The sequence below is a fragment of the Centropristis striata genome, chromosome 24 (genome assembly GCF_030273125.1).
Source record: "Centropristis striata isolate RG_2023a ecotype Rhode Island chromosome 24, C.striata_1.0, whole genome shotgun sequence".
NCBI classification, from domain to species: Eukaryota; Metazoa; Chordata; class Actinopteri; order Perciformes; family Serranidae; genus Centropristis; species Centropristis striata.
In genome coordinates this window covers 15,951,450-16,054,795 of record NC_081540.1, presented here as the reverse complement: position 1 = coordinate 16,054,795, position 103,346 = coordinate 15,951,450, and the positions used below count along the sequence as shown (strand labels likewise).

The following is a 103,346-nucleotide window of genomic DNA, read 5'->3' as shown; positions in this document are numbered from 1 at the left end:
AAATGTTCAGCTTTCACTGTGGTGAAGCAGTGCAGTGAACACCACAGAAAAAAACATAACAAGACACCAGCTCAAGTCATGGCTGATATGGCTACTTTTTTTTTAATGGCTCTTTTTGAACCGGGGTTTGCTGGCTAATTCAAGACAGAAGCAGAAGCTTAAAATCGACACCAAAACTCACTTCACAAACGTCTGAAGTTTAAAGATTCCTTCCTTATATATAAATATAGATATGTTATTTCTTTTTATATATATACGGACTGCATTTTAGGATGTATTCTTCAATTCGGCGATCATCTTGCTATCACAATACTCGAAATTATTCCATTTATTCATACTTTCTGTTCGAGAGTCAGTTCAAGGAAACATAGCTGACATGGTAAATTAGCTAATTTGCTAATAGTTTGTTTTTCAGTCATTTGTGGAATATTACTGAATGTAGCTTACTCGTTGTTCTACAACAATAGCTTTTAACATGAATATAACCTCCTTTAACGTGTATACAATGTTAAAATAAGAGAATTAATACTTAAAACTACAGACCTTAGCCGCTCCTTCCGCCGCTTCCTGTTGACAGTGCGCGATTTTACCACCGACGGCAAACAAGGACATTCAAAGGTTCCGCTTAGTATTAAGGCTATTTATTTTCTTATAGCCTACACTTTACTAATACTTAATGGTTATGATTATGATTATGGTTATGATTATTATTATTATTATTATTATTAATATTAGAAAACAATATTTAAATTGTGACCCTAAAAATCTCTCAAATTTACCCTTTAAGAAGAAACAAGATATTGTAATGGGCCTTTATGGGTAAAAACTTGATAAAGTACCATCTAGGACAGCAGTTCCCAAACTTTTTAAGCTCTGCACCCCCTTCTATGTCCAAACCGTGTTGACTCACCCCCAATCCCCCATACCTTCAAAAAAAAACAAAATGCAATAAGCTTTTTTATAGCCATATTAAAGGCATGTTTAATCATGCTCAAATGACCAGAAGACACATATAATTAAATAATCACCATCACAACAATGCGGTCTCGCATTTGAATTAATCTGAAACACAGTTTCAATATAATGCAACAAAGTTATGCGCAAGCTTCCACTTTTAAGAGCAAAGAGGATGATGACAGGCTCAGGATCAGAGGCAGAAAGCACATAAGTTGGGGAAAATGGTATAATATTTTGAGCCACGTTGAACAAAAATTGCAGTAAGTTCAAATGACCGTTGAGCTAAACCACCCCGTCATCATAACACAGGTTGGAAAAATGGAAGAAGATAACTTCTTCTACGCTTTATTTTAAGATGAAGTGCATTTTGAATAGCCTGCATTTATTTATTAATCAATATTACAGTTTTGGATTTTACATTTTACAAAGGAAATGTTTATTTACACTTCTTTATTGTGTGGGGGAAAAAATGTGCCATTACATTTTTCATCTCGCGCACCACCTAGCGGCAGCTCGTGCACCCCCAGGGGTGCATGCACCACACTTTGGGAACCCCTGTATTACATGATAGGGAAGTTCAAACATTTTATGAATAAAATGTAACGGGAGTAAATAGATATTGACATTTGAAATTCATGCTTTTTATTCCAATTGTTTCATCTGGAATTGGAGTTGGCAACAAGATCTCCAACCTAAATGACAGAATATGTTGTGTGTCAGTACCACACATTACAACACGTATGTAGGTATCGCGGCTCACTTTCACAGTACAGCGGCGCACTCTTAAAGTACCACACACTTACGGTCTGTGGTTGTAAAAAAAAGCTGCAGTTTCTGTGGATTTATGTTGTAAAATCATGAAAGTCTGCCATTTGTTTGACCTTTCCTCCAACTGCCTTTTTAAATCTGGTTCGATGTCAATCACTACTACATCAGCGAGATGGCCTCAGGTGCATTGAAGTGGTCAGTGAAATACGTCAATATAGCTCGTTTTTCGCTGCTTGTGCACACAACCCATACGTTTTTGAGGAGAGAACAGGCTGGAGTTGGACATCTTAATGAAAATGGTGCATTTTGTATTTCTTAACCCATTAAAAACAATGTCCCTACTTTGTCTAGATCAGGGATGGGCAACTTAAATGCTGGAGGGGGCCACAATTTTTCATGGACACTACCACAGGGCCACATATAGGACCGTGCACTTAACCAGATATGATGAAACTGCAATTTTAAATATGTTTACAGTGCAGTAACTTAACATATTTCATGCTCAAACACATGTACAACAGTATAAATAGGAATACAAAAAGTTTAAAGCAAATCAAAAATAACCACTGACTGTGATTTCTTTTTTTTTTCAGTGCAAGAACAGCAGACCAACATTAATTGCAAGAAGTCATTTTGTGCATTTTTACACTGCATTTAAGATTTCATGCTCAAATGCATGTAGTTGTACTGAGGGCCACTTCAAGTGAGGGTGCGGGCCGTATGTGGCCCCCGGGCCTCCAGTTGCCCATCCCTGGTCTAGATTATAGTTCTATGTTACACCTATTAATCATCATATTCATAACGGGGCAGTGCTTGTGTTTACATTTGAAAATATACGTATGAAGCAAGAGCTTGCTCGTCAGAAAACCCTGAAAGAAATGTTCATCAACAGGGGGAAAGAGTTCAAGAAAGACCTGGAAAGACTCGAGAAATACGTTGATCCAGCAACTCTGAGCACTGCAAGGATTGCCACACAGGTGAGGGAGACCTTCAGAGAGAAGGCCAAAGAGTCACACCAAGAGCTCAGTCTGAAGTACGAAGCTGATGTGGTCGCTGTCAAACAGCAGGCGACCTTCCTTCAGCATGAGCTAGATCATCAAATCCAGGTCAACTCAGAGAGGGCGTCAGCCGACCAGACTCTGATCCAGAACCTGAAGGCAGAGCAGGACAAGGTACAAGAAAAGATGCAGGAGGACTTCAGGACTCTTCAAGAAAACACAATGAAAGATCAGAGCCTTTTCCAGAAGGAGGTGGACAAGCTGGCAAATCAGCTCAGTATTCAGTTGGCGCTCAACTTTGAGCTCTCCACCGAGCTCAAAGCTGAAAGAGCTGAAAGAGCTGAAGAAGTTGTCGACACTCCTCTCCTGAGAAAAAGACCCAGGACTGAAGGTCCACCTGAGGACAAGCAGGACGAGGAGCCGTGCCAGCAGGAGGCGTCCCTCCCCAGTCCACCTGTCCTGAAAAGAGCCTGCCGTCTTGGGCTGAGGAGACAAGACAAGTGGAGGAGGAACAAGAACCTGAAGGACCTGGACCTGGACTAACTTACCTTTCCCTCCCACCACCCAAGTCACAAAGTCATCTGTGAAAAATGCTGAACAACATCAACAACAACATCTACAACAACATCATCACAACATCAACAACGACATCATCACAACATCAATAACAACAGATCATCATAACTTTTTGGGTTTTCTCTGGGGTGCTCCGGTTTCTCCAACACATTAACACATTAAAAAAACACCAACAACAACAATAACAACACAACATCAATAATAATCAATTAACATCACTTTGTGGGTTTCCTCCGGGATGCCCTGCTTTCTCCCACAAGTCTTAACACATGCAGATTAAGACAATTAAAATAAAATAAAAAATAAAACTCAAAAAGCCCGGATTAAGGAGGAGGGTTGGAATTATGATGTTTGAAAAACAAGAATCAACAGAAGAAAGTTAATTTGAAGTTCTAAACATTTTTTAGTTTTTTTTTACTCACTTTTTGTCTCTCCCACAACATGATTCCTCTCTCCTGAAATAGTGGCCATCTTGGAAAAAATGGCAGACATGTTTGCTGAGACAGACAATAAAAATAAGAAAATAATCGTATTATCAAGAAACCACACAGGCGAAATTACCTAATTCTGAGTAAGTATTGTGTTTATTTTTAAGTATTTCTGACTTTTAGAGTCGTTTAGTTTGGAGTATACTGTTATGAAATGGCTTATTTCCTCATTCTTAATTTCTAGAGAAATTCAACCACTTCTGCACAGAAAAATGAAAAAGCCAATAATGGAATAGCAGATTTTGCTGATGTTTTATGGACAAGTTCATCCAAGGTAAGGTGAATGAAATGACTGTGTGTGTGTGTGTGTGTGTGTGTGTGTGTGTGTGTGTGTGTGTGTGTGTGTGTGTCTGTGCTTTTCTGTGAACATACACACACAAAAACACACATTTCAGGTTTGGTCCCACAGCACAGATTAAACAATTTACTAACTGGGTTTCTCACAATACCTAGAATAAATCCTAAATCAGGTTATGGTGCCTCTAGTGAACTACAGTCTGGTACAATGTTTTCTTTTTAAAGCAGACTAAAAACATATCTTTTTTAACTTGGATTTAAAGTGTAGTTTAATGGGTAAAACTTACAATCTTAAAAACTGGCATTGTTAATGTCACTTTTATTCAATTACTCCTATTTTTAGAATATATGTCATTAATTTACATAATGAGCATTTGACAGAAATAGCGGCCATCTTGAAAAATGGCCGCCATGTTGAATTTTTGGATGGCCAATGCCTTTTTCCCAAAAAGTGACCTTAGAGACCTTAGAGCAGGTGTCGGCAACCTGTACTAACAAAAGAGCCATTGTCAGCCAAAATAAGAGAAAAAAGTCTGAATGGAGCCGCAAACCTAATTTTGAGCTTTAGAATGAAGATAAAACAGCCTACTCAGTCTAAATTAGCCTACCAACATTATTAATAGGTCCTTGTGAGCATTTATTAATATGATTTTTGTCAGAATGTAGCAAGGACCCAAGTGCAAATCTGGCTGGAGGCTGGAAACAGAAGAAGAAATATCTTGGGAGATTTGGAATTGAAAGCTAGCCTAGCGAAGGGAAATCTAAAACTAGACTTGAAATTGTAAAAAATGTAGAGGTTACGGTGCCGGCCTGTAGACTTTTATAAGCTATGAGACACATTTTAGTTGACTAAAAGGTTTTTAAAATATGTTTCACTGCCATATAGCTACACAATTTTACAAGTGAAGAATACAAATGGCTTTGAGCCTGCATCAATGATAAATTACATGTAAAATGTAAAGAAGTAAACTTTGCATTTTGTATATTTTTTTGGTCACAGCCACAGGGAGCCTCTGCAGACAGCCTGATTAGCCTCATGTGGCTCTGGAGCCTCAGGTTGCCGACCCCTGCCTTAGAGAGTATCTGTGCCAAATTTCATTCCTGTATACCAATTTGAACGATTCTCTTGAAATATGCCATTAATCTGCTGCACTATTGTGATAAACCAGAAACAAAAGGATGATTTCCGCCCCAGTGCTCATGATTCTCCGACAGAATCAAGGTGTTCTGTGATTGTGCGCCACCTGTTGAGCCTTTTGGTAGTGCAGGCCAGATTTTGCTTCGTATGTGTAGCACCCCAAGAATATGAGCCCCTGGGCACTCACCAGCAGTGGTGGAAAAAAGTATTCTGATCCTTTACTTAGGCATAAGTACTAACACCACACTGTGAAATCCCTCCACTACAAGTAAAAGTCCTGCATTCAAAACTGACTTAAGTAAAAGTACAAAATTATCATTGTCAAAATTCACTTAACTCTATAGAGTCTTGGACTATTTTGTTCATTTAACCCTTTTCATGTCTTTTTGTGTCTTTTTTTGTGGGGGGTTTTTGTATTTTTTTTAGTCATTTAGTGTCTATTGTTGTGTCTTTTTTTAGTTATTTTGTCTTTTTTGTCATTTTGTGTCGTTTTTGTTCATTTTGTGTCTGTTGTTATGCCTTTTTTTGGTCATTTTATGTCTTTTTTGTCATTTTGTGTCTTCTGTGTCTTTTATGGTGATTTTGTGTCTATTTTTCTAGTCATTTTGTGTCTTTTTTGGTCATTTTTGTGTCTTTTTTTGACGTCATGAAGAAGTCGTGGTCCGGAGCTTTTATATATATATATATATATATATATATACACACACACACACACACACACACAAAATATATTATTCGATTATTTGTATTTGAATTTATGTAAGCAGTGTTTTAATGTTGTAAAGATAGAGTTACATTTTTATGTTAAATCTCCACCTGAAAGGTAACTAAAGCTGGCAGATAAATGTAGTGGAGTAGAAGTATAAAGTTACATTAAATGGAAATGCTCAAGTAAAGTACCTCAAAATTGTACTTATGTACAGAACTTGAGTACATGTACTTAGTTATATTCCACCACTGCATATGACTAAGTTTACAACATAGAAAATCCTCTATATTATTTAACTGTTATTGTCACAAATCAGGAAGACCCAAACGCAGTACAGTCCTACTGTGATTTTTATGTTCTTTATTTTACTGCAACAGTGAACAACAGATGACTGCACTAGGCAGCAGGCAGGAACACAGTATTTCTTGACAAGTCTATAGACAGAGCTGCAGTCCAGAAGTCCAAAGCAAAAGCTGGCCGAAGAGTAATCCTCCACGGAGAAGCCGGAGTGGCAACAGAAGCAGACAAAATAACACCAGGAACTCACAGGCAGGGTTCGGAGTCGGGGACGGAAGGCAGTTAGATATCCAGGGCAGAGACGAAGATTCTGGGTCAGGAACAAGCAGGGTCGGAACCGGGAAATCAAGCCGAGGAAAAGCGCTGGAAAGTTCTGCATACTACAAAGACAATCTGGCGCTGTAGTGCTGGGCTGGTGTAGCTTAAATAGTGGCTGGATGCTGATGAGGAGCACCTGAGTGCACAGGTGAACAGAGTTGGCTGATGAGAAGGGCGTGGCCAGCAGGGAGAGTGAGCAGAGGGGAGGAGAGTGGAAAATTACTGGCAGAGCAGCAGAGGAATGGATGGTGACAGTTATATGTCTCTAAGAATGACAAAGGAAATATTAATATATATAATAGTCATATTGATACAGCACAGACCTTCAAGTCAGAGGAATCTTTAGGAAACAAGGTGTTGCCCGCCTTTAAATGGATAAACCATAATGTAGTGGCCTGTAGGGTGGCATTTCAATTAAGAAGATGCATTGTAATGTTATAAGTTGATTTTTCAAACCAGCCTGAGTCCACCACTTCATCTTGGTTTTCAAAATTAAAGTTTATATTATTCGTTCAGCCACTGTTTTCAGTTTCCCTTTTCAAAACTTTATTGAGAAGTCACAACATTCATCTTGGGTAGAACAAAAGAAAGTGTGTCATCACATATTGAGAAAATAAATAAATATGAGACAAAGTGAATGAAGTGCATAAGTCAGTACAGGTGTGAATTAAACAGAATAATAAAATAATTAAAAAGGAAGGAGGAAAAAAAGAAAAAGGCATGACATTACATTTCTCCAAATATTTCTTGAATTAGTAACAGTATGTATACATTTGTTATTATCAATTATTTTGATACATTCAAGGTAGTCATTGAATTCAATTTCAAAAACAGGAAAGAAAGGTTGACCTTTGGAAAATTTGGCTTTATAGCGTCAGGTGTGAGTTCCGGTGACGCATTTGAGGGTGTTGTTAAAATAATTTGATTATTCTGTTTCTTTTTATCTCTCCCTTTCTGTCTCTGTTGTCTGTCTCTGTGTGGTGAAGGTCACTATGCATGCGTAATCCACTAACCTTGGTTGTACTATCTCTCTCTATGCATTTATATATTAATCGTACAATATGATTTTGATACAATGATTATATTTGTGTGTTAATATTGGTTTAGAAACTGTGATTACTTTAAAATACATATATTCAATTTGCTTAAACTTAGTAAGATTCTATAATCACAAAGAATATATATTTTATATTTGTCTCCAAATTATATCTCTGTAAGACAACAAGGCTGAAGGTTTTGTTGAATGTTTTGGAGAAGAGGCCAGGTCAGGACACAGTGTGCCGGGCAGAGAAGATTGCTGCCCGGTGACATGACGTGTCCCTGTATTGATTAAAACTGACGAATCGGCGGATCAAGGAGGCGGCATTTCCTGGAAGGAATCTTCCTTCATGTCTAAGTAAACAATTGTTAGATAAAAAGGGGTTCGAGGGAAAGGAGAGAAGTTCAGACTTCATGACCTGAAACCTGTCTGTGTGTATCAGGGACATGTAGAGTGAACCCAGAGATCTCTGCACATTTCTTGACGTATTGTAATAGAATTATGTTAAACTGAGAACTTGGACGTCTCCTGCTCATCATTCCCCATCAAATGATCTGCACAGAGAAATAGGTGAGGATTTTCGGTAGGTGTCAGATAATTCAATTTTAAAAGTTTCCTCAAACAATTTTTCAAACAGCGTGACGCTGATGTTTCTGAAAAATCGAAACTTTAATAAAAATAAAAAGTAAAGTAACTCCGTATGGAGAATGTCAGAGAGTCACCAGAAATGAAGACCACAAGCACCACAACCCAGGTAGAGCTGGGTGAGGAAAAACCCACTCCAGAAGGCAGGTAACTCCACTCTCTGAACCATTTCTCGTATTTGTTTTTGTTTTTGACTTTAAACAAAAAAAAAAAAAAATGCAATTAATGCATTAGCAATATTAGATTAAATTCTGTGTTAAATACTGTGAAAATACAACAGTTGTCTGAGGCTGGGAACAATCCAGACGGCAACCTCCGGGTCCGAGCAAGGAGGCCAACCAGGAAGTGCCTTAAGCTGCATTCTACCAAAAATTCCAGCAGGGGGTGAAAAACATCTGCAACAACATGCAAAAACATCTATGTCCATTCATTTCAATGCAAAATGAGAGAACTTCTCACTTGATTTATTACCTCAGAAAATTTTTCAAGGACTACATTACAAATACAGTGAAAGTGAAAGTGAAAGTTTGAAACAGCCACACGTCCTTTTTTATATCTAACATTACGTAACGTTGACCTGTCAATCAAAGGTAGCCACACCCCAAATCATATGATTCTTTATCTTCTATTTTCTTTTAAATGGGTCCATTATTTGAACTATTAACATCAAATTGTCTTGAAGAAGATTTTTTACTAGTGATTGAGACCATAGTGTTGTCCTAAAAAACATTTCTGAGGTAATAAATCAAGTGAGAAGTTTTCTCATTTTGCACTGAAATGAATAGACAGATTTTTTTTGCAGCCAAACTTAGCGCCCCCTGCTGGAATTTTCGTTAGAATGCAGCTTAAAGCACTTCCTGCCTCCTTGCTCAGACCCGGAGGTTGCTGCCTGGTTCCTCTACATGAAGGTCAAATGTCATAACTTTTATTACAAAAATTAACCATAAAACGAATATTGAAATCTGTAAATTAATATTTATATTATCATTCAATTGCATAATGATCTTAAATGTTAAATTATAATGAATTCTATGTAAAATACAAAAAAATAGAGATCATATTTCTGAGTGTAAAATGAAGGTAGCTTTCTGATTTCCTACAGTAAATCTTTCAATTTAATGTAAAAAGTAAATCTTCAAAGAAATCTTTTAAAAAAAACTGTAAAAAGTTAACTAGTGTCAAAAAACAATAAACAGCCGTAAGTTATTTTACAGATAATTTATTTTAAATACAGATAATTGCAGCAAAAGTTGTCACTTTTCATCATATTTGTCAAGTAAAAACATTTTTTTTTACAAATATATATTATTTAAGTACAGATATTCACTGTCTATTATCTATATATTTTTAAAATAAATTAAATGCAAATTAGCTTATGATTGTTTACTGTTATTTGTTGGTTAGTGTGCCAGACTTTTCACCATATTTTTATGTTTTTAGTGTGGTATTGACTTTTACTGTTTACTTGTAACTAGGATTGGGTAATATATTGATATATATATATTATATATTTCTAAATGTGAAATGGAATTAGACCATATTACATATATCTATATAGTTCAATTTTTCTTTCTATATATAAAAATGCTGCCATTACTAGGGTTTGTCATATTTAGTTCTTTTGTAATGTTCATTTTTTTTTCTCATATAAATATATTTATTTCTGAAAAAGAATGGCCTATTTTATTTCATGGGCTATTTTTAAGATATTTCTTAATTTAAAGGTGTGCTTTATGGAGTTTTGATTTAAAAAAAGGTACTCCTGATGTTATACAGTATTTATGTTCACTTAAATAAACGGTTTCAATAAAATTACTTGTGACATGTCATATTTGACTTTGACTGAACATTTGCTCTCACTTTGTGATAAAAATATCAGGATGTATATCATATATTGATATTCAGCCTAAATATATCGGGATATGACTTTTGGTCCATATCGGCCAGCCCTACTTGTAACTAATGGAATATTTTAACAGTTTAATGGAGTATGTTTACAATGTGGTATTGAAGACGTGATTAACTCTTTGGAGTTTTGGGCTATCTTGTCCATTTTTGAATCCTTTTAATCCTGCCTGTATACACCACTTAAAAATGTTTAAATACCATGTTGATATATTTTTTTCAGCACAACCTCACCTCTATGACCTGATAATAATTTATTTTTTATTCTGACTTACTGGATCAACATTTTGAACTAAAAAGAACCAAAGAAAAACCAACAAAAATGTGATCTTGTGATTGTGTGTGATCCTGTCATCAACTCTGTTTTTTATTCTAGTGGGACTCTATTTTATTTGTGTCTTGTGTGTTTAGCGTAATAATTTTAGTCATTTTGTGTATTTTTTTAGTCATTCTGTGTCTTTTTTAGTCCTTTAGTCCAACATAAAATGTGATTTTGAATCTTTTTTTACTTTCAAAACACTATCATGCTCAATAAAGAATTTTAATTGTTGCAAATGTGAACAAAGGTGTCAAATCTAACATATAAGAGGCTTCCAGTTCTATCATTTTATACAAAATATATTTGAGCTTGTCTCCAGTTTTACTTGGTATATCATCATCAAACTGAAACTGGCCTCATGGAGTTTACAGCCAGAACTTTAGAGGTAAATTTACAGTAGGGCTCCACGCTGCTTTGTTTTCTAGTCTGGATGTCATGAAGAAGTCATGCTTTGGTGCTTTTGGAGACTCCAGAGGGTTAAAGCTGTCTGTCACTTGCTGACCTGCTGACACGTGAACGCACCTTTACTGACATCTACCGGTTTGTAATCAAAAAGTGTGTGTGTGTGTGTGTGTGTGTGTGTGTGTGTGTGTGTGTGCAAGCGTGCGTGCGTATGAGCGTGTGTGCCTGCGTGCGTGCGTATGAGCGTGCGTGCGTGCGTGCGTGTGTGTGTGTGTGAATAAATAAGGACACACACCAGCTGCATGTGTGCAACAGATGTCGGCTAATAATAACGGCGTGCTGCGCCTTTAAGAGTCTGACTGAGGAGGAAACTTAATATCTGTCTGCATCAATTAACAGAGAGAGAGAGAACCGGACCTGGACCTGTCCCTCTGTCCTCTGTCCCGCCGTCCACATTCTACCTGCTTTTTTTTATTTTATTTTTTTTCTTGTTTTGTTATACAAACCGGATTAAATTACGCATTGCACCTTTAAGAAGCTGTCAACGGGATTAGAGTTACGCGCAGTGAGCCAAAGGGGGTTTTACGCACAGGCGCGTCTCCTCCAGCGACACTTGTCCCTCTGTCCCTCCGTCTATTTCCCTCTGTCTCTGTCTCTGTCTCTGTCCCTCTGCTCCTCCGGACACCGCCGGGCGACATGGCCGAGATCGGGAAAGGGGTCACCGCCGGGAAACTGGCCATCAACGTGCAGAAGCGGCTGACCAGAGCGCAGGAGAAGGTAACACCCGGCCGGGACACCTAATCCTCCCCTCTGTGTGACGCCATGAGGGCTTCTTTCACATGTTATACACGTTAAATTAACCTTTACCTGGGCTCAACCCTGTGATATTCATCAACCACTTCTGACTCTGCACCATGTGACAATATTCTAATGCATTTAAGGTGTTTTTACGGAGTTCTCTGCAGGGTTTAAGGAATTTTAAGAGTTATTTTTGTAATTAACCTTCACCTGGACTCCAAATGTGGGGAAAAAAAAAACTTTAAAAGGACACAAAACAATATACAAGTAAAACCCTTTTTAGTTCAGTTTACCCTGTAACAATATTCTTATATATTTAAGGTGTTTTTACTGAGTTCTCTGCAGGGTTTAAGGGATTTTAAGAATTATTTTTGTAATTAACCTTTACCCAGACTCCAAAAATGGGGACAAAAAACTTTAAAAGGACACAAAACAATATACAAGTAAAACCTTTTTAGTTCAGTTCACCCTGTAACAATAGTCTTATATATTTAAGGCGTTTTTAATGAGTTCTCTGCAGGGTTTAAGGGATTTAAAGAGTTATTTTTGTAATTAACCTTCACCTGGACTCCAAATGTGGGGAAAGAAAACTTTTAAAGGACACAAAACAATATACAGTTAAAAGCCTTTTTAGTTCAGTTCACCCTGTAACAATATTCTTAGATATTTGAGGTGTTTTTGCTGCAGGATTTAAGGGGTTTAAAGAGGCATGATCAATTTAAAATATTAAAACAGTCATAGTTTCTCATGGATAAGAATATATTTAAAGAGTGTTTTATCCTTCCAATAGTGACATATGAGGGCAGATTTCATGTGTAACTTAATGGATTTTTTTGAAGATTTTTTTAATTAAGGGAAAGGTCATGAACCCCTAAAGGGTCCATTGTCACTATAAAACTCTTAAATATAACCTCAAACCCCCTTAAATTAACTTGGTCGTAAAGGTTAAAGTATTCTAATGCTATAATTAACACATTGTAATATACTGAGGTCATTTCAGTCAGTTTATGCACAGTTCAGTGTCTTTTTAAAGCCAAAAACTGATTAAAAACAAAAATATTTATTAATGGATTTGCGAAATATTTAAAATAAATTTGTAAATAAGGGAAAAAATCTATTCCTTTCTCAGGGTTAAACCAAACCCCTTAAGTTTTGACCCTAAAACCCCTTAAATGTACTTCTTTTAGGTACTTTTAATGGGCATTTTGAATGTTAAAGGTAAAAAAGAAATGTAAAATCTACCAAATAACATGAAAGCCATCCAATCACTAAGCCCGTTACCCTAAAGGGACTTTTTTTTCAGTCAAAGTGAAAACCAGGAATGGCTTTAACACTATTTGATGAATTTTAAGGGGCTTAAACCCCCCTAACCCACCTTTAATCCACACAAACCCCATTTAATCCCCTTGATATAGTGCAATCTGTACATTTCAATCAGTTAAACCCAAACCTGGTGTCAGCCGCTCTGAGTTTGCACCTTAATTGAAACATTTAAAGCAAAAAAACAATGCTTTTCATTCAGTTTTTTATTTATTTATTTATTTTTAAGAAAACATACTTCATGTTTGTATGGTGGTGTTTAGAGGGTTAAAGTTCCCATTAGAGTTATTTTCTTTTATTATCCGAAACACTAAAAAACATCCCGGTGAGGTTTGGTTGAAAGAATTAGTCAGCAGTGATGTGAAATATGACTTTATAAATTAAATTTACAGAAAAATAAACATCGTCATACATTAAATTTACTAAATAATAAATGTCTTTATACTTACATTTTTTAAATGTAAAATAAATGTCTTGACACTTTAAATTGAGGGAAAAATAAATGTCTTTGTACATTAAATTTACTGTAAAATAAACAACTTTATATATTTAATTTACTGAAAAATAAACGTCTTTATAGTTAATTTTTTTACTGTAAAATAAACATCTTGATACTTTAAATTGACGGAAGAATAAATGTTTTTATACATTCCATTTACTATAAAATAAACTACTTTATACATTTAATTTACTGAAAAAATAAACAATTTTATACATTAAATTTATTTTAAAAATATATGTATTTATACTTACATTTTTATGTAAAATAAACGTCTTGATACTTTAAATTGGCAGAAAAATAAACGCCTTTATACATTAAATTTACTGTAAAATAAAAAACTTTATACATTAAATTTAAATGTCTTTACACTTGCATTTTTTTACTTAAAATAAACGTCTTGATACTTTAAATTGATGGAAAAATAAATGTCTTTGTACTTTAAATTTAAAGTAAAATAAATGTCTTCATACGTGAAATATTTGTTTTCTTTACAGAAGTTAAAATTGGAATTAGTTTAGCTTAGCATAAAGACTGGAAGCAGGGGGAAACTGCTAGCCTACTAACTGAAGGCACAGAATTCATTACGCTGAAAGTAAGGTCCTAATTGGTATTAAATGAATGCTCAGACTTGAGAAGTAGGATTTTATGACTTTTTATAAACATTTTTAATGGTGCATTGTAATCATTGAAAACATATATGTTTTTTTAATTAACATTCTTTACATTAACGTCATGCAGAGCAGGATAGTGGAACCAACAAAACTCAAAAATCATTATCATGGTTATTTTGGTCAGTATTAAGATTATTTAACACAATTAATCATTGACTTAAATATAATTTACCTAAAATAAAACAAAATGCAATGTAAAAAGGGGGGGGGGGGGGGGGGGGGGGGGTAATATATTATACATACATATCATATATATGTATGTTATTAAAATAATAATACTTGCACAACCTATTTAAAACTGATAAACATTATAACATTCTACTGCATTACATTACTTTAAGGATGTTTATTTTAAAATTAAAAGACATTTAAAATTTAAATTTAAAGAAATGTACCTTTAATTTATCGTAAATCATTTTAACAAACAAAGACATTTTACATAAAAAAATTTAAGTATAAAGACGTTTATTTTACATTAAATTTAATGTATAAAGACATTTATTTTACATAAAAATGTAAGTGTAAAGACATTTATTTTACACATACAAAGTACAACAAAGTTTATTTTTCAGTAAATTTAATGTATGAAGTCGTTTATTTTTTCCTCAATTTAAAGTATCAAGACATTTATTTTACATAAAAAATTTGAGTATTAAGACATTTATTTTTTAGTAAATTGATTTTTATTTTTCAGTAAATTTGATGTATAAAGATGTTTATTTTTCAGTAAATTTAATGTATAAAGTTGTTTATTTTTCAGTAAATTTAAAGTATAAAGTCATTTATTTTTCAGTAAAATTAAAGGATAAAGACGTTTATTTTACATAAAATAAATTAAGTATAAACACATTTATTTTTCAGTAAATTTAAAGTATAAAGTTTATTTTTCAGTAAATTTAAAGTATAAAGTAATTTATTTTTTAGTGAATTTAATATATAGAGTCGTTTAATTTACAGTAAATTTAAAGCATAAAGAAGTTTATTTTTCAGTAAATTTAAAATATATAGATGTTTATTTTTTTAGTAAATTTAATGTATGAAGAGGTTTATTTTTCAGTAAATTTAAAGTATGAAGTAATTTATTTTACAGTAAATTTAAAGTATAAAGACGTTTATTTTTAGTAGATTTAATGTATAAAGTCGTTTATTTTACAGTAAATTTAAAGTATCAAGACGTTTTTTTTCCATTAGATAAGTAAAGTATGAAGCTTCTCTTGTTGAATGAACTTTGAAGAGCAGCAGCTGTTGCAGCTGAATGAAATAACATCCGAGTCCAGCGTTCCTTGTCACTTCACCCTCTTAGCTCGTCTCACACACACTTCTTTATTTTTTAACATGAATTCACTTATTTCTAACACTTTGTCATGAACTGCTACCTGATACAAACCTGATATAAAGCTTTTCTGATTCATCTAACTGATTCATATCTACAGCCCATTCACTTCTTGTGTTTCATCTTTATCTCTTTTTATGTCACTAAACAAAACAGTTTCTGGTTTCAACAGGAAGTATAAAAATACCAGATCACACACAAACACTTTCACTTCCTCCTCTTCTTGTGAGATTGTTATTATTCTGACAGTTTGGCTTCATCCAGGTGACACTTTTCTTTATGAAAAATATTTCTCATCCATCTCATGATGAAAATAATACATACCGGTAATAAAAATGGTTGCCAAAATAGATAACTTTTAATAGTATTAATTCTACTGCATAACATTACTTTAAAGATGTTTATTTTAATGTCAAATTAAAATATAAAGAGATTTATTTTACGGTAGAGAAGAAAAGTATATTTAATTTATCGTAAATCTAAAGTTTAATGATGTTTATTATACAGTCATTTTAAGAAACAAAGATATTTTACATAAAAAATGTAAGTATAAAGACATTTATTTACCATGAAGTTTAATATAAAACGACATTTATTTTACATTAAATTTAAAGAACAAAGACGTTTATTTTTCCGTCAATATAATGTATAAAGTTGTTTATTTTACACTAAATGTAATGTATGCAGACGTTTATTTTTCTGTCAATTTAAAGGATCAAGATGTATATTTTACATTAAAAAAATTGAAGTATAAAGACATTTATTTTTTAGTAAATTTAATGTATAAAGACGTTTATTTTTTTTTGTAAATTTAATGTATAAAGTCGTTTATTTTACACTAAATTTAATGTATAAAGATGTTTTTGACAGTTTGGCTTCATTCAGATGACACTTTTCTTCATGAAAAATGTTTCTCATCCATCTCATGATGAAAACAATACATAATAAAAGGGTTGCCAAAATAGATACAGTTTAATAATATTCATTTAAAAAAAATCCATAATAATAATAAATAATTAATTAATAGAATTGTGCTCTAAATATCTCAGACTTTTCATGTGTTTTTGCGTGTTTTTAACTTTAAAAAAATATTTATATATAAGCAGCATTAGAACAGAATAATGTCTGTTTTATACATTAATTTAAAAAGTAAGTAAGTTCTGCTTCGAGAGGTCAAAGGTCATGAAAATTCAACATAACCTTTTTAGGCAAAAAATATTGATTAAATATATTTAATTACAAGTTGAGTATTTTTAAGATATGCTGAATTATGGAGAATTGAAAACTTTTATTCAATTTATACTTTTATTACAAATAAACACATTTGAGAAGTTTAGTTGGTCAAATGCTCCAGTTTTGAATTGACTACGGAAAATAAATAGATAAAATAAGTTCAGTTGAGCTACTCTTTACATTATTGATTTAAGTCGAGAATAGAGTTTGGTTGTTGGAAAAAAAAAACTATTTTAAAGGAAATAAAAGTTTAAAGTTTAGTTCATTGATAGCAAAACATATTTATAATGTATTTAAAATATATAATATATATGATTTTATTAATGAATATATTTTAAGAGTTTCTGCTTTAAATTTATGACATATATATATATATATATATATATACTCTTTCTATTTATTAATATTAAATATATATATAATATATTATATTTACATAACCTATTTAAAGCTGATAAACATTATAACATTGCATTACTTTAAAGATGTTATTTTTTATGTACAATTCAAATATAAAGACATTTAAAGAAAATTTAAAAGAAAAGTACATTTCATTTATCGTAAATCTAAAGTATCATGACATTTATTATACAGTCACAAAACAAATACATTTTACATAAAAAATGTAAGTATAAAGCAATTATTTTACATTAAATTTAATGTCTAAAGATGTTTGTTTTACATAAATAAATGTAAGTATAAAGACATTTATTTTACATTAAATTTAAAGTTAAATTTAAAATATCAGTAAATTCAATAAGTTTGGCTGAGATATTGCTTGTCCTGTAATAATTTAAAAATAATTACATTTATTGAGTTTGGTTGCTGGAATAAAACAAAATAAAAATGTAAAGTTTAGTTGATTGAAGTTCTTTTTATAAATAGATAAACTTAGAGAGAGAGTTTGGCTGATGGAATAGAAGATAAGATGGATGGTTGATGGCTGGTGTGGAGGGTAAATTTGGACTCCTGAAGGTATTTTAATGTGATGATTAATGAATCAAAATTGATCTCTAAGATCTCGGCTCCGGTTCACATTAAATCTAGGAATGGTGAGCAGAGAATTTTAGGCTTCTTCTCTTTCGTGGATATTTCTTTTGAGGAAATGAACCTGCAGAATGTATAAAAGTACAAAGTGAAGTGTTGAGACTGACATGTGGAGCTGCTGAGAGTAAAGAGGAAGGTCAGAGTATCATCTTCCCTCTCCAGGGTGGAGGAGGGGAGCGCCGGCTTCAGCTGTCTGTCTGCTGGCACGCCGCCTTCCACCTCCAGTACACACTTACTGCTAAATGTTACACTGTTACACAAAGAAACAGTAAAAACTCTGCCAGCAAAAGTTTCCAAACACGTACCTTCATTTTACATTCAACTTCTATTTAATGATAAATATTTTTACTAAAAGTAATTTATCTGTACTAAATGTAGAAAAAAACAATAAAAAACCCTGTACATAATAAATTAAATATCTTTATCTAAAAATATATATATCTGTAGAATAACTAACTTTTTGCTCCGTCAAATTACTTACAATATCTTAAAAAATACACATAATTTACATGAAATGTCTGTCTTTAAAAATATATATTTCTGTAGAATAACTAAAGTTTTTTTATTAATTCATTTATTCATTTTACTGTACTTTTAGTTTATCTGTACTAAATGTAGAAAAAAAACTATAAAAACCCTGTACATAATAAATTAAATATCTTTATCTAAATATATATATATCTGTAGAATAACTAACTTTTTGCTCCGTCAAATTACTTACAATATCTTGAAAAATACACATAATTTACATGAAATGTCTGTCTTTAAAAATATATATTTCTGTAGAATAACTAAAGTTTTTTTATTAATTCATTTATTTATTTTACTGTACTTTTAGTTTATCTGTACTAAATGTAGAAAAAACAATAAAAACCCTGTACATAATAAATTAAATATCTTTATCTAAAAATATATATATCTGTAGAATAACTAACTTTTTGCTCTGTCAAATTACTTACAATATCTTAAAAAATACACATAATTTACATGAAATGTCTGTCTTTAAAAATATATATTTCTGTAAAATAACTAAAGTTTTTTTTATTAATTCATTTATTTATTTTACTGTACTTTTAGTTTATCTGTACTAAATGTAGAAAAAAACAATAAAAACCCTGTACATAATAAATTAAATATCTTTATCTAAAAATATATATATATGTAGAATAACTTTTTGCTCTGTCAAATTACTTACAATATCTTAAAAAATACACATAATTTACATGAAATGTCTGTCTTTAAAAATATATATTTCTGTAGAATAACTAAAGTTTTTTTATTAATTCATTTATTTATTTTACTGTACTTTTAATTTATCTGTACTAAATGTAGAAAAAAACAATAAAAACCCTGTACATAATCAATTAAATATCTTTATCTAAAAATATATATATCTGTAGAATAACTAACTTTTTGCACCGTCAAATTACTTACAATATCTTAAAAAATACACATAATTTACATGAAATGTCTGTCTTTAAAAATATATATTTCTGTAGAATAACTAAAGTTTTTTTATCAATTAATTTATTTATTTTACTGTACTTTTAGTTTATCTGTACTAAATGTAGAAAAAAACTATAAAAACCCTGTACATAATAAATTAAATATCTTTATCTAAATATATATATATCTGTAGAATAACTAACTTTTTGCACCGTCAAATTACTTACAATATCTTAAAAAATACACATAATTTACATGAAATGTCTGTCTTTAAAAATATATATTTCTATTTTTTATAAGTTTTTTTATTAATTCATTTATTTATTTTACTTTAAAATGATAAAATAATTTAAAATATGCCATCTTTTGCGACTTTTTTACTTCAATTTGACAGTAAATGTTTCGCAACTATTGCTGCCAGACTTTTTACCATTTTCTTACATTGTATTTTTAACATTAAATTTAAAGTTTTACTGTAAGAAAACAGAAAGTTGCCTTAATTTTACATTCAACTTCCATTTTATGATTTATATTTTTAATAAAAGTAATTTATTTGTACTAAATGTAGAAAAAAAAAACAAGAAAAACCCTGTACATAATACATTAAATATCTGTATTTAAATATATATATCTGTAGAATAACTAACGCTTTTTTTTACTTTAATTTGACAGTAAATGTTTAGCAACTTCTGTTGCCAGACTTTTTACCGTTTTCTAGCAATGTATTTTTTACAGTAAATTTAAAGTTTTACGATAAGAAAACAGAAAGTTGCCTTCATTTTACATTCAACTTCCATTTTGTGATTAATATTTTTACTAAAAGTTATTTATTTGTGCTAAATGTAGAAAAAAACTAGAAAAACTCTGTACATAATGCATTAAATATCTGTATTTAAATATATATATATCTGTAGAATAACTAATGTTTTTTTTTTACTTTAATTTGACAGTAAATGTTTCGCAACTATTGCTGCCAGACTTTTTATCGTTTTCTCACAATGTATTTTTAATAATAAATTATAAGTAAGTTCAACAGAAAGTTGCCTTAATTTCACATTCAACTTCTATTTAATGATAAATATTTTTACTAAAAGTTATTTATCCGTACTAAATGTAGAAAAAAACAATAAAACCCTGTACATAATAAATTAAATATCTTTATCTAAAAATATATATATCTGTAGAATAACTAACTTTTTGCTGCCAGACTTTTTACCGTTTTCTCACAATGTATTTTTAACATTAAATTTAAAGTTTTACTTTAAGATAACAGAAAGTTGCCTTAATTTTACATTCAACTTCCATTTTATGATTAATATTTTTACTAAAAGTAATTAATTTGTGGTAAATGTAGAAAAAAAAACAAGAAAAACCTGTTGAATAACTGAAGTTTAATTATTTATTTATTTTTCACTTTTAAATGACATATGCCAGCTTTTTCTTTTTTTCTCCTCGAGTGTTGTATTTTTTAGGAATTCTGATGAATTGTACTGCAAAAGATTTTGTGAGAATAAAAGCTCATATGAGAATATGTGACGTGAGAAGGAGATTTAAGTAACACATATTAAATATTTCATATTATTAACCTGAATCTATAAATAAATTAGTTGTGAAATAACGAGACCAGAGATAATACAGTAACTTAGGTTCATGGTGTTTTTTATCAATAAATACACAAAAAAAATCCTTCTGAGTACAGTAGAAGCCTAAAGATTTGAATATGAATTCTCGCTCTCCTCCAACTTTTATTTCAGTCATATCTGACTTCAGACCAGCTGCTGGTCATAGTGATGTAATGTCACCCGCTAACAAATTACTCAGCTGTGTCGCAGAGCATGCTGGGAAAATGCAAGGAATCTGGATGAGTGTGATGACGGAGAAGGGAGGGAGGAGGTTGAGGAGGAGGTGCCCTTTAGAGAGCAGCCCAAGACCCCGAGTTGAGCTAGGAGACACTTTTAAAACCAACCAGAACTCAAAGTCTACAACTGGAACAGAAAAAGTCCCAGTTAACTTACTGTCAAATAACAGTAAACAGCCATTTGTTGTTTTACAGACATTTTCTTTTAAAATACAAATAATATACAGTAAATATCTGTATTTAAAATTCTGCAGAATAACTTAAGTTTTTTCCCGCTATAATATGATGTTGTCTGGCAACTTTTGCTGCCAGACTTTTTACCTAGCCCTAACCCTTTTTACCTAGCCCTAACCCTTTTTACCTAGCCCTAACCCTTTTTACCTAGCCATGAACCTTTTCACCTAGCCATATCCCTTTTTATCTTGCCCTAACCCCTTTTTACCTAGCCCTAACCCCTTTTTACCTAGCCCTAACCCCTTTTAACCTAGCCCTAACCCTTTTTACCTAGCCATGAACCTTTTCACCTAGCCATATCCCTTTTTACCTAGCCCTAACCCTTTTTACCTAGCCCTAACCCCTTTTACCTAGCCCTAACCCCTTTTAACCTAGCCCTAACCCTTTTTACCTAGCCATGAACCTTTTCACCTAGCCATATCCCTTTTTACCTAGCCCTAACCTTTTTTACCTAGCCCTGACCCTTTTTACCTAGCCCTAACCCTTTTAACCTAGCCCTAACCCTTTTTTACCTAGCCATGACCCTTTTTACCAAGCCATGACCCCCTTTACCTAGCCCTAACCCTTTTTACCTAGCCCTAACCCTTTTTACCTAGCCCTAATCCTTTTTACATTAAATGTAAAGTTTTACTATAAGAAAACAGAGTTGCCTTTTTTCACATTAAGCAGTGTATATATATATATATATATATATATATATATTGTATTTTTAAATAGCGTTCACTGTACCAAATTATTCACTAAATTATTTATGTATTTATTAATTGCTTATATATTACTTATTATTCACTTTCAATTAGATCATTTTTTGCACTTAATGTAGAAAAAACCTTTAAAATGATACAGTACATTTCTGGAAATTCAGTTGTTGATTTTTGAACAGTGCATTCAACATACAGAATTTAAATACATATATTTACTGTATATTATTCATATTTTTTAATTAAATTATCTGTATAATAACTTCTGGCCATAGGTGAGTTTTTACTGTTTTTTATCAAAGAAGTTTTACAGTGTGAAGACAAACAAAAGATACGTTAATGCCGCACTTTGTGGCTGAAAAATAACAAATAATATAGACAGAATTAAATGAGTTAAATAAAACATAAATGTATATATAATTTTAAAAAATATATAAAAAAATATATAAAATGTAAGCCATTGCTTTTTGAATCGATACCGAAAAATCTGATGTTTCTGACTTCCTGTGATCAGTAATTTGAATCAGAACTCTTTGTGGTCCTGCTCGGCCTGAACACCTGTCCCCCCTCGTCCCCCCCAGGACTCCCAGCATGCCTCACGGCTGTGTGTGTGTGTGTGTGTGTGTGTGTGTGTGTCTATCTATAGCCTTTCTGTGCCTCCTACTCATCTCTCTTAATACCCCACAAACTGCCTCTGTGTGTGTGTGGGTGTATTTTTGGGCTGTTGAAATTGAACACCAATTGACGGCAGTGAACACACACACACACACACACACACACACACACACACACACACATACTTACAATAGCAAACTACAGTATGTCCCGTTACACCTTACAGTTATTATTATCATTATCATTCTTGTTCTTGTTCTTGTTCTTCTTCTTGTTCTTCTTCTTGTTCTTCTTCTTCTTCTTCTTCTTCTTCTTCTTCTTCTTATTATTATTATTATTATTATTAATGCAGTAGTATAGTTTACATTTACATTAAGGTGACACATGAACACACTTTATGGTCCCCTTATATATCCAGACTGACCTGAATGCACCACGAGGCACTTGTGGACATTGATGGCCTAGAAGGACACAAATATAGATCTACTGATTATAGAATATAAACTGCAGCAAATGCTTCAAATGTTCTACCTGAACCCAAGAAGCAATAGAAAATAATAGAAAATTCCCACAGAACTACTTTAAAAAAACAGCCTTGTTCTGGTTTTCCTGTAAAGCCATAGTGACTTATCAGGCTTTTTATTCTAATAAACTACAAAGCTATATTTACTTTGTAGGGCATTTACTTTGAAAAGCAGCCCTGTCATGTTTTTCTGATAAGACACAAGAAACTACTAAACTGATTGTGCCATAAAGTGTTTGTTTCTAAAAAACTCGGTCCATCCCAACACGTATGATCTGCAGCAGTGTGAAAGCGTAAAATAATTTTTTATACATTTCCGTGCACCAAGGTTATTATAGTTAACGGAAACTAACGAAATAACGGAAACTAGAATTGAAAAAACATTTTTGTTAACTGAAATGTCGTTCGTTTTCGTCTTTGTCAACTTTTTTCATATGTAAATCTTTTTGGTTGATATGAAATCTATTTAATCTATTTGGTTTTATGACTTAATAAACGTATTTAGGCTGAGATGGATCAGACAAAGGAAATAAAGGAATAAAAGAAACATTTATTGTGATTTTTTTAATCTGGCACCCAACAAATACCCCATTACAACAAAACGAAAACTAAATCTAAGCATTTTCCCAAAAAATAAAAACTACTTAAAACTAACAAACTCACTCTAAAAACAAATTAAAACGAACTGAATTTGAAAACAAAAATCACAATGAAAGAAAAACTAAAACTAATGAAAAATCCAAAACTATTATAACCTTGCCGTGCACATATATCGGGCCAAAATCCATATATTAATAATCAAGGAATCAGTCACATGAGACATTTTACTGCAGGACGAGAACTTTAACTTGTAGTACTGAGTACATTGAAACGATGATACTTTGGACTGATTTAAAGTGTTTGTATGTGAGTGTGTGTGTGTGTGTGTGTGTGTGTTCTTGTATGTCCTACATAGTGAGGACCAGAACACGTTTTTAACCGACAGAGTGAGGACATTTTTGCAAAGTGGGGACATTTTGGCCGGTCCTCACTTCTTTTAAGGCTTTTTTGAGATTTCAGATTGTTTTAAAGGTAAAGGTTACTATTAGGTTTATGTTAGGGTTAGGCATTTAGTTGTGATGGTGAAGGGTTAGGGTAAGGGCTAGGGAACAAGGTTATTATAGTTAACGAAAACGAAACGAATTGAAAAAACATTTTCGTTAAAAAAAAGATAATTAACTGAAACTTAATTGTGTGGTTACAAAACGAACTAAAACTAACTCAAATTATGATTTGTGAAAATGTCCTTCGTTTTCGTCTTTGTCAACTTTTTCATACATAATGAAGATGGATAAGACAAAGGAAATAAAGGCAAAATTTACTGACCTTTTTTAATCTCCCACCCAACAAATACTCCATTACAAAAAAACTAAAACTAATAAAAATTAACCAAAACTAGCAAACTCACTCTAAAAATGAACTAAAACTAACTGAATTTGAAAACAAAAATTCACAATGAAATAAAAACTAAAACTAATGAAAAATTCAAAACTATTATAACCTTGCAAGGGAATTCAGTATTCCAATGAGGGTCCTCACAAAGATAGAAGTACAAGAATGTGTGTGTGTGTGTGTGTGTGTGTGTTGCTGCTGTGGGGAAGTCCCCTCGGCCGTGTTGATGGTGGTGTGTGTATCCGACAGGATTAGGGCGGCAGGTGGTGCTGATGGAGGCTCAGATTAGCTGCTGACCTTGGTCCTACTGACAACAACAAAACAAACCTGTTGATTTCTTCTCTTTCGCTAATCCCTCCTTCTCCGAAACAACCCTTTTATTATATATTGTAATATATATTCCACCTCCAACACACCAATCTAACTACATCCCTTTTGATTATATACTATAATATTATTTTAGAATTTAATATGTAACGGTGAGTGCAGCAAGCTGTTCGGAACTTTACTTTTTCTCAGAAAAATTCAAATAGAATGAAAAATTTGAAAAAATGTGGTTAATATATATTTTTAAAATAAAATTGAAATAAAAAATAAATATATTAAATTGAAAAGAATAAATATAAAAAAATGCTCAAAAAAGAAAACACCTCTAAACAGAAATTAAATTAAAATAAATATATACACAATAAAAAAATAAAATTGAAAAAAATATATAGAATGTAAATTAGAAAAGAAACAAAAATAATGACTTTCTTAAAAACATTTTAATAAAAAATAAATATATTAAATTGAAAAGAATAAATAAATAAAAAAATACTCAAAAAAGACAAAAATCTGGAACATTTTAAACAAAAATAAAATAAAAAAGAAATATATACACAATTAAAAAAAGAAAAAATGTATAGAATGTAAGTTAGAAAAGAAATGATAATAATTACTTAAAATCATGTTTTTTTGGTCTACATATTACTTTACTTGTTATAAGGTGAGAAATAGTTTTCATAACAAAATTTTTATAGAAAATAAATACATTACATTGAAAAGAATAAATTAAAAAATATATTTTAAAAAGACAAAAAAATCTGGAACATTTTAAACAGAAATAAAATAAAAAGAAATATATACACAATAAAAAAAAATTAAAATAATGTTTTTTCTGTCTTCATATTACTTTACTTGTTATAAAATAAGAAATAGTTTTGTTTACCTGAACGGTAAAACAGTTTAGGTGACAGGATCTACATGCTGCTGATATTTATTTTTTCACTTCGTTTGTGTCGTCATGTCACTGAAGTCACTTTGACCTTTGACCTCTACGTCCTGACACATGCACACACACACACACACACACACACACACACAGCTGTAGACGCGGAGGAGACACATGGCTCTGACAGGCAGACTGAAAATAACCGGATACATTCCTCCAGTTATAGATCTGAATAAAGCCCCATGAATGAACTGAGACATGCACGCATGTACTAATTATTAATAAACTGACAGATTAATATACTGATTGTGTGTCGTCTCTCCTGCAGGTCCTGCAGAAGCTCGGTAAAGCAGATGAGACCCGAGATGTTGCCTTCGAAGAGATGGTTGCCAACTTCAACAAGCAGATGGTCAGGAGACATTTCTTCCTTATGTATATATATATATATATATGTGTGTGTGTGTGTGTGTGTGTGTGTGTGTGTGTGTGTGTGTATAATATATCTGCCCTACAAAGTCTAACTGATTACATTTTTTGGTCAAAATTGAGTTATAACTAAAAATGAACTCCTTGATGTCTGTTTTATCTTTTGACAAAGTTTTACATTTCAATTTTGCTTAATTTCAAATAATGACACAAAAATTGCAGTAACTACAAAATCCAACTCAAAACCAAAGCAGAAAGCATTAATTGCACTTACCACGGTCTGCCTTCACTGTGATACAGTGAAGTCTTGTATTTCTTCATTTTGTTGAATAGTGAAGACAAAAATAGTAGAAATGAAAAGTTTATTTGTATCGGGAAATTATTGTCTAGATCGTGATTAAGTAAAAAAAAAAAAAAAAGAGTGAGATAAGAGACTAAAATATAACATTACTTGACAACATGGGTCTCAAACTCGCGGCCTGCGGACCAATTGTGGCCCTTGTGATGATATTTTGTGGCCCCCACCTTGATATGAAAGTTAAATTTGAGTTTTATATGAATGGCACTTTAAGGTGTTGTGTGTGGAAGGTCCCTTTATTATTTTTATTTTTTCAATAATTGTGTGTCTTTTTTAAATAATTTTGTGTCTTTTTTGGTCATTTTGTTTCTTTTTTAAGCAATTTCGTTTTTTTTCCTGTCATTTTGTGTCTTTTTTGTGTTTTTTTGGGTAATTTTGTGTCTTTTCAAAAAAAAAATAGTGTCTTTTCAAAAAAAAAAGTGTGTCTTTTTTGGTAATTCTGTGTATTTATTGGCCATTTTGTTTATTTTTGGGTCATTTTGTGTATTTTTTCGTCATTTCGTGTCTTTTAAAAGTAATTTAGTGTTTTTTCAGTCATTTTATGTATTTTTTTGTAATTTTCTGTCTTTTTTTGGTCATTTTGATAATTTGAGATTGAGACCCCTGCTTTATAATATTAGGTCTAAAATACACAAATCTTTGAATAGAGTTGTTAAACACTTATAAATAAATACACTCACTACAAATCAATTTGAAAATGTTTATTCACTGAAAACAAGATATAAAAGCTGAAAGAAGACGACAACATTGTAGTTACTGCACTCTGTTTATCATTACTATTAGAACCTTTTACAGCAAAACCAGAGTGCAGGAACTACATTTTTGGGGTCAAAGGTCAAATAAATTGTCAAGATTCTTTAGCACAAAAATGACATCATCAATACATGTAGAAATAAGTGTATACTACTTATAACACATTTGGCTGGCCAGGTTAAAAATGTTGAAAAACTTTAAAGCAGTTTTTCTCAGATTTACCTTTTGTGTAGTTACTGCAGTTAGACTTTGTAGGGCAGTATAGAAATATATATATATATATATATATATATATATATATATATATATATATATATATATAAAATCTATAAGTCCTACCTCGGTGAGGAATCAGCACAGTCATGGTTAGAAGTGTGAACAACTCAAACATGTCTTTGTGCAGAATAACGTTTTCTCTGATATTTTTTTTTGTGAATAGAATGGAATCAATATATTAATCAATTTTCCAATTGCCCACAAGTGTCACAGATGTTGGGGAAAAATGTTGGATGTATTTTATTTTAACAGAAATTTCACAATTTTAAAACTTAATTTTGGTCACTTTTTCTAACAGAAACCTTTGTAACCGATGATCCGTTCAAGGACCATTGGAAAGTTGAAACTCTCTCACTAGATTTATTTAACTTCATTAGAAAGCAGAGAGCTGAGAGGAAAAGATTATTTCTGAATGGAAATTATAATTTTCAAACTTTTTGGAGAACTTATCGATGAGTTGATGCCAAAGCAGCACTTCAAATCTTGTGTTTCAGTCCTTCAGCATGAAGAAAGCATAAATAAAGACTTTTGTTGTGTTTTCTGTTTCTCCTTCAGACAGAAGGAACCAAACTGCAGAAAGATCTGAAAGCCTACCTGACAGCAGTGAAAAGTGAGTGTATTTAATTTAATGCCATTATATTCATAGATAATAACAACACTTACTGTTATACTGTCCCGACTTCTATAACTTTTATTAATGCAGCAAGATGTCAAAATTAACATTAAAGCTGGCTCCATTTTTTATTGACTGTGTGACAATGTGTTGTATTTATTTTCTCATTGTAAGACAAGCAAAAACCTCAAAATCTGCAAATGTATCGAATGCCATTCATATATGAGTCAATAAATAAATATAGCATCCTGAAATAAATAAATGAAGCCATTTCAGAGGACTTATCTTTCATATGTTATAAAAAGTATTTTGAAAAATGATTAAAATATTTATATTATAGCCTCATTTTTTCAGTATTTATTTCATACTCATATATTTATTAATTATACATATATGAATTCTTTTTTTTATATATATTAACTTAGATGGTGTTCCATACAGAGGTGTATGTGTATCTTGTTGATCCTGGTTTGTGTTTCAGCAATGCACGACGCGTCCCGGCGGCTTCAGGACTGTCTGGCTGAGATGTACGAGCCCGAGTGGTTCGGCAAAGAGGAGATGGACGCGCTGACGGAAGTGAGTCTGCAAATTGCTAACAGGCGAACAGTTAGCTCTGTAGCAGTACAGTGTGTATGTGCTGCTGCTGCAGGAGGTGTTCACTTAGTGATCTCTGTTTGTTTACAACAAGCACCGGACACTCTGTGCACAGTTAGCGATGCCGGTTAATTCACAATCACTATGTTTATGATCAGCGGAGACTCTGTGCATAATTAGCCATGCTGCTTTGTTTATGATCAGCTGCTGACATTGTGCACAGTTAGCGACGGCGGCCACAGTTGCGTCTCCCGTGTTTAATTCGTCGCGTATGTGATCAAGGTCAAAACTGTCACTAAGCAACGATGGAAAACCATACGTCACCTCCAGAGTCTCTAAATCCCTCTGGGGGCCTTTTTGTAATGGAGACACGCAGAGTGAGCGGACATTTGAGGGGGCGTGGCCTGAGACTTTCCCGGTGGCCACTCTTCCCCCTAAAGGAAACACGGCTAGCATCATCAACTCTTCTGTGATTATTACACATGAGAAAAAAAAATGTCCGTATTATTTTACAGAGGGGTTTTCTACATTAAGTGTGAAAGCCATAAAAAAGTAAATTACTTTTATTACAAATTGTAAAAATATTACGTACGTATTATATTATATTACGTTCAATTGCTATATGGTCTTGAATGTTAAGTTACAGTGAATTTGTTTTGTAAATTTAAGGCAACTTTCTGTTTTTTCACCTTAAAAACTTGAAAAGTAAAACTTTTTTTTAAAAAGTCTGGCTTATTGTCATATTAAAGTAAAAAAATATATTTTGGTTATCTTTAAGTTATTCTATAGATATATATTTTTTGTACTTTGATATGACAGTAAGCCAGACTCCTAAAAAAAAGTTTTACTGTAAGAAAACAGAAAGTTGCCTCATTTTTACAATTTAATTTTTTCTGTATTTTTAAAGAAATTATCTTTAAAATAAGTTCCGGTTGTTTTAAACAATAGTCAAACATTTATTCTGGAAGACATTTATATTCTTGTGATAGTCGCTTTCTTTCTTGAAAAAGTGAAGATATATAAAACAGTTTCTTTCACACACTGTAAAAGAAAAATTGAGAAACAAAAAGAAAAAAGAAACAAAAAACAATTGAATTACAATTTTTCTGAAAAAATGTTGCATGTTGCAATGTGCATAAAATTTTAAGTTTTACAGTAAAATGTTCTTTACACACGATGTAAAGAATGTTTCTTTTTACTTTTTTTTTTTTACATTAAATTTAAAGCTTTTCTGTAAAAAAACAGAAAGTTGCCTTAATTTTACAGACAGCAATATGATGTATATTTTTTGTAATTTTACATGGAATTCACCCTGATTTAACATTTAAGACCATTAAGCAATTGAATAATATTGTAAAAAAAAAAATCTATAATGTCACATTATATTAGTTTACAGATTTCAACATTTATTTTATGATTAATACATGTAATAAAAGTAATTTACCTTTTTTGGTATTCATAGAAAAAAACCAAACATAAACAGTACATTTCCGGGAAAAAAAATGTTTTTAACGGTGATAAAACCTTGTTTCTTTGACAGATGTAATTAATGTTTTAGAAGCTTGAGGGAGGCTGAGTGGTTCTAACACACTGTGTTTTCTCTGACTGCATGTCTGAAGGAGATGATAGAGAAGGAGATGGACAATAACCTGGAGGTAAAACGCGTCCAGTGTCCCCACAGCGAGCCATGCTGGTGCACTCTGGCTCCATGTGGGGACACTGGTCCAGCAGTAGAGGACTTAGAGGCTGGTGTTAGACCACATAGAGAAACTTCTAGAAACATTCAATCATTTTCACACTGAACATTAATCACTGGAATGTGATGTATCATTTAAATACATCACTTAGAAAAGAGAAAATCAGTCAAATAATTAATAGTGGGGCAGTATAGCTCAATATATCATAACAATAGTTCATTTTTTGATAAAAGCACCAAATTTGGCAGATGTGTTGAAAAATATATTGGGAACAAAACTGGATATGGGGCCATCACAAATTCAGACCCTGGTTGCCGTGGTAGCAGTTGGTTAAATATTCCTTTCCCATTGGACCCAGGTTAAAAAATGGACATAATCTAGATCCTATAACCCTGAGAACTAAATAAAATAAATACTCACTCATACTTTTACAGAGTAATTGGTCATCTCATTGTATTATAATGTTATTATATATTGCCATGAATCAGTAAAATCTGTTGATGAGCCCAATGTACCACGGGCGGAATATTAGAACACCAAGGAATTCATTTATTACTGTAACATTCAGAGGCAATCTCAACATTTAGTTGCATTTTCTTTAATTTGTTATTGTTTTACATTGTCATAAAATATATTTTCACTTGAAATTTTGTGAAATTTATATTTGTGGTGTTGTAAACATGTTAACAGCAGCTAGGAGGCCCAGGTTCTATCTACTTTAACAACTTTTTCCAAAATGGCCGCCATGGTCATCAGATTGCGAATATGCGATGGCCCAATATCCAGTCTTTCACTAAATATATTAAGCCTATATATGTCCCAAATTTTTTGCTTTTATCACAAAATGAACAATAGTTTAGCTATGCTGCCCCACTATAAGGTAAAGTCTTAAAATAAACAGTGTGAAAAGAGATTGTTGAGTTTAGTTATTAAAATTATATTTTTTATTAATATCTTTATGATGTAAATGTATTTGTGTGTTTCAGGACACAGACACTTTGTGGTTAGATTTTCACCAGAACATCACCGACAAGTCCGTCAGCTCCCTGGACTCATACCTGGCTCAGTTCCCTGACATTAAGGTTTGTTTGTTTGTTTTTTGTTTGTTTGTTTGTTTTGTTTGTTTGTTTGTTTGTTTGTTTGTTTGTTTGTTGTTGTTGTTCTGACGTGAGCTCTGATTGCAGGCTCGTATAGCTAAACGTGACAGAAAGATGGTGGACTTCGACAGCGCCCGGCATCATTTCAGCTCCTTACAGAAAGGGAAGAAGAAGGACGAGGCCAAGATCGCCAAGGTAACCACCACAGGGTGTCTGTGTGTGTGTGTGTGTGTGTGTGTGTGTGCGTGCGTGTGTGTGTGTGCGTGTGCGTGTGTGTACTTGTATTCCAATCATAGTGAGGACCAGAATTAGTTCTTAACTAACTGAGTGAGGACATTTTTGTGAAGTGAGGACATTTCAGGCGGACCTCACTTCTTCAAAGGCCCTAAAAATGTTTGAGAGTTTGGACTTGGTTTCAGTTTCAGGTTTAGGTTAGGGTCAGGGGCTACGAATTCATTACGTTTATGACGTGTCCCCAAAAAGATAAAAGTACAAGGATGCGTGTTTGCGTGTTCTCGTACTTCCTACATAGTGGGGACCATGGCTTTAACTAGCAAACTGAGGACATTTTTTTAAAGGCCTGTTTGAGGGTTAAGACTTGATTTTAAGGTTCAGGTTATAATTAGGTTTAGGCTAGGTCAGGGGTAGTCAACCTCAGGCTACGGAGCCAAATGTGGCTCTTCAGGCTGTCTGGCTCCCTGTGGCTGTGACAAAATAATTATACAAAATGAATAACTGTTTCCTTTACATTTTTATTTGTATTCGTCATTGGCGTCAGCCTATTAGAGTTTGTATTCAAATTTCATCAAAAAGTCAACAAAATGTGCATTAGAGCTTTCAAAACTCACAAAAGTCTACGGCCCGGCGCCTTAACCTCCAAATTTTGTCAACTTCAAGTCTAGTTTTGAGTTTTTCTAGCTAGGCGAGCTAATAATTCCAAATCTCCTGAGATATTCTTACAAATTCATATTCATAAATGCTTATTATGGCCCATTAGTAATGTTGATAGGCAAATTTAGACTGATTAGACTGTTTAATCTTTATTGTAAGGCTCAATAAAAGGTTTGCGGCTCCTTTCCGACATTTGTTCTCTTTTTTGGCCCAAAATTGTGTAAAGGTTGCAGACCCCTGGGTTAGGTGGTTAGGGTTGGGGTTAGACCTTCAGTTGTGATGGCTAAGGTTAGGGGTCTAGGGAATGCATTTGATGAATACAGAGTCCTCACAAAGATAGAAGGACAAGAGTATGTGTGTGTGTGTGTGTGTGTGTGTGTGTGTGTTCTGCTGCTCACATTTTTTTTACTGTTTTTTATTTAAGGTGGTATGAGTCACTCATTGCACGGACAATTCATACCACCTTAAATCAGTTACTCAATTACATCAATTAACCTGTTAACTTACTCCTATTCATTCAAACTGATTACTAATTAGATTAAATTAATTAACCCATTAACCCATCAACTCATGTTCATTGGACCTGACTCTTAATTATTAAATGCTTATTAACATGTTTGCGTTTGTCCTGGATTGTTTGCTTTTCTTCTTTTCCTCTCTTCCTCCCTCTCCTCCTGCACGGTGTGTGTGTGTGTGTGTGTGTGTGTGTGCGTGCGTGTGTGTGTCAGCCAGCGGCCCTGTTGGAGATGGCGGCTCCGAGCTGGGCTCAGGGTTTGATATCAGCCCACCAGGTGGCTCAGACTAACCTCTCCTTCAACCAGGTGACCCTCTGGTTCATCACTAACTCCCCCTCCTCCCCCTCAGCCCCCCCGGCTCTCTGCACATCCTCATTACAATCTGACAGCAAAAGTTTACAAAAACTTACCATCAAATAACAGTAAACAACCAAAAGTTATTTTACAGATAATTCCTTTAAAAATACAGATAACAGTTTTTATATATATATTTGAAAAATGGATATTTGTAGATAACACAAAACCAGTAAGGGTTCTGTAACTTCTGCTGCCAGAATGTATTTATTTATTTTTAATACGGATAATATACGATAAATATCTGTATTATATATATATATATATATATATATATATATATATATGTATATATATATATATATATATATATAGTACATATACATACAGTACATGCCAAAAGTTTGGACACACCCATCTCATTCAATGCGTTTTTCTTTATTTTCATGACTATTTACATTGTAGATTCTCACTGAAGGCATCAAAACTATGAATGAACACATATGGAATTATGTACTTAACAAAAAAAGTGTGAAATAACTGAAAACATGTCTTTTATTTTAGATTCCTCAAAGCAGCCACGCTTTGCTTACTAGAATATAAGACATGTTTTCAGTTATTTCACACTTTTTTGTTAAGTACATAATTCCACATGTGTTCATTAATAGTTTTGATGAATTTACAATGTCATAGTCATGAAAATAAAGGAAACGCATTGAATGAGAAGGTGTGTCCAAACTTTTGGCCTCTACTGTATATATATATATATATATATATATATATATATATATATATATGTCCCATTACTGATTATTAGTAATTTATAGAAAACATATTTGTAATTTCATCCAGGCTTTTATGAATGGAGAATACTTTGATCATGTGTAAATAGCCTTATTATATATATATTTGTAGATAACACAAAACTAGTAAGGCTTTTGCAACTTCTGCTGCCAGAATTTATGTATTTATTAATTTTTAATACAGATAATATACATATACACACACATATAAGATACATACATATAGTAATTAATAGAAAACATATTTATAATTTCATCCAGGCTTTTATGAATGGAGAATACACTGTAAAAAATGTCTGTAGATTTTACAGTGAAAAAATTCTGCTACACCATGACAGTAGAAGACGTAAAATGATAAATGAGTTAATTCAGTTTCAATAACAATGAAACACCGTAAATTTATATATCAGCCAAATCAGTATTTTTACATTTTTAATTAATTATTTTTTTAAATACATACAATACAACAAAAATATACTGTAATTATATACAAGCCATCATTTTTGCATTTATTTTTTGTAAAAATATTATTTATCACTGTTAAATGTACTAAACACCATATCTCTAACAGAAATATACTGTAATATTTAATGGTAAAATCTTTAATTCATGCAGCATTTATAGTAGAGTATTTTCTTGTCAATTATATGGCAGAACAGCATTTCTTTTGATGGAAAAACGGTTTATTATCTTTAATGGGAAATCAACAGTTCTAATATAATTTTACCGTAATATTAGAAAAAGTTGCACCCTATTTATTACAGTAAAGTTCTGGCAACCACAGCTGCTGTTTTTTTTACACCGTAAAAACAACTTTGATCATGTGCAAAGAGCCTTATTTTAATTTGATCCCCAATCCAAACTATTGTTTACATTGTTTTTGTGTCCTAGAAATTATTATTTATTATATTTTCATTAACCAAACTGTCATCTGACTGTGTAGTTATGAAACCCTGTGTGACTGTCTGCATGTCTGTGTTGGTGTGCTTATGGAAAACTACCTGTACCTGTAAACTATCTGTACAACACACATACTGAGCTCAGATATATTTTTATTATTCTGTGTGTGTGTGTGTGTGTGTGTGTGTGTGTGTGTGCAGGCGGAGGAGGAGCTTGGTCGAGCTCAGAAGATTTTCGAGGAGCTGAATGTGGAGTTACAAGATGAGCTTCCATCACTGTGGGACAAGTGAGTTTTTAACCCTCTGAACCCAACCAAAAGAAACCTGCAAAAACCTGAAAAAATTGCCAAATTTTTTTTTTATCCTACAACTTTCAATGTCATACTGCAACCTTATTGAATCTTAATTCCATAACATGTTGGAGACAACGAACATTTTCACAATAACTAAACCTCAAATGTATGTTTTAAGTAATCACCAAAAAATACATTGTTTATCGTAGAAAGAAAATGTAAAATCATCAAAATTTGCTTTTTAACAGCCTTTGAACAGATTATGGTTACAAATGTTTCGGTTAGAAAAAAGTAACCAAAATTGACAAAACCACTTTATTCTGCAAAAAAATGTGTCCAAAAATAAAGTGAATGAACCAGATCCTGTTAAAAAAGTAAATTCTGCTCCTCAGCGACACTGTGAATACACTCTTAATATCTGTTTACACAGAGCTGAGGGGAGAGGACAGGAGAGGACAGGAGAGGCTGGAAACGTGGAAATACTTTAATATGTAGCAATATGTAACTCTTTTTTCAACATTTTTGACATTTGTGAGCACTTGGAAAAGTGTGTGTTTTGTATAAATTCCATTTTATTCCATTTTCCAAAAAAAAAGAGATTAATTATTTATAACCTATATATTTATTGTTTTTATTTAAAAATGCCCTGAAGCTGGTTGTCAGGGTTCAGAAGGTTAATGACAATTTGGTCCAAATGTTTAATTACGTGTGTGTGTGTGTGTGTGTGTGTGTGTGTGTGTGTGTGTTTGCAGTCGTGTTGGCGTCTATGTTAACACATTCCAGAGCCTGGCGAATCATCAGGACAAGTTCCACGGAGAAATGAGCAAGGTAAGTAAAACCGTCCATGTGTGATTAGTGTTGTTGTGATCAGTGTGCGTATTGGTCAGTGTGTGTATTGGTTAGTGTGTGTATTGATCTTTGGTTCTCCGTGTCTCCTCAGCTCAGCCAAAACCTGAACGACATCATGACCAAACTGGAGGAGCAGCGGGAGCTGAAGTAAGTGAACCTTTCAGTGCAATTCTTAAAGATTTACCCACATGTTAAGGAAATGAGAATAATGTCCCTCACATCGCCCCCTACTGCAGAAAAGGTGGTACTGCAGCAGCAGAGACAGGAGACTGTGGCAAGAGGTGAAAAAAACAACCAACCTGCTGCACGTCGGCTGAGCATGCATCTGCATTTTTATTTCCACAATTAACTCAGTGTTTGTTTTTGGCAACAAAGGAAAATAACTATTAACCCTTTAATCTACACATCTAACCCTCTGAACTAGAGGTCGACTGATTTCTCGGCCGGGCGATATATCGGGCCGATATTTGCGGGGGTTTTTGCGTTTTTTACTTGCATCGGCCGATACGTGCGTGTGTTCGCTGATCAGTTAGCCCATTTCACTGAGCCAACAGCAGGCAAGGCTCGGTGCAACATCTGCCATTCTCTGGTGAGCTGCTGCTGATACCGGAAAAAAGAAAAACACATGAAATATGTGGATCATCTGAGGCGCCACCACCTCCAGGCCTAGAACAACATACACATTGTTTGCTATCCAACTGTTAATATGTTCTGTTTGTTTTGTTAATAAATGTTTATTTTTTTCAATTTTGTTCAAATTGAATTTGTTAGCATTGTGTCATTTTTATCATGTAAATGGAGGGAGAAAACGCAATATCGGCTTCAAGCACATATCGGGGATCAGTTAAGACTGATTTCAAAATAATCGGTATCGGCATCGGCCTTAAAAAACCTGTATTGGTCAACCACTACTGCAAGAACAGGAAATTCTAAATTAAAAAGACAGTTTGCAGAATCAAACCATTAAATTATAGCAATTTGGATTAACCATTTCAGGGCCTCTTTTGCTCTTTTTGCATTTAACCCATTGTGGCCCTTTTATTTTATTGTAATACATTAAATATTGTCCTGTAGTTCTATGGAATCAGCACAATCATGACTAGAAGTGGGAAAAACTTATTTTGTGCAGAATAACACAGTTATGCAAAAATGATTCTATGACTACTCGTTACAGCAGCTTTTGATAATGTTTCTGCCCCTCCATAAGTCCTGGATTTAAACCTGTAACTCTTGGGCTTTGTCATCACATTGACATGATGCTTGTTTGCAGCATGTTGTCGCCCTCATGTGGGCGGAGCTGAGAACTGCATGTGTCATGAGTTTTGGCTCCTACATGACATTTCATTTTTCTCGATGTCTCCTTTTTCACACTCCTGTCTCCTGTGTCTTGTCTTTATCTCTCAGTGAGGAAACCAACCACAGCGACTCAGCTTGCTCAGCACCAAAGGTAAAACCAACCACAGAAAACACACATGCTCCCAGCTTCATTGCACAAAGGATCCAATTACAGATTGCAGAAGAAGAATCTGCATAAAATCAGAAAAGGCTTCAGTGTTTGATTGTCCGTCAGTGCTAAACTCAGCCATGCATCACTTTGTGTGTACTAACATGTCTTTGCATGTGTGCACGTGTGTGTTGTGTGGTTTTGATTGAAACCTCCTGGTGGTGCAGAGGCCCGGGCCTCCGCCCAGCAGGCCTCCGCCCCGACTGACGCCGTCTCCGGACCCCAGACAGCAGCCCGATGAGGCCTCAGCACCCGACGAAGACACAGAGTCAGACATCGTGCCGACAACAACGCAGCAGGTCAGAGTGATTGCTCTACCTCTACGTCCTGGAATTAGAGGACTCATTAATAAAATAAAAAAAACAATTCTCTGTTGGTTCAAACAGAAGTAGCAGTCAGTCTTTTCTAAATTTTGCCTCTCTGTGACTGCAGCAGTGAGTTATTCACAAAAGTTACCAAAATAGATCAAACAGTATAAAAAAAAATATAGAACTGTAAGTGAAGATTTTAACATCCAATCATTGCTTTATTCAACAAACATGTAATTATGGTCAGATATTTTTGTTTTTCAATCTGAGCGTGTGGGAGCATATAAATCTAAAACAAAAGAGGCCCAAACACGCATCCCTGAGGAACTCCACTTGTCATTTTTGTTATTCCCCAACCCTGTCCACAATCACTTTTGTTTTAAATTTCTGTCATCTGTGATGAGACAGATTTCCTTTCAGACAGTTTTTTTTCTTTTATCACAACTCGAGGGAGTATTGCCAAATATGTTTGTTTGTGTTACAATGAATCAAACAGCATCAGCTGATATTTTTTATTTGATTTTAACTCTCCTCAGATCTCAAGTAAAAATTACAGTAAATAATATTGTAAAAAACCACACAGAGCTGTAAACATATGTTTGCATGCACCTACAATGTAAAAAAAAATAGCAGGAAATAACTGTAAGGTTTGGGTTTTGTTTTGTTTTTTACAGATAATTTCTTTAAAAATACTATAATATACAGTAGATATCTGTATTTAAAATAACTAAAGTTTTTTTTTTTACTTTAATATGACCATAAGTGTTTTTTGACTTTGTACCGTTTTTTTGCAATTTTTGTTTTCATTATATATAAGGTTTTACTGTAAAAATACACAAGATTCACTGTAATTTAACATTCCAGAACAAAGGATACTCAGAACGATGATCTATATTTAATTAAAATAAATGTGTGCGTGTGTGTGTGGAGTAGTGTGAGCCCTGGTCAGGGGTGAACCTGCTGGACTGGGATGTGGAGGTTTTACAGCCCGTCACTTTTCCAGCTCCCCAGGTGGGTGCAGCGCTTCGTAAAGGTCAAAGGTCGGAGCTGAACGGCTGAACACTGTGTTTACATGCAGCTTTAAAAACCTGTAAAACACAAACACATCTGAGAGGGTCGAGAACATATTTAAAACTCCTGCTATCACAGAAGATACTATTACATTTTAGGGTAAAAATTTTAGGCTTTAAGTCCACAAAAGTGCTATTTTTGTTCCAAAATTAGCAGCTGCAACTTTAAAGGTTTGTCGGCCTCTGGATTCCACAAAAGCAGCGGGGTGATGAGATCACATGACTTCTTGATGACATCACACCGTAACAACTAAGCAGCATGGTGCCCTGCCATCAGCTTCCCTCTAAAGCACTGGTTTGAAACTCCATGCAAGTTTTTGTTTGATGATGATGATGATGATGATGATGACCGAAAAAAAACGGAGATACACTGTAAAAAATGTCTGTAGATTTTACGGTGAAAAATTGCTAAACCATGACAGTAAAACACCGTAATATGATAAATGGTTTAATTCAGTTTCAGTACCAATGAAACCAAAACTGAAAAAATGTATATATCAGCCAAAACAGTATTTTTAACATTTTTTTTTCATTTTAAATACATAACTCCACTGTAAAATGCACTAGCAAAAAATATACTGTAATATATACACAAGCCATCATTTTTGTATTTATTTTTTGAAAAAAATACTTTTTCTCACTGTTAATTGTACTAAACACCATATCTCTAACAAAAATATACTGAATATTTAATGGTGAAATCTTTAATTTATTCAGCATTTATAAAGTATTTTCTTGTCAATTATATGGCAGAACAGCATTTCTTTTGATGGAAAAAATCTTAAACGTGAAATCAACAGTGCTAATATCATTTTACCATAATATTAGGAAAAGTTGCACTGTATTTATTACGGTAAAATTCTGGCAACCACAGCTGCCGTTTTTTTTACCGTAAAAATAACAAGTTTTTGTTTTTTTACAGTGTAAGGTCAAATATCATTAGTATAAAAATATTTATTCAAAAATCTTCAACGAGCATGATTGTTATCTAAAAGTGCAAAAATCATCATGCCAAAATCAGATTTTAAGGTATTTTTTGTGTTTTCCGCAATAAAAACCATAGAAAGAACAAAAGAGAAAAAAAAGGGGAAAAAACAAGAACAAAACCTTTAACAAGGGGGGAAAAAGCAAACAAAACAACAAAAGTAAACCCGGAGATAAGATCAAATACATATATCTAGTATAAAAATATAGAATTAGATGTTCTCCTCATTTTACCTCTTATGTCATATTTCTTACCAACAACTAAAATTCTTAATTGAGCATGACTGTGTTCTGAAATTAAGTAAACATTATGTTATTGATCAAGATGTTGATCTAGTAAGTCAAAGTGAAAAAATAAGTATTAGGTCATATAGGTGATGTTGTAAAAATGAAACCAACATGGCATGGTAAACATTTTTTTGCGACAATGTTGGCAAGGGTTGGCAATATTTCAAAAGAATGATAAATATGAAATACTTTTTCCACCTACAGTGTATTTAATTGGACTTACATATAATTACTTCATTTAAAAAAACAAAACATATTTCTGAGTATTTCTACATTTACACATTTTGTCAATATTGAGCAGAACATATTCTAAAAACAACCAATTTTTTCTAAAGTTTTGACAAATTATTTAAAATTTGTTATGTACCATAATGTTGCAATTTAAACATGGATTGTATTTTTTTTCTCATTTTAGTTCACTTTTATTTTCCTGTATATAGACATAGATATCAGATTTTTATGAAAAAAAAATTACTGGTTACACCAACTGACAATGGGTTAGATCACGTCATTGACCCATATCTATAACAGGTAGAATGAAAAAAGAGTCAAAAATATACTAAATAGACCAAAACACTGAAGGGATACATTCAGATTTGGACTCTCACAGCTCAGATGTTTAGCCCCAGAGATCAAACTTTAGACTGCATGTAAACACAGTTTCTGAAGAATTACTTTTCTGTGTGTTTGCGTGTGTGTGTGTTTCAGTGTATTTCAGTGTGGTTCATTTGTATCCACTGCATGACTTTGCATGTTTGTTCTGCGTGGCACTCTGCTGATCAGATTGATTGATTGATGATGGAGGAACAACCAGGCACTTAGGCTTTAAAGCTTTTCATTTCACATATAAAAAGAAATAAAGGATAAGTACTTTTTTTTTTAAATGTGGAAATATAAAAGAAATTAAAGAATAAATGTGGAAAATTAAGAGCAACAAAATATAAAATAGTAATTTATATATATATATATATATATTTAGTTATTTCTCTTTATAAATGATCAACGATCATAAAAGAATAACAAAGATCATCGTAAAAGAATAACAAAGTAAATGTGTTTCAAATATTATAAATGTCACATTTTTGCCCTCATATACATATCCTTCACATTGATTTCATGCTTCTGTGTGAGTAAAGACTTTATCTTTTTCTGCTGCATGGAAGGAGCCGTCCTGGGACTCATGGGTAAGCAGGGACATTCTTTTTTATAGGGACGTCCCGGTTTTTCCGGGGACTTTTTTAACTGATCAATATGGATCCGATCCTTTGTTTCACTGTTCTAAATCATGAAGCTTTTATGTTACGAAACAACAACATACAGATTACAGAGGGCTTCCTGTTTGTTTGTTTTAAGAATTATTATTATAAATGGAAAACATTAAAGAACAGCATGAATGAAGCAAATAAATGTGGAAAAATAAAGAGGAATAAATCAAATAATAAAAAATGGAAATATAAAAGGAAATCAATAAGTACATTTTAAAAAATAGATCTAGAAATAAAAAATATATAGATCTGTAGATATCTGTAGATTTTTTTACTTTAATATGTGTTTTTACAGGGTTGTTGTATGGTATTTTACTGTATTGTTATTTTAAATATATATATATATATACATATATATATATATGTGTGTATTGACATTATTGAAGAATAAATATGTAAAAGAATAGGAAACTAAATATAAAGAAGAATAAATAAAATAAAATCATGGAAATATAAAAAGATATCATCATAAGTCATATCATATCATAAGTCAATAAAAAAATGGACACATAAAAATAAATAAGACAAGCTTGACTTCAATAACTGATACAAATGAAGCTGGAATTAACAAAAAACATTTTTAATGACCTCCAACTACGTTTTTTTTGCGTCCAAACCTCCTTCCTGTCCTTTATGACACCCTGCTCCACCCCGGGGTCGTGATCTTTATTATTCACCTCCCTCCAACCACCTGCCCTCCTCCCGTCCTTCCCCCAAACCCGCCACAATGCTCCGACACCTCTTGTAGCGAGAACAGGGCAGTGCAGAGCCTCAGCCTGATGGTGAGGACCCGTACCTGGAGGAGGCCCCAGGGGGCTGGGACACGCAGCCCAGCTGGGACGATGCAGAACCAGCTCCGGGTCAGGAGAGCTGGAGCGCCACTCAGACGTACACCGAGCCCAACTGGGACGACGATGGTGCTCAAACCGGACATGGGGGCTGGGGTGATGATGGAGAGGCCCAGGTAGGGTTTATAGAAACAGTCAGGGGGACAGGTGCAAGCTTAAAGGCTGTCTCCACTACCGCCCAATACCTGGAATGAGGCGGGTCTCACTCACCGAAACGCCCCTAATTTGAATATGAGCCGTCCTGAACGGTCTTTTGACGGGACTTTTTTTGTCCCTGTAGAAGAGCAGGGCCGTTTTTCTCCCCTGAAAAAAGCCTGGGTGCCGATTGGATAGATCACTAAAAAGGATGTGACGTAGTACTTGACGCCACAACAACACGCGCCATTTGTACAAGCCGGCGAAGCAGTGTTACCAACTTAGCTACTTTGTTGCTATATTTAGAAACTTTTCAGACCCCCTTAGCGACTATTTTTCAAGAAAGCGACTGGAGACAAATCCAGCGACTTTTTCTGGTGTTATTGGAGACTTTTGGAGACTCATTAAGAAGAGTAAGAAGGAGTCGAAGCAGCACAGTCCTCCTGCAGCAGAAGCCAGAGGGGATGTTAACCCCTTCGCGTCCAGTCTGCAAATTGCTAATAGGCTAAAAGTTAGCTCTGTAGCAGTACAGTGTGTATGTGCTGCTGCTGCAGGAGGTGTTCACTTAGCGATCTCTGTTTACGACAAGTCTGTGCACAGTTAGTGGTGTTGTTGATTCACCATCACTATGTTTATGATAAGTGGAGACGCTGTGCATAATTAGCCATGCTGCTTTGTTTATGATCAGCTGCTGATGTTGTGCACAGTTAGCAACGACGGCAACAGTTGCCTCTCCCGTGTTTAATCTGTCGCGACAATTATGTCACCTCCACAGTCTCTAAATCCCTCTGGGGGCCTTTTTGTAATAGAGACACGCAGAGTGAGTGTACAATTGAGAGGGCGTGGCCTGAGACTTTCCCGGTGTCCACTCTTCCCCCTAAAGGAAACACGGCTTAAAAAGCCTGGAATTCAAGGAGTCTTCAAAGTCACAAAACCCTCTTCTTAATCTCTTTTCTACTCTTTTTCTGTTCAGTGCTTCAAAATGTCTTTATTTCACTTGTTTCCAACAACATTACGCATTTCTTTATCTTGTTTATTAACACACCTGGACTTTTTCTGTTGTTACAGAGTGCTGTAACAACCAACGGCTCAGAGGGCGAACTCCCTCCAGGATTCCTCTACAAGGTTAAATATCCTCCATTAGCTTGTGATTGAAAGAGACTGGCTGCACTTTATGATAACATTCTGTTTCCTGGGTTTCATATATATATATATATACACTTTTTTCAAAAAAAGTAAAAAGGCTATAGTATTGAATAATATAGATCTGTAGATAACCAAAGTTTTTTTTTTGTTTAATATGACAGTGTTTTTACAGTTGTTTTTTTTTTATGATTTCTTGAAAAAAAAAAAAATTACATTAAACATTTACATAATTTACATAGTTAAACTTTAACTATAAGAAAACAGAAAGTAGCCTTTATTTCACATTCAGTGATATTTTTTCTGTATTTTTACATATAATTTACTGTAATTTAACTATTAAGACCATCAAGCAATTGAATAATACTACAATGTCCCATTATGTTAATTTACAGATTCATTTACTTTACATTAATTTACTTCCATTGCATGGTTAAAACTTTGAAAAAAGGAATTTACCTTTTTATGGCATTTTACAGATTACTTATATATTTTTTTTTATTCATTTATTTTTATATACATATATATATATATATATATATATATATATATATATATATATATATATATTTTCATTCCAGGTGAAAGCGATACATGACTACTCTGCTACTGACAACGACGAACTGGAGCTGAAAATCGGAGACTCTGTGCTGGTTTTGGCCTTTGACAACCCAGATGAACAGGTAATCACTGAAATCTACATTTTATATATTTTTTATATAAATTACTTGTTAGTTTAAACCAAAGTCTCACTTTAAAAAGCAAAAATGTGTGCATCAAAACACTGCCATAAAGTAATATAGCCTATTAATATTAGTTTTCTTTTAACCATCATCAATCCTAATTTCCTTTTGCCTTTAAAATTTGCCTTTAAAAAAAAAAAAAAAAGTGTTAGATTTAAAACTCCCTCTTGTGACCATAATGGAAATAAATAATTTAATTTTCCACTTTCTTTGTGTTGATTATTTAACCAACATCAGTTCTGATCATAATAACCAAATATTAATTTTCAAAAATGTAACTCTTTAAATGCCAGTTAATTTATATTTGTTGTAACTGTAACTGTCTTTTATTTAAATATAATTATTTTCTGTAAACTAAATGCTAGCTTTATTTTTTCACATTTTTAGATATGTCACTGGTCAGCAACAACAGTGATGTTGATTAATTTTTATGCATATTTTGTGATTAAAAACAAAACTCCTTCTTGTGACCTTAGAGGATATAAATGTCGCCCTCCTTAAACTGCAACAAAAATATTTTATTTTGATATAATTTTAAACTTTCTCTGTTATCAGTCCTGATTATGCCACTGTTGTTTTTTAAATTAAAAATACACAAATATATTTGGTGTATTTTTTGTATGCTATATTGTCAGGGCAATATTCAGGGTCTCAGTGTCTACACAGTTTATTTTTACAACTGACTCTACACTTCCACTAACCTGGGCAAGATTCATGCCACATGCATTAAATCAGCCAAATTAAATATAAAGTAAAAAGACAAACATGTACCTGGTGAGGTACAAGGTTATTATAGTTAATGAAAACGAAATAACTAAAACTACAATTGAAAAAACATTTTCGTAAACTGAAATAAAAAAAAACAAACGAGTTTAAAAAAAAAAACAATAACAAACTTAAACTGTATTTTGTGGTAAACTAAAACTTTGTCAACTTTTTTCATCCGTAAACCTTTTTTGGTTGATATGAAATCTATTTCATCTATCTAGTTTTATAATTTAATAAACTTATTGGGGCTGAGATGGATCAGACAAAGGAAATAAAGGCAACATTTATTGTGACATTATTGAATCTGGAACCCAACAAATACCCCATTACAAAAACTAAAACTAACACCAAAACTAATAAAAACTAAACTAAAACTAAGCATTTTCCCAAAAATAAAAATTAATTAAAACAAGCAAACACACACACTCTAAAAACTCTAAAACTAACTGAATTTGAAAACAAAAATTGACAACGAAATTAAAACTAAAACTAATGAAAAATCCCAAACTATTATAACCATGGTGAGGTACAGGGTTTCCGATCTGTGCTCTGAAACTTATTCTTTGTTCCTGCAGGATGACGGCTGGCTGCTGGGTGTGCAGGAGTCTCACTGGCTGAAGAACAAAGATATTTCAGTTAAAGGAGTTTTCCCTGAGAACTTCACTCAGAAGGTTTGAGGTTCAGGCCACATGAAGATTCTTCCTCAAACTCCTTGGATATAAAACTCACGATCAAATTGTCACTGAAGGTCAAAATGTTTCGGTACATGATTAGAAATACAAAAATGCCTCTGTGGTTTCTGTTTGTGCAGTTATTATAACTCTTCAGTGAAAACATTTATGCAAACCAATCATCAAATTGTACACCCAAAGAGAAACATGTTAATTTAGTTTTAATTCCTGAGTAATTTCTATGCTAAACTCAAATGAACAAAAAGGAGGGATAAGTGGTGTATGTATTGTATGAATGTTGTGTAACAGTTCTTTGCATGAAGCATTTGATTGTCCTGTCCTGTCATTGACTTTGAAACAAAACAGACACTGTGACACCCGGCGGGATCGCTCCATGTAGTGTTTGAAAAATGAAGTTGTCTTGGAACAGAGCCCTGGAGAACACCACACATATAATAATAATCTATCGCAGGTTCAGCAAAGGGAACAGTCATTTTACATTTACTTTACCGGCCATTTTGAGGACATGACTTGATGTGTGGCTTAAATTTTCTAATGCTTGTTCAGACACTTTTATTTCGACTTTTGAACCAGATTTTCTTGAAGGGTGAATGCAAAACATCAAACTCATCTTCTTTAGTTTCCACTGTTTATGACAATTTACCACTGGTTTAGACTTTGGTTTGCTATTTAACTCTTTTTAAACCTTTTTCATACAAACGTGTATGTATTTAATACTGTGCAGACAACTTTTCTCCAGTAGAGGTCAGGTCAGGGGCTGACTTATGGGTTTGGGGGTCTCAGGCAAACACAGGTATGGGGCCCTAACCGTTTCTATACGTAAGAATCAAAACAATCAGACCTACCTATAACATGTCTTCTCACTGCTGAATAGAAGAGCTGCTGCAAATGTGTCCAAGGCTATATTTTGGATTAATCTGTGAGGAATAAATAAACATTAAAATAACAATAATGTATATGTACTTAGTTTAATAATGGCAACATACTGAAAACACCAGTAACATCCACTGTTAACTCTGTTCTCCCTCAGTCCAATAACAACTGTTTCCCTGTTCAATATCAAAACCAGCTAATATCAATGAGATCTGTGTTTAATACCAAAAGCTAGCTAATATCATCAGTTTTTCTGCATTCAATACCGAAAGCTAGCTAATATCAATGAGCTTCTTAATGTTCAATACCAAAAGCTAGCTAATAGCAATGAGTTTCTCGTTTTCAATACCAAAAGCTGGCTAATATCAATGAGTTTCTCGTTTTCAATACCAAAAGCTAGCTAATATTAATGGGTTTCTCATGTTCAGTACCAAAAGCTAGCTTAAATCAATGGCTTTCTCCATGTTCAATATCAAAATCCAGCTGATATCAATGATTCTCTCGTGTTCAATACCAAAAGGTAGCTAATATCAACAAGTTTCTCCATGTTCCATACCAAAAGCTAGCTATCAACAAGTTTCTCCCTGTTCAATGTTAATCGGTCAGTATATATATATATATATATATATATATATATGCAGAAGTCCGCCTCTGCGTTAGATGCAGGCTGTGGACTTTGAGTTCATGGAGTCACAAACTGAGGCTGAAACATTTCAACTTTACTCATTCAATGTTCTGCAGAGAGTTAAACACATGCAAACAATTTTTACAATGTGTGGAATTAATGAATAATAATGAATAAGGAATGAGTTCCAGTGGTAACTATGTCAGTGTCATTAAAAAGAAGTGAAACTACGTGTTGTGTCTGTGTGTTATATGCACCATTTTCACCTTATCCTTTAAAAGTGGATAGATGTTTTATTAGTGAAAGAGTAAGGGGCTTTGACTCAATTCAAATGATCAAGTTCATCGATTTTCATATTCTGTTGTCCTTTTTAAAATTTTTATTTTTATTTTATGCCCCTGAATATGTAGATATACGAACCATATCAGTCTATCCTACACTACATGTAGGCTGCATAAGACGGCCCTCATCCCAGAGTGTCAATCAAAACCCAGGAAGTTAAGATGGCTAACTTTCAATCCTTAATATAAATGCAATAGCATGCTGTATTGCAGGAAAAAAGTATATATATAATTTAGAATAATTGACATATAAAAAGAAACCAAAGGGTACATTTAAAAAAGTGTGAATATAAAGCAAAATAAATTGAAGAATAAATACATGTGGAAAACTAAAGGCAACAAATTGTAAAAGAATAATTGAAAGCATTTTTACTTATTTAGATTTTTTTTAAATTTCTGTATATGTTCAAATAAAAAAAATAAAAGAGGAAATATAAAAAAATAATTAAAGAAAGAATAAAATGTGGAAAACTAAATGGAACAAAATGTATAAAAAAAATTATAATCATTTTTACTTTTCATTTATTTTTGTATTTGCTGATATATTATCAAAAAATATATATGTTTAGTTATTTTTGCGTATAAATTATGTAAAAGAATATGAAAGAAAATTAGGACATATAAAGAGGAATAAACAAAAGAATAATGTTTCACTGTTCACTTGACATCTATATATTTCAATATTTGGTATATTTGGCACGCTGATACTTGCACATTAAAATGTATATATTTTTGTGTTGATACGTGTGTGTATATTTGGGGAAAAAAATACTTAAAATGACTACAGTGAGTATTTTAAAGTGCAGGAAGTCACAGAAGCCACACGAGTGATTGCAGGACTTAAACACAAAAAGATTTATTTGATTTATCTCACAGATACAAAATAGCTTTTCTTGTTTTTTCTTTTCTTTTTTTTATGTATTTTTCTGACTTGCATGAGGTATACGACAATATATCCAGTGAGTTAAACTGAGAATGGCACACAGAGAAAGAGAGAAGGACGCTGGATTGTTGTGAGGAGAGGAGGGGAAGAAACAGCCACAATTCATCTTGTTCTTCATCAGTTTCCTGACTGAAACCAGAACCGACAGCAGCAAACTTTAACCACACAGAAGAGGAAAAATTAGGTTTTTGTTTCAATCTGGCTTAAAGGGGGAATTTCTGATGTTTAAATAGTGTGTGGCTCATTCACATGCAGTCACAGGCTTCTGCAAAATGCATTCAGGGTTCTTCAATTTGCATTTAGAAAAACTCTTTAAAAAACCCTCTGGAGGTCGAGATAAAAAAGCTTTGCAAGTAAATAAACTGTATTTTTGTTTAATTTCTTACATTTTTCTGCCTCTTTGTGTATGTCTGATTTTGGAATAATCATTTTCTACAACCTGGATGAGTTCTTTAGCAATGATCTGAGTGACTATTCTATAGATAACTGTGTCTTTTTTCTGTAATGTGGGTTCCTAGCAGCCTTATACAGACTTGTACTGAAGAAAAAATAACATTCATTTTAGTTTTAAAACTAAAATCAATATAAAATATGAGCTAAAACGAGCCAGAACTCCAGAGGGTTTTTTAAAGCCTGATGGGACATGCAGTTGTTTTTTATAAATATCTTCCTGGTTTAATTCTCTTTTCTTTTAAACACTTTTTACCCTCTGAACATCCCTGAACGCATCACATGTGCCACAAACACTTTAAAATCTGTAAATCCTCCCTGACCTTAAACAGTAATTTATTTTTCATGTTTCAGAGAATAACCCACAGTGCCACTCTTCATCATCATCAGCATCATTATCATCATCACAGAGAGAAAAGGCAGAAGGTCAGACAGCAGTCGGGGGGCGGGGAGGCCGGTCTCACTGGGGCAGAGCTTTGAGGATGGCGTTGACCTCCTCAGCAACGGCGGTCAGGGCAAATTCAAACTGGTCCTGAAACATGATGATAGATGTTGTACCTTTTTAACAATTTTGTCTCTGCAAATGAACATGGCATACTTTTTTGGCAAGGCACAGAAAATATTTCCCTTTGATCTTCATAAAATCAACAGTGATATTATCAATATCAAAACCAGCTAATATCAATGAGTTTCTTCATGTTCAATACCAAAAGCTAGCTAATATCAATGAGTTTTTCAGCGTTTAATACCGAAAACTAGCTAATATCAATGATTTTCTCGGATTCAATACCAAAAGCTAGCTAATATCAATGAGTTTCTTCATGTTCAATACCAAATGCTAATATCAATGAGTTTTTCTGCGTTCAATACCGAAAACTAGCTAATATCAATGAGTTTCCCGTGTTCAGTACCAAAAGCTAGCTAATATCAATGAGTTTCTCAAGTTCAGTACCAAAAGCTAGCTAAACTCAATGGCTTTCTCCATGTTCAATACCAGAATCTAGTGATTATCAATAAGTTTCTTCATGTTCAATATCAAAATCCAGCTAATATCAATGATTCTCTTGTGTTCAATACCAAAAGTCAGCTAATATCAATGAGTTCCATCATGTTCAATATCAAAATCCAGCCAATGGTTTTCTCGGGTTCAATACCAAAATCCAGCTAATATCAATGAGTTTCTCCCTGTTAAATACCAAAAGCTAGCTAATATCAATTAGTTTCTCCCTGTTAAATACCAAAAGCTAGCTAATATCAATGAGTTTCTCCCTGTTAAATACCAAAATCCAGCTAATATCAATGAGTTTCTCACTGTTCAATACCAAAAGCTAGCTAATATCAAATATTTCCCTTTTTTCTTCATAAAATCAAAAATAATATTATGTAAACAAACTGGCATTGAAATGGTTACAATTCTGAATATTAATTCATATGAATAAATAAATGAATTTAGTGGCTATGATCAAGACTCATTTTCAAGACTCACTTTTTTTATTTTATTTTATCTATCATCTGAGATATGTCAATGTTTAGCAACAAAAGTAATTTCGATGTATTTTTATATTTTGTGTCAGATTTAAGAACTCCCCCTCGTGACCTTAGAGGAAATAAACTTCTACAAAAATAGTACATTCAATACAATTTTAAATTTTCTCTGTGGTCATTTTTAAGCAACATCAGTCCTGATCATGAATATTAATTAATTTTAATATAACACATTAAATTCAATCAACACTGATGTTTAAAATTGAACTAATTTAAGTGTGAAATAATATAAATGGATAGTATTTTTTGTAGCAGTTTCAGAAAGGGGACATTTTTGTCGTTTTTGAAAATAATAATAATAATAAATCAGACTTATATATTGTAAATACTCAAATATGCTTAACAAAATGTAATATATTAAATAAAATGAAGCAAACTTTAATACAACTTTTGGAAAAAATATATATATATTCAGGATAGAAAGATCCCTTAAGTATTTAGTGTAAAGAAAAATAATTACATTGAGTTTTAAATTAATTTGAGCTAAGGTTTTAATAATATCAATAGTAATAGAATCCCGTTGAGAGGGACTGACCTTGGTGCGGACCATCCCAGGTCTCTGGTCCCTTACGTGCTCCAGAGTCGCAGCGATGTCGATCTCTTTCACACCTGCAGGACACAAGCAGATTCACTTTATGAAGCTTCTTTAACACAAACACATTCCTGATAAAAATGATACGTTGCCATATTGATAAAAAGAGCAGAAATGAAATGTTACCTTTAGCCATGCGATTTAGAACCATGTCGATCAGAATATAAGTCCCAGTCCGGCCTGTCCCATCACTATATGGAAAGATGAGACTTTTATTAGCGATGTTGTGTTAACTGCATTGTAATGCAGCTGGAGGGGCCGACTCATTTTGGATGTTAAATCGTAAAACTGCCTGTTTTCAGCCAGGTGGCAACCTCCAGCTCTGAGCAGGGACGCAAACCAGGAAGTGCTTTAAGCTGCATTCTACTGAAAATTCCAGCAGGGGGCGCTAAATTTGGCTGCAGAAACATTTCTGTCCATTAATTTCAATGCAAAATGAGAAAACTTCTCACTTGATTTATTGCCTCAGAATTTTTTTTAGGACAACACTATGGTCTTAATCGCTATTAAAAAATCTTCTTCAAGACAATTTGATGTTAATAGTTCTAATAATGGCCCCATTTAGAAGAAAAAAGAAGATAAAGAATCGTATGGTTTGGGGCGTGGCTATCTTTGATTGACAGGTGGCTAAAAAGGCGAGCCGTCATCAGGAGAGAAGCAGAACAATGCGTATCCACAGCAATAAAGTTATACATAACATTATATAGATATAAAAAAGGACGTTTAGCTAGCCAAAACTAACATCCCAGTTAATGCTCCAGTTAATGCTAACATGAATTAGCAGTGACGTCTCTCAGTCAGGTTGAGGTGTAGAGAGGCTGTAGTCAGTGATCAGATCCCTCTCCTCCTCCACAGTCCAGATATGGTCTGCTCCCCGTATCAGAAACAAGATGGCTACGAGTGTAATGCTGAACTTGATGCTTCCAACGGGCCACAAACCAATGGATGGAAACCAATGGACATCACGGTCACTACGTCCATCATTTATTTACAGTCTATGATTTCAGCACAAGATATTTAACTTTGCCTCCACCAGGTGCAATTGTGTGGTAACTACAAAGTGTGTGTGTGTGTGTGTGTGTGTGTGTGTGTTGGGGGGGGAGGGGGGGGGGGGGGGGGGGGGGGGGGTTTTACTTACTTATTGATAAAAAAAAGTTTTTTTATCTTTAATTTTTATCCCACGATTTTGTAACCCATTTTTATTTTATCACCCAATTTGTCCTACGACATGATCCTGGGCGCTACCTCGCCCCCGGATAATAATAAAAAAAATTTAAAAAAGGGTTTTACCTGCAGTGCACGATGATGGGGCAGGAGCGTCCTCGGTAGCACTTATTCACTTTCCTGAGGAGAAAAAATAAATAAACAAATAAAAAAAAAGGAATTAATATTTCACACAGGCATAATATAATTCACTCAGCATCTGTTTACATATACATCAGCTGTAATATTTGTTCATATATTTAATCAAATTTAAATTAAATAAATTAGAATTAAAATAAAGTCATATTATAGTTTGTCCAAAAATCCAAAGGAATGCCATATTGTAGTATGTGCCCCCCAAAAGTCTATATTATAGTATGTCAACAGTAGTATGCAGTATGTCCAAAAAAAGAAAATTGTAGTTGTATGTCCAAAAAAAAATGTAGTAGTATGTCCAAAAAAACAAAAAAGCCATATTATAGTATGTCTAAAAATAAAATAGCCATACTTAAATCTGTCCCCCAAAAAAGTCATGTTATAGTCTGTCCACATGAAATAAGACATGTCATATATATGTTGAAAGAAACTCAGAAAACAGTCATAGTTTTTAAATATTGGGCAACTGTGCTGAACAAATTAATTCTAGATCTTTCTGTCCTGAAATAAAAACATAAAATAATGTCATCAATGAAATCAGAGAAAAATACTGAAAGAAAAGAACATTGATTTAGAGCAAAAATGTTTTTTCAGGGGGGCGTTGGACCTCCTGCTGCAGCCACATCAGTCCATGATCATTTTTGTGACTATGCAACTGGAGCCAGACTACGAGCTGCAGACCACAACCATGACACAGACAGACATGTTCCACACTAAACCAGGAGACCACCCAGGGACAGGGGGGCAGAGGAGGGACAGGGACAATGTTGTTACTGTGGGGATCAGGTGGTTTTAACTGTTCTGAGTGGTCCCTGTTAGTCAGTGCGTTTACATGCACAGTTTAATTGAGCTATGCTTAAAAATCGATATTGGCGTCTAATAGGACTTCTGTCCTTGTCCCAGTTTACATGCAGCTGAGAAAATCTAATAACTGACGGGAACGTGTCCTCCTTCTCAACACTGGGTGGTGATATGCGTCATTTCAGCAGGTTAATATGGCGCCCTTTCTGTTGACCTCAGTTTGACTCTTTGTGCTGTCGCTACTGACCGGCGACCGGCTAATGCGACCGTCTAATGTGACCAGCTAATATGACCATCTAATGTGACCGGCTAATGTGACCGTCTAATGTGACCGGCTAATGTGCCACCAGCTAATGTGTGACCGGCAAATGTGTGACCGGCTAATGTACGACAAGCTATTGTGACCGGCTAATGTGCCACCGGCTAATGTGACCGGCTAATGCGACTGGCTAATGTGATTGGCTAATGTGCAACCAGCTAATATAACCGGTTAATGCGACTGGATAGTGCGACCGGCTTTCTTTTATGTTTTTGTTTTTGTTCCGGGGTCATATCCAGAGCGGGTGGAGCATCCGGAGCATGCGTTGTCTTGTCATACATGCCGGTGAAAATCCTATTCCAATCACATTATCTGGGTGTCCTAATCAGAGTTGGAGAACTCCGACATCAGTTGGACTAACAAGTTTATATGCATTTCAGTTGTCCAGTTTTAGTCAGATTAAGGCAATAATTTGTTTTTTCCAAGTGTCATGGAAACGTACTGAGTGTCTTTATGTGTGGGCATAGTTGACAGTTAGCAGCAGTGTACCTGCGGAAGTCGAGCAGCGGGCGTGTGGAGGTGGGGATGCCCTGAGCCGGCCAGCTGAGGAAGTGGAACTGTGTGAGCGTCCTCGTCTCCTGGGTTTGGACGTTTTTCAGGTAGAAGCTCCGCACCAGGAAGTCATTACACCAGATGTGCTCCGACACCAAGTTCACCTGGATGGAGACAAAGACACTGAGTCAGACATGTGCGTCATCACCCTCTGACCCCTACTCCCTCCCCCTGTCCTCCCTCTGTCCTCACCTCATAGATGTGGTAGAGGGACGAGCCCTCATCAGGCCAGTAGCGGTCACACTGTTTCTCTCCGTCCTCCACCAGCGCCGTCATCATCACAATCACCGTGCAGCCGTTCTCCCACACCATCTGACATCACACATAGCTCATTAACATAAACACACACCATCTGACATCACACATAGCTCATTAACATAAACACACACCATCTGACATCACACATAGCTCATTAACATAAACACACACCATCTGACATCACACATAGCTCATTAACATAAACACACACCATCTGACATCACACATACCTCATTAACATAAACACACACCATCTGACATCACACATACCTCATTAACATAAACACACACCATCTGACATCACACACAGCTCATTAACATAAACACACACCATCTGACATCACACATAGCTCATTAACATAAACACACACCATCCGACATCACACACAGCTCATTAACATAAATACACAACACCTGACATCACACATAGCTCATTATAATTAACACACACCATCTGACATCACACATAGCTCATTAACATAAACACACAACATCTGACATCACACACAGCTCATTAACATAAACACACACCATCTGACATCACACATAGCTCATTAACATAAACACACACCATCTGACATCACACACAGCTCATTAACATAAATACACAACATCTGACATCACACTTAGCTCATTATAATTAACACACACCATCTGACATCACACATAGCTCATTAACATAAACACACAACATCTGACATCACACACAGCTCATTAACATAAACACACACCATCTGACATCACACACAGCTCATTAACATAAACACAAACCATCTGACATCACACACAGCTCATTAACATAAACACACAACATCTGACATCACACACAGCTCATTAAAATAAACACACAACATCTGACATCACACATAGCTCATTAACATAAACACACACCATCTGACATCACACACAGCTCATTAACATAAGCACACACCATCTGACAGCACACACAGCTCATTAACATAAACACACTCCATCTGACATCACACACAGCTCATTAACATAAACACACACCATCTGACATCACACATAGCTCATTAACATAAAAACACATCATCTGACATTACACATAGCTCATTAACATAAACACACAGCATCTGAGATCACGCACAGCTCATTAACATAAACACACGCCAGAAATACGTCCTCCACCTCCTCGGCGGTGGAAACTCTAACTAACCTGCCAGAAGTCAGAGATGGTGTGTGATAGGGGCCCTTGGGTGGCGATGTAGGCTGGCATCCGGGGGTCATGTTCAATCTGAAGGGACAAAGGTCAAAGGTCACCTTGGATAGCAGCTGTGATGGCGACAGCTCCAATCTTATCCCAACTATTCTACTATATGTATAATGTATGTACTATGATATGGCTTTTTTCCCCCCTTTTTGACATATGATAGTATGGTGTTGTTTCTTCAATTTTGTTTTTGCATTAAATATAGTGGGGTGTTTTTTTTTGTTTCAATTTTGGACATATTATGATATTTTAATTATTTTGGATGAACTATAGTATGATGTTTTTTTATTTTCAACATACTGAAACATAGTGTGTGTGTTGGGGGGGTTGGACATACTATAAAATGTGATTTTTTTTTTCATTTATGGGCAAGCTATAATATAATGTTTTTTTCTGTTTTTGACCAAACTATACTACTATATGTAACAACGGACTATAATATTGCTTTTATTTTTTTATTTATTTTTTTAATATTACAGTATGGTGTGGGTTTTTACCCGCCTTTTTGGACATTCTATAAAATTGTGATTTTTTTTTTTCTTCTTCAATTTATGGCCAAGCATTAATATAATGTTTGTTTGTTTTTTGTTTTTTTTTAATTTGTGGACATATTAAATTGCTATTGTTTCAATTCTTGACATATCATGCTTTTCTTCATTTTTTTGACATATTATAATTTAGTGTTTTTTTCCATTTCATTCACGCAATACTTTTTCCCCCTAGTATATATGACCAATTTTTTTCCAATATACTATAGGATGGCATTTTTTTCAATTTTTGGACATCCCATGAACTGGTGTTTTTCTGTTTTTGACCATGCCATTTTTAGCATTTGGGGAATGCAAAAGGCATCTTTTTACTACTTTTCTATATGTCAAAAACTAACTATGTGTTAACCATGGTGACATACTTACGATGGTGCTGGCGTTGATATAGTCAGAGCGTGAAGGGTTAATCTCTGCTCTCAGCCTCACCCTCGAGTGGTCATCTAAAGGAGCACAGTCGCAAGGTTATTAGAGTTAACGAAAACTAACAAAATGACGAAAACCAGAATTGAAAAAACATTTTCATTAACTGAAATAAAAATAAAAACAAGAGTTTTTAAAAACGATAACTAACTGAAACTGTATTTGTGGTTAGAAAACTAACTAAAATTATAATGAAAATGTCCTTCGTTTTCATCTTTGTCAACTTTTTTCATACGTAAACCTTTTTGGTTGATATGAAATCTATTTCATCTATTTGGTTTTATTACTTAATAAACTTATTGGGGCTGAGATGGATCAGACAAAGGAAATAAAGGAAACACTTATTGTGACCTTTTTGAATCTGGCACCCAACAAATACCCCATTACAAAAAAACTAAAACTAATAAAAACTAAACTAAAACTAAGCATTTTCAAAAAAATAAAAACTAATACAACTAGCAAACTCATTCTAAAAACTAATTTAAAGTAACTGAACTTGAAAACAAAAAATCACAACGAAATTAAAACTAAAACTAATGAAAAATATAAACGATAATAACCTTGAGTCACTTTAAGTTTGTATTTCTGAATATGAATATTTTAGATCAGTTGTGACATATTCTTTGGACTCACAGGGGACAGAGTCTGGGCAGCGGTTCTTCTTGGCGTTGGCGTCGCTCTGAGCCACGGAGACGGCGCTGGGCTCGGCCTGGTACGAACACAGAGCCTCCCACTCCTTCATCAGACGATCCTTGTTCCTCAGGTGGTCCTCCATGTACGCCTGAACCAAGGTTATTATAGTTAACGAAAACTAACGAAATAACAAAAACTAGAATTGAAAAAACATTTTTGTTAACTGAAATAAAAATAAAAACTTGAGTTTTTAAAAAAACAAAAACAAAAACTGACTGAAACTGTATTTTGTGGTTACAAAACTAACTAAAACTAACTCAAATTACAGTGAAAATGTCCTTCGTTTTCGTCTTTGTCAACTTTTTTCATACATAATTCAGTGTTTCTATTAGCCTGGCTAACACCAGACCAAATCTCATTGGAGATTAGGTCTGGAATCCAGCCGTTCATTTCTCCGTAGAGGAGGTGTGGTTTACGATCCTCCAGAGCCGTTTATTGGGCGCTTACAATGTCTATCAAAAGCGTCTGTAGGTAGCTCTTAGCCAATCAGATCAGTTATACCAGATGACGTAGTAGAGCAACAGAGATGGATGTTTGTTGTGTGTGTGTCTGTGAGAGAGTGTTGTTTGCTGCTTTGCTTCTCCAGTTCTCGCTTTCTGCAAGATTATTTATTTTCACGCTTTATTCCCCCCCATGTCATTCTGCCACACACATCCACTGATTTTATGGGCAATAAACAAGCTGCTGCGGGCCTCTCGGCGGCTCCGCTGTCCGCGGTAGCGGGGCTATTAGCCGCTAGCGGCGCTAATAGCCGCTAGCGACGCGAATAGCCCCGCTACCATAACGCCGGTGATCTCAGCGGAGCCGCCGAGAGACCTTTCGCCTTTTAACTTTCGCTCTAAACTATTTAAAACACCATCTACAGCTATAGAGAGTTTCGCGTCTGCAGCAGCCATGTTGGATCCGGAAAGCTTCCAAGTGCCGAGTAGTACGCGTCATCGTCTCACCGTCCCTCCCCGCTCTGTGATTGGATCCCTAAAACAGGGCTAAGAAACTGGCTTGGTTGCCAGACCGTCTGGAAATTCCAGACATAGCCTGGATATGCCCAGGCTATGTTTCTATTAGAATGCAGGAACATATGGTAAATATGTTTACTGAGACTGGGATGTCTACACTCCAACCTAAATTTAAAACACCTGGAACTGTAAGAGTTAATAACCTTATTGGGGCTGAGATGGATAAACCAAAGGAAATAAAGGCAAAATTTATTGTGACCTCTTTGAATTTCGCACCCAACAAATACCCCATTACAAAAAACTTAAACTAACACTAAAACTAATACAAACTACACTAAAATTAAGCATTTTCAAAAAAATAAAAACTTATTGAAACTATCAAACTCACTCTAAAAACTCACTAAAACTAACTGAATTTGAAAACAAAAAATCACAACGAAATTAAAACTAAAACTTAAAAAATGGGAAAAAGGAATTAATCATTGACACAAGCATTATATAATCTATCCAGCATCTCAGTTTATACAGTATATATACAACTGCTAATATACAAGCAGAATATATTACAATATAGTGGTATTTTGTTGTTTTTTGGGGGGGATATACTAATGCATGGTGGGGTTTTTTTTGGACATATTATTATATATTGTTTTTATCAATTTGTGGACATATTATAATATAGTGTTTGGTTTTTTTTATTTTTGGACACACTATATTATGGTGTTTTTTCTTTTATTTATTTTTTACATATTATAATTGTGTTTACATTTTTGGACATATTATAATGTAATTTTTTTTAGTTTTTTGTTTTTTTTAACTTTTCCTCAGTTTTCTCACAAATACAATAGATATATTTCTTTACGTGTATTGTGTATGTGGTTATGTTGCAGAGGTTTTTTTCATAGTTTTTTCCTCCTTTCCTCTCCTCACGTTGTGCTGTATTTCTTTTCTTTTACCTCTGTCTCCCTGTCCTCTCCACCTCTGTCATATTGTATGTGTGTTATAAGTGTACGATTGGACGGGTTGATGGCTAATCTCGTTATACTAGTACTTGATACTCTGTGCAATGACAATTAAGGAAAATCTGACTCTGACTTTGACTAAATACACTGTTTCTGACCTAATACATTTTACTCTGATTTATTGCGACTTCTTTTTTTGTGCATTTATTTTTATTGTTTTCATAACAGAAAAATATATACAAATTAGAGATAGTCGGTGGAGCTACACAGAACAATACATGTTTTGTTTTGTTTTTGACAGAGTTTTTGACATGAGACAAACAAAACAAGGGTATAACATAAATGGCACAGCAACAAAATAGCATTAATTCAGTTTTTAGATATTAAATCAAGAAAAGGTTGCCAGATTTGAAAAAAGATATCCTCTTTAGCAGATATAATGTAACTGATTTTCTCCAAGTGTAATACATTTCCCAGCTCTCTCAACCACATTTCAAATGTAGGAGCCCTTAATGCAACTTCTCATGCTTTCAATGTCTGTTTTAATGTATTTTATGCCTCTGTAAAACACTTTGAATGACCTTGTTTATGAATGGTGCTACACAAATACATGTGCCTCGTCTTGCCTAAAACCTCTAAAGGCCAAAAGATGCAGTTTTAAGCTTAAATAGTAAATAATACAATAAATGGTGATATGCAAATTGAATGTCCAGATGTGGTGTGACAGCGTGTGCTACTGACCAGGATCATGTGACCTGTGGAGATGTCCATGTTGGCCTGGGCGGGCTCCTCGCACCAGGACGGCGTGCTGCTGTGGGAGCTCGGGCTGGGCTGGGCCCCATCGCTGAACTGGGACGACACGCTGCTTACCCTGGAGTCAGCACCTCCTCCTCCTACTCCTCCTGCTGCTGCTCCCGCTCCTACACCTGCACCAGCGACACCTCCTCCACTTCCTCCTCCTCCTCCTCCTCCGCTCGCTCCTCCCACGGCGCCGAGGGCAGCAGCTTCCAGGCGTCCGAAGGCGCCTTTGGAGGCCATGTGCTGGCGACACAGGTCCTGGTGAGTCAGGTATGCATTCATTTATACTGCTTATATCTCTTTTTAATGTGATTTTGGTTTTTCAGAATCAGAATCAGAAACTAGAAAATTTCTAAAGATATTTTGGGTGTGATTACGTCTGGACCGTGACTCTCTCCCATACATTATTAGGTTACAATTTGAACTGTTCTAAAAATGGAAAAGAGGAGGAAGTCATGTAAGATAATAAAGCAAGTGTTGGTGTGTGTGTTTGTCCGTGTGTGTGTGTGTGTCCATGTGTGTGTGTCTGTCTGTCGAGAAAATAGTCAAAATGAGAAAAAAAAGTCTCCACTCTAAGGATGATGTCATTCACTCTATTATTCTTTTGCAAGCACACTCAATAAGCCCAGTGAATAACATAAAGTGTGCTGTTGCAAGCACACTTAATTAAAAATTATGTTAAATTGATTTCCAGGGGGAATATAAAGAAAAGTAAGTGAAAAGAGATATATACAAATTGAAACAAAAATTAAAATATGTTAATATAGAAATATATCTGTAAAAAAAGTGAATATACTAATATACAGTAAATGTATTATCTATATTATCTTTATAAATAACTAAAGTTTTTATTTTATTTTAATATGTGATGGTGAGTGTTTGGAAATTTCTGCTGCCAGACTTTTAACTGTTTTATTACATTCAATTTAAAATTTTACTCTATGAAAACAGAAAGTTTCCTTGATTTAACATTCAACAATATAATGTGAATATCTAATGTGGAAAAAAAAAAACAGTAAAAAAGTCTGGCAGATAAAGTTGCCATTTTTTTAAAAATACTATTATTTATATTATCCTTATTTTTAAATACATTATCTGTAAAATAACTCACACTTGTTGACTGTTATTTGATTCTTGGTGACTTTTTATTGTTTTGTTTTGTACAATTTGTTTGTACTTTTTTTTTTTCTTGCATTAGGATTAGGATTAGTTTTACTGTAAGAAAACAAAAAATGCCTTAATGTTACCTATTTTTCTCCCTTATTCGTATTTATTCATTTGTATTTTTTACAAAGAATTAACTGTAATTTAACATTCAAGATCATAAAGTCATTAAATAATAATTAATAATATAATAATTTAAAAAAATCTATTATGTCCGATTATATTAATTTGCAGATTTCAACATCTATTTTATTAATGACCAACCCTGGATTTTTTTTTTACAGTGTGGTTTCTCAGTAAAAGCACTATGTTTGTATCAGCAAAGTGTACTTTAGTATTCAAAGTCCAGTAAAATGTTCCCTATAATAGTTTGGGATTTTTCATTAGTAATAGTTTTAATTTTGTTGTGATTTTTTGTTTTCAAATTCAGTTAGTTTTAATTCGTTTTTAGAGCGAGTTTGCTAGTTTTAATTAGTTTTCATTTTTTGGAAAACGCTTAGTTTTAGTTTAGTTTTTATTAGTTTTAGTGCTAGTTTTAGTTTTGTTGTAATGGGGTATTTGTTGAGTGCCAGATTCAAAAAAGTCACTATAAATGTTTCCTTTATTTCCTTTGTCTGATCCATCTCAGCCCCGATAAGTTTATTATGTCATAAAACCAGATAGATGAAATAGATTTCATATCAACCAAAAAGGTTTACGTATGAAAAAAGTTAACAAAGATGAAAATGAAGGACATTTTCACTATAATTTTAGTTAGTTTTCTAACCACACAATACAGTTTGAGTTAGTTATCTTTTTTTTTTTTAAAACTCTCATTTTTATTTTTATTTCAGTTAACAAAAATGTTTTTTCAATTCTAGTTTCCGTTATTTCGATAACTATAATAACCTTGGTTCAGACATGTTTGTAGTTTTTCACCTGGTACTCCTGGTGTGTGAAGCTGCCCCCCTCTGGTCCCAGGCCCAGCTTCTTGGCTGCCAGACGGTGGGCGTGGTGCCGCAGGCAGGCGATGGTCATGGCCGCCACCAGGATGCTGCCGATGCACGCCATGGCAACCAGCGTGGCAAACACCCAGCGGGAGCCGGCTGGAGGGAGGCGGCTTGCCAGAGGCAACGCCTTCACACCATCACTCCTCTGAAATAACAAGCATTAATGAGGAGGAGGAGGAGGAGGAGGAGAAGAGGAAGGAGGAGGAAGAGACAGAGGAGGAGGAGGAGAAGGAGGAGGAGGAAGAGACAGAGGAGGAGGAAGAGGAGGAAGTGGAGGAAAAGGAGGAAGAGGAGGAGGAGGAGGAGGAAGCAGAGGAGGAGGAGAAGCAGGAGAAACAGGAGGAAGAAGAGAAGGAGGAAGAGGAGGAGGAAAAGGAGAAGAAAGAGGAGCAAGAGGAGAAGGAGGAAGAGGAGGAGGAGGAGAAGGAGGAAGAGGAGGAGGAGGAGGAGGAAGAGGAGGAGGAGGAGAAGGAGGAGGAAGAGGAGAAGGAGGAGGAGGAAGAAGAAGAAGAAGAAGAGGAGGAGGAGAAGGAGGAGGAGGAAGAGGAGGAGAAGGAGGAAAAGGAGGAGGAAGAAGAAGAAGAAGAAGAGGAGGAGGAGGAGGAGGAGGAGGAGGAGGAGGAGGAGGAGGAGGAGGAGGAGGAGGAGGAGGAGGAGGAGGAGGAGGAGGAGGAGGAGGCGGAGGAGGAACACCTACCTGTCCAGCTCCTCCCTGTAGAACCTTCAGGCCTGTCTCAGACTGCAGGAAGTTCTTCTCTGCAACTTAAAACAAACAAACAAGAAAGAAAAATATGGACTACATTGTAAAATTAAAACAAACACTTATTGTTTAAATTTTATTTTGTTTTGTGCAAATGCCATAAAAACGGGAAAATTATTGTAAAAAACAAAACAAAACAAAAAAAAACAGTTATTCTTTCGATTTTTGGTTTGTTTTGTGCAAATGCCATAAAAACAGGGAAAATTATTCCAAATATACTGACCATAAAATGGAAGTTACTATCTGTAAATTGTATTTTTTGGGACATTATAGATCTTTTACAGGATTATTCAAATGGTCTATTCGATGTAAATAAATAAATAATAGACCTACAAAAATACATATCATAGTGCTGAATATAAAAGTAAGGCTACTTTCTGTTTTCTCATTATAGAACTTTAAATTTAATGCTAAAAAATAGTCAAACAAAATCGTAAAAAAAATGGTAAAAAGTCTGGCAGCAAAAGTTTCTTAACACTTCCTGTAATATTGAAGTGAAAAAAAAGTTAATCTACATGTATGTTTTAAATACAGATATTTACTGCTATTTGACAGTAAGTGTTTGGCTACACTGTAAAAAAAAAACTGTTGTCTTTACGGTAAAAAAAACGGCAGCTGTGGTTGCCAGAACTTTACCGTAATAAATACGGTAGAACTGTTTTTAATATTACGATGAAAACATATTGGCACTGATTTCACGTTTAAGATTGCCATTTTATTTCATTTTTTACCGTATAAATAAAAAGTTTTTCATCAAAACAAACGCTGTTCTGCCATATAATTGACAAGAAAATACTTTATAAATGCTGCATAAATTAAAGATTTTACCATTAAATATTACAGTATATTTTTGTTAGAGATATGGTGTTTAGTACATTTAACAGTGAGAAAAAGTTTTTTTTTTTTACAAAAGATAAATGCAAAAATGACAGTATATTTTTGTTACAAACACGGTGCCAGAGTATTTTACAGTGGAGTAATGTATTTTTCAAAAAGAAAAAAAAGAAAAAAGTAAAAAATAGTATTTTGGCTCATATATAAATTTACAGTGTTTCATTGTTACTGAAACTGAATTAACCCATTTATCATTTTACGTCTTTTACTGTCATGGTTTAGTAGTTTTAAAAAAAAGCTAAGACATTTTTTACAGTGTAGACAGTGAGTGCAGTAGCAGTAGTATTTATAGTAATAGTAGGTGTATTTTGTGGATGATGTACCGGCGTGTTCAGCAACGTCTCCGGCCGTCAGGTTCTTGCCATTGGGTCTGATCCTGAAGCTGATCGAAGGTCCAACAACGCTGCAGAGGACAAAACACAAGAGCAGTACAAGTAGAATTACTCAAGCACTTACTTCCTTTTCATGTCGCTTTCTACTTATGCTTCACTGCATCTAAGAGGGAATTTATTTCTTTTTTATTCCACTAATTGTTCAAGATTTCACAAGCAAAATATATGAAAACATACAAAGACAAACAATCAATTAATTACTTGAATTAAATTAAACTGTTCTCACGTCATAAATTGCAGTCATTTTTTGTGAAAAAATATCATTTTAGATTAATTTCACTGTTTATTTTATCTCTAATTTCCCTAATGTTCTGACAATATTCAGTTTTTTCTCCATTGTACTGAATTAAAATGACAATTATTCTTCTATATATATATACATATATGAATAAATGTTATTTTAATTCAGTACAATGGAGAAAAAAATGAATATTGTCAGAATATTTTGTTTTGGTTATTTTTTGTATTTTTAAAATATTTTTTCTCTTTCTTTCATTGTTTCTTATTTTCCCCCTTCTATTTCTGCATTGATTTCCTCTTCTTTTTTCTCTTTTACATTTTTGTATTATTTTGCTGGCTCAGGGCAGCAGGTGGAGGAGTTACCTGATGTTTTTGAAGTAGCCGGCGGAGAGGCCGATCCTCTCTGACAGCAGCTCCAACAGACGCACCCCGTCGTTCAGACTGAGGGGGCTGCGGCAACAGAACACACACACACACACACCACACACACACACACACACACCCACATCCACATAAACAAACATAAAAAACATGCTAACATAAAAACACACATAAACACACAGAGACTCAGGCACTCTTTGCAGATGTTAAGTAAGTAAGTGCCTTTTAGACGTTCTTTAAATATTATTTTTATTTAGCCTATTATTATTGCCATTCATTGGATTTCTCTTTTACGCATCTGTAAACCCTAGAAAAGGTTGTGTGTGATCATATGGAAAAACACACCAACTTTGAAAAAGACATTTGGAAATCATCAGAAAAAATCAGATTTTGCTGCAAGCACAACTGGAAGGGATTGCACTTTTCTATATTTTCATGTGAGATGTTTGGGCATTTCAATTTCTTGTACATTTAATTTTGCTTTATTCTTTTCATACTTTGCTTCCTCCACTTTTTTATTTATCCTCCACTCTCTTCCTTTTTCTTTATTTTTGTATCCTTTCCTCTTCTTTATTGTATTATTCTTTTCTTCCACCCTCTGCCATACTGCCATACTGCCATAGTCATCAGTGTAGATCAAGAGTGAAGGTGTTCAGTGAAGAGTTGGTCTTCAGTCTCTTATTAAACACTGAGAAGGACTCAGCAGAACGGATGGAAGTGTGTGGAAGTTCGTTCCTACAGAGGAGAAGAGTCTGGTTTGAGACGCAGAGGCCTTCAGTGGCAGAGGAGCCAGACGTCTTTCACTGGAGGAGCGTAGTGTATGGGAGGGTTTGTGAATCTGAACAAGGGAGTTCAGATAAGAAGGGGCTGTGCCCGTTGCTTTTTGTAGGCAAGAGACAATGCTTTGGATTTGATGTGGGCTGTGACCGGTAGCCAGGTCAGAGAGATGAGGAGCGGAGTAACATGTGCTCTCCTGGGCTGGTTGAAGACCAGACGTGCAGCCAAGGATCCAAGCTGAAGAATGATAGGCTGATATAAGGTGGGACGGGGTGAGATGACAAGGAGTTCCGTCTATGAGAGGTTAAGCTGAAGGTGGTGTTCTGTCAACCATGTGGAGATGTCCACAAGACAAGCAGAGATGCGGGCGGAGATTGTTGGGTCGTTTGGTGGGAAGGAAAGGAACAGCTGGGTATCATCGGCATAACAATGGTATGAGAAGCCATGATTATGGATGATTGTGCCAAGTGAGCTGGTGTAAATTGAGAAGAGAAGGGGGCCTAGGACTGATCCTTGAGGCACCCCAGTGGAAAGATTTTGTACTTTGGACACTTCTTCCTTCCAAGATGCTCTCCTTACTTTTCCTGGCATCTACATCAGTGACTCACACACACACACACACACACACACACACACACACACACACACACACACACACAGACACACAAACAGATTTTTTTGGTACCTCTGGTTGGTGACGATGTAACCATACCGCTCTTCTCCTGCGGCTGGTTCCTTGTTGGTGTCAGCGGGACTCAGATCTTTCTGGGCTCCATCTAGCTTGGGGGGCTTGTTGGTGGAGGGCGGAGCCTCTTTGGCAGCTGTCTTGTACTCCATTGACCCCTCTGTGACCTGATGAATAAAGGCAATAAATTATGAAATACTTTTAGTACTCCCCTTTATTTCATATGTGTATATTGTACGTTTTAGCAACTAATAATCAATGAGCTCACCTTCTTTCCTGTGGCAGAATTTTTCCCATATTTATCTAAATACAAACAAAAACATAATGCAACCATCAGCAATGCAAGAAAAATTATATTTATACACTGTAAAAAATGTTTATAGAAATTACGGTAAAACACTGTCAAATTAGATCAGAAATAGGGCGTAGAATTAAAAATTGTATATCACTGTAGTAGACACACAATTTCCAGATTAGCACAAAACTTTTATTTTTTTACTGTCATGAAACAATTTTCATGAAAAATTAATGGAGAAATACCATGATGTCACAATGACACAAGTACCCTAAAAATAACAGGATTATTCAGTCTAAATTACAGTTTTTGCTGATATTTACATTTAAATTTGCAGTAGAAAACCCACACACTGTATTTTTTTCGGTAAAGTTCTGGCAACCACAACCGTAAATTAAATTAAATTTTTTTTTTCTTTTTTACAGTGAATGTACTTGGGTGTCATTTTTAACCCAAAAGTTAAAGATTAAAAAACAGAAGCTTAAACTAAAGAACAGCCTCTGTGAATCTTATATATTTATATCTTATATAATTATATCTTTTTTTAATTTAAGTCAAATGGGGGCTACATTTAATAACAACAAAAGTACATGGAAAGATGAGTTCACAAAGTAATTTTTGGATTCCTTATTAATGGTGGAGGCAACAAATATGGTGAGTAAGTATGACCCTGGAACAAAAATATCCAAGAAAGCCGGTTACATTAGCCGGTCGCAAATTAGCGGGTTGCACATTAGCCAGTCACATTAGCCGTCACATTAGCCAGTCGCGCATTTGTCGGTCGCACATTAGCCAGTCGCAGATTAGCTGGTCATATTAACCGGTCGCACATTAGCTGGTCGCATTAGCTGGTCGCATTAGCCAATCACATTAGCTGGTCGCGCATTTTCTGGCGGCATTAGCCGGTTGCACATTTGCTGGTAGCATTAGCCGGTCGCACATTAGCCAATCGCACAATAGCCAGTCACATTAGCTGGTTGCACATTAGCCTGTCACATTAGCCGGTCGCACATTAGCCGGTCACATTAGCCCGTTGCATTAGCTGGTCTCACATTAGCCGCTCACATAGCTAACTGAGGTCAACAGAAAGGGCGCCATATTAACCTGCTGAAACGATGCATATAACCTCCCAGTTTTGAGGAGGAGGACACGTTCCCGTCAGTTATTAGATTTTCTCAGTTGCATGTAAACTGGGATAAGGACAGGAGACCTACTTGATGCCAATATCGATTTTTAAGCATAGCTTGATTAAACGTGATGAATGGTTTGTCGCTCTCTGACCTTTGCTTTGTTTCTGAGTGAAGGAGCTCTCCAGCTGCAGCTGCTTCAGAGCGGCTGGCAGGTTGTCTCTCTGCTCCGGGGACAGGTCCTTCATGTTGAGGCCGTAGTGATCGAGCAGCAGAGCGAGCCGCTGCAGAGAGCGCTCTAAGAAACAACAGCACACAGGCAAACATCTACTCATTAGTCCTATATTTTTATTGCTATTATTGTTGTTACTATTGTTGCTCTGAAACCCCAAACCGGCCTGAAGAAGAAGAAGAAGAAGAGTACTTTATTAATCCCACAATGGGGAAATTCAACCTCTGCATTTAACCCATCCTTTTTTACACACAAGTGAACACACCATGCAAGGAGCAGTGGGCAGCACATTACTGCGCCCGGGGAGCTGTGGAGGGGGGTTAGGTGCCTTGCTCAAGGGCACTTCAGTCCTAGACCTGTCAGTACCGGGATTCGAACCAGCGACTCTCCAGTTACAAGCCCGATTCCTAATGAAATGTATGTTTTCTTTAAAAGACCACCAAAAATCCACATTTTATCGTAGAAAGACACTGTAAATAAATAGATTTCAGCTAGAAAAAGTAACGAAAACAAAGCTTAAAATAGTGATATTTCTGACAAAATCACTTTATTCTACATGTGTCACTGAAAACATAAAAACTTCTGCTCCTCAGCGACATTGTGAAGCCATGATTGATTGATGCTGAGACCAACGGTTGTATGTAAAAACACTTAAAATATGTTTACACAGAGCTGAGAGGAGAGGACAGGAGAGGCTGGAAACATGGAAATAGTAAAATATGTAGAATTTATGAGGAGAACATTTGTGGCATTTTTTGGACAATTCGAAAAGTCTTATATATGTATATATAGATTCAAGTTTTAAACATTTTTTAAAAACTTTTTATGATTTATATAATTTTAACTATGTTATTCTGCAGAAAAGTCATGTTTGAGTTGTTCACACTTCTAGTCATGATTGTGCTGATTCCATAGAGCTGTAGGACTTTTATATTCTTTATGAAATATTTTATATAATGTAATGAAAAACAAGGCCACAGTGGGGGAAAAAACGCTCTGAAACTGCTTGTTGGGGTTCAAAGGGTAAATCTGGAAAGCAACTGATGGTATCAAATAAATGCAGTGCAGTAAAGAGAAGAATAACTGGAACTGAATGCTAAATTACTGCTAAATAACTTTCCACCACTGCATGTTTCTGTATATTATAATGTTATATCTGTAAAATGTTACTTTCTGTCTGTAAAATGTTTATTTCTGCTCCTTTCTCACCATCCAGTCCTGACAGGGCGTTGTATTCCTCCTGCGCCTTCTTCTCCTCTTGCTCCTCCTGTTGCTCCTGCTGCTCCTGCTGCTCCTGCTGTTGCTCCTGCTCCTGCTCCTGCTGCTGCTGCTGCGGCTGCTTGCGGAGCTGAGCCACCTGGGAAACATAGTCCTCTCCATAGTCCAGCGGGAAGTCCAGGTCTGGGAAGAAGGAGGAGGAGGATGACGAGGGAAATCCTGCAGCTCTGTGGCTGGAGAGCGACTGCACGGGGGAGGAAGAGGAGGAAGAAGAAGGGGAGGTGAGGTAATAGGACATCAGGTCCTGGAGAATCTGCCGGTCTCGATCCACCGGGTTTCCTCGGGATCTGGATCTTGAGGGGGAGGAGAGGATCGGGAAGGCCGGATTGTTGTCCAGAGAGTTTAGGGAGCGCTCCTCCTCCTCCTGGAGGCCGTACTGCTGCTGCAACACACAGGAAACAAAAAACAGGCTGTTTTTGGCCACTAGAGGGCAGAATAACTTTACAATAACACATCTTAATTATTATAATGTCAGACTCATTCATGGTCACACATCCGCCACCTGTCGAGGGGATATTTTTATATCTTTATCTATATTCATTTATATCTATTTATATTTATTCATGATTATGTATATTGATATTTATTTATTTTTATTTATCTATATCTATTTTTAATTGTTATTTTTAATTTTATTATATTATCTATTTATATTATTCGTGATTATGTATATTTGTATTTATTTATTTGTACTTATTTATATCTACTTTTATTTTTTATTTTTTATTTATATCTATTTATATTCATTTATATGTCTGCTGAATGTGGGTAGTGGATGTGTGTGGTTTGCTGGTTTGTATACTCGTTAAAATTCAATTTTAATTCCACATTACTTTTAGTATACTGTAAAAATAATAAAAATAAATTTTAAAAAGTCTTACCGTCAAACAGTAAACAACCATAAATTATTTTACAGATAATTTCTTTAAAAATATGGATAATATACAGTTTATATCTCTTTTTAAAAAATAATTAAAAAACAACAAATATTAAATAAAATATTAAATGTATTAAATTAAAATAAAATATAATGAAGTGAAATGAAATAAATATATTTAACTTTAATTAAATGTAAGTTTTTATTTTATTTTAACATGATGGTGTTAAGAATCAAAATAAAAAAATAAATTACATTTTAAACTCTACTGTAAGAAAACAGAAAGTTGCCTTCACTTTACAGTTAGCAATATGATGTCATTTATTTTTATTTTTATAGTTCATAGAATTCACTGTAATTAAACTCTATGGTCTGGTTTCCCATCTTTATTTCTTTCCATCGTATTTCGAAAATAAAAATGCAATTTTAGCCTCAACTTCTTCACAAGATTTTCTATACGTGGCTTGAAGGTGAGTGAGTCATCAATTAACACTCCAAAGTATTTATACATATGAACCACCTCTATTTCGCTGCCCTCAAGAGTGGACACTGGGGGCAATTTGAGGCATTTTTTTTACTGTTGGAAAACAACATAAGCTTTGTTTTATCAGCATTGAGAACCAGTTTCAAGTGCATTAATGGGTGTTGCACAGCTACAAAAGCTTTCTGCAAAGATTCAACAGCCTGAACAACAGTTGATCCACAGCAGTAAATAACTGTGTCGTCAGCATAGAAATGCACATTTGCAAATAAAACAGATAATATCTGGAAAATAACTAGTTTTTTTACAGTGTTGGAAATGGCCTTTGCCTTCTAATTAAAGCTGAAATACATGTTTTTTAATAATCTCATTTTATATCTTACTGTTAAATTATTTATCATGACACTTTGTAGTAAATATTCCATATTTGTGTGTGTGTGTGTGTGTGTGTGATGTCCCCACCTGGTGGTAGGTGTAGGGGTCCAGCAGGGGCGTCTGCATGTGGACAGAGGATCTGGATCCTGGGTCCAGGATCATGTAGTCAACGTACTGCTGCATCATGTCAGGGTCAGCCGGGTCCTCGGGCCTCGGGACCCTCTGCACTCTGGGGCCTGGGACCCTCAGCTCTCTGGGGCCCGACAGTCTGGCCAACCTAGGAATTATAAACGAATATTACAAACACAGGTCTGTATGTTGTTTTCCTTGCTGCTGGTTTTGTTGAAAGTTTTCTTCTTACTGTTTTGGGGACTTGTCGTAAAGTCTGAATTTATATTATATTATATTATATTATATCATATTATATTATATTATATTATATTATATTATATATCTGTGTATTGTTTTTGAACAAGATTCTGCACACAGATGTTTACAAAGAACAAAATGTGCTATTTTCTTAATGCAGTTTGGAATTGAATAGTTTTCATCCAGATATTCCAGAAGTTCATCACTGTAGATTTTACAGTGAAAAACTGCTAAACCATGACAGTAAAAGGCCGTAAAATTATGAATGGGTTAATTCAGTTTCAGTAACAATGAAACACGTAAATGTATACGTACATCAGCCGAAACAGTATTTTTAAAATTTTTAAATACATCACTCCACTGTGAAATACACTGGCACTGTGTTTGTAACAAAAATATACTGTAATATATATACATATACAATATCTATAATTTATGTGGCATTTCTAAAATAAATTCTGGTCAATTATATGGCAAAACAGCATTTCTTTTAATGGAAAAACTTGCTAATATCATTTTACCGTAATATTAAAAAAAGTTATCCCATATTTTTTACGGTTATTACGGTAAAGTTCTGGCAACCACAGCTGCCGTCTTTTTACCGTAAAAACAACAGGTTTTTTTTTTACATTGCAGATGCATTCTGTATGTTGTTGTCCTTGCTGCTGGTTTTGTTGAAAGTTTTCTTCTTACTGTTTTGGGGACTTGTCGTAAAGTCTGGAGGCGGAGCCGACTGTGGGAACGCCACTCAGCTCTCTGCTGATGATCGCCTGGGTGACTTCGTCCTTCCAGGTCAGACCTGTGCAGCACCAAGGGGACACAAACAGGTGATTCTCATGAACATGGTACAGTTCATAGCAAAAATACAAGAGCATTGAATACATATTTTCTTTGCCCCTTTATAACACATACAATCTAAAGTCACTGTTTAATATGAATTTTTTTTTATCTATTTAAAGAATTTTAAGGTATTTTCTGACATTTTTAGAGACACTGTGAGCAAAATTCATTACAGTAACACATTTTTAAATTTAAATTGTTTTTTTTTTCTTTGGCAAGCACTTAAATATGCACAAGGGTAGCTGGTATCACCAAAATGTATTTTATTAAAATATACACATATTTTAATGCAAACAATTCTATCATTACTGAATAATTAACCATTTTTTCCTCATCAATTTTCATTCAGATTTTGTTCTTTAAGCTATATTGTTAAAAACCATTATGTTTGATTATATTCTGTTAAATTATATATTTTTAAACAAATGTATATTTATTTTTATAAATGTATTAAATATTTATTGTATATAAGTGTGGGGAAACCATTACATTCTTATCTGGACGCATTACAGTAATGAATTTGTTTATCAAAAATATGTTTAAAAATATAGAAAATATTGTTTTAACACAAAACAATGAATTGTGCCTCGTTATTATTGTTCATTCATATAAAAATGAAATATATTTAGTTTTTTTGCTCTGCCTCAACTACCCGGATGTTCGTCACAGAAAATTTAAATTGAATTTTGCGAACTGAATTTGAATTATGAGAACTGTTCAGTTCCAAACTAATAAATTCAATTTCAAATTACAATTCAGATTCAGTTTTTCAATGCAATGATTCAATTTGAAATATACAAATTCAAATTCTGTTTTTTAATGCAATTATTCAAGTTAAGCAATTCAAATTCAAATATAAATATTTCAAATTCAGTTTCTGGTGGCACATATTTCAGCCCATAGCATAGACTCACCTTGCACCATCAGGTCTTTGAGGACCTCCTGCATCCTGTGCAGGACGGGGACAGACACCTGGTACTGGACGGGGTCCTGGTGACGAGCCCGGCACTGTCCGAACAGACCATCTGCACAGGAAGGGACAACACAAGTTTGTTTCTTTGTTACACTTTTATGCAGAGCCGGCCCAAGGCATAAGCGAACTAAGCGACTGCTTAGGGCCCCGTGGCCACTAGGGGGCCCCCCAAGAGCAATTAACAAAAAATATGTACATATTTTGTTTAATATTTTGCATGCATGAGTGACACTTTCTATATGATCAAAGATATATTATTGTACAAAAATACAATTGTATGTCATCAACGCAAAGATAAAGGAATGTTTTCACGTTTTTCAAAAATAATAAACCAGATGACACTTTTACAGTAAAAATAATGCTTTACCATTTGGATTGTTGTGTAAATCAACCCCAAGTCACTCTATAGTTGAATGTGATACATTTCTAGATTAAAAAACACATGTGACACCCTGGACATCATTCATTCATTGGTATCATTTGTATCATTATTGTATTGGTATTATTTATGTAATTAACTGGGACACCCCCTTTAATGTGTGAAGACATATCAGGCTGACAATAGCATAATGTAAACAACACTGCCAGAACCGCAATGAGTTTGTAGTAGGTGTGCGAATGATCATCAATCAATATTATTGGCAGAAATAGAGGGCCCCGAAATTGAATGTTGCTTAGAGCCCCATGGAGGCTTGAGCCGGCTCTGCTTTTATGATCTGATGTGAAACCTGCAGAGGAGAGACATGACACTGGCCCTTTATGGAAAATAAATACATAACTAGGGCTGAAAGCAGTACTGAATTGGCCCTCGCAGTCCACACATGTGGGAACATGCTGCTGTCAGGGTGTGTCGTCTACCCCCCCATCGGCCGATCACGCATATCTTAACTGTCTGTTTCAGACAGTGCAGGAAGGGGTTAAATGTAATTTCCTGTGTCCAACATGTGGCGCTTTGATTATCAGTGTATATTGGCCTCCGTGTTCAGGGCTGGACTCGTATCAAACACGTGAAGTTGGCTCCAGATCATAATCTGGACAGTGATGTTATCCGTCCTGTGGTCTTCGAGTCTATTCGAGTTGAATTTTTAGTTGTCAAATCAACTTTGTAACACGTATGGTCTTCACACATTCACCGGCATAGGAAATGAATGTGTAAGACTAGATTATCTTCATTCATTAGATGGAAAACGTCCCCATGCACACCCACACATCCACATCCACAAACAACCTCCCACACACACACACACACACACACACACACACACACAATGTACAATCAAAAGTGAAGAAAATGAAGCTGTTTGGTCATTTAGCAATAAAAGATGCACCTATTGGCAGAATTTTGCACAAACCCTCATTGCGCCATGCAATACAATAAGCAAAATTGTTGTGGTAATGGGAAGGTATTTTACCAAGATATGTAACAATTCTTCTTTTGACCAACATCTACAGGAAGTTGTCATTTAATAGCTTGAGTAATGTTTGAACTATCACAATTGTTTTGATAACTTTTTGTCAATGCTGTCTACAGATGCTACATTCAAAGTTTGGTGCAAATGGCATAGGAGGAGTTTGAAAAAGTGAGTATTGGAATTTTTTTGATTTTGCGAATGGAAATTTACCGCAAAAGTGGGCGTGGCCTACATCAAACAATACAGCTCCATGGGGGAACACGTAGATATAAGGTTTAACAGTGTGTAACATATTATGTGGGAGTTATTAGCAAAAAAGGTTTTTGTGTTGGTAATAGCGCCACCTGCTGGTCATTTGTAAAAACAAACAAACAAACATTTATATTTATACATTAGAAATATATTCAGTTTGAACCAGGATCATAATTTCACATCTGCAGCTCAATTAATTTACATTTAATCATTTAGCAGACACTTATTGCTGATTTCTTATTTCTTATTTATAAATATAAATTGTTGTTTGTTTGTTTGTTTGTTTTGACACAACATGGTGTTTCAGCCTTGCTTGTTTGTTAATGAAAACCAGTTTTTTTAGTAATTAGTTACTTTTCCTTTTGCTGCAAATTAAAGTTACTCTCTCACTCAATAAGACAACTTATTAGTTGTTTTAATTGAAAGATTTCTGTCATTGATTAATCATTTAGTTGTTTATGCTTATTTATTTATTTATTTTTTCTTTAAAATGTACATCACTTCTTGCATCTTTTTTGATTTGTAGATTAAATTATACGAGTTTTATTTGACCCAGTTCTTCAGTCAAGGATAATATTTAACATATTAATAATAATGCGTTAATCAAAATTTCATATACATATTGCTGAGTTTAAAATTAAGGACATTTTCTGTTTTCTTACAGTAAAACTTTGGAATTTAATGTAAAAAAATTTTTTTGACAAAACAGAAAAATTTTATGTTTAACTGTAAGAAAACAGAAAGCTGCCTTAATTTTACATTCAGAAATATGATTTTCTCTTTTTATAGTGATAGTAACTAAATACTGTCCCATTGTCTTAATTTTTTAACATTTGTATTAAAAGTAATTTCCCTTTTTATTCCATTTGCACTAAATTAGAAAAACAAACAAGAAGAAAAAACTGTAAAATAATACAGTTAATTTCTGGAAAATAACCCTTTAATTCAGGTCAGAATTTAATAAAATGGAATAAAAATAAAATTATAATTTGAAACTAAAAGGAAAACACAAGTGTTTGATTTGACAGGAGGGATTATTTATTGTGTTTTACAAGCCAAAGAGTAAGAAGGAAGCCATGCACACACATATACACAAATGTACACACATGTACACAAGCCACACACACACACACACACACACAGGCACACATCTTTACAATGTGTAAACATGCACACACAGAAACACACAGTACATTTACACATTGCACAAATGCATGCAGACAACCCTGCAAATACACACTTTACACATACACACACACACACACACACAATGATGGACGTGTGTGTAAGTGTGCGTGGGCCGTGGTGAGTCATCACCTCTTGTCTCCCTCAATCTCTACTCAAACACACTCGCACACACACAGACACACACGGGAGAGACACACGGTCGTCAGGCAAGTGATGTCACTGTTGTCATAGAGACGGCTGGGTGCGGGCTGTGATTGGCTAGGAGCTGCTGACGGAGGGAGACCTTGTTTACGTTGCTCTGTCGCTCTTTTTTCTCCCTTTTGTCTCTTTAAGTCGCCTTCCTGCCAATGTGATGAATCTCATAGACAAACTGAACGTTTTTCACACACATGTTTCAGCACACACACACACACACACACACACACACACACACACACACACACCATCCACTGCTCAAATGACGAACACACTGAAATGTAGTTATTACTATAGATTCAACATTTCTTTGGATTCAACAGTGCATTTTACAGATATTTAACCCTCTGGAGTCTCCAAAAGCTCCAAATAATCCAGGCTTCTTGATGACATCCAGACTAGAAAACAAAGCAGCGTGGAGCCCTACTGTAAATTTACCTCTAAAGTTCTGGCTTTAAACTCCATGAGGCCAGTTTCAGTTTGATGATGATATACCAAGTAAAACTGGAGACAAGCTCAAATATATTTAGTATAAAATGATAGAACTGGATGGAACCCTCTTATATGTTAGATTTGTAACGTTTGTTCACATTTTCAACATTTACAATTCTTTATTGAGAATGATAGTGCTTTGAAAGTTAAAAAAAAGATTCAAAATCACATTTTATGTTGGACTAAAGGACTAGAAAAGACACAAAATGACCAAAAAAGACACAAAATGACTTAAAAAAGACACAAAATGACTAAAAAAGACACAAAAAGACATAAAATGACTAAAAAAAACACAAAAAGAGAACGCAGAATGACCAAAAAACCGCACAGAAGACACAAAATGACAAAAAAAGACACAAACTGACCAAAAAAGACACAAAATGACTAAAAAAGACAACAGACACAAAATGACTAAAAAAGACACAAAATGACTAAAAAAGACACAAAAAGACACAAAATGACCAAAAAAGACACAACAACAGACACGAAATTACCAAAAAAAAAACACAAAATGACTTACAAAGACAAGAAAAGACACAGAAAGGATTCAAAAATGGACAAAATAGCCCAAGACTCCATAGAGTTGAAGAAACGAAATGTGCTGTTTTGTTAATGCAGCGTGGAACGGAATAGATTTAACTCATATTCCAGATTTAATAGAGACAAACATAATATTTAGAGCACAATTTATAATAATCTTGAATATAATGTATTCTGAAGGTTTGACAGATTAAATGTGTCAGGACACAAAATAAATGGGATAAATGGGTTAATTCAATTTCAGTAACAATGAAACACTGTATATGTATATATCAGCTAAAACACTATTTTTACTGTTTTTAAAAAAATACATTACTACACTGTAAAATACTCTGGCACTTTGTTTGTAACAAAAATATACTGTAATATACATACAAGCGTCACTGTAATTTTTGCATTTATCTTTTGTAAAAAACTTTTTCTAACTGTTAAATATACTAAACACCATTTCTCTAACAAAAATATACTGTAATATTTAATGGTAAAATCTTTAATTTATGCAGCATTTATAGTATTAGTTTAGAGTATTTTCTTGTCAATTATATGGCAAAACAGCGGTTCTTTTGATGGAAAAACTTTTTTTTAATACAGTAAAAAATGGAATAAAATGGCAATCTTAAACGTGAAATCAACAGTGACAATGTCTTTTTACCGTAATATTAGAAAAAGTTGCACCGTATTTATTACGGTAAAGTTCTGGCAACCACAGCTGCCAGTTTTTTACTGTAAAAACAACAGTTGTTTTTTTTACAGTGTGGAAGGAGTTTAAAGCTGTGTCTGACATGTGTGACACTGCCTTTATTCTTTGCACATGATTATAAATTATAACTTGTGAGAGAAAAATATTGTTCTATTTCTTCAAGAGTCTTCTGAAACTACTTGCATAATATCAGATGGATCACCATATTTTGCTTTTACTGTAAAAAAAAAAAAAAAAATTAAAAATGGTAAGCCAACAGAAAACTACCTCTTTTTAAATATGGATAATATACAGTAAATATATGTATAAAAAAAAAAAAAAAAAAAAAAAAAATATATATATATATATATATATATATATATATATATATAATTAAAGGTATTTATTACCGTAAAAACAACAGGTTTTTTTTACAGTGCAGATTATGTCTGACATCATCCTGTTACTCTCAATGCCTTTATTCTTTGCACGTGTATCACCACTTACACGTTTAGAGACATCACTAATGTTCCCTAAATGTCTCTGAAAACAGGGAACAAAACATCCTGGAAGGCAGCCACAGAAACACACCAGCATCAATAATTCAGCCGAGACACACAGGTGCACGCTCATGCACGTGCACGCTCTTGTAACGACATCCTGAGCACGTTTGAAAGGCAGGAAAGAGACAGGAAGCCCACAGAGGATAACAGCAGCAGTGATGGACAGGAGACACGTCACGGATCTCTGAAGCGTGACGCTGCAGCTGGAGACTGCTGGGAGCCATCACCATTGGTGTGATCTACTATTCTCACCACGCTACGTTCAGGTACCGTGAATACCAGCTTCCCACTGGGGAGGAAAGTGTCCACGTCAGCCTCCCAGAGGAGGAGTTCTAATTTGGCTTCATAAGTGTGTAAAAAAGAGATTATAATAGTTAAAGGGTTATTTTCCAGAATTTTACTGTGTAATTTTACAGTTTTTTTCTTGTTTTTTTCTAATTTAGTGCAAATAAAGTGCAATAAATACATAATAAATACAATAACACAATATATAGTTCCTCCTGTCAAATCAAACAGTTGTGTTTTCCTTTTAGTTTCAAATCATCATTTTATTTTTATTCCATTTTATTAAAAACTGAGCTGAGTTAAATGGTTATTTTCCAAAATTTACTGTGTTATTTTTTTTTCTAATTTAGTGCAAATGCCATACAAAGGAAAATTACTTTTAATACACTGGCCCTTTCTGGAAAATAAATACATAATAAATACAATAACACAATAAATATTCCCTCCTGACAAATCAACCAGTTGTGCTTTCCTTTTAGTTTCAAATTAACATTTTATTTTTATTCCATTTCATTAAATACTGACCCGAGTTGAAGGGTTATTTTCCAGAAATTAACTGTGTTATTTTCCATTTTTTTCTTGTTTTTTTTTTCTAATTTAGTTCAAATGCCATACAAAGGTAAATTACTTTTAATACACTGGCCCTTTCTGGAAAATAAATACATAATAAACACAATAACACAACATATAGTCCCTCCTGTCAAATCAAACAGTTGTGGTTTCCTTTTAGTTTAAAATGATCATTTAATTTTTATTCCATTTTATTTAATACTGACCTGAGTTGAAGGGTTATTTTCTAGAAATTTACTGTGTTATTTACAGTTTTTTTTTCTTGTTTTTTTTCTAATTTAGTGCAAATGCCATTATAGGTAAATTACTTTTAATACTAATGTTAAAAAATGAATATAATGGGACAGTATTTTTCCATAAATTATAGTGAATTCCATTAAATAAACAAATAAAAAAAGGTTACTATCAATGTAAAAAGAAAATCGTATTCATGAATGTAAAATCAAGGCACCTTTCTGTTTTCTTATAGTGAAACTTAAAATTTTACTGATTTGTAAAAAATTGTTTTTAATTAAATTAAAATAAAGTTTTACTGTAAGAGAACAGAAAATTGCCTTAATTTTACATTCAGCAATATGTGTATGAAATTTTGATTAACTCTTATTATTATTAATATTATAAAATTATCCTTAATTGAAGAACTCATCAACTTCCGAGAAGCAGAACTTAAGTTTTCTTACTTAGAAAACACTGTAATTTAACATTTAAGACCATTAAACGATTAAATAATTTATTATATTTGTAATAAAATGTTTCATCTTTTTTTTCATTTTCACTTAGAATAAAAGAAAAACTCCTATAAAATATAACAGTCAATTTATGGAAAAAAATGACTTCTTTTTACAGTGTAGCGACAAACTAACGACTTTCTTGTTTATATTCCTTTCTTGTCAGCATTTGACTCAGAGCTGCTGCATCTCACACAGACTTTTTTTTTTTGTTTGTTTTTTGTTTTACAACTATCAAAGCTTTTATTAGCAGATTCAGAGTTTGTGAGCTGTGTTTTAAAATGCTGCATCAAAGCGCAGCACTGATGAGCCTCTGGGCCAATCAGAGGACAGATTTCTCTGGTCATGGAATAATAACTCTGCGTGTGTCTGGTTTCACTCTGTTCCTCTGTGTGCTCTGAGCTGCAGATGAAAGCTGTGCAGAGTGTGAAACTGACAAAGACAGATTGAGATGGAAAAGTAAAACTGAAAAACTCACCATCGTTACACAGCTGATCTCTGGGACAGAGCTTCTTCTCAAACAAACAACCTGCACACACAGAAACAAACAGGAAAAATGACTCCATCACAGCACCTTTAGCAATTTTTAAATACATGAAAACTATGGGCTGAAATATGTGCCACCAGAAACTGAATTTGAATTATTTATATTTGAATTTGAATTGCTTAACTTGAATAATTGCATTAAAAACAGAATTTGAATCACATAAATTATGTGATTCAAATTCTGTTTTTAATGCAATTATTCAAGAATTTGTTTTGTTCAGTTTGAATCATTGCATTTAAAAACTGAACCTGAATTGTAATTTGAAATTTAATTTATTAGTTTGGAAATGAACATTCAGTTCTCACAATTCAAATTCAGTTCGGAAATTCAATACAAATTTTCTGCAACAAACATCCGGGTAGTTGAGGCAGAGCAATCGAACACAGAAAACGGAGATGCTGATTGGCCGAAGAGGCGCTCTGTGTATCTTCTCTTGAAAAAAATTCTGTTTTAAGAAATCAAGTGAGAAGTTTTCAAATTTTGCATTGAAATGAATGGACAGATTTTCTTTTGCAGACAAACCTAGCGCCCCCTGCTGGAATTTTCCATGCAGCTTAAGGCACCTCCTGGTTTGTCTCCCTGCTCATACCCGGAGGTTGCCGCCTGTGTAAAAAAGTCAGTTTTTGAAGCTTCTGACATACAAACACTAACAGATTTCTCTGAATCTGTTGGAAACATTTGGGACTATGTAGCAACATCTAACTCAAAATATATAACATAGATTTTTCATTTTGAGACATTTCAATGCGAAAAAATGGCAGATTATACCTTTAATGTCACTGAATATGTGACCAAGAGTTTCCAACATGCCTTTTCAGATTTTTCTTTCAGAAAAGCAGAAACAGATTTGGATGTCACCTCATGAAAACTTTTAATTTACCCTGTAAAACTGTCATGAATCCCTCAAAGTCGGTTTGACAGAGTTGGTTTTCATGCCTTCCTGCTTCCACTAACTCTCCTGTCATTTCAGATCCCAGCCTCCACTCCCCCATCAGCCCTCAGTGTTTTTGTACCAGTCCAGTTTAATTTGCCCTCTGCTAGATTGTCTTGTTTATTCTTGCTGCCAAGCTTTCCGACAATTTCTTTTCCCCCAGTTGAACTGATTACCCTGTGGGGTTTTTTTTACCTTTGATTACCTGCCTGCAGCTTTTTGGATTTGATTTCCTGAAAGATTGGAGTGATTGGACTCTGCCTGATTTTAAACTATACTTTGCTTGCACTTACTGTCACATACATTGTCCTGCTTTTGGATTTGGATATTTCTGACTGCTAAAATTCACAAAAGCTCTGTGACAGCTGTCTTATGAAATTAAATGTATTAACGGAAACAAATATGGACAGAAATGAGTCAGGGAAACCCAGAGAAGAGCTACACAGAATGTAAATATTGTGTTGCTAAGTGATCACAATGTACAAGATTGTATTTATGCCTGTTTGCTTTGTGTTTTCATTAAGAATTGATGTAATCCTGTGTATCCTGCACAAACACAACACATTCACTCATCCAGTCATTTCAGCTTTTAGCCCTCTGGAGACTCCAAAAGCTCCAAATCATGACTTCTTCCTCACATCCAGACTAGAAAACAAAGCAGCGTGGAGCCCTACTGTAAATTTACCTCTAAAGTTCTGGCTGTAAACTCCATGAGGCCAGTTTCAGTTTAATGATGATATACCAAGTAAAACTGGAGACAAGCTCAAATATATTTAGTATAAAATGATAGAACTGGATGTAACCCTCTTATATGTTAGATTTGCAACCTTTATTCACATTTGCAACATTTCAAATTCTTAGCATTATGATCAATTTTTTTTAAGACACAAAATGACCAAAAAAAGACACAAATGACCAAAAAAAAGACACAAAATGACTTAAAAAGACACAAAACGACACAAAATGACTAAAAAGGGACACAAAATGACCAAAAAAAGACACAAAAACACAAAATGACCCAAAAAACACATAAAATAACTAAAAAAGACACAAAATTACCAAAAAGACACATAAAAGATAACAAAATGACTAAAAAAAGACACAAAACGACCGAAAAATACACAAAAAGACCAAAAAAAATACAGAAAATAACTGAAAAAGACACAACAAAAGACACAAAATGACCAAAATTGTTACACTAAACACATAAGACACAAATAAAATAGAGTCCCACTAGAATAAAAATCAGAGTTGGATGATCGGATCACACACAATCACAAGATCACATTTATGTTGGTTTTTCTTTGGTTCTTTTTGGTTCAAAATGTTGATCCAGTAAGTCAGAATAAAAAATAAATTATTATTAGGTCATATAAGTGAGGTTGTGCTGAATAAAATATTTACCAACATGGCATTTAAACATTTTTTAAGTGGTGTATACAGGCAGGATGAAAAGGATTCAAAAATGGACTAAATTCCATAGAGTTAAACTTTAAATACTGTTACCTCTCCCTTCTGTAGCCACTGCAGTGATGTCAAAGTGACACTGTGACATCACTAATGTGGGCGGGGATGAAAAATGTTAAGCTCCGCTGCAGAACTATCCAGTCATTGTCAGAATTTTCTTTCACCTGAAATCTCTAAAATGTCAGACAGAGTATGGACCACATGACGACACAGACAGCAGCAGCTATCAGAGAGGGAATCTCCATTAACGGCGGCTAAACATAGAACCAAGAGAGATTCTCCACCCCTCCGTCCAAACTCCACATGATGACTAATCTCTGCTCTGTCCTCTCTCCTCCGCCCACACATCCCTCCCTCCTCCTCTCTCCTGTTTCTAGGAGATCATCATCTTGTTAAAGTCGTCCTGCAGAGCTCCATCACTGTCACCAGTCGCACCACGCTCACTCACCTCCTGTAACACACAGCATTACCCACTCATTAGAAGAAATTTCAGTGTAATTGAGGGACTAATGAGTAGACTGACAGATGCAGTGCAGAAAATGTACTCAATTTAAAGGAGCACAAGCATTTCAGACCAAATAAGCAGACATGTCAGCCACTAGATAAACTGGAGCACAGTGCTCTCTTAGCTTGGTTTTAAACTCTTGTTTGAGAAAAGGGGTTCCCCAAGGTTCAGTTCTGGGTTCACTCTCCTTCTCCTTCGACCAACATATCAAACACATCACCAAAACAGCCCTTTTCCACTTGAGAACAGGCGGCAACCTCCAGGTCTGAGCAAGGAGGCAAACCAGGAATGAACCAGGAATCTCAAAATGAAAATCTACGTTATATATTTAGTTGAGGTTATATTGCTACATAGTCCCAAATGTTTCCAACAAATTCAGAGTAATCTGTTAGTGTTTTTATGTCAGAAGCTTCAAAAACTGACTTTTTATCCAGTTTTACACAAGCGGCAACCTCCGGGTCTGAGCAAGGAGGCAAACCAGGAAGTGCCTTAAGCTGCAATCTACTGAAAATTCCAGCAGGGGGCGCTAAGTTTGGCTGCAAAAAAAATCTGTCCATTCATTTCAATGCAAAATTTTAAAACTTCTCACTTGATTTATTACCTCAGAATTTTTTTTAGGACAACACTAAATCAATCACTAATAAAAAATAGTTCAAATAATGGCCCCATTTACAAGAAAATAGAGGATAAAGAATCGTATGATTTGGGGCGTGGCTACCTTTGATTGACAGGTCACTAACAAGGTGAGCCGTCATCAGGAGAGAAGCAGAACAATGCGTATCCACGGCAACGTGTCAATAAAGTTATATATAACGTTATATAGAAATAAAAAAAGGATGTTTAGCGGTTTGGTCTCATAACTTTGACCCTTTCACTGTATTTTCACTTAATGAGAGTTTATTTGAAAGTTTTGTTCAGTAAATATGTCTTGTTCAGTGTTTGGTTGGCCTAACAGACACTCCAAGGAGTCGCTGCTCAGTTTTCTGAGGTCAGTAACATAAATTTTGTTTTTGTTTTTTTGCTAGCCAAAACTAACATCCCAGTTAATGCTCCAGTTAATGCTAACATGAATTAGCAGCAGCTTTTCTCAGTCAGGTTGAGGTGTAGAGAGGCTGTAGTCAGTGATCAGATCCCTCTCCTCCTCCACAGTCCAGATATGGTCTGAAACCCCCGTATCAGAAACAAGATGGAGACACAAGATGACGACGAGTGTAACGCTGAACTCGAGGCTTCCAACGGGCCACAAACCAATGGGAGACGTCACGGTCACTACATCCATTATTTATATACAGTCTATGCTTCAGAAACATTGCCCAACTCCGTCCATCCCTATTCTTTTCAGCTGCTGAGACTCTCACTCACACTTTCATCACTTTAAGACTCGTTTATTGCAATAGCCTTCTCTACGGTTCATCATCTAAAATGCTCAAGAAACTCCAATATATCCAGAATTCTGCTGCCCGCCTCCTCACACTCCTTCATAACCTCCACTACAAACTCCTTATAATAAAAAAAAAAAAAAAAAAATTTAATCAACTTTATTTATAGAGCCCTTTAAAACAGCCAAAGCTGACACAAAGTGCTGTAACCCATGGCAGGACAGACCAACAATAAAAACAGAGAACAACACTGCCTACCACCACTAACAAACTCCTTCTCTTCTCAAAGATTATTCGGGTGTTGTAATTGGTCCGTTTATTAGGGACCGAGCACTAATGGTGCGAGGACCCTATTGTAATTGGTCCGTCTATTAATATTATTTTTCTTCAGAAAAAGTAATCGCCTTTTTGTGGGCTTTATCATATTCAAAAACTCCTCATTTTTGGAATATACATACATCTCCGCTGAAATGTACGTATTCTAGTGGTCCCGGGAATGGGCGTGGCAAAATGACTCAACAGCGCCCCCTTGAGAGTCAAGAAAATTAAGCCCCTCGCACAGGAGTGTCGTACAGACACGAAATTTGGTACATACATGTATCATAGGAAGACGCACCAAAACGTCTCAAGAACCCATACCCTAAAACGTACAGGAAGTCGGCCATCTTGGATCAAAAATGGCATTTCCTGCTGTTTTTTGCCATTTCCACATCACATACTTTAACGAACTTCTCCTACAGATTTCACCCGATTGACTTCAAACTTTGTCAGTACCATCACAAGGCCTTTGGGATCAAAAGTTATTGAAAGCTTTACCGCATGTGACACTATGTGGGCGTGGCATGGCGGCAAAATATGGCGTCTCGCCCAGGCGGCAATCTCCGTGCCTGAGCATGGAGGCCAACCAGGAAGTGCATTAAGCCTGCAATTCACCGAAAAAATTACAGTAGGGGGTGCTAAGTTTGGCTGCAAAAAAAATCTGCCCATTCATTTCAGTGCAAAATTTGAAAACTTCTCACTTGATTTATTACCTCAGAATTTTTTTTCAGGACAACAATATAGTCTCAATCGCTAGTAAAAAATCTTCTTCAAGACAATTTGATGTCAATAGTTCTAATAATGGCCCCATTTAGAAGAAAATAGAATATAAAGAATCGTATGATTTGGGGCATGGCTACAGGTCACTGACAAGGCGAGCCGTCACCAGGAGAGAAGCAGAGCAATGCGTATCCACGGCAACGTGTCAATAAAGTTATATATAAAGTTATATAGATAGAAAAGAGGACGTTTACCGATTTGGTCTCATAACTTTGACCCTTTCACACTGTATTTTCACTTAATGACAGTTTATTTGAACGTTTTGTTCAGTAAAAATGTCTTGTTCAATGTTTGGTTGGACTAACAGACACTCCAAGGAGTCACTGCTCAGTTTTCTGAGGTAAGAAAGATACATTTTGTTTGTGTTTTTTTGCGAGCCAAAACTAACATCCCAGTTAATGCTCCAATTAATGCTAACATGAATTAGCAGCAGCTTCTCTCACCGGGTGCCGTTGTAGAGAGGCGTGTATTCAGTGTCGTCAGATCCCTCGCGCTCCGGCACAGTCCAATTATGGTCTGCTCCGCGTATCGGAAACAAGATGGCAACGCAAGCTGGCGACGAGTATAATGCTGAACTCGAGGCTTCCAACGGGCAGTCCACAAACCAATGGGTGACGTCACGGTGACTACGTCCATTATTTATATACAGTCTATGGTCTCGCCATAAAACACGAGATCCTTATAACTTTCCCATTCTTTGTCCCATCTGCTCCAAACTTCTCATGTTTCATCAGAGTCCAGCCCGTAACACTTCTACATAACAATATTTCATAAAGCCCCGCCCCTTATGCTTTATCCACGTCCCCTTTTACAAAATGACCACGTTGCATACTTTAACAAACTCCTCCTACAGATTTAATCCCATTAACTTCACCTTGCTCAGTGCAATCCCAAGGCCTTCAGGAACAAAACTTATCAAGACCTTTACTCACCGCCACACGTGACATGGCGGCAAAAGATGGCGTCTCGCCATGAAACACGGGACTGTATAACTTCACCATACATTGTCTCATCTGGCCCAAAATTCTTACACGTAATGAGGGTCCACCTCTGAACACACCCACATGTCAATATTGACATGATCATTATACATTTACAGATCATTATAGCTTCTCCATTCTTTGTCCGATCTGCTCCAAAATTCTCATGCTTCATCAGAGTACAGCCCTTAACACTTCTAAATCATATTATGATATATGATATATATCCCTTATGCTATATCCACGCCCCCTTTCATTAAATTACCACATTTCATATTTTAATGAACTCCTCCTACAGATTTAACCTGATTGACTTTAAAGTTGGTCAGTACCATCACAAGGTCTTTGGGATCAAAAGCTATCAAAAGCTTTACTGACCGTCACACTATGTGGGCGTGGCATGGCGGCAAATTATGCCGTCTCGCCACAACACACGAGACCGTATAACTTGACCATACATTGTCCAATCTGTCCTAAATTTCTCCTACGTGATGAGGGTCCAGCCCTGAACACACCCACATATCAATATTGACACTCAGTCAGAGCGCCACCCGCTGGCCACAGGTAGTCACATGTTTTATACTTAGCCCTAGCAGTAGGCTTCACGTAGAGACACGAAATTTGGTACACATCATGTGGAGACACACAAAAAGCCTCTTGGACCCATACCTCAAACCCAACTGGAAGTCTGCCATCTTGGTTTGAATATCGCACAATTCATAGTTTTTTCCCATTTCCACCTCGCATACTTTAACGAACTCCTCCGACAGATTTCATCCCATGGACTTCAAACTTGGTCAGTATCACAAGGGCTTTGTACTTTGGGAACAAAACTTATCAACACCTTTACTGACCTTCGAATATGTGGGTGCGGCAAAATATGGCATCTCGCCATAATACACCAGACTCTATAACTTGACCATACATTGTCCAATATGTCCCAAATTTCCCACACCTGATGAGGGTCCAGCCCTGACCACACCCACATGTCATTATTGACACACAGTCATAGCGTCCCCCGCTGGCTACAGGAAGTAACATGTTTTACACAGACACGCCATTTGGGACGCATAGGGACTGAGCCCTGAGCACCGCGCCTGACTTGGCCTCCTCCGACGGCTCCACTCTGCTCGGTCCCGTTCAGTCCTGCTTGCAGGCCTAGTTATTATTATTATTATAATTAACTATTTTGCCTTTGACCTCTGACCTCCAGAGAAGTCTTTGAGCTTTTTGAACACTAGTAAATCCTTTTTTGTTGCTGATTGAGTGTTCATGAAGAGGTCCAGACCAAGGTTTAATTTCGTTGTGAATTTTTGTTTTCAAATTCAGTTAGTTTTAATTAGTTTTTACAGTGAGTTTGCTAGTTTTAATTAGTTTTTATTTTTTGGAAAATGCTTAGTTTTAGTTTAGTTTTTATTAGTTTTAGTGTTAGTTTTAGTTTTTTTTGTAATGGGGTATTTGTTGGGTGCCAGATTCAATACACAATAAATGTTACCTTTATTTTCTTTGTCTGATCCATCTCAGCCCTAATAAGTTTATTAAGTCATAAAACCAGATAGATGAAATAGATTTCATATCAACCAAAAAGGTATGAAAAAAGTTGACAAAGATGAAAACAAAGGACATTTTCACTGTAATTTTAGTTAGTTCGTTTTTCAACCTCACAATACAGTTTCAGTTAGTTATTTAAAAAAAAAAAAAAACTCTTGTTTTTATTTTTATTTCAGTTAACAAAATTTTTTTTTCAATTCTAGTTTTCGTTTTCATTAACTATAATAACCTTGGTCCAGACTCTTGATAATAACTTTTAATGTTGGCAGCAGCAAGGAACTCAGCAACAGATACTACGTGTCAGTAAAGTTCAAAACAATGAAGCAGGTGAATGTCTCTGTGGGTTTGGGGAGGACTGGGACAAACCCAGAAGAGGAGAACAGAGCCAGGTACATTGGAACGCAGACACAGAAGTACACAGAGGCAGGGAAATGCCACACAGCCACAGGAACAGGCATACAGAAACCAGGAGAAACAAAGGCAAAACTTGTGGTGGGGGTCAGAAGTCTGAGGCGTTTACTGGGGAATCAACAAGGCAGGAGAGTCAGAGACAGGCAGGGCCGGCAACAGGAAATCCAAAAAAAAACGCTGGAAAGACAGGCATGAGTGGCAGGGGCTTATATACAGAGGTGATCTGAGGCAGCTGGGTGCTCAGGTGAGTGGAGCTGTGCTGATGAGGTGGGAGTAGCTTCTGTGTGCTGCAACATGGAACCAAAATGTGACGCAGAAGCCCAAGATGGTAGTGTGAACACAGCATTATGCTACCTATACATCAGAAGAATTTGAAAAGATTTGGAAAAGACTCCCGGGAAAACTATCAGCTCACATCTAAAGACAAGTGTTGAGAGTTTTTAGTCTCACACGGAGATTTTAGACAGACTGTCAATCTTGCAGGGTCACTATTTACAAGACTACAACTAGATTCTTTTAGCATTTTTTTTCCTCATCATGCTCTTAGTGAAATCTTACTAAATGGAGGAGAAGCAGCTTTTGGCTCCAGCTGCTATAGTGTGTGACTCAGTGGTTTGTGTTGAAAAAAAAAACAACTAAAAGAAAAGATGCCACAAAATGCCCCTCACAAAGCTGAAAAGGGGGTTTCTGTTTTTATCACATGAAATGTTGACTATTTTACAGTAAAAATAGATATAAGGAAGAATAAAGGAAAGGATCATTTAGAAATTAAACATTAACACAAACATTAATCATCGATTTTTTATTATTTATTTATGTATACATTTATTTATACATTTTAACTGGGTCTCCTTACTGTTCTCTTTACTAAGAAACATCTAAATATATGACATCACTATATTTTTATTGAGGCATTATTGTGATGTTCCTTTTTCCTGTGGAAGTGGTTTTACTGGCCGGTCTGGAACCGGGGACCTTTCCCTGCTCATCTATTGGTTGGTGATTGTGTTACGTCACTGAGACTTGAGATAATATCACACATGTTTGATATGATCCAAACCAAGACTAGGAAAAGACTGATATGGAACAGAGCAGATTACTACCTTAAACTTAACCATGGAGATGACGGGAGCACTGTGACTCCAGTAAAACTCATAGATTTACTAAAGACTTTCACTTTTTAGTCTGGTATTCATGTGTGTGATGCATTTTACTGCCGTCAATGAAAAGAAGATGAAAAAAATCTTAAGAATGATCTGGAAACAACACAGAGAAAGGAAACAAGGAGAAATATTCTTCCTGCAGATTATTCCACTTGTTATACAGAAAATAAGACTTAAAGCCTCCTTAAAGAAACCAAACAGACTCACTAAGTGGGAGATTTTGGCAGGAAAGTTGACAAAGCAGCAGCAGCAGGGAAAAAGCTTTTTTTAATCCAGGGAGTCATAGAAACAGACTCAGCAATAAGCTCCCCTGTTTGATTCAATTTGAGCAGAAAAAAACATGAATCAGATTCGGTTGTTAGCAGCCGGTCATTTCGCTCCTCAGGGGGACGCTCCTCTATGTTTTTCTCACAAATATCTTTATTCTGATGAAACTAATGAGAGAGAGAAATGGAGCTGTGGTGAGCCACCATCTGAGAAGGTGTGGCTCTGTCTGAGCAGAATAAAAGCTTCATTATGTTTTCCTTACTAAAAGGAGACAGTTTGAAGGTTTGTTTCATTGTAAATCACATAAAGGCGGCATCACACAAAAGAGAAAAACATAAACGCAATAAAAGCAAAGGATTATAACTGAGTCCTTGGAGGGTTTTTGTTTTTGTATAAACAACATAGTGGCATTATGTTTCTTCACAACATAGTAATGTGGGAACTCTGTAAATAAACCTGACTTAATCAAACTGAGTTTCTCTAACAGTCAACATTCAGGAATAAAATAATTATCAATTAATTGTTTTGATACAGATTTTTTAAAAAGTCTTATGTGTTTAAATCTGAACTATATGGATATGCATTGGATTTTGGATCATTGGAGAAAATAAGCTCTGTGGCATCCCGTTTCTGATGTTTACGATGCTTTTGTTAAGCAGGATAATCTTCACAAATTAATACTTTTATGAAGTTTAAAGCATTAATGCAGCCGACAGAAGTAAAAAGAAATGGTCACATGACTTGAATGTCACTACCGTTAGCTTTAGACGATCTCCAACATGCTAACCAGCAGTTTTGACGAGCTAGGGAATCTGTAGCCTAATAAATTGTTTATTAACCTAATCTACAATCTACAAAATGTCACACCACGATGAGGTGGTGTTTTATTTTGTGTTCTGGTCTTGTTATTTCCTGTTTTATTTTGAACTAGTAACTCTCCTCTCGTTTCAGGTCACTTGTCCTTCCCCGTGTGTCATCTGTCTAATTGTCTCCCCTAATTACTGATTGTGTTCACCTGGTGCTCCCTTCCCTCCATGTGTTCCAATAGTCTGTGTTCACCTGGTGCTCCCTTCCCTCCATGTGTTCCAATAGTCTGTGTTCACCTGGTGCTCCCTTCCCTCCATGTGTTCCAATAGTCTGTGTTTCCTTGTCTTGGTCCAGTGTGTCTGACCCGTCACCATACCAGCCACTTATCTCCTTCTTGCCACAGCTTCTGTTTTCGTCTTTTTGGTTTCTTCGCAAAAGAGTGATTTTTCTTTGTAATTTATTAGTTGAGCGCAGTTCTTAGTTTTATAGTTTTTTGAGTCAGACGTTTTGTTTTTCCTCCTTTTGGAGTGACTTTGTGTTCTTTATTTTATTTCCCCCTTTAGTCCTGATCCAGTTTTTCATAGTTTTTTAGTAGAATCTTTTATTTTTCCTACCAGCTTTTGTTCACCCCCTTTGGAGCGCTTTTAGTTTGTAGGTGTTATTTAATAGTTTTCCCCTTGAGTGTTTAGTTAGTTTTTCCCCCTTAGATTAGGATTTTTATATTTAGTTTGTAGTGTAGATAGATTCAGTGTTTTTCCTCCTTTAGAACGACTTTTCTTTGTTTAGTTTTTACTCAGAGTCAGGTGTTTCATAGCCCTTTTCTTTCACTCTGTGAGGACTTACCCTGCTGCATTCTTTGAATGAAGAAACTTTTAAGTTCACCTGCTCTGTATCTGAGTCCTGACTTGAGCCCGGCCTGACACACAAGTTTGCAAGAGCTCTGTAAACACGACTAGAGGCTGTAAGGCGAATCAGGGAGTTCCTGTCAATCCGTGTCCGGTGTGATGGCGTTTAATGTCCACATTGTAAATTCTTGTGTTTGCTTTGTTTTCTGTGAATTACCCCTGTGCAAATGGTAGAGCCAACTCATTATTTTTTTTGTATATATTTTTTGGGCAGCACTATAAATAAATTTCACTGTTTGAATCCCGCTTCCTAACAGACCTGTTTAGTCTTTCAGGCCTGACAACAACCGTTTATTAACTCTCTATATAAATAACTCGAGCTGTATCTTTAAGGTTAGCAGCATGACTCATTTCCTTACTCAGCGGCTGGTGAAACAGGGAATAGATTTGGCATTTAAAAGCAGTTCTGAAGATAACAAATAAACATTGCATTGGCAGTTTTTCTTTCCCTTTGTTTATAAAAAGGGCAGACCTGGTCTAATATTTGTTTAAATTAATAAAATCAGTCTGACTCAGAAAGTGAACTCCAGCCTCCAGTCATCACCATCATCATCAGTGTCTCTGTGCCTTTGCTTTTATGGTCCATTAACTTCCTGCCAGATAGAATCCAGTGTCATTCTCATAATGGTGCTGCTGTGAGCTTGTCCTCTCAATATATTTAAGGTGGAATGAATAAAAGCAGCAGCTGAGTGACAGCAGAGACAGTGAGGTTACAACCCTCCGCAGCTCAGTTAACCTTTAAACAGACTCACATTCATCACTCTGACTGCACCATTTAAAGGACAAGTCAAGTGATATTTTACATTTTTCAACCAAAAGGTAACATACACAATCTGGATTCATCCGCTGCTGAAAAAAAGTATCCAACAAATGCACTACAGTAAAATTATGTACGACTATATATTTATGTGTTTTACCCAGGCGGCAACCTCCAAGCATCTCAGACCAAATAAGCAGACATGTTGGCCATGAGATAAACTGGAGCACAATGCTCTCTTAGCTTGGGTTTAAACTCTTGTTTGAGAATAGGGGTTCCCCAAGGTTCAGTTCTGGGTTCACTCTCCTTCTCCTTCAACCAACATATCAAACACATCACCAAAACAGCCTTTTTCCACTTGAGAACAGGCGGCAACCTCCAGGTCTGAGCAAGGAGGCAAACCAGGAATGAACCAGGAATCTCAAAATGAAAAATCTACGTTACATATTAGTTGAGGTTATATTGCTACATAGTCCCAAATGTTTCCAACAAATTCAGAGTAATCTGTTAGTGTTTGTATGTCAGAAGCTTCAAAAACTGACTTTTTATCCAGTTTTACACAAGCGGCAACCTCCGGGTCTGAGCAAGGAGGCAAACCAGGAAGTGCCTTAAACTGCATTCTACCAAAATTCCAGCTGGGGGCATTAGGTTTGGCTGCAAAAACATTTCTGTCCATTCATTTCAATGCAAAATGAGAAAACTTCTCACTTGATTTATTACCTCAGAAATTTTTTAGGACAACACTATGGTCTCAATTGCTAGTAAAAAATCTTCTTCAAGACAATTTGATGTTAATAGTTCTAATAATGGCCCCATTTAGAAGAAAATAGAGGATAAAGAATCGTATGATTTGGTGGCTACCTTTGATTGACAGGTCACTAACAAGGCGAGCCATGATCAGGAGAGAAGAAGAACAATGCGTATCCACGGCAACGTGTCAATAAAGTTATATATAACGTGATATAGATATAAAAAAAGGATGTTTAGCGGTTTGGTCTCATAACTTTGACCCTTTAATACACTACTTATATCGTAAATATCGTTAATTTCATCACTATTTGTGAATATAAACATTTTTATTTATTGTAGATTTGTGCGCTTTTTTTAGTTACTGCTACGTTTTGTCTGTGTTTAACCTGCCACCATTGGGAATTCATTGACACACCAATGAACACAGCATCAGCGCAATTTGGGGTTCAGTATCTTGCTCAAGGATACTTCGACATGTAGGCTGCGACGGTCAGGGATCGAACCACCAACCCTTCGGTTGGGGGCCAACCAACTCTAGCATAATCAAATCAAATCAAAATTACATTATTCATCCCCGAGGGGAAATTAATGGTAAAATCATTAATTTATGCAGCCTTTATAAAGTATTTTCTTGTCGATTATATGGCAGAACAGCGGCCGTTTTTTTACCGTAAAAACAAGAGGTTTTTTTACAGTGTATTTTTCTTGATTTCCAGAGCAGGAGTTTAGTTTGCCACTATAGTCTTGTTCTCTAGACGTTTTTCTATAATCCTGAACTATGTAGTCACATCATTGTTCTTACCTATTACAGTCATTGTAGTCTCTAATTAACTGATTCATGTAAAGTGCACTGTGCACCATTGCAAGAAACAAGTATCCTCATTTTATGTTTTCATTTTATGCAGAAATTCGTGAAAAGAGCTCATAGTGTTATGCTTAGCTTGTAATTTTTATTATTGTATTGTTATATGTATTTTCCATTTTCACTTCACATCTATATTGTTTTAAAATGGTAAAATGTCTGGCAACAACATTAAACAGTAAGTTGCCTTAATTTTCAATTCAGTAATATGCTACTATTGATATTTACATAGAATTCACTGTAATTTAACATTCAAGACCATTAAGCAATCGTATAATACTGTTAATCATGTTCATTTACAGATTTCAACTACCATTTTAATACTTGGGTAACACTTTACAATAACCAACTAAGTGATGTTTATAGATGGTGTATAGACCAATTACTACACATTTACAAAGTACTTTACATATTTAACCTTTAAATGTTTTCAACCAATTTTTTAAAGGTGTATGAATCATTTCAAAATCATTAACATACTTAATATGGTGTTAAAATGTTAAAATGAGTGCAACTAAAACTATCTATAAACTATTAACTATTACATTAATATACCATCTATTTGTCATTTATAAATTATTTAGTTAGTTAAACATTAATAAATTATCTATTTACCATTCTAAATGGCCTATATACGGTTTATAAATGATGATTAAACATTAATAAACTATATGTATAAATGATGGTTATTGTAAAGTGTTACCAATATTTGTAATAAAAGGAAAAACCTTGAATGCTGGAAATTTCTGGAACATAAATTTTTTCTTCTTCTTTTCTTTCTATTTACAGTGTAGGTAATGTGACATTTCTTTCCTCATTTATAACATGTCTCTATAAAGTACAGTAATAACATGAAGAATATTTAAGAATTTTAAAGGCACTATTTAGTCTCTACTGAAGTCTTTATTGAATCTATTCAGACCAACCTTTTCTGTAAACTGTAAAAAGTACTTAATAATAATTATAATATGAAGGAGGCTGTAATGCTTCACAGCATCACTATGAATTCTAATACTGTTAAATCTCTGTGGAAATAAACTCCACAGTCCAACACTACGAGTCCCTGTTTTATGATACCATTAGATGTTATAAATTGTCAAAAAAATCCACTATCAAAGAGGAAATAGATCATCATTTTTCTAACGATATTTACAGCTTTTACATTCAACAGGTTGGATAAAAGGATTTAATATGCTCTGTTGTTTGTCTGTAGGGCTCTCTGGGTGGTTACTGTCCATGGTTCAGACTGTCCGTGGTGCTGAAACACTCAGACTGGTTGCTGTCTGTGGTGCTGAAACACTCAGACTGGTTGCTGACTGTGGTGCTGAAACACTCAGACTGGTTGCTGTCCGTGGTGCTGAAACACTCAGACTGGTTGCTGTCCGTGGTGCTGAAACACTCAGACTGTCCGTGGTGCTGAAACACTCAGACTGGTTGCTGTCTGTGGTGCTGAAACACTCAGACTGTCCGTGGTGCTGAAACACTCAGTCTGGTTGCTGTCTGTGGTGCTGAAACACTCAGACTGGTTGCTGTCTGTGGTGCTGAAACACTTAAACTGTCTGTGGTTCTGAAACACACAGACTGTCTGTGGTTCTGATACACTCAGACTGTCTGCGGTGCTGGAACACTCAGATTAGTTGCTGTCCGTGGTGCTGAAACACACAGACTGTCTAGTTTTGAAACACTCAGACTGTCCGTGGTTCTGAAACACTCAGTCTGGTTGCTGTCTGTGGTGCTGAAACACTCAGGCTGGTTGCTGTCCGTGGTGCTGAAACACTCAGCCTGAGCATCAAGTCCACAAGAAGCCATTGTTATAAATGCGAGCAGATGGAGCTGAGAGGCCAGTTATGACTCATAACTGTAGCATCCTATTATGTAGCTGTTATATTCCCTCAGGGATTTATAGCTGTTATCATTCAAACAAAAATATTTTTTCTATGAATCTAACTGCCCTGTAACACAAACCCTTCACAGTGTTTTCGTCCAACGTTATTTATCGACTTCGTTCTGTTTCATTTAATTAACTGCAGGACAACATACTGCAGACAGGATGTTTCAACAGACAGTTAATAATTCATCGCTGTTACTGGAGTGTTAGATCTTTTACCTTTGAAATGCACTGCCAGTTATGAACCTGAACTATTAAAATAATCATCTCATGATATTAACATTTTATAGTGACTTTATGAGTCAATTACTGACTTGATGGCATCTTTCTGCTCCATAACATCTCAATGGATTCAGGGGCCCGAAGAGTCAGATTAGGGGCCCCACACCAAATCTCAAATATCCTCTCATAATCTCCTGATGTATTTGTGGAAATAAATTACCTTAAAAGATTCATCTTGAATCATTCATCTTACTTCAATGACATTACATGTCTTAAATAGAATAATTGTTGTTTTCGTCATAATATTCTTATCATCTGAATATAATTATGATTATTCTAAGGCAATGGTGACATGTAACTAAGTACATTTACTCAAGTCTACTTATTAATTACTGCTATACTATATTTTACCAGTAAATCATTTTACTTTTTATTCCAATACATTAAGCCGACAGCTTTGGTTACTTTGTCAATAATAATAATCCAATAATCCAATCCAATATTTGGAATGTATGTTCAAAAAAAATCTGCATAATGATTACTTTTGATACTTTAAGTACATTTTGATATAAAAGTTACTCACTAGTTAGGTTTTGAATGCATAATTTCATTTTACAGTGTGGGGTAACATTTTACAATAACCATCATTTTTAAATGGTAAATAGATAGTTTATTAATGTTAAATCATAATTTATAAATGCCAAATGGATAGTTTATTAATGCAAGTTAATAGTTACTTTACCATTAACAAACAATTCAATTCTATGTAATAATGTTTATCAATGGACATTTTAATAATGGTTTATAGTTGCACTCATAACATTTTAAACACTATTTTAAGCATTTGTTAATGATTTTCAAATTATTTATATAGCTTTAAGAAAATGGTTGTAAAACATCTATAAAGATTAAATATCTACGCCTAATTGTATTACTTTGTAAATGGTTAATATTTGGTTTATTAATCATCTATAAACATAACTTAGATGATTATTGTAAAGTGTTACCCAGTGTGGTATTATTACATTTACTGCAGTAAAGTAATCTGAATACTTCTTCCACCTCACGTCTAATGACACTTTATATTCCATATAATCTTCTGATAGAGGTATTATTGTGAATTTCATTCAATAATATAATTTTGTTGAAATGACTAATAAAACATTTGCTGTGATGTTTGTATTATAGCCTTTTAAAATGAGTAGCAGCTGCAGCACATAGATAACTTTCTATTATTACTGGATATCTGTTATTGTATCATCATCATCATCATCATCTCTCTCTCTCTCTGTCTCTCTCTCTCTCTCTGTCTTTCTCTCTCTCTCTCTCTCTCTCTCTCTCTCTCTCTCTCTCTCTCTCTCTCTCTCTCTCTCTCTCCTGCTGTTTGCTTGTGTTTGTTGTCGTCGTTGCACATTGACCAGACACATCCGAGCTGACCCACGGTCATTGACGCAAACCAGCTCCGGTGTAAACAGAACAGAGCAGCAAATACACATATAAATATAAGATAAAGTCCTGCAGCTTAGATTCATATTAATATCTATGTTTGCTGCACAAACAAAGCCTCATACAGCAACTTAAAGGCAATATTTTCCACAAATCCTGCAACATTTTCAAAGAAATGCAAACAAAATATCTAAAGGAACGTTGTGTTTTATATAAAGAAATAAAAAGTGTCATGAGGTAACTCCAAACTGGCTGCTGAGTTACTATAGGAACACTGCAACAGGGAGCTGTCGACGGGGAAGTCGTGATTTACTGGATGCAGCGGATTCAATAACAGGGAAGTGCATGTGTCAGATCACAGCTGACGGGTCTTACCGTGTCGGGCGGCCGCGCAGAGCCGGCAGGAGGCGGTGAGGAGGAGGCACAGAGCCGCCCAGAGCCGCGGAGACCTCATGGTACATCCAACATCCACCGGAGGAGCGACGAGGCTGCTACACTTCTACCAGCTGCCCATCTCTGAGGAGAGGCTGCTGCTGCTGCTTCTCACAGGGCTGAGAGAGGGAGTGTGTGTCAGTGTGTGTGTGTGTGTGTGAGAGAGAGAGAGAGAGAGAGAGAGAGAGAGAGAGAGAGACGGGTTGGCTGGAAAACCTGGACCACAGGCGGCGCCACACTGCAAGAAATGTTTAAAGATGAAAGCTGAGAGAAAAAAAAATGCTCAGAAGTACACCGATCCTTTACTTCAGTACATAATGTGGAAGAAAAAACATATTTAACCCTCTGGAGTCCGGAATACGACTTCTTCATGACGTCACGACGTAAAAACGAAGCAGCATGGAGCCCTGCTGTCAGTTTTCTCTAAAGTTTTGGCTTTTCCACAAGTTTCCATGTCCAATTTAATGCATCAACCCTTTTTTAGCAAAGGTAAAACATTTTTTAAAAAACCTTGAAGTGTATTAACATGATTTTACTTTTTTTTCCAGAGTTTTTTCTAATTTAGCTTTGTGCATTTAGCATTTGTAATGCAATCTTTTGTGTTAACTATTTTTTTAATTTTTTTTTATTTTATGATTTCTTTGTTTTTATGTGTTTTTTTTGTAATTTCTTTGTGTTTTTTCGTGTTTTTTGTATTTTTATCATGTTTTTGGTGTGTTTTGAGTGTGTTTTTTGTAATTTTGTGTGTGTTTTTGTGTGTGTTTTTGGTTTGTTTTTTTACATTTTATGTGTTTTATGTGTTTTTTGTCATTTTTTTGTGTTTTTTTGTGTTCAAAATGTTGATCCAGTAAGTCAAAATGAAAAAAAATAATCAGGTTATATACAGTTGAAACCAGAAGTTTACATACACTATATAAAAAGACACATGCTTTTTTTCTCACTGTTTGACATGAAATCAGACAATCACTTTTCCTGTTTTAGGTCCGTTAGGATTACCAAAATTATTTTATTTTAATTATTTTTAAAAATTGTATTACTTTCTTCAAAGTCAGAAGTTTACATACACTAACATTATTATGCCTTGAAACTATTTGGGAAAGCCCAGATGATGCTGGCATGTCGTTGGAAGCTTCTGATAGGTTTATTGACAACATTTGAGTTAATTCGAGACACACCTGTGGATGTATTTTAAGGCACACCTGAAACACACTGCTTCTTTGTGTAACATCATGGGAAAGTCAAAAGAAATCAATCAAGATATCAGGAAGAGAATTGTGGACTTGCACAAGTCTGGTTCATCCTTGGGTGCAATTTCCAGATGCCTGAAGGTGCAACATTCATCTGTTCAAATAATTATACCCAAGTATAAACACCATGGGAATGTCCAGCCATCATACCGCTCAGGAAGGAGACGGACTCTGTGTCCCAGAGATGAACATGCTTTGGTCCAAAATGTGCATATCAACCCAAGAACAAAAGCAAAAGACCTTGTGAAGATGCTGGCTGAAGCTGGTAAAAGTGTGTCATTATCCACAGTGAAACGAGTACTGTAGCGACATGGACTGAAAGGCCACTCCGCCAGGAAGAAGCCATTACTCCAAAAGAAACATAAAACAGCCAGATAACAGTTTTGTCCAAAAATTAAGGTCTTTGTCCCTGTGTGCATTTGCAAACTGTTATCTGGCTGTTTTATGTTATGACACAGAATCCGTCTCCTTCCTGAGCGGTATGATGGCTGGACATTCCCATGGTGTTTATACTTGGGTATAATTATTTGAACAGATGAATGTGGCACCTTCAGGCATCTGGAAATTGCACCCAAGGATGAACCAGACTTGTGCAAGTCCACAATTCTCTTCCTGATATCTTGGTTGATTTCTTTTGACTTTCCCATGATGTTACACAAAGAAGCAGTGTGTTTCAGGTGTGCCTTAAAATACATTCACAGGTGTGTCTCGAATTAACTCAAATGTTGTCAATGAACCTATCAGAAGCTTCCAAAGATATGACAGCATCATCTGGGCTTTCCCAAATTGTTTCAAGGCATAATAATGTTAGTGTATGTAAACTTCTGACTTTGAAGAAAGTAATAAAAAATTGTCTAAAAAATCCTTCTGTCATTATTCTGGAATTTAGCAAATACAAATAATTTTGGTAATCCTAACGGACCTAAAACAGGAAAAGTGATTGTCTGATTTCATGTCAGACAGTGAGAAAAAAAAGCATATGTGTCTTTTTATATAGTGTATGTAAACTTCTGGTTTCAACTGTAGGCGAGGTTGGTTAACTCCAAAGGGTTAAGTAATGTGAATGCTTAGACTTCTAAGGATTAATTACTTCATCCCAAAAGTAGTAATCCTGTTTCTGGAGTGTTAGATCTTTTACCTTTGAAACAAATTCACTGCCAGGTATGAAAATGAACTATTAAAATAATCATCTCATGATAGTACGATTTTATACACTGAAAAAAAAACATATTTTTTGGCCGTGTAATTATTATTTCAATCATCAAAATCATAAATTCTACAAAGAAATATGAATTCAGTGCTTTTTCTTTAACCCTCTGGGGTCTGAGCCTATTTTGGCCGTTTTTTAATATTTTTGACAATCATTTTATCACTTTTACCTACTTTATCAACATATTGAGCCCAAAAATCATGAAATCCGAGTTTATAAAATTATACTATTCACTACAATAAAAACCACGAAAATTCTCAATGGACTGTTTTGGAACTTGAAAAAGTAAACATAGGATATAAAAATTAACATATAAAAAGGTAAAAATTTATATACAATAAATCTATATACAAAAAAGTCCCATAAAAGATGTATATTTATAGGCTTCAAAACAAACTATATGCGAAATTACACAGAGAGCTACACCAACACTCAAATATTTCTGTACTATCAAATTCAAACATCATATCTTTGGTTTTACATGACATAGGAATGTCAAACAAAAACTGGGAGAAAGTTTCAAGTCTGTACTTTGGAGTGAAGTTGATAGCAGCGCTCCATGTAACCTAGTTTTTCTGTTAAACGCCACATGATCTGATCAGGACGGCACCATCATAGACCCCAGAGGGTTAAAGATGAAAGCTGAGAGAGAAAAACTGCTCAGAAGTACACAGGTCCTTTACTTCAGTACATAATGTAAAAAAAAACATATTTAATTACTTCATCCCAGAAGTAGTAATTCTGTTTCTGGAGTGTTAGATGTTTTACCTTTGAAACAAATTCACTGCCAGGTATGAAAATGAACTATTAAAATAATCATCTCATGATATTAAGATTTTATACACTGAAAAAAAAGAGATTTTTTGGCCCTGTAATTATTATTTCAATAATCTATATAAATTCTACAAAGAAATGCGAATTCAGTGCTTTTACTTTAAAATAGCAGTTTTTCATGTAGTGCATTATTTAGTGATTGTTCATTATTATGTGTCCACAGTATTGTATGTAAATTGAATCATTTGTTCCAAGTAATATTCACTAAACCAGTTAATTGGCCTAATTAGTTGATATTTCCAAGAAAAATGTAATTGAGAGACATCAGTGAATCTGCAATTTACTTGTATATTTTCATTAAAAAAATAAGTGGTTCTATTACTTAGAAACAACCTGGGTAAAGATTACAAACACTTTCTGTGTGGAAAAACTTGCCTATAGCTTTTTTTTTTTTGAGTAAATGTCACTCCAATTTTTTTTAGTGTAGTAACTTTATGAGTCAATTACTGACTTGATGGCATTATACTGCTCCATAACATCTCTGTAATCTGGCTCAGTGGGGTGTAGTGTCTCTGTGGTATCCTATAGTGAAATTATATTGAGTTCATGATGTATCTGTGGGAATAAATTACCTTAAAAGATTCATCTTGAACCCTCAATGATCACCATATTATTCAGCATTTGAATTAATGCTTGAATAGAATTATTATTTTTTGCCATAATATTCTTAAAAACTGTTCAGAAGTACACAGATCCTTTACTTCAGTATATAATGTAAAAAAAATATTGAATTACTTAATCCCAAAAGTAGTAATCAAAAGTACCCGACCATGTGCTAAATATGTATATTATTTTTCTTATTAATATTATAAGTTCAAGTTCAAGCTTCTTTATTGCCGTAGTAACAACGAAACAGTGGAATTTCTCTTTCAGACATGTAGCCCAGAATAGAAGTATTTGAATATGTATTAAAGGATGAAACAATAAAAACAACAATAAAAAACAATAATGATGCAGACACAGTGAATTAATGTGTAATATTTCAATGTGCATTTTGTGCAAACATGAGAGTTTTTGGACAATTTGTGCATTATTGTTATATGACATCATTAGCTGGTTAGAGGGTGAGCAAGTTATTTTAATATTAATTAAAAAAAAAGAAAGTTTAACAATATATATATATATATATATATATATATATATATATATATATATATATATATATATATTGTCAAACTTTCTTTTTTTTCAGACCTGGACTCAAACAGGACTCAGACGCAGAGGAACCACAGATCAGACAGACTTTATTTAGTTCTTCAGCCACTGACAGAGTGATAAACAAACAGGCTATGAAAGTTATCTCGGAGAACAAAGGAAAAGGCAAAAACCAAAATGGAAGAAAGACTACTAAAGGAAACATAGAAACTCCAAAAAGGGAGGGAAGAAAAAGCTAAGACTAGGAAAAAATAACTCAACAAAAAATCGCTCCAAAAAAAAGGAGGGAAACAAAAGGCCATGACTTGAAAACTCAAAACACTCCAAAGGGAGGTAAAAACTACAC

General features: G+C 34.7%; 3 protein-coding genes across 8 annotated transcripts in view; 1 reads left to right on the top strand and 2 right to left on the bottom strand.

Annotated features, from left to right (window-relative positions):
* nhej1 (nonhomologous end-joining factor 1) overlaps positions 1-675 on the bottom strand; it is a 24,552-nt gene extending 23,877 nt beyond the window's left edge. Inside the window, exon 1 of one of the 2 annotated variants that reach the window (XM_059327782.1) lies at positions 544-675. The gene's annotated coding sequence lies outside the window, so the exon portion shown is untranslated. The remainder of the gene's footprint in view (positions 1-543) is intronic. The other variant, XM_059327784.1, reaches the window with a different exon arrangement.
* Positions 676-11,133: 10,458 nt separating this feature from the next.
* bin1b (bridging integrator 1b) lies at positions 11,134-47,391 on the top strand. Its single transcript, XM_059327610.1, is given in 18 exon segments — positions 11,134-11,633; positions 26,110-26,190; positions 28,150-28,204; positions 28,689-28,783; positions 31,485-31,580; positions 31,683-31,790; positions 33,215-33,307; positions 35,199-35,284; positions 36,043-36,118; positions 36,231-36,286; positions 36,376-36,420; positions 37,544-37,586; positions 37,811-37,942; positions 38,882-38,962; positions 41,457-41,477; positions 43,610-43,666; positions 44,266-44,367; positions 45,771-47,391. Coding segments are annotated over 18 exon segments (1,410 nt in total). The 5' UTR covers positions 11,134-11,552; the 3' UTR covers positions 45,873-47,391.
* A 1,166-nt stretch (positions 47,392-48,557) lies between these two features.
* Positions 48,558-98,724, bottom strand: LOC131962959 (receptor-type tyrosine-protein phosphatase-like N). Of its 5 annotated transcripts, none has more exons than XR_009389982.1 (24): positions 98,498-98,722; positions 80,665-80,715; positions 73,224-73,334; positions 72,163-72,268; positions 71,188-71,377; positions 69,299-69,749; positions 68,012-68,155; positions 66,704-66,738; positions 66,436-66,602; positions 64,956-65,042; positions 64,284-64,363; positions 63,004-63,068; positions 62,236-62,451; positions 60,097-60,411; positions 57,378-57,525; positions 56,691-56,764; positions 55,723-55,800; positions 54,480-54,599; positions 54,225-54,391; positions 52,547-52,600; positions 51,383-51,447; positions 51,200-51,273; positions 49,443-49,651; positions 48,558-48,824 (listed from the first exon to the last, which is right to left on the bottom strand). XR_009389982.1 is itself a non-coding variant. In XM_059328074.1 (23 exons), the coding sequence occupies exons 1-23, from the start codon at positions 98,574-98,576 to the stop codon at positions 49,580-49,582; spliced, it is 2,946 nt and encodes a 981-aa protein (XP_059184057.1). In that variant the 5' UTR covers positions 98,577-98,724; the 3' UTR covers positions 48,558-49,579. The 5 variants fall into 5 exon arrangements, 3 of the variants coding, with proteins under 3 accessions (XP_059184057.1, XP_059184056.1, XP_059184058.1); XR_009389981.1 differs by having other exon boundaries at positions 49,486-49,651; XM_059328074.1 differs by having other exon boundaries at positions 48,558-49,651; positions 69,299-69,746; positions 98,498-98,724.
* Between the last annotated feature and the right edge of the window lie 4,622 nt (positions 98,725-103,346).

Bases quoted from the DNA above. Each gene is read 5' to 3' on its own strand.
- LOC131962959 (XM_059328073.1), bottom strand. From the start codon at position 98,576: ATGAGGTCTCCGCGGCTCTGGGCGGCTCTGTGCCTCCTCCTCACCGCC. The intron at 62,452-63,003 runs GTAGGTGTTCCT...TTGTTATTTCAG, and splicing joins TACAGGGAGGAGCTGGACAG to AGGAGTGATGGTGTGAAGGC. The intron at 60,412-62,235 runs GTGAAAAACTAC...CTGACTCACCAG, and splicing joins TCACACACCAGGAGTACCAG to GACCTGTGTCGCCAGCACAT.